Source organism: Phoca vitulina, unplaced genomic scaffold (genome assembly GCF_004348235.1).
Source record: "Phoca vitulina isolate PV1807 unplaced genomic scaffold, GSC_HSeal_1.0 scaffold3, whole genome shotgun sequence".
NCBI lineage: Eukaryota > Metazoa > Chordata > Mammalia > Carnivora > Phocidae > Phoca > Phoca vitulina.
The window spans coordinates 28,488,039-28,632,217 of NW_022589706.1; the positions used below are offsets into that span (position 1 = coordinate 28,488,039).

Genomic DNA, 144,179 nt, shown 5'->3' on the forward strand with positions numbered 1-144,179 from the left:
TTAGTAGGGCCCCAGCTGACCCTCCAGGAACAAGCACCCACCTAAGGCCTGCATAAAGCCAAGGTGCCTTCTTCCCCCACAACAGTGCCATGGGCCAAAGGCTCAGACACCCCCTTGAGAATGATCCTGAGCAAGACCCAAAAGGGACCAATTAAATGATGGATTTAAACTAAGTTTTAAGGAGCTCCTGGGTGGTGTAGTTGGTTGAGCATCTGACTCTTGGTTTCGGCTCAGGTCCTGGTCTCAGTGTCGCGAGACGGATCCCTGCTTCAGGCTCCATGTTCAGTGTAGAGTCAGCTTGGGATTCTCTCTCCCTCTACCCCTTCCCTGCCCCCCCCCTTTCCCGTGCTCTTTCTCTTAAAAAACAACAACTAAATTTTAAGCTGGATTAGACATTCAATTATATTTTTCCTCTTTACCTAGCAAGTAACAACAAATGAGATGACAACACAAAGAAAATATTTTCCCTGCACATCCAAGTTGTATGGCAAGCATATTTAAGCCTGCATTTTCAATTAGCATACTTCAATAAAAGAACATCAGCCTTTTCTATTTCAGGCCCAGTGATTTGAATTCTTTTAACTTTTCTTCCTATTTTACATTCTTGGTTCTAGTTGCTAACCTCTGGATATTTCCTGAAGTTTTATGTTACTCTGAAATTCTAGAGTTTGTTCTCCTCTCCCTCCTTTTCGTCAACATCAGCAAGAACAAAAAGAAAAAGGAACACACACTCTTCTGGGTTGAAATGTGGTACATATGTTGAAGCCCAGCCCCTGTACCTCAGAAGACTGACTATATTTGGAGATAAGGCTTTTAGAGAGGTAAGTTAAAAATTCTCTTCTGAGGACTTGGAGGATATCTTGCCGTCATTTAGCATAAAAGCATGGCCATGGAATGATCATGGATGATGGGTTGGTGAGCAGGCCGGGATGAATAAGAACACACAATCTCTAAGACGACTTGCAGCTCTTACCCCTCTGGGTCCAGGCAGGAGACAGAGCACCAGACACACACATGGATGCCAGCTGGGTGCCCCTTGCCCACTCAAGTCACTTTTCTGAGACAGATGCTTCTTTTATACTGACGGGGAGCCATGGAATTACTGGCACAAATATTCGAGACGGTGTGAAAAACCAAAATGTGATCTTGAAAGGTTATCACAGTCCAAGATGTGTAGGGAAAAGCTTCAGGAAGTTTGCCATTTAGCAGAGAACTTCCAGCTGGGAGGGTGACAGAAACCCTGTGACTTGTCATCCAAAATCCTGGGAGCTTGTGAATATTGTTAATGAGCAATGCTTTCTACCAGCTGGAAACCAGCTCCTTAACTGACATCAGGAAATCACTAATGGAAATTGGGGGTTGCGGGGGGCAAAAGAAATAAGGCTCTGGGAAAATACAGATTGTAGAAAATGTGCCCTGCACATAACTGTACTTTTTTCTTTCTTTCTTGTGTTTTCTTTTTTATGGAGATAGGATTGACCTAAGATATTCCAGGAATAAGTCAGCCTGAAATCCTTAGCATCCTGCCCTAAGGACCCAGGTCTGAGAAAAAGAAGCCTGTCTCTCTGCTCTGCGACCAAGGTCATCAATCTTTATCCCATTATGTGCCTAAGTTAAGGACTTCAGGACAACTCAAAATACTAGGTGGAGCAAAAAGCATTGATAGGGTTCCACAGTCCTTCAACCTACCCCTTCATCCCCTCCAACCCAGAGACACAGCTTTGACTTCATCCACCCATCTCTCTCTCTCTCTCTCTCTCTCACTTAATTATAATTATTCACTGGGCCCCATTCAGAAAAGGAAGGCTTTGCCTCATTCATCCGGAGTTCAGAGGGGGAATTTTATTCTGAAAATGTAGAGTTGTCTCATCCCCACTCTGTCACCACCTGTTTTGGGGGTAGAATCCAAAGAGATGTTGCTGGAACCCCAGGCAAATGTTGACATGTCTGCCATGAGCTCGGCCAGAGATCACATCTAATCCCGCCTCTTGGCAGCATTTTAAGGGTGATCTTTTAAATACATCCTGCTGCCTAGCACCCTGTCCCTGTTCCTAATCCTGTGGTTAGAGAAACACCCCAAGTAGCTCTTGTCCCAGAGCCCTAAAACTCTGTTCAAGGGGAAGGGTAAACGAGTCTTCTCTGCTCTGCAAGTTCTTTGCTATCTGAGCATTGCAACAGCAACAGCCAATGGCCTAACCCCTTGCCGCAGATCGGCCTGCCTACCAGAGCCCAGGCAAAGATCCTGGTTGTCGTGGAATAATGGAATGCTAGACCCTGAGATGCCTCCGAGATCATCAGACCCACAATACACAAATGAGGAAACTAAGACCCAAATAGACGAAATAATTTGCCCAAGATCACACAGGCAGTAGTAATAATACCCATTGCTCCAATTTATTGAATGTGCATGACATTACCTACCATTGGGCATTTTACTGGAGGTATGTAACCTTGCCAGGGAGCAACTATTACCTCTAATTGGCAGAAAGAATAAGGAAGACTCGAGAAGCCAGGTGACTTGCTCAGGGTCCCCTAGCTGAGCACAACAAAGCCAGGTTTCCAGACACTCTCTTGGCCACCATTCTCTGAATTAGAATCCTGCTGGTGGGGCTGGCGGAATGCTGGATTTTCCATATCCAAATGGTGACAGGTTGCATCTGCTGTTTCGTAAGTGGCCAGTAACGAGGGGGAAAAGCACCTGGCCTCCCCGGGGCGAAAGGATTATACTTCTCAGCTCATCTTTCCACAGTCCTCTCCAAAGAGGCTGTGAAATGTTGACAAACGAGTTGAAGGTGGATCAGGTGCCATCCACTGTGCACTGACTTCCTGCTTAACTGTGTCCCTGGCACTTGCTGTTGAGGGCACAGAAAAGCAAAGAGGATGTGAGCTTTCTCACGGGGTGGTGTGAAATCAGAGGCTCCATGCAGCTCTGGGAGGTGGGGACAGGTTTTGCGTCTCTTCTTGCCCCATCCCCCTCACCACGGCTCGGTATCTTTTCCTTCCTTCGTGTCCCAACAGCCTCCTGCAAAGCCTTCCTCTATGCCAGAAACTTTGCCCCAGTCCTCCCTCCCTCTGATCCAGAAAGTGACATTTCCCTGGGGCCCCACTCTCTGCCCTCCAGGCTGGTTGATAAGCTGATCCCTCTGATGTGCACGGGGCCAACTCTTGCTCCCCTTGCACCTCTTCAGGTGACGCACTGGAAAGGTAAAGGGTAGAATTGTCAAGCTTCTGAGCAGTCTGTCAGAAATATATTTGAGGAGCCACGAAGGCCTTAGAGGGACACAACATAATCATAATCTGCTTCTCTAATTTCTAGGGTGGCCATGAGCCTGATACTGTGCTTCCCCTCCTCCCAAACTGCCGGGGGCGAGATTTCCAAGGCTCTGCCCCTGCAAAGTGTATAAGGAGTGAAATTTATTTGCATCTGTGTCCTCACACAAAAGCTATACCTCATGTGGGACTTGGGAACTCCCCATTGTACCCTGGGGGACTCTCAAGTGTCTCTCTGAGTACAAAGGAAAGTTGAAGCTATGCTTAAAGCTATGGCAAAATAATATTAAACTACCATTTTTGAGCAATTCTTATGGATCAGACTCTACGTATTCATCTCTAAGCTTTATCACAAATGTGAAAGATTCATATTACCATCTCATTTTATTGATGAAGAAACTGAGATTCAGTGGCTTGCCCAAATTCTCACAAGAAGTAAGTCTGAGAGAGGTCCATCTGAACTCATCACCCATGCTCTTTTGTTTATGCCAAGAGATGTGTCCCCTTAGCTCAAAGCATGTCTCCAGCCCAGGCTGGAGCTGGCTGGTGCTCCCTCATGACAGCTGATTGTTAAATTTTCAGGAAGTTTGTGAACAAATTGCTAAAGACAGCCATCATTAAAAATCAAATTATATAAACTTATAATGAAATAAATTATATTTAAAAAGGTAATAAATAGGGACTCCTGGGTGGCTCAGTCAGTTAAGTGTCTGCCTTTGGTTCAGGTCATGATCCCAGGGTTCTGGGATCGAGTCCTGCATTGGGTTCCTTGCTTAGTGGGGAGCCTGCTTCTCCCTCTCTCTCTGCTGCTCCCCCTGCATGTGTGCACTCTCTCTGACAAATAAATAAAATCCTAATAAATAAATAAAAAGGTAATAAATACTCAACACCTGAATAAGGTTATTTACACCTATTTTATCTGTGTGGTGGAAATACCAAAAAAATGCTAGATTATTACACTTTCCTCCCAACTCTGCATTTGGTGATAGCACCGAAGAAATCAGAGAGAAAAATCTTCATGATCCTGGAAATTTGGCAATGGATTCTTAGGTATGACACCAAAAGCACAAGCAACAAAAGAAAAAAATAGATAAATTGGACTTTATCACAACTAAAAACTTTCATCACAGCACATCATCAAGAAAGTGAAAAGATAACCCACAAAATATGAGAAAATATTTGCAAATCATATATTTGAAATGGGCTTGGTATCCAGAATCTATAAAGAACTTCTACAACTCAACAACAAAAAGACAACCCTATTAAAAATGAGTAAAGAGGGGCGCCTGGGTGGCTCAGTTGTTAAGGTAAAGAACTTGAATACATATTTCTCCAAAGAAGATACAGAAATGGTCGATGAACATGAAAACATTCTCAACATCGTTAGTCATCAGGGAAATGCAACTCAAAACCTCAATGAGATACCACTTCACATCTACTAGGATGGCTATAATAAAAAGAAAGAAAGATAAAGTATTGGCAAGGATATGGAGAAATTATAACCCTCATACATTGCTGGTGGGAACGTGAAATGGTGTGATTGTTATGCAAAACAGTTTGGCGGTTCCTCAAAAATTAAACAGAATTTCTATATGAGGTAGCAATTGTACTCTTAGGTAGGTACATACCCAGGAGAACTGAAACAAGTGTTCAAACAAAAACTTGTACATGAATATTCATAGCAACATTATTCATAACAGCCAAAAAGGAGAAACAATATAAATGTCCATCAACTATTGAATGGATAAACAAAATGTGGTATATCCATACAACGGAATGGATTTTAGATTATCTCATCTTGCACCAAAATATTTTAAAAATCCATGCTCATCCTCTTGCCAAGTTTTTTTTTACTCTGGACTGGAACTTTTGCCACTGATTTCCTAATCTCCCTCCTACATTTTGCCTCCTCCTCCTCCGTGTTGGGTAGGCATGACACAGAATCGAGAGATCACAGTGGATGCTGATCAATCAGAGTGGCTATTGGCTGATACCCATGGGCTCTCAGCTGAACCGTCATGACAGTGCTCAATAGTCTGACTTGACAGAACGGGCCCTTGAAAAGGGAGCTGTCACAATTCAGAAATTCTGCTTCTCTTTTGATAATACCTGACTTTCAAAACTCTTGTCTTAGAAAGGACTGCAAAGAAACTGACCTCCTGGCTGGTCTGTCACTCTTTGAATCACTGAATCCCATTATCCCAGGTATGGGGAGTCCCAGAACACCATGATTAAGGCAAATGAAAAATGCATCCACTGAAATTTTCCAGAAGTAGGGGTGCCTGGGTGGCTCAGTCGGTTAAGTGTCTGCCTTCGGCTCAGGTCATGATCTCAGGGTCCTGGGATGGAGCCCCACATCAGGCTCCCTGCTCGATGGGCAGCCCTCTCCACCTCTCGTACCCTCTTGAGCGCTCTCTCGCGCAAGTAAATAAATAAAATATTTTTTAAAAAAGAAATTTTCCAGAGGTAATATTTCATTAAAGGGTCATCCTTTTAAAACCCATAGTTTTAACCCACTTTTATATAGCCAATTACCTTCTGGACTTGGCCTGGATTCTCTACAGGTGTTTCAAGTTCAGTACACCTCCAAAGTGAGCTTGTCAAGTGCTTAACCAAATGTGCTACTCCCTCTATACTCTTCAGTTGAGTAAATTGCAATCCAGGGATCTGGTTAAGAATGTGGATTCTGGGGGTGCCTGGGTGGCTCAGTTGTTAAGCGTCTGCCTTCGGCTCAGGTCATGATCCCGGGGTCCTGGGATCGAGCCCCACATGGGGCTCCCTGCTCAGCGGGAAGCCTGCTTCTCCCTCTCCCACTCCCCCGGCTTGTGTTCCCTCTCTCGCTGTGTCTCTCCCTGTCAAATAAATAAATAAAATCTTAAAAAAAAAAAAAAAAGAATGTCGATTCTGGCGGTGACTGGGTGGTGCAGTTGGTTAAGCATTCGACTCTTGGTTTCAACTCAGGTTGTGATCTCAGGATTGTGAGATCGAGCCCCACGTTAAGCTCTGCACTCAGCAGTGGAGTCTGCTGAGATTCTTTCTCCCTCTCCCTCTGCCCCTTCCCCCGCCACATGCTCTCTCTCTATCAAATAAATAAATAAAATCTTTAAAAAAAATTAAAAAATTAAAAAAAAAAAAGAATGTGTTGGGGCACCTGGGTGGCTCAGTCGGTTCAGCATCTGCCTTCGGCTCAGGTCATGATCCTGGGGTCCTGGGATCGAGCCCTGCATTGGGCTCTCTGCTCAGCAGGGAGCTTCTTTCTCCCTCTCCCTCTGCCTGCCGCTCCCCCTGCTTGTGCTCTCTCTCTCCCTCTCTGTCAAATAAATAAATAAAATCTTTAAAAAAAAAAAAGATTGTGGATTCTGTAGTCAGATTGTCTGAGTCTAAATCCTGATTCTGTCACTTACTGTCTGTGTGACCTTGGATAACTTATTTAATCTCTCTATGACTAAGGTTCCTTGTTTACAAAATGGGGTAAGAATAATATCTCATGTAAAAAACAGAAGGATGAATTGAATATCTATTTAAAGAGTATTTAGAGCCCCCAACCCCTTCCTTGCTTCAGCTGGGTAAATGGCTGCCATGTCTATTCTCACTCCAGCAGAAGCCCAGGGTTTTATTCTCTGGAGAGGTCTCTGAACTGCAGGATATCAAGCATATACCCTAACCCTGACCCTAACCTAAAAACAACAAGAATAATAATATCTCATGGAGTTGTTAAGAGGATTAAATGGGCCAATTTCTGTTAAGTACTTAACACAGTGCTATGTGATGCTAGCTGCATACAACCGCACCACTACCCACCCAATTATCCAGGCCAGATACTTGGAGTTATTTTCTATTTCCCGTTGTCCCATCACTAACTAGTCACCAACGTTTATTGATTTTAACTTAACACCTCGAGTTCATTCTGTCACCAGCCCATTTCCTAGTGCCTTAGTCCAGCCCACTATCATCTCTCATCGGTGTCCTGCAACAGCCTCCGAACCGATCTCCCTCCCTTTTATCCTTCCCTTCCTGTCTATTCTCCATACTCTGGCCAGAACATTCTAAGATGCAATTCTGATCAAGTCATTTCCTTGATGAAAATGAATTATTGATTCCCCACGGTGCTCAGGATGGAATCTTACTCCTGAATGGCCAATTCTGCTCTGCATGCATCTCCCCCATAACACACACACACACACACACACAAAACCAGCAGCCTCTCTCTTCAAACTCACATCACCAGCCTCACCCCTATTTAGGTTTTACTTCTTTTATGCTGTTTACAGGCCCATGGCTCCCTTTATCACAAGTCCTTCCTGCCCCCTCTCAGCCTCCAGAACGCAGCAGAGTTTCCCCCTCTCCAGGAATAGTTCCCTGAACCCTGAGTCTGGCTTAAGTGTCCCTCCTTGGTACCCCATGAGCATAACAGTTCTCCCACTGCACCAGAACTTTCTTGAGAGCAGGACTTTCAGCTCTCTATCCTGAATGCCTCGCACAATGTTTACTATATACCTGATGCTCAATAAATGTTCAATGAATGAATGGAAGTTTGTTGGGTGGACATGCAGAGGTAAGAAGAGAACTTCTAAAAAGTATGAAGATTGTTTTAATGGGAGAGAATGGTAATCAGATGAAAGGAACATCGTCCACATCTTCAGCCACCAACATGGCCTCCGGTCAGTCAGAGGGGCCACCGGAGATAAATGGCTGGAAAGGCCCTACTGGAGCAGATTGTCTGAGTATCAGTTCTGCCTGTGTGTGACTGGCAGGAGATAATTCTAGAGGGATGCCCAGGGACCAGATTATAGAGGGCCGTGTGTGCTGGAAGCTAGTGTCTGAACTTCATACAGTCAACAAGGCAATGCCACTGAAGGTTTTTGATGTGTCATTCACGTTTGATTTTAGGAAGATCACTCTGGCTGTGGTGTGGAGGGTGAATGGAAGGTGGAAAAGGAGTAAGAACGGAGGCGGGGAGACCCATGAGGAGGCTGTCTGTGCCACCGTTGTCCTTACAACATGGTACTGGGTACTGCTGGTGCTCCGTAGAGAAAATGGGATGCTGTCTCTTATTGGGGAAATCCCAAAACACAAGGAGCCAGACACTCCCTCATGCGATTACCCCATGGTGAGATTAACCTTGGGGGGAAAGAAGTACACAAACTCTCAGATACCAGGGGGAACATTCCAGAAAAGTGGAAGTGAAGTCTTCAATCTCCCTTCCGTCAGTGGGATATCCTAGCTCTATTCAGGGCAGAGTGTTTAAATGAAAGCGTCAAGCTATTGTGGTATGTTCTTTAAAACTTCAAATTCCAAGTTCTTTTTGAATGGACGTATTTAACATTTGGGTGAAAAAGCTGTTCTGAGAGACGCACTGAAGTATCTGTTGCATCCAAAATGTAGGGCTGATGCTGAGCCAACCAAGTCACTTTCCAGACTCCCGCAGAACCATAGAGCTCTTATCCTTCGAAATGCTCTCACTTCCCGAGTCGACCCAGCAAGGGTGTGAATGGCGGCTCTTCCACCCACAGCTGTGAAGGCTTGGCAGTCATTTAACTTCCCTCTGCCCCTCAGTTTGTTCATTCATGAAATGGGACTTAAAATAATGGTAACTGCCTCATAGAGTTGTCATGAGGTCTTAGTGAGACACTGTGTTTAAAGTCTTTGGCACCGCACAGTCACGCCATATTATTTAATTTGGAGTGTCACTGTCATCTTGGGCAAGCCGTGTATCCTCTCTGGGCCTCAATTTCTTCCTTGATAACATGGAGATAAGGTTCACCATTGTTTCTTTAGGTCCCACCACAATGCCTGGCACATAACAGATGCTCAAAAAAAACACAAAAAACCAAAAAAAAAACCCCAAAATACATTTGTTGAATAAACAAATGAATGAATGAAGAGGAGAACAGGAAGGAGAAGAATGTCTTTTGTAACTGTCTTAGGGATTGTCCTGAGGCTCAAGTGAGGTAGAGCTGAAGACAGCCTTCTGTGGACGTGAAATGCTATTCAAAGGGAAGCTGATAATATCACCATTTTAGAATAAAGAAGTTCCCTTGAGTGGCATGTCTTTCTAGGATTTTATTCAGTATGTCTCATATGCGGGCCATTGGTCCTTAACATTGTTCAATTAACTCTCCAAGGGTCTAATTGTTTGGCCCCTGGCAACTCAGACTTCCTAGGCTGAGCTCCCTTCTGGGCTGCCTTTGTGTACGTGCTCATGGGCAGTTGGAGGACCTCCTGATCCTTAGTTATTCTCTTTATCCTCCTGGGTATAGCCTTAAATGCCAAAATTAGAACTTTACTCCTCAGTTTATTGAACAAGGGATTTGCCCTTAGTGAAAAATGAAAACGAAAAATGAAAAATTCCTTCCCTTCCTGAGAGTGGAGTTCGATACAAGGGACGCTGGAGTGCAAGAGATTTGGAGCCACGGGGAATAAAAGAAGGACAATCCCCCAGGGCCCAGAAACTTCTAAAGGTTTCTTGCCCCATCCTCCACCATGTGTGCTGGGTTTTTATTCTCTCCTTTCCAACAACCTTTATGGTAAAGTGACTCTGTTAGGAGATCAGCATAAACTTCTAGAAGAAACAAATTACTTTAAGTCCTTACAAAATGGGTATATGATAATTACCCACCCCTGACTACACACACAGACACAAACCCTTGTCCCCAACTCCGGAGTTAGATAATCTGTGTTCAAATTCAGGCTCTTCACTTACCAGCTATGTGACCTTGGGGGAAGTTATTAAACCTCTCTCTGCCTCCTTGCTTTTTATCTCTAAAAGGGATAATAGTAGCAGTGATCTCAAGTATGAGAAAAATGACCCATGCGAAACTAATCTATGCTGTTAGAGGTCAGAGCGGTGGTTACCCTTGGGGAGGAGGTAGTGACTAGATGGGGCCATAGGGAAGCTCCTGGCATGGTGGTCATGTCTCTTATCTGGATGCTGGTGACATGGATATACTGTTTCTGAACATTCTTCAAGATATATGTGATATGTGCACAATTCTAGATCTACATTATTTTTAATAAAGTTTTTTTTAATCCATGTAAACTACACGACATATAGTAAGCATTCAATCAGCATAGGAGTTACTGTTAGTTCATTACACTGTTAAATTATTCTTACCTCTTGCTGAATGATCACCCTCTAAGTCTTCAACATTATTGCCAAGAATAAGGAAAATGAGGAATAAGAAGAAATACAGAGAGCAAGGGATATTTGCACTTGGGTGTCAGGAAATGATGCAAAATAGATTATTTTCTCTATCGTCTCTTATGCTCTGAATGCTTCCTTCAAGAAATGCTAGAGCACATTTAGACTCAGCCACATTTCCAGAATTTCTCCTCTTAGGGGCACATCTTATTTGGAAAGGGGAGATTAAGGGCCTGTCAGGAGCTGGGGTTGCTTAGCACTTTGTGTAAGATTGAGAAAGTATCAAGTGGCCATATTTGAATCAGGGTTGGGGTGAAGCGGGTGAGGCTGACAGAAATACCATTTCCTGGTGCCACCGCTCTTTAGAATAAAGGTCCTGAAAACAGAGAGAAAAATTCCCTGCAACAAGCAAACTGGCATGGCCCAGTGTTATCGTAATACCACAAGCTCAAAATGTCTTGACCCAGCGCTCTCAGCAAGGTCATCTCAGAAACAACTGGACTTCAGCAACTTGTCTTACCTGCCTCAGAATGACTAAGGCCTATTTAAGCCTCGTGGTTGGTTAATCATTAATGAAAATTTTTGACAAACAAAAGTAGAGCAAGCCAAGAAAGAAGGATGGCTAAAAATTAGCTCAGGAAAGGTCATATTTCTTGCAAATGCAGGGTTTGGTGTTGCATTTGGTTATGGGTATAATTGTGTGGAACAGAGTCACAGGAAAATATAAGCCCACCAAGGAAGCCAGTGAGTCCTGGAAGATTTTCCTTGGAACCCTGCTCTGCCTTCACAGTCCTGTGGAGGACTATAGGCCTCCCTCACCTTTGCTGAGAAGTCTGTGTGTCTGTGGGGCTGCCAGGGGGAGAGTGGGGAAACCCTGGCCAGCACATGTAGCTATAGTCTGATTTCCGAGAGGAAAGGGAGGAAGGTTCCAGAGGCTGGAAAGTGGACCTAAGGAAGGAAGGGGCGGGGAACCCTAAGAGCCCTGGCTGACCCTATAAACTCTCTGCCAGAGATTAAGGTTGGTGGCATCACCTGGGACCAGGAAGACAAAACGGGGGGAGTTGCCCACTAGGGGGAGTGCTCAGATGCACCATGCTGTTGACTGAGAGAAAGCTAGGATTCTCGGCAGTTTAGTAAATGCAGGGCTCCGCCATTTTCTGGAACTCAAAGTCCTAAGGAAGAATGATTTAGGGTTCTTCCCACTACCTTGTTTTAGGGGCCAAATCTCTTCCTTCTACAGCTAACCCAGGCCCATGAACCCTGTTTAATGTTGAACGGGACAAAGGTCGAGTTTCTTCACTGCACACCCTCTCTCTTTCTCTGAGATAACCATACTCAGCTTGTTCCGGGTACTTGCCAATTCCATGTTTTTTTTTCTTCTACACCTGGCTACTTCCTGTTCCCTCTTCTCTCTGCTCAGCTGCCCTAACTCCTATTCATTCTGTAGATCTTTGCTCAGATGCAACTTCTTTCCCCCAGTCCTTCTTAACCCCCTGCCCAAGCCCGCGGGGGCTGCCCCCTCCCACTTCATAGCACTTGCAACACTATCTTATCACACCTGGGAGTTTCTGGAGGGCAGAGGGTCAATTTTGTTGATTGTTGTCTCTCCAATGCCTCATGCTGTCCTGGCACACAGTTGGCATTCAATAAATGTTTATTGAACCAATGAAAACAAAAAGGAATCAAAAGGGGATAAAACAGAAAGGCTTAATAGAGTTAATATAGCAGAATGCATTCACACTACAGGGGAAGGGAAAGGAAATGTGTTTCTTGAGTGCCTACAACATACCAGGTTCATTAATTCATGTGATTTACACAATAACCTTGTGCGGTCTGGATTATTATTATATATTATACCAGTTAAGAAACTGGTACTCAGAGAGGCAAGGCGTCTTTTCTGAAGTCACATGTCTGGTAAGTAGCAAAGCTGGGGTTTTAACACCCAGGGAGATGGACTACAAACCCAGCCTTGTTCCACGAGGCCACGGTGTTTGTCCACAGAGGCAAGTCTTTGGGCAACCAGATTTTTTCCAGGTATATTGGTGTGAGAAGTTAGAAGACAGAGGAATAATGAATATCTAGAAAGGGATCACTGAAAAGGGAAAAGAGGAGAAAGAAAAGGCTGTATCCAGTCCAACAGCTTAGAACTTGAAATTGAAGCAAAACACTTCGTGGAGGTCTCCTGAACCTCATTTTGTACTGAAGCCTAATCCTGCCCTTGACCTTGGGTGGTCAGAGATGGGGAATGTGTCAAGAAAGTGGTAGGGCGAGGATAAAGTGAGTACGTCTGTATCAGCCTACCCAATCATGTTTATAAAAGCTGAAGATGTGTGGTTTTTTTTTTTTTTAAGGGTCATGGTGTCAAAATGTCATTTCATCAAAACAGCCATGCCAAAATGTCACATTTCATGTTAAAAAAGAAAAAACAAAAACCCAACTCTGGTAGAAGCTGAGTGCCCAGAAGACTTGTAAGGTAATAATTGAGATAATATTCTATATATATTTCTGTTCAATAGCCAAGCACCCTAATATCCTTAAAACAGAGTTTAATAAGCCAGGAAGGTCAATTGTAGCTGACCAAACACACCACACACAGTGCGTGCCACGTAACAGCATCCAGTGAATGTCAGACTGTCACGGGATTATCCTTCACTAGAAAATAAAACCAGAGCTTTGTTTTCTAACTGTTCTGACTTTCAACTAAATAACTGCTTATGTATATTGTCATGACAGATATTTTCGGAATAAAAAATGGGGCACCTATTCTAGTGAAGAATCAGAAGGGTATAGTTGACTTCCTATGACAGTTCTTTAGCCTTCTCTACCATCTCTGGCACAGCCTTGTAGATAGGATTCCTTAAATCTCCCAGCGTGGACATTTTTAGCAGCTCTACGTAGAGCTGCGAGGTCTTGTAGGCTGAGAAGAGGCATTTTCAGCCATTTGGCCTTCAGGTCTCATCCAAGGAAAGAGGCCGCATGCGGAACCATACTAGAACCCAATGGAAAACTGTACTCGTAGAGCAGCTCTACTTTTCTCTCTCTGGTCTCTGAGATGGGCTGTTGGCATGACTGGTTTTATCCACTTCCAGGGTCAGTATACTGTTAGCAAGAATCCGGGACTGGAATCTGAGCACAGATTTCAGTCCAGGTCCTTACCAGCTGTGTGACCTTGGCCAGTTACACTGCTTACTTCACTGAGTTATTGTCAGGTCCACATGAGATTATGGAAGCCAAGGAGCCCAATGAGTCACGTCATCATAGCATATGTCCCTACCCACCAGGCTGTTTATCTGCTCAATCTGTCTGTGTTCTCCCACCGGAATGTAAGCTCTACTTGTGCACGATTTTGTGGGCTTATTCATGCTGTGGTTGCTATAAGCACACAGAACCAACCCCAGCACCTAGTAGAGGTGTGATACACATTTTGTACGATTATTCCTTTTCTAATGAGATCAAACTCTGTGATTCTGCAATTTGAAGAGCATCTGTACTCTTCTCTTAGAACAAAAAGAAACCGGCAGATCTTGTTGCCCTTGAAAATATTGCCTAATGATCTGTCATCTTGGGATGTTTGCTGGTCCCTCCTGCCTCTAAAAAAGGGCTTTATCTTTTTAAGAGGAAGCCAGAAGTTACCATTCCCAGAAATGTGAGAAGGCCGTAACCCAGACCACTCAAGACTAAAAGGTAAAATTCTTAATCAATGGTAAAGCCATGTGGGGCAAGTTTTTTAGAAGTAATTCTATTGACAACCTATCACCTGCCCTTGAACCATCTGATTGGCTTTGCCAATGGACAACGTCTGAAGTTAGTGATGCTGTCTAGAGAGAAGAGAGGAAGTGTCCTGCTAACCTTGCTGTGCACTGTGAAAATGAGAAACACAAGGCTTTGGTTTCTGAATGCAGTGATGGACCTTCAGGTCACCCAGCATGTTCACAAGATCACCAAATAAAATGTCACATCAACTGCCTCCATTTAGAGGTCTGAGTGTGGAGCTCTTGGGATCATAAACATCAGGACTGACAGCAATGACAGGCTTAGCCACATCCTATTCCAGTCCAGATGTTGAGCAGAATTTGGGTGCTTAACCTTCAACCACCTAAGCTCAAGTTGGATGATACTGATAATGCACAATTTTTACTATATAACCCATCTTCAATGTAATTCCAAGCCAAAAACATGATAGTAACTTGCTGGTTTCTCTGGCTGAAAATACTGAAATAGTTGCTTCTTCCATACTGTAAGGGTTTCTCTAATTTTGTTAGAAAAAAAAAATCAGTATAAAGAAAACACAATTTAAAATAAGGTCTTGAAACTGCTTTAAAGAAAGCTTTATTTACTACATACATCCTAAGAATGTATTGTAAATGGAGAAAGATCTAAATAAACTTAAAAGCTTTTCAAATACAAAGCAACTAAAGATAACTAAACTACTAGCAATGTTTGAAAACAGAGAACACTAAAGCTTTTTTTTTTTTTAACATTTAGTTTGTTCTTAACCCTTAAAAAAAAAAGTTCACATTTCAAGTTATAAACTTACCTCAGTAGTGTACGTGAAATGGTTTTGAAACAGAAACAGACCATAGAGAGGAGGCTCACCGATATCTGTTTTTAAGGTAGTTTGGTAGTTGCCATGTTAAGATATCAATTTTTTTTCTTTTCGTTATTATTATTATTATTTTGCAAATAATTTACAGGCATATGTAAAATACAGTAAGACTGCTAGGTCAGAGTCTCATCCAGTGAACTCTGTGACAATCCTTCATTGGAAGGAGTTCTTTCACACCAAGTCAAGGGATGAGGATCTGATCCAAATTGCATTTTGTTGGATTACTCATTCCAACAGATTCGAGTTTGGATGCAGCTTGCTGGGTACATCATCAGGAACATTGCACGATTATTTTATGTCATTTAAGAACGATGGAAAGAAATGTTAGAAATGTTTAAAGGCCTTTGCAGGCACTCAATAATTTTATAGAATAGTTAAATAAATATTGCTTATATATAAAAAATTCATCCCACCCTAAGATGAGGGGGAGGGAAAAGGCATTTGGGAATCTCTTAATTTAAAATTTAAAACAAAACTAAAATACTTGCTAAAGGCATGATCCTATTATTAATTCATAAATAAGAATTCAGCCATTAGCAAAAATTCAGTGAGTGGACAGATTTTATAGATCTCTAATGTGACATAAACACACAACTGTGTCCTTGCTATCTATTGCACACCTCAATTCCTTGATGGAGCCTTTAAAAAAAAGTTCCAAGTTGATGTATTTCATAAAGCAGATGACAATCTTAACATTTTACTGTATTTTACATTCACTCTGCTAAACAAAAGCCTTGAAATAGGCACAACACTGCAACAATACATTTACTTCCTAATAATAAACTTTTTAATAACATTGAAATAAAATGGTTTCACTCTGCATTAAACTATATACCAAGAACTTCTGCAACATTAAACAACTAAAAACCAGCATTAGGAGATTATTTACAAGCTACCTTTTAACTTCTACAGGTCTCTCCTCCTCCTCCTGGATGTGCACGCCCCAAGTCGGCTCACCTACCACGTGCACAGCAACAGAGGAAAGCCCTGCTCAATAAACATAGTATTTCTGATACCCTTGACAACCACAGACAATTTGCATTGAAACATGATAAGGCAGCTAGAAGCATAACTTTCTGCGACAAGAGTCTCTGGGGGCCTTGCCGACAACAACATTCACTGTCTCTACAAACTCATACTTCAAAAACGAATAAAATAAAAGCATTAGAAAAGGAAGTAAGGTTTTATATGAGACATTAAATAGCTATGCAAAAATGTCTTATGGAAACTATTAAAATCTTGTGCTTATGCATAGTCTGCTATTGAAAATACCTCTCCAACCAAGACAAAAAGAAAAACCCACAACAAAACAAAAAACCCCCACAAAAACCCAGGAAGAAGTATAAAAGCCGTCAAAGTTCTATCAGAGGAATTCATTTGCCCTAGACTTGCCAAACTTGGAGGTGGGGCTGGGGATAGGAAGGAAGGAAGGAAGGAATGAGTAGGGGCGTGGGGAGGGCAAGACACATGGAGAAGGAGCAGGGAAACAGGGTAATGGTGGCAGGTGAGAGCCTTACAGTGTGTGGACTTAGAAGTGTGACAAGTCTTTTCAATGTGGGCTTAAAGAGAGATCGAGTGTTTACTTTCTTTCAAAAAAAAAAAAAATAGTGGAACTGTCATCTTAACACGTGGTAACACCGTCAACCCTTAATGCAGCTGAAATAGAGATTTCACTCACTTTAAAATTGCACTTTCTAGTATAACTTTTAAAATAACATTTTATGTAGTATTTTAAAGCACTATTGTTTGTATCTTTAAATATTGAATCTATTTTTCAAAACAGTTCCCTAGCTGCTCAAATGTGCTTTTCAATATATAGTTGATATATTATCGAAGGTACTACAAAATAGAAATCTCTGGAGTGTAGAAGTTAAGAAAATAACCTTCATACTGAAAATAAATCCTTAAAAATACAAAAACAAAAAACCTCTATACAAACGTACTACAGCATACAAATTTTTGAGAGATGGTATTAAGGCACGAACCATTGCGAGTCTCTTAGAAATGTATGAACAAGGGCTAAGTCGAAAACAGTCTTTTTCAAAAAAAGAAAAACAAAACAACCAGTGGAAACTTCATGAATATAAAATCTTTCAGGGTGATATTGGATAACATTCTTCACTTTCAGGTTTCGTGAGTGTGCTAATCCCACACGTTCTTTCTTCATAAATAGTAAAGTGTTCCTTCAGGGTAGTTTGCGGTCTGCCTCCACTCTCCACACCAGTGTCAGTACGTCTGGTAGATGTCGTGGATGGGCACCTGGATAGCAGCGGCGGGGAAGGCCTGAGGTATGTAGCCCGCGTAGCCTCCGTACATGGCGGCGGCCGCATTCTTCTGTAGTGTGGCGATCGTGGTGGTGGCCGGAGCAGCGAACGGCACGTAACTGGCCCCGTAGATCCCAGCAGCGGGAATTCTCTGCACGTTCGGAGCCACCGTGTACACTGGGGTAATCGGGCGGCCCTGGGGGCGAGAGACAGAAAGGCTCCTTACTGACCGCGCGGCGGTGCCCGTCCCGCGGAGTCAACCCACGCGGGCCCCGGCTCCGTTCACTCTTCCCGTGCCCCGGGGCGCGACGCAGGAACAGGTGAAGGCCAAGGTTTTCATTCTCAGGGCGGGGAGGTGGACGGGCAAAATAAGTAACTGTTGTAAGGGAAGGTGGCATAAGGGCCATTAAGGTAAGCTGGAGTTGCGTCTCAAGGCTCCTTCGAGTTCAACTGGTCAAAGTGACGGAACTGCCAAGCTAAGGGAAAGTTTAAATACGCTGGAATCGTCTATCTTGCCATTCCTTTCCAGCCGCCTATGCCCCAGAGCCAGCTAGAAAAGGGAGTGGAGCATCTACCCTTTGCTCAGTTGATCTCACTGTAATTAAAAATATGGTCCCTTGGGGCGCCTGGGTGGCTCAGTTGGTTAAGCGACTGCCTTCAGCTCAGGTCATGGTCCCAGGGTTCTGGGATCGAGCCCCGCATCGGGCTCCCTGCTCGGCGCGAAGCCTGCTTCTCTCTTTCCCACTCCCCCTGCTTGTGTTCCCTCTCGCTGTCTCTCTCTGTCAAATAAATAAATAAAATCTTTAAAAAAAAAATATGGTCCCTAAAATACACGCCAGCCGCCTCAACTCTTATTTAACTGAAGGAACAGGGTGCTTCAAAAACGGGAGAGGACAACAGACAGTGACAATGTTACGGAAGCCAGTGTAGAGATCTCCGTAGGCACAGCTTTTTAAGCTGTGACCTAAAAACCCTGTGACCACAGACAATTTTCAGCAAGTGTGACTGATGATTTCAACCATCTCCCACCTAAAGTATGACACCCATGATACATACAGTTGACCCTTGAACAACATGGGTTTGAACTGAGTGGCTCCACTTCTATGCGGATTTTTTCCGCTAAGTTCAGCACAGTACTATGTATGTACTTCCTCTCGCTTATGATTTTCTTACCCATTTTCTTTTCTTTAGCTTACTCTCCTGTAAGAATACAGTATATAATCCATGTAACATACAGAATCTATGTTTCATCGACTGTTTATGTTCTCAGTAAACCTTCTGGACAACAGTAGGCTGTCAGTAGTTAAGTTGGTGGCGGAGTCAAAAGTTTTATATGGATTTATTTACAACTGCATGGGGGGGACACACCTAACCCTTGTGTTGTTCAAGGGTCAACTGTACGGATGGGTGTAGAGGCTCAGAAAAGGAACCAACTCACTTGGGAAGCTGGAGGAAGCATCGTGCAAGCAGAGACATTTGAACTGGGTCTTGAAGGATGAGGAAGGAGTTTCCATAGGAGAAGGAAGTAGGGAAAGGCAAGCTCCCCACAGCTGCCTCATGGCAGACGCCAGAGCGGGCTCCATCAGAGTCCCTGCCACTTGCTCTTCTCTACTTGAAAGCCTAACACGCTATGTTTTTCAAGCAAACAGGTGTAAAGAGTGAAGCCTGTGGTTCAGTATTTCCCAAAGGGTTTGCTCTGGAGCCAGTTCTGTGAGATGCTTTATGGAAAGGGGGATTTGTGGTAAAATAAAACACACACTTAACAAAATACCTAGCGCGCTTTGTGTTCCTCAGAATACCCTGCAGTAAACGTCGCTATGGCCTCCATGTCTTCACGCATCGTCAAAGTAAGCAATTCAGGATATATGAAATGGAGAATTCGATTTTTAAAAATGAGTTCTTCCTGGATTTTTGCAAGGGAATTAGCTATCATTCGTTTACGAAATTTGCAAAGGAGAGTCACAAAATTACATTCAAAGGAAAAGTCACCATCTAAGAGCCATTTTTTCCATTGTAACCAAAATAGTAATTCTACTAAATGATAGTAACAACCGAGGGACTGTGGTCTGCCAGGCACTATTCTAAGTGCCTTATTTGTATGACGTTATGGAATCATCACAACCACCAATGAAGCTGGTACTATGATTATACGGAGCGGTTTGGATGTGTTAAATGACCTGCACAAGGTGACACAGCTCTTAAGCAATGAAATGTGTGGCTCTGGAGCCTGCACTTTTAGCCCTGCCTTATCTCGTCTCCTACAACACTGAAACAACGAATATCTCATTGGCAAGAGAGAAACTTCAGAAGGGGGAAGATGGTGGCTTACAGCAAGATACAAGCAATCTTTTCCAAATGGGTGGACATATATTTAGTGACAAGTGCACAGAGGGATGAAATTGCAGGGAAGAGGACATCCGAGAGAAACCTTTCCATGTGCTATGGTCCAGCTCAACACCTAGGCTTGGAAGGGTTGAGCATGGGGAGTTGGGGGAGGAGAGAGGTGAGGAAAAGACCTCACCAAGGGGAATGGCGATCCCTGCTCTACTTATACCACAGATTTGTAAAGATTGAGAACACTCTGAGAAATAAATTAAAAAAAAAGTCTATGCCAGTAAACATTTTCTTAAATTACTTACAAAGCCTTTAAGAAATTGAGGATATAAAATGGCTAAGCAGGAACATCCCTGAGCACGTGCAAGACAGAGGAGTATGACTGAAGGTGTTCCACAGGAAGGTTCTGGAAGTAACGCTGGCAACGGATTTCTAGTGTGGCTCCATTTGGAAAGTGTTCTACTCACCAATCAGTAGTGCTTAATGCTCCTTCTGCTGCAATTTGGCAGAGAACACAGGAGTCGGGGCAGAGAGCCAGACATTCAGAGAGCCCAGGGTCAAAGAACTCAGAGGGAGGATGCAGAGAACTGAGACTGGTGGATGAGCACCAAGGCCACACATACTCAAAGAAGTCATGCCCGAGTTCAAAAGTAAGTAGCTCCAGGCATTCCGCAGGGTATGTGGAAGGACAGGGGGAAGAAAATCTCCACCGGAATCAACTGATAATGACTGTCTACTGAACAAATTCATAAGCAAAGACTCTGAACAGAGACCCTGATGGCAACACTGAGTGGAGACTGGTAAAAGACCGCAACAGCGTGAGTACAAGAACTGGAATTTGGGACACTATGCACCAAGGACAAAAGTGCATGAGTTTCTTAGTAAAGAGAAATTCGAAATTGTTACCAGAATTCCACTAACTATTGTTTGGAGGTTACTGCAGATATTTATTAGTCAGTCCACAAGTAGCAGCTACCCTCAGTTGCCATTTTAGAGTGTGTGAGTCATTTACAACCGATTCCTTTTTCTGGCTTTAGAAGTCCAGACTTAAGGAATACTTGATCCCACTGATAGATGAATATACTTCAACTGGCGTGACCATTTCTGACTGGCACAGTCAAGACTGTGCACGGAGAAGGCAAAAGCGACCGCACTCCTGTGTGGCAGCTCACCAGCCGGCCTCACTGAGGAGCCGATACCAAACGTGGATTCTAGAAGCCCAGCTGAGATCTGCCCAGTGGGAATCTTCTGGGGTTTGAGTCTAAGAATCTGTTTTGTAAACATATTCTCTGGATAATTCTAATCCAGTTAGGGAAGAGACCCCAGGCCTGAGTATCTTTGTTGACTGAAAAGGTATTTGAGATTCACTGCCTCACAAAAAGTAGCTTTAACAAGATTCTATTGTTTTGTTTGGTTTTGTTTGGACGAATGTTCCCTACGTGTTATGCACTGATGATAAAAAGAAAACATAAGATGTAACTCTCAGTCTAGAGGAGCTTCATGAAACGTGGGTGACGAGACATCCAGGAGACAGGATTTCCAAGGCTCGGGTGGATGGGAAAGATTCTACAGAAGTCACGAGACTGGACACCACACAGAAGAGAAGCTGTGAGCAAAGGTGGGGAAGGAGGCTGGCACGGTAAGACTGGACTGGGAGGAGGAGGAGGAGTGGGAATGGCTGGGTCTGCTTAGAGGAGAGGATTAAGGGCAGATTTTGTGAAGTTTCGTATAGCTGTATCTCTACAGATAGTTCTCTCTCCATGCACACTCTTATATACCTGTATACGGATATACATACTGAAATAGTCATACACAGGTGGGGGGGAGAGAACTTTATTTTTTTTTAAAAAAAAGATTCATTTATTTATTTGAGAGAGAGAGAGTGAGAGAGATCTCGGGGTGGGGAGGGGCAGAGGGAGAGAGAATCTCAAGCAGACTCTGCTCTGAGCACAGAGCCCGATATGGGGCGCGATCTCACGACCCTGAGCCAAAATCAAGAGTCAGAAGCTTAACCGACTGAGCCACCCAGGCGCCCTGAGAGAACTTAAAAAAAAAAAAATCTTCCTCGAACTGCAATTTGGAATGTGAAAATGTGAGCGATCTCCCTGGACTTTGGGAGTCAGCTGCTTGACAGTAAGAACATTGAGTCAAAAATTATCCAGCGGTCATAAAAAAAAAAAAATCATATGTACAATATCATGACACCATGAAGAATTACATGTGTCATTTTTGCGAATGGCTTCCCATCTTTCATAGAGTGATGACATTAGGGTAGTACAATTATTATTTGAAACTTTTCTGTCCTGGCATGATTTACAGGACCCATTTTTCCTGTCACCCCATCCCATGCTTCATCAGAGAGCTAGGCACACAGCGAATTCTCCCGCCGGCGGGGAAATGAATCCACGATAAAGGGAGGCCTCCCACACGGATGTTGGATGTCGAGGACCCCAGCAAGCACTCTACCTGGAACGGGGGCGGCGTTGACACGGCGGGAATGACGGCGGCGGCGGCGGCTGGGTCTGGCTGCACGGCGATGGGGCTGATCATGTGCTCCATTGTGTGGATTTTGCCGTCTTCGATCATCTTAGGGGCTGGCGCTGCCTGAAACATGGAATACTGGGCCCCAATGGCAGGGATGGCCACTGCAAGAGAAGGGACAGGGAAATGCACATCACTTGAAAGTCCCCCAGGAAGACCCATCGCTTTCTTGCTATTTTTCAAAGCCAAGTGTGGCAGTCACGGGCCTCCCTGGCTAACTGATGCTCCCTCAGTCCAGGTACCAAGGCGCTACCCAGTAGGAAGAAAGGGGAGCTGGGAGGTACGTCCCCCGAGCCCTGCTCGACCCGCAAAAGGAACCACATGGGTACGGATGGAGTCTCCCAGCAGATGCTCACGGAAAGATGTCCAGAGTTAGGTGTCTGCACCAACATTTTTCCTTCTGGTGCTACAGAGAAATCTCATCTTGAATCCCACTCTTGCTGTTCCCACAGCACAGGAAAGGGCCTTCTGACTGAGAGGGGAGGCTCAGAGTGAGAAGTGAGATCAGAGGCTCGAGGCCCACCAGGTGCGAGCGGGAGTGAGCCTGCCGGCCCTCATCACTCACCTGGCTCATTACCAGACCCGCCACCCTTTCGCTTTCACATTTTAAGAAGCAGGTTCTGGGGAGGGTTTCCTTCTGGGGAAGTCAGAATTCTGTGCACGCCTTCCCCACTCTGTGTTTCAGATTTCAGCATTACTGATTCAAGGAAAAATACTTAATAAAAAATGGCAAATTCCCTCATTTTCTAATGTCCACTCAGTAGCGAGGCAGCAGAGTGACTGGTTTTAGGATGGGCCCTGCCAACTCAAAGATGTGTTTCTGTGAGTAAAGTCCAAGGGATTCTACTTTAACCAGGGGCTCAAACATTACTCAAGGGATTCTATTTTAACCAGGGGCTCAAACAGACAGCAGTTAATGAATGCCCACATGACAGAAAGAGATAACAAGGAAAAAATTCTAGCCCTGGTTTTGGGGGAGTCTGTGAGTATGTGGTATGTGGGCGTGTGTTGAAGGGTAAGCAAGACTATAAAATGCATACACAGAGTGGGCTTTCATTTATGTTTTTTCCTACAACTGTAGGTATATTTACTCTACTACAAGCTGACTTGATATGAGGTGAAGAAACAAATGATTGCAGGCTCAACAATGGTATGGCCTTTCAATAAAATGGACCTAAAACCTTAACGAAATCCCTCACCGGCCTTTTCAATCATATGGTCTTGTGGCCAGATACTTCACTAGAAGTTCTAATTTTCCGGATGCATTAGAAACAGAGGCCAAGGGGATGGGGACCTGAGGCAATTAGGAGTTTAAGCTACACTGGGGTTGTACTGAGTACCTCTGGATTGTTTTGGCTATCAGCCCATAGGAATTTCTACGTCAGGCCCCAGGACACGACTATACGCTTAAAGATGGTTTAAGAGTTCTTTTCTCTAGTTAAATCTTCAACTATTGCAACTTGCCAACAGGAGTCCCTTTTCCAACAAGTAGAAGTGACAACTCCCACATCCAGGCTCTGTTTTATGGCATTACAGAGAGACACATGATCAGTTTAACACTGCTTATGGTGTCAACGGCATTTATAAGGAAATCCAGTGTAAGGAGTCACCTGACTGAGAATTTATTTTTTCACCGGAAAAAAAAAAATTATCACTGGATTATCAAAAGGAAGCTCTACCCGGAAAAGGCTTTTTAAGCCCTATGTGGCAATGCAAACCTATGCCCCAAATGCAGATTCCTTGAATCTCTTAGCTAGGGGACGGAGTGTGCAATCCTCAACTAGAAGAAAATGAGAGTAGCTGAGCTTCAAAGGGAGGATTCTCTCCAAGAGCTCTTCAATCTACCCTCCCTGAAATCAGGAAGAGGGCTGGAGGAGGACCGCTCTGACTGTCCACGAAAGAATTTTCCCCATGTTTGGATGCCTGTGTGATGTGTGCTAATAGGGAGCTGGTGCCATGATGCTCTCTTCATGGAGTTCCTCGCAAGTTAGGATGAGAAAGAAGACCCGACTCGTGTTAGGTGACCAATGGGCACTATTAACGCTGGCAAACTGGTTTGTGGGGCCTGGAGGTGAAAGCAATGTTCAAGGTTTCTGGCTTGAATTACTTGAGTGTCCCTACCCCCAATCTAGTGATCCAGCGAGAGGGGCAGAGAGGAGTGCTGGAAATCAGAATCTAGGAAATGAGCAGCTGCAAAAACTTTCACCGCTGCCTTGTTCCCAGGTGTTCTGGTTTGTTCCAAGACCACGACAAGGGACATTTGTGTTTTGTGCTCCCGAAGGGGAATTTTCTACCCTTTCCACCAACTGTCAGAACCGGCGATCAGCTGTACCCTCCGGCCACTGACTGCTGCTGTAGCAATAGGCTCGAGGAGGGAGAAGACAGCTTGAGCTCAAAGAAGGTACAGAAGAGCCTCCTAGTCTTCCATTGTCTTCCTCCGCCCCTCCCCACCACTCCAACTCTGCCTACTGGGTCACAGCTTGAGAAACAGCCTAACAACTGGTGACCTCAAACCCACTACTGGAAAGTTTGACTTGAACATGATCAGAGCTAGACCAGCCCCTCAAGTTCTAGAAAAGAGGGCCCAGGAGGCCACAGTCTTTGCCTAACCTTTGGCTGCCTGTTGGAAGAGGAACGCAGGTGCAAATGAAAGAGCCCGAGGACTTCTTGGGGTCACTTCAAAGAGAGCACTGGGGTTTTGGCTGAATGGATGCATTCTATCTCTGGTTTATACTGACCTGTACCAGGTTTAATGGCAACTGGATTGACGGCAGAGATTTCCAAATTCGGTACGAGTTCATATCCTTTTTCTTGCTGCTTTCCTTTCCCTTCATGATATCGGCTATATATACCACGGCCAGCTGAATATCCCCCGAGGTAGGAACCCCTGGGCCCTGGGGCTCTGTTGCCGGCCGCACCTCGACCCCGGCCTCTTACGCTGCCTGCTTATAATAACAATACACACAATGATGAGCATCCAACAGTGACTGTGCAAGAGGCAGATCTTAACTCAAGGTTCTTGGCATTTAGGTGTTTGCCCTTTGTCTAAGTTGCAGGTGATGTGTAGGTCGCTCTTCAATGAGCTGGGAAGATGCTTCCAACATTCTATTCCCGCCTAGATTCGTACCCTAAGTAGGTCTGCTTAATGCAAGAGATGAACTTGCATGGTGAGTTCCTAGGACTGCAACTGCAACTTCAATAAAGAACAACATTCAGGAGCTGAAAACAAAGTGAGATCTGGAAGGGGATCTGTTGGTTCGCCTTCCTTATCTTATGCGAGAGAAAACTGGCTCAGGGAGGTTAAAGGACTGATGAAAGTCACAGAGCCAGTTAATCTGATGACGGCAGGACCCAGAACCTAAGTACTAGTTTCCACGTGTAATGCCTGGTTTCATGATACCCTAGCCAGTAAGTTCACCACTACCACCACGCCAACAACATCCTGCTTCTTACCCCCCAACATCCTCAAGATTTAATTTCACAAGGAGGTTTTAACCTAAGTACCCAGAGACTGGCGGACTGGCCCCAAACTGGGTAGGTCCTGCAAAGGTAGTATGCAAGAAACACTTGCATGCCCGCGTGATTTCACCGCTCACCCCATACAGAGGAATGACCTGCATTTCCCTCAGTGCTATGGAAGCGAATGCCCTAAGTGCCAGCCAAGAACAGACCCCACAACTGAGACTCAAACGAGGGTGGGTGAGTGGGGGGAGGAGCCCATCTACCAGCTCGGCCAATTACAGCCACAACGCCCCTGACGCGGCCCGGGCCCCGCGGCTCTCGGGGCGCCCCCTGCAGAACAGCCCCCACTAACCTTTCACAAAGTAGTCTCTGTTGGGCCCGATGAGCGCGTTGTAGGGGTAGCCGTAGTAGGCCAGCGTATAGGGGTCGCAAGAGTACACGTAGCTGGGCTGCTGCACCGCCGCCTCGGCCGCGCCGCCGCCCTTGGCCGCCTTCTGGTAGCGGGAGTACTGCTCCTTGTCCACGGGCTTGGCCAGCGTCACCTCGAGGCACGAGCCCTCCAGCTCGGTGCCGTTGAGGTTGTTCATGGCGTGCACGGCGTCCTCGCGGCTGACGAAGTGCACGAAGGCGTAGTCGCGGATCTTCTTGACGCGCTCCACGCAGCCCGGGTTGAACTGGCCGAAGCTCTTTTTGATGGTGTCCTCGGTGGTCTCGATCATGAGGTTGCGCACGTAGAGGATCTTCACGGTCTCCATCACGTCCTCGTCCACGTCGATCTCGGGCTCGGCCCAGTCCACGGCGATCTGGTGGCCCCAGAGCTGGATGCGGCCGGGCATGAGCTTGCGGCGCGCCATGGCGGCGGCGCGGTGGCTCTCGTACTCGACGAAGGCGAAGCCGCGGTTCTTCATCTTGTCGGCCGCGCTGGCGTAGACGATCACGTCCAGCACGCCCTCGGTGACCTTGGCGATCTCCTCCAGGATCTCCTCGCGCTTCTTCATCTTGGGGATGCCGCCGATGAAGAGGCGGCAGTTGTCCACGCTGCAGCACACGCCGAGCAGGCGGCCCGGGCGGATCTCGTAGTTGTTGAGCTCGCGCACGGCGCGCTTGGCCTCGTTCTTGTGGCAGTACATGACGAAGGCGTAGCCGCGGTTCTTGCCGTCGAAGTCCATCATGAGGCGCAGCTCGTAGATGCGGCCCACCGCCTCGAACACGGGCACCAGCTCGTCCTCGTACACGTCGCGCGGGATCTTGCCCACGAAGACCTCGCAGCCGCGCTGCGGGTGCGGGCCCTCCCAGCCGGGCGGCGGGCCGCCGTACTTGCGCTGCCCGTTCTCCTGCACCATGCTGTAGCCCGTGCGCTCCATGAGCGCCAGCAGCGCCGCCTCGTTGGGCGCGCCGGCCACGCCCTCCGGCACCTTGGCTGAGGACGCGGCGGCGGCCGAGTCGCTGCTCATGGCTGCGGCGGAATCCTCTGCGGTCATAATGTCAAAGGCATCCACGGCTGGAGGAGACCTGGGGGTGGGGGGGAGCAGAAGGGAAGGTGAGCGTGGAGTCTGCACCACAGCGAGCCTCAACCGGGCTACTTCATTCTTTTAAGACAATGCGAGACTCACGCTTAACTAGCAGGTGGTTAGATGAGAAATAAATACAGCAGCGTGAACAGAGTCTAAATTAGTCAAGTTGTTTTGGAGGAAAAACCAGAAGTGACTCGGAAAAAAAAAAGTCAAGAATGAGCAAGTACTTCCACTTAATCAGTACCCCAACAGCTTGGAGGCACAGCGACCCTGTAGTAATTGTTAGTGAAAACCTCACATTCTTGCAGCAAATGGCAACATCTTCAGCTCAACTCCTGCGCTGTCAACCGAGATTGATTTCCTTTTAGTTATAGTATTTTACCCCATTTATTTCTTGGGCAGACAAAGCCTCTTTCTTTGCTTTCTTTTTAAAGACAGTCTTGTCCATTTAGGAATGGAAATAGCAGTGTATTTAAGTTGTCAAGGAAAACTTGGAGGAGGTGTTACTCTACAAGATAGATGGAGCTATGTGCTGAAGCTTTTTACAAGAGAGAAATGGAACATCCACATTGCCAAGGACTTGGCCTAGGAACTGTGGTAAGAGCTGGTAAGTCTGATTTTTACGGTGTCATTTAGGCAAAAGTCTCGGTAGGAACCAGGTATGGATTCGGAGTCAGTCCACGAAGAGCTAGATTAAGTTCAACTGGGGGGTTTGTGAAGCTGGTGAGCCACAGTACAGTTTTTGGAGAACTGTCCCATGCATTATCTTATTCGATATTCTTAATCTCCTTACATGGAAAGCGGTATTATTATGACCCCTAATTTGTCTATAGGCTCAGAGAGGTTGAGTAAATTGCCCATTTCACACAGCAAGTGTCAACTCCTACCAGGATTTGATGCCAAGTCACCTCGCTCCAGATTCCATGTTCTTCCCTTGAAAGCAGTGCTGTGCAACAGAACTTCCTGTGTGGATGGAAAAGCTGTCACTAGCCACTTGTGGCTACTGAACACTTCAAATGGGGCTAGTGTACTGCTGAACTGAGTTTTTAATTTTATTTCATTTTCATTAACTTAAATAGCCATGGGACGCCTGGGTGGCTGAGTCGGTTAAACGTCCCACTCTTGATTTCGGCTCACGTCATGATCTCAGGGTTGTGGGATGGAGCCCGAACTGGGTTCTGCGCTCAGCGGGGAGTCAGCTTGAGATTCTCTCCCTCTGCCCCTCCCCCACTCGCTCGCTCTCTCTAAAATAAATAAATAAATCTTAAGAAAAAGTCCATATACAACAGTGCAAGTCTAAACCATGTCACCTTCACTCATACAGTACAGGGCTCTGTGGAGATGATTTTAAATATACAATTAAGGTTATCATTAGGAGCTTTGTACTGTGCTTTTGTAAAAAGGTCCTTTAAAAAAACGAAGTTTATTTCATTTTTTTGGGCTATAAAGGTATTCAGGTAAATTTTACGGAAATTAAGAAAAGCAGGAACAGAAATCATTCCTATTATTCCTACCCAATGATAACCACAATTAACCGTTCCCATCTTTTTTTTTTTTTTAAAGTAGAAATTTTTGGGGGGTGAGGGGTGGAACTTGGCTTCCAACAAATTTACATCTTGCTGCTTTGCTTCATTTTATAAGCATTCCTCCACATTCTTAAAAACTCTGTAAAAACATAATTTTTAATGGCATAAAGTTTCATCATTCAACTGGAATCTGGAGCATGATTTGTAAAAATTTACCAAAAGGAATTGTATAGAATATTAAGGGAGATTTCAAGAATAATTAGGGTAAGTTTGATCTTCTAAAGAAACACACACACACACACACACACACACACACACACACACACACAATTGTAGGGACACACCAGAAATCTGAGCTGTTTATTTGCCAGCTAGCTAAACCAGTACTTCCTTGGTTCATTTGCCATAACATCAAGGGGCAGTATGATTTCGTGGGGAAGTGAGTGGCCGCTGGAGCCAGACTGCATGGCTATGTGTGAATCCCAGTTGCATGAACTACAGCAAGGATACTTAGCTGCTCCGTGCCTCTCTATAAAATGGGAATGATTATGATAACAGTATTAAGTGTAGAGGAACAAGTGAGTTAATACATACAAAGCGCTTTGAATTGTGCCTAGAACATTGTAAATGTTCAAGAAACCTCCGCTGTGTATTACTGCCTTTAATCCAAACTTCTGGGTAAAACTTCAGACCAAATCTTTCAATGTTAGGGTAATTTTGACACTTTCTCAGTTCTTTAAAAACATCTGTTTCATATGGCTTCTGTTCTTATTTTTTATTTCTTTTGCTCTTTAAGTGCTTGAGACTGGTTTGACAGCATATCTGCTTATCATGAAGTCTTTTTTTCCTATTACAAATTTGAAAATGATACATTTGTTCTTGTAGTTTCACACTGAAACAGAAATTTCAATATCAAATTTGAACATGAAGCTCTTCCCTTCTTTCCAAAAGGGAGATAAGGATATACTCTTAAGAACACTATTTGTACAAACATGTATATGTTTGTAATCTGTGACCTGGAAAGGAAATGCCAGGACATATGTAAACGTATGAGGCATTTCAAGATCTTGCATGTTGTGCTACAGAAAACGTTAACTGAAGTCCAAAGGAGCAGAGTTGACTCTGTGTTTTCCTAATTTTACTCTGAAATGACCATTTTACACTGAGAGAAGTCTTATAATGGTCAGGCTATGGGGAGCCATTTCCAGGTGCCATCAAAATTTTTGTTTGCTTTCAGTCTGAAATCTGCTGGGGGCACTAATATAATCATTTCTCCTTTTTTTTAAAATCACTTCTTTTAAAATTGTTACAGATTATTTCTTACATCTCTAAGCCAAGAAAAATCTTTTTTCCTGAGCTTTCATCATCTGGAATAAATGAATCTGGACCTCTTTCCCCTTTGTCTTTGGCCTAATTCTTTCAGGATTAAATTTGCCACTTCAGTTTTAGTAATTGTCGGGACGCCTGGGTGGCTCAGTCAGTTAAGCGTCTGCCTTCCGCTCAGGTCATGATCGCAGGGTCCTGAGATCGAGCCCCACATCGGGCTCCCTGTTCCGTGGGAAGCTGCTGTCAAATAAATAAGTAAAATCTTTAAAAAAAAAAAAAAAAAAAAAGGCTTTAAAAATTTAAGTAATTGTCGAAGACGTTGTGACACAGTCTCAAGTCTGTCTAATTTTGGCTATAGTAAAATCTTTAAAAAAAAAAAGCTTTAAAAATTTAAGTAATTGTTGAAGACATTACAACACAGTCTCAAGTTTACCTAATTTTGGCCATCGTTTCATTTTTTTAGTCTTCTGTGTACCCAATGCCATGAATTTAGCTACTTATATGATTCATCTTATTGTTCAGATGTTCCTGGAAATCATCTCACATAATTTTGGAACTAGAAGAGGAATAAAAGCATCTACACACACACACACACCCTAATTTGCACCAGACATTGATGAATGTAGTGTCTAAATGAACTGTCTTTTACACTAACTAAAAACATTGACATAAAAATAAATGGGAACCACAGTGAGATACCACTTCATGCTTATTAGCATGGCTATTATAAAAACAAAACAAAACACAAAATAAGCATAGCAAGAACGTGAAGAAAATTGGAACCCTTTCACATTGCTAGTAGGAATGTAAAATGGTTCAGCTACTGTGGAAAACAATATGGTGGTTCCTCAAAAGCTTAAATGTAGAATTATCATATGATCCAACAATTCCACTATTGGTTATATACCCAAAGAACTGAAAACAAGGACTCAAACAGATATTTGTACACCAATGATCCTATTACTCACAACAGTCAAAAAGTGGAAACAACCCAAATATCCATTGATGGCTGGAAGGACAAACAAAATGTGGTATGTATACTCTGTGGAATATTATTCAGTCTTAAAAAGGAAGGGAATTATAACACGTGTTACAGCTTGGATGCACCATGAAGACATTATGCTAAGTGAAATAACCCAGACACAAAAGGACAAATATTATATGATTCCACTTATATGAAGTACCTAGAATAGACAAATTCATAGAGATAGAAAGTAGAATCATGGTTGCCTGGAGGTGGGGGAGGGGAGAAGGGAGCATTAGTGTTTACGGAGTTTCAATCAGGGATGATGAGAAAGTTCTAGACTAGGATGGTGGTGATGGTTACACAACAATGTGAATATACTTATGTCACTGAACTATATACTTAAAAATAGTTTAAAAAGAGTTAAAATGGTTAATTTTGTTATATATTTTACCACAATTAAAAAAAAAACTTAAAAAGAAAATGAGAAAGCTGAGATGCAAAAAAGAACAAAAATCAAATCCCATAAAATTAGGATTTTGTTAGAGGCCATTAAAAAAATGGCACAATGAGGAGGTTTAACACATTCAAGAAAATCTTATGTCTACAAACTCCATTCTCCTGATCTTTATGTCTAATCACCATAGTTAAACAAATTATATGGTGTGCTGCTCAATGAATTTTTAAGGCCAAATGCTTAGATATATAAAAGAGATATATGATTTGTTTAATGCCTTAAAAAAGGGCACAATACAGCTAATCTGACCCTTCTCTCTGAGATGTAACAGAATACCTAACTTATCACAATTAGACAAGCTTTCGACCAAGGGCCTGGCAACTATGGCCATGGGCCAAATACAGCCTGCCATTTGTTTTTATAAAGAAAGTTTTATCAGAACACAGCCATACCCTTAAAAAAAATATTATCTATGGTTGCTTCTGTACTACAATAGCAGAGTCAAATAGTTCAGAGATGATATGGCCCACAAAGTTCAGAGATGATATGACCCACAAAATATTTGCTGTCTGGCTAGGTATAGACCAAGTTTGCTGACCTCTGCTCTAGGAGATGCACAGAGAACATCACCGGGACTAAGTAGCATAGATTGCTACTGCTAAGTATTATGGTCACTTTTTCCTCAGTTTCCTGTGCTGAGCAATGACTTTATTTCAGGACCAACTTTTAAGTTCTAACATATTTTAAAGACAGTCTTCTCGATCTGCCTTTTCCCCCCTAAGTCTAAGTTGTTTGCCATTTAAGTGTGTAGTCAAATTTATGAGAGCTGGAAGAAGAGGTATCTGGTGAAGGTGGTTGGCTTAGCTTCCAACACTTACGCGTGCACAATAATTTTTTTTTTTTTAAGATTTCATTTATTTATTTCAGAGAGTGAGTGAGAGAGCACAAGCAGGGGGAGGGGCAGAGGGAGAAGGAGACTCCTCGCTGAGCAGGGAGCCCAACGTGGGGCTCGATCCCAGGACCCCGGGATCATGACCTGAGCAGAAGGCAGACACTTAACTGACTGAACTACCCAGGCGCCTCAAATAATTTCTTAAGAGACACAAACACAGAAGGGTTTGTGTTCATTTATATTCATTCATTCTGCAAATATTTATTGAGCACATACTATGTGCCAGGTATCAGTAGACCTCGTCCTCATGGAGCCTACCTTGGAGTTAATGGAACTAGAAGAATTATGCTTCAAATCGTAAAAAAGCTAAGAATTAAGGCATCTTGTATTTGTACTCAATGACCAGAGACTGCTTCAATAGTTGTACCTCAATATTACTAACAATTTGTTTCTAATAAGGCTATAGTTTCCCAAGTTAAAAGCATAGCCACCATCATTATTGTGCTTTAAAAAATTAAGTTTAGAATACCTTCTTTGGGAGGGTGGAAGTGTATATATGAATGTGTGTGTTTGGGGTGGGGGGTGTCTGAGTAGTGAGAAATACTATCTTTTGAACAATAAGATTCTTCTTGTAGTAGAGGTGTGGACACAATGAGTAATAAGTACACTTCATAAGCTGAACCTTGTCTGTGAGTGAAAAACAACAACAAAAATTTGGATAAAGGGCACAGAATTATCAATATAAGATAGTTTTTTTTAAGATTTCATTTATATATTTATTAGAGAGAGAGGGTGGAGTGGGGGGCAGGGAGGGAAAGACTCTCAAGCAGCTCTGCGCTGAGCCCGATGTGTGGCTCAATCTCATGACCCTGAGATCGTGACCGGAGGTGAAATCAAGAGTCGGATGTTTAACCGACTGAGCTATCCAGGTGCCCCAATATAAGATAGTTTTAAAACAGACTGGATAGTCTGATTTAGGCTGCCTAGCATGCTGAATAAATGCACAGTCTCTGGAGTCAGAGACCTAGGGCCTAAACTCGGCTCCTCTGCTTACCAGTTGTGAACCCTGGGAAAAGCCACTTAACCTCTTAAAGCCTCAATATTCTCATCTTTAAAATGGTGACAATAATAGCTAATGTTTATTGAACGCCCATTACGTGCCACGCAGTGTGCTTAACTCTTTATAAAATGCATTAACTAGCTCCAATCCTCACCAAGTCTGTGTGGGATATTATTACGCTCTCCACCTTACAGATAAGGAAACTGAGGCACAGAGAGATTAAGCAGATTCTCAGTTCATGCGCCTCAGAGCTGATATTTGAGTGCTGCCCCATCTGGCTTAGAGTCTGCACCACGGCCGCCCCTACGTGATTCTGATGGCAGGGCTGTGGCGAGGGATAAATGAAATGATCCACATAAAGCTCCTAGCGCAGAACCTCGCACTAAGTGCTCAAACACTGTTAGCAGAAGAAATTTAAACTTAAAAAAAAAAAAAGATATTTGAACTTGTGGTGAGAATCTTGCTCCTACGTAGGATTCTTGTGTGTACAAGAAACCAGTGGTTATCCCAGCCAGCCTCAAGCCAGTCAGCATGGGAAGCCTAGCCTGCGCGTTCTGGCGTGGACTGGTGTACCAGGCTCCCAGATTCCATTCCTAGCAGGTAAGCTGTCTGGCAGTGTAATTCTCCCCTGGCAATGTGGTGCAGGCATCCAAGTGTAAGCCTGTTTTTCACCTAAACTGTGGCTACAGCAGTTTGCAGAGGCTTTTCCAGAAGGAACCTGAAGAGACTTGCGCTGGATACAAAAGGTCCAGTCATCCGCATGAATGCCAGGTCCCCTGAGGCAGGACCCTCCCAACACAACACCATCCTTGCACACGCTAAAAATGCATCTGTCTTCATTGAAGGCTGCTGGCTTACAAACGTGGCAATATATGTGAAACATTTATTCACAGCTTGGCATATAAAACACTGAAAAATATGTTTTCAAATCCAGCCATTATTCTGAACTATTAGCTAGAGTTTGTGTTGTCTTTGTTTTAGGCCAAGTTTGAACTTGTCAGAGTAAAATAAAATTTCAGGGCTAACTCAGACTTAAAGCAGACGTAAATCAAGGATTTAAATTCTCTTCTTAGTAGCGGTTCAGAGTCTCTTTTGGTAAGATTTAACTTTGAACTGGGTCATTTTAGTGGGCAAGCAATACCACTGTACTGGGAAAATATTTCCAATTTTTGCCAGCCAGTGTTTACCTAGGATTAAAAACAGCATGAGTATACTCTAGAATTATCTAAACTACTAGTTACCTCTGGTTCACAGCTGTAGAGATGTGTGTATGTGCGTGTGTGTGCGCACGCACGCACGTACATCATGTACTTGAGATTAATGTGCAATTTGGAAATCACCGGAGAGTTTTATTTGCTGACGAATGGACACATTGCAATTTGAAGATCATATCCAGTGGTAAGCAGTGTCTTCCAGCACCAGATGGAACTTAGTTCAGTGGAAGGTTTTAGAATGTATTTATCCAAGAGGTAATTCTATCTCTGTGGTTAGATTTCTATTTTGATGTCCCTTATTTATACCATAAAATTTTGTCTTTACTAATAGTCACTTCTTAGGCATAGCTTAGCAGACAGGCAAAATAAACTGTACAATGTAATAAAATACATAACATACTGGAAGATTCTGGAAGAGTGAAGACTTTGGAGTCAAAGAAATAGGAGTTCAAATCATGGCTGTACCACTGTCATATGAGGCAAATCACCTCAGCTCCATGCCCATAGGTCCAGGATGGTTCTAGTAAAAGCACTCATTTCAGAGGATTCGTTCCGGGATTAAGTAATATTTAATACCACAAATCAAGAGGGGAAAATATCGAAAGCCAGGCTTCTGCACAAAGCTTCCAAGGTTTGGCCTCACCCTGAGTGGTTATCGTGCTGCCCTGGGCCCATGTTACCACCACCCATTAGAGTAAACAGCAGAGAACACTCCCACCACCAGGCAGGCCTCTGGCACTGGGACATTTCTGTTACCTCAGAGTTTGGAAAGCGCTAAAGGAGTTCCACTCAAAATGGAGGCAGGCTACTTGGAATTTACCTGGAGGCCCAAATAATAAGCTGAAGATTCTAGCACAAGCTCCCCCCCACCCCATCTCCACCAGCAACCTCATGCTATTTGAAGACATGGCCCTTGCGACACATAAAAATCCTTCCATGACGGGCGCCTGGGTGGCTCAGTCAAGAGTCTGCCTTCGGCTCAGGTCATGATCCCAGGGTCCTGGGATCGAGCCCCACATCGGGCTCCCTGCTCGGCGGGAAGCCTGCTTCTCCCTCTCCCACTCCCCCTGCTTGTGTTCCCTCTCTCGCTGTGTCTCTCTCTCTCTGTCAAATAAATAAATAAAATCTTAAAAAAAAAAAAAATCCTTCCATGACTCCCTTTTATTTAGGTAAAATCCCGAAAGGATAAAGAGGCAGTAGAATGGTAGAATGTTCTGGGCCATACTTCTGTCAGCTCCCGGCTGAGAAGACTTAATTCTCAAAGGGTCTTAAACTATGTCGATGCTTGTACAGATTTTGTGATGGCAAAGCACACCATTCAATGAATGACTGTATTTGATAAACAGATACAAAAGCTAAGAGACTCACTTTTCCCAGGCATTTCCATCAACACATCGCCAAAAATGAGGCATTTTGCTGTGGGTTCCCAGGGGAGCTGGCTGTACACCACGGGAGGGGGAAGAGCCACCCACTGTTGTGGTGGGAGTGAGTTTTCTACGTGGGTTTGGCAGCCCACAAATACCTGTTAAGAATCTGTTATCAGGTTCCCTTTAAATAGGCATTACACACTTGCATGTTTTTTCTCAACAGGTTGATGGGGTAAGGCCGAAAAAAAGGAATCCCACAAAGTTGGCACACATCCTTCTCCTGGATTAATGTTTTCCCAAACTGTAAACAAGCAGTAGAAGGGACTTCTAGTCTCACCCCTTATCTTGGCTCCTTTGACCCAAATCTTTGAGGGACTGGCAAGGAACAGAAAGGCCGACTGGCAGAGACAGAGAGGAAAAGGACGAAGGAGAAGCAGCAATGCTTTTTATCATGTAATAGAATGTTGTGTTCTGCAATTTGTAATATTCAGTTCACAGATCATCTAATTTCATAAAATCCCAGAATCTGAGCTGCAAAAGGACCTCTGGTATCCTTTAATCCAAAGTTTCTCAACCTTGTTCCCTGTTGACATTTGGGATGTGATAATTTTTTGTTGCGGGGTGCTGTCCAGCGCACTGTACCATGTCCTAGCATCCCCGACCCCCACCGACTTGATGCCCACCCCCTCCCACGTGTGACCACCCAAAATGTTCCCTGGGGGGCAGGTAAAATTGCTCCCTGTTGAGAACTCCAGATCAAGTCTATCTTTTTTCACCCAAAAGATCTTATTTATTCATTTGAGAGAGAAAGAGTGGTGGTGGGAGGGGGGGAGGGAGAAGCAGGCTCTCAGCTGAGCAAGGAGCCCAGTGTAGGACTCGATCTCAGGACCCTGGGATCATGACCTGAGCCTAAGGCAGATGCTTTACCGACTGAGCCACCCAGGCGCCCCGAGTCTGACTATCTTGGAGTGATAACCAGATTATATACTTGCACATGGTGGGTATTAATTAAATAGTAAGAGGAGAAGTTGTTGTATTATACTTGCCACTCCCAGCATGGACTTGGCATCTTCATCTGGCTCTTTCTGTCAAAGCTGTCGAGACTGAGAAATGCGCAACATCCTTCAAAGTCCAGTGTATCTCTGACACCAAACTACTCATTTATTTGAAATTCTCTCAATTTAATTCTTCAAACCAAGCAACTACCACCATACGGCCCTATCAGATGGATTCTCTTGTCAAACTGATTTGTTCTCACAGGCAGGCCGACAGGCGTGGGCCCCACAAACACTACTTCTGAAATCAGCCTAAGGATCTGCCAAGCTATAGAAGCGCCTCATTTAAACTCAGACCTCTCTGCTACACGGGCATGGGGAAAACTGCTGCTAGCATCTGGTTTTTAAGACCCGGACCCTTCTCAAATGTCACTGCTGGTTTCTTTAATAATGTAGAAAGCCTTACTTAAGATTCAGAGTTTTGTTTTTTTAAAAGACATACTATGAACAATCACTAAAAATACTCTTCTAGAACAGCAAATTCACTGGTCCTACTAGCAACGTCTGTACACCCCTAGGCAAGAGGCAACGATCTGATGGAATAGACGATTCAGCAATATTCATGTACGCATTCATTCATTCACTCATTCACTCAAACGATGACTGACACGTGGCTGTGTGCCAGCTGTGCCACGTCTTGGGGATATGGTGGTGACTGATGCACAGCCCTTGGGGTTCCTAGTCTACCAAGGGTAGATGAAGAAGGAAAGAGGGCTGAGTGAAACCAAGAGCAAAGATGGGTGGCCACATAAGATGACTGAACCCTAGGAGGTCACATATGTCCTTTCAACATTTTATTGAGTGCCAAAGCTACGACAATGGCTTAATCAAGTGTATCAGCAACAAAGACCATGGGTCAAAACAGCACCCAGGCAGTCGCCCAGCCATAACAAGGACTGAAAATCTGCACGTATCTGCTTTACAATATTAGAGACTGTTGGAAATTCTGCAAGAGTGAAGCTCTCCTTATCCTCCTATACTTAGAACTAATATATTATATAGCATATATCACCTTAGTACAAATCTAATATATAGATAATGATGTTGTAATCCAATGAATTCACTAGAATCATAAAACCCAAAATCCATGTTATTGAGCATGTTTGTGACACACACCCTCTGTTGACTGTGGTCCCTTAGTACAGTGGGGATTTCGGAGTTGGACACCGCTCCCCAGCATGTCGAGTATTTCCAGAAAAGTGGTGGTAGAGTGTGCTTCACTTACACGCCAAGAAGAGAGCAGCACTGAGAGAGAAACAGAACTTAGATGCAAGTCCTCTCTAGAGGGAAAGAGATGGACTAGAAATAGTATCTCAACGAGTTTCCGTAACGTTTAAAGACTTCCGTAACAATAGCTGCCATTTTTGAGCACCTATTATGTATATAATATGCCTTTAGGAAGATATTTGATTTTTTGTGCCATTCCTATGAGTTGAAGTTTACAATGCGGGCTCTACAGCGGGGAGGATCGGCAAAGCACAGCCCATGGGCCAAATTCAACCCTGTGGCTGTTCTTAGCTTCATGCTACGATGGCAGAGTTGAGTTGCTGCAGCAGAGACAGCATGGCCTGCAAAACCAAAAATATTTACCATCTGGCCCTTCACAGCAAAAGCCCCCTGCTCTAGGGTCAGATTTCCTGGGTTTGAGCCCCAGCTCTTTACCTGTGGAGCTCTATGACAGTAAGTCATCTAACTGTTAGCTGTTACTGCCCCCTTTTACGGACCAGGTGCTTGAGGCTCACATCAAATAGCTCACCTAAGATCACTCAGAATTGAAACTTAGCTGATGACAAACCCAAGCTCCTTCTACCGTGGTACTTTGTTACTCAGTATGTTTTTGAGATCTCCTTAGTGATAGCAGGGTTAGCGATAATCAGTTGTTACCAGAGTAAACCCACGATCAGTGCAAAATGGCCATTGGTTCAAGGAGGCCCAAGCCCAGACCCCTTCCACCATATGCCTCAGCGCACCTCCCCACCCTCCCCACCCCTTCCCTGAGCTTTCAGAGTTCCACAGTCGGTTCCATAGCCTCTTTCTGGCCCTTTGCTAAGTAGCGAACACGTTCAAATTGTTATTTCTAGACTTAAAAATCTATCGAATTCAGTTCTTAGGTGGAAACGTATAAGGACTAGAATTCACATAATCCAGATGCATCAGTAAGAAGATGGGACTGCGATGAGGCAGTGGGGATGGTGGTGACACCGCCAGGCTCTGGAGCCAGACTGCCCGGCTTCGTATCCTGGCTCCACCAACTTGAGAAACAAGTGCCATCACACAAGTCACTTCGTCTCCCCGAGCCTCAGTCTCACCACCTATGAAAGGGTGATAATAGACCTCCTGATGCTGTGAGAATTCAATGAGATAATACATATGAAGCACCTAGAAAGGTACCTAGCTGAGATAAATGCTCAAATCCCATCATCATTATTGTTGTTTCAGTTGGGCAAAGCAGATGTGTTTCAAGAATGTTCTCTTTGTAGAGAACTATAAAGCCACAGTTTAGAGTCACACATTTTCTGCTTGATAATGTAATTTTAAAAGCGAAAGAGTTTGAGGGACACTGCTCCCAAATTTGCGTGGACAAACTGGAAGGGAACTTAACGTAGATACTGCCTTCTCCATATGGGAAAGTGCTTTAAGACATTACACGCGAGGGGCGCCTGTGTGGCTCAGTTGGTTGAGCGTCTGCCTCCGACTCAGGTCATGATCTCAGGGTCCTGGGATCAAGCCCCGTGTCGGGCTCCCTGCTCAGTGGGGAGTCTGCTTCTCCCTCTCCCTCTGCTCTTCCCCTTCGCTCATGTGTGCGTTCTCTCTCTCTCAAATAAATAAAATCTTAAAAACAAAAGACACTACATGTGAAATATGTGGTTGTAATGATGCATTTTAAAGCTAATGATAATGCAAAAAGTGAACATGTTCTTTTTGATATTTGTCTAATTACGTGTATTATATGTTTTTATTACTACTAAGTATACCTACACTAATGCTTTGTGCCTACTCATTGAATGTAATAGGCTCTAATATTGTTTGCTAACTATCAGATATTAAAATTACTAACACAAGCTTAAGAAAGTATCCTGAGCACAATATTCTCAGAAAAACTCTTATGTGCCACCATTTGAATTTAAGAACTGGTAATTTAAGGGATGATCATTTTTATTATAAAAATATTCTTTAATTCACAAAGGGATTAATACTAGAGTTCCTTTAGAAAGGAAGTCCTCTATGTCATTTAGAATATGATTGAAGTTACTGAAAGATTGATTTCTCCCTACATATTACCTTCCCTATGTATCCATATATACCTACAATACCGTGTAAAAGGATCAGTCCCATTTTCCTGATGGAGAGACTGAGAAAAAGGGTGATCATGTGCTTAAGCTCAAAATCACAATTAGTGGTAAATTCAGGATTATAATTTAATAGAGAAGCCTTTATCTTTAGGGTGATAGTCTCTAGTTTAACTTCTATTTGACACTAGTCTGTTTATATTCAAAACCAAACCAAACCCAGGCAGTCAAATACAGCAGAGTTCCAGATGGGCTTTTAAAAAATTCTAGAATTTTTCATTCCTTCAGTTTCTTGAATTTATCTCAAAACAGATTTAGAAAGTAAACTTTCTCAAACATAAGCTTACACAGTCTTTCTAATGGTGTGTAAATGCTTTTCTTTCCCCACCAACTGAAAATGGTATTAGTGGTTTGCAAGTAGTAGTTATAGGGTAACAGTATGGTCTATTATTGCTATGTCATGTTATACCAGAGTATATGCTCTACACGACGTGTTCTTTTATTACCTCCTGGTGGTATACCAGATATACTATACATGAATATCCTAGGTCTCTTTGTAAGGAAAGTCACAAGCATACTGCCTGTCTTAGAACAAAGACTCTGAAATAGAGTGACACAGTCAAACATTAGCTTCAGTGTTAGGTGTGACCTTCTAATTTATTTGGTTAACATTAGTCATTTCGGTGGTGACTATGAAACATTATCTGCTCCCACAGAAAAAAAAAAACAACAAAAAACCAGATCCTGTTTAACGTGGATGTCCTTGTAGTTCACGGACCAGTACTCAAGACAATAGGTGCAGTGAACTCGCATTTGGCCAGGAATACTCTCAACATTGAGTAAGATGTGGATTACTATCTCCTCAATGTTTAAGTTGAACGTGGGGTATTTCTGTTTCTTGACAATATGACTGTAATAGGCTCTTTGTGAGAAAAAAATATAAAAGGAAGTGAACTTCCTAGTGGGAGACAAAGACAGCATGCATTAAAATGCATCTTTAATCAAAAAAAAATTTTTTTTTAATCCATTAAATGTTTAATGTTTTCCCTTTACTCAGCTTTCTAGCTTCATTTTCCCTCTGGTGATGGTTGGGTTTATCATTACTATTATTATATATTATTATTTTGCATTCAGTGGGAAACAAAAATGATAGTTTATTGAACAGGTCCTTCTAGCAAATGGATGGCTAAAGTCAGACCCTAAGGCCCAATAGATTAATTCTTTACTATAAAAACTTGGAAAAGAAAGGAAGAACCTTGAGTTCATTGGTGTGAAGGAACCTGAGTCATTCTGGGTGGGTATTTGTGAATACTGTGGTATGTTTTATCAACTTCATTTGGTTTTCAGTTTTCAAAAAGACTCAATAAGAAAAAGAACCGTCTGAGAGAGAGGTCCTTTAATAACAGAAAAAGTAAAATTCACTTTCTATTATGGAGGGATTTTACATATTTTAGGCTATTTCTACTTTAATCTATACCGTTTGAAATGTATTAGAAAAAGCAAAACAATATGGTTTATTTCATTAGCTGTAATTGAAGCTTTCCAAAGGGAGGCTTATTTCGGTATCCTCGGCACCTAGCACTAAATGGAGGGATGTTCCAATAAAGGCATGAATGAATGAAAAAACCAATGAATGAGCACATGAGCAATGTCTTTTGTAAGAAACATGGTAAGATAAAGCTACAAAGAGAATTTTACTATCATATATAAGTACCAGCAAATTGCTTTGGACATTTTTTCCATTTAGCTATTTATATTTAACTTCTGTGGTTTACCTACATCCAGAACCGTGTACAAATAGCCATACCAAGTATTGTGCAGCGGTCCATGTGACCAAAAGGAGCCAATTAAAGAACGGATAAGCCAGCTTTGGGACAGGGGCCAGCATTACTGATACACAGCTTAGATAACAGTAGCGTCAAGCAGCCAAGCTACATGGAACCCATCAATGGACGACACTAGATGCAAATGTTAACCTCCTTAGAAACTTCATGGTAGGAATGCCTGGGTGGCTCAGTCAGTTAAGCGCCTGCCTTGGGCTCAGGTCATGATCTCAGGGTCCTGGAATCGAGTCCCGCATCGGGCTCCTTGCTCAGCAGGGAGCCTGCTTCTCCTTCCACCTGCAGCTCCCCCTGCTTGTGTTCTCTCTGACAAATAAATAAATTTTTTTTAAATAAATAAAATCTTTAAAAAAGAAAAAAAAGAAACTTCTTGGTAAAGTAGGCACTGGTCAGATAGTGTAGAACTTAAATGACCCCCCCTTTTTTTTTCTGCATTAGCCGATATGCTTAGCTTCTACTATATTGTTTCAGGGATCTGGTAGAGAGGTCTATGCCTAGGCGTAGACCATGCCTGACTGTGAGGGCAGTTTCCAAACGCTCCTTGACGCGCAGGTATTTCGAGAGGCTGGGTGTTACAGCGCTTGCGCTCATGCACACTGGCTGGGGGACAGTCCTTTTCTCCCTGGCACTGCTCTGCTCCGGGGCAGTTCTCTGCCATATTAGTAGGGAGTCTTTCACAAATTCATCTGATACTGAATATAACACAGAAGTTCACAAATGTTTATATGTGAAATCCAAGGCTCGCAATCCAATAATGTCACCCCCCATCTGTCTTTCTCCTTTCCAAGAGAGTGTGCCACGCAGGGACACGTCGTATTGCAGAGGGACAAAGGTGGGGAAGCAGCACAGGGATCTCTAGTTTCAGTGGGGGGAGAAAAAATTCACTACTGCCTGCCACTGTTCCTCCTCTTTCATAGTTCCCTCACCATTTTTAAAATTATCTTCCTCTCATCTCAAATTCTCACTTAATAGCCCTGGTTTTCAAATGTAATCACCTCAGTTAATAAATACCCTGGAGTAACATACAGGGATACAGCAGTGCTACTGTGTGATTAGCTATTTGCTTTAATCCTTGTTTAAGTAACACACACACACACCCCCACCCTACTTTTTAATGAGTATTCACCATCTGAACGAAATATGGGAAGATATGGCTTAAAACTAGGGAAGGGAAGAGAGGTTGTCGATTATAAATTATTTAAATGCTATATTTATAATTCTTTGAGGTAGTATTTGTAGATATTTGGAAAGATACAATGTTGCTCTACTCTGAGGAAAGATATTTATTAAAAGAAGGAAGACCGAGAGAGAGCGAGGGGAAGGAGAACCAGTTTTCCTAATGTCTATAATTTCACTAGGCGGTTAAAGTTAGTTGGAAATTTACATAAAAGTTCCATAGGCTATAAAAAGTTCCACAGAAGCACAACCATATTAGTTAAAGAAATTCATAAAATATAGACTTAGATTTTAAGAATAGAAATGAACAGAAAATATATATCTGGAGTTTTACTGGGCCTAGAGCATTTAGAATGAAATTTTCAAGTCTGAGGAAGCTTATGATTTTCCAGGTGTATTAAACTCCCTGGGATCATTTTTGTAGACGTAATTGCCGTTCATGTCTCACATACTCTGTAATTTTCACTGCGTGCCCTTGGAGTTAATATTTCAATTGAAAAATGAACATACTGGTAAAAATGCCCAATTTGAGCTAGCCATGTATTCCCAGTCTCACAGAGAAATAGTGGATATTCTTTGAGTTAATAAAGTGTGAAATGATTTTAATGCTCCAAGGGAAATATGGTATACCAGTCTTGCAAACTGTTTTTAGAAAGCATGGCTTATCTTATCCCACTCTAGATCAGAAAATTTAATTAGCTTATTTCCTTTTTCTCCAAATCCCCTTTTATGGCAAAGAGAAAATGAGGCCCTACGACAGCAAACAGTTTATCCCTCATAAATCAGTCCCCGTGAAAACCAAGAGAGAGGGCAGACTGGGTCACAGTTTGTTTCTCATAGTTTCTTTTTAAGATTTTATTTATTTATTTGACAGAGAAAGACACAGCGAGAAAGGGAACACAAGCAGGGGGAGTGGGAGAGGGAGAAGCAGGCTTCCCACTGAGCAGGGAGCCCGATGTGCGGCTCGATCCCAGGACACTGGGATCATGCCCTGAGCCGAAGGCAGACGCTTAACGACTGAGCCACCCAGGTGCCCGTTTCTCATAGTTTCTGAAGCCAGGGCCTTAGTGGATGTTAACAAGAATGTATTGGCAATTTGGACACCCAACTGCCAAATACTGTGTTCTAAGGCTAAGAATCGAATGCATGTGGAGAATCCTGCCACCGTGAGTTACGTTAGCGCGGCTTAGTGTGGCGTTCTTATCTCCAAGCCCCTGTGAGAGCCGCCAGTCCCCCACAGACCTTTGGTCTTGGTGATCCTAGGTGAGGCAGCTTACCCAGCCTGGGATTTTCTTCTTACTTCTCAAGCTTCTGCCAGTGAAGGCCAAGCAGAGCTTCACACTTCCTACTGTCAGCACACCTAGGTCCTGTCCACAATAAAACAGAACCAGGATGACTGGAAACACGGTTTGCCCATTAACTGTGGCTAATCTAGTTTGGTTTCTCTAAAGCAACACGGAGAGAAATCTATTTGTGTACAAAAATAAATAAATGTTTACTGTAGCTCATGATTCACAGCCAGGTTCAGTGTGGAGTGTCCCCTCTCTTTCCCTGTGCTGCCAAATACATACACGTGCAAAACGCACAGGTGCGTGTGCGCATGCGCACACACATCCTTTTTTTCTTCTTAGCCTAAAATGCTACCGAGCTCTGCTGTTCTTTTGCCGGGGATTTCATCAAGCATGTTTACATCCACACGCTTGCTGATCCCAGCCGCCGCCTCACAGCTGTCTCCTAGTTACCAGAGCTGAGCCCGCTGAGCTGTTAGGTTCCTAATTGCTTCAGCTTTCTCTCACCTGTCTGTCGGGAAACCACCTAAGCCTACACTAGGAAGACAAGTAAGTGAGGATGAGCATTAGGTGGGAATATGTGTGCCATTTGCTTAACGGGCTGACACACATCTACTGAGACTTGATGGGACTGAAAAGTACCTCTTTAAAAAGAACCCTGGTCCTTACCATAACCAGATAGAAAAATTGACTCCAAATGGATCACAGACCTAAATGTAAGAGCTAGAACTATTAAACTCTTAGAAGAAAAATATATATAGTTTTATATTTCTGTAAAATATAGAAAATCATGACATCAATTTAGCATTAATTTCTTGGATAAGACACCAAAAGCACAGGTGGCAAAAGAGAAATAGATAAATTGGACTCCATAAAAATGGAAAACTTTTATGAATTCAAGGACACTATTAGCTGAGTGAAAAGGCAACCCATGGAATGGGGGAAAACAATCCCTTAAAATATTAAGGAATTAATACCCAGAGGGTATAAAGAACTCCTACAATGCAACATCAACAAAACCAACCAATTTTAAAATGGGCCAAGGGCTAAATTGGCATTTCTCCAAAGATGATACGAAAAATTGTCAACAAGCTTATGAAAAGATGCTCATCAGTAATCATTAGGGAAATGAAAATCAAAACCACCATGACATACTACTCATAGCGTGGCTATTATAAAAAAAACACACACATAGAGAAAATACATGTTGGCATGGACATGGATTGGGAATGTTGGGAATATAAAATTGTGTAGCTGCTGTGGAAAATAGTACGGGGGTTCCTCAAAAGCTTACATATAGAATTCGCATATGATTGACCAATTCACTACGAGGTATATACCCAAAAGAATTGAAAGCAGGAATTCAAACAACTAAAGGTACACCCATGATCATGGCAGTATTATTCACATAGCCAAAAGATGGAAATAACCCAAATGTTCTTTGATGCGTGAATGGATAAGCAAAATGTGGCATATATAGACAATGGAATATCATGAGCCTTTAAAAGGAAGGAAATTCCAACACATGCTATCACATGGATGAACCATAAAGGCATTATGCTAACTGAAATAAGCCAGGCCCAAAGGACAAATAATATATAATAACTTACACGAGGTACCTGGAATAGTCAAATTCTTACAGACAGAAAGTAAAATGGTGGTTGACAAGAGCTGGTGGAGAGGGAGAAATGGGAGTTATTGTTTAAGGGGTACAAAGTTTTGGTTTGGGAAGACGAAAAAGTTCTGGAGATGGACGGTGTGTACAATTTGTACAATAATGTGAATGTATTTAGTGCTTCTGAACTGCACACCTAAAAATGGTTATCATGCGTATCTTACCACAGTAAAAAAAAAGTCATGAAAACCAGCAGAGTTAATATACGGAATAAAAAGGAGGAAGGAATGCAGCTTTTAAGAGAAAATGGGAAAATGATTAGAAAAATGATGTTCTAAGGTTACACAGCTTCTTTCTTCTCATGTCCACAACTCAAATTGCAAAGAGAGACAAACGACCAATCTATTAGCTTTTTACCTAATGAGACTTTTTAACTCTGTGCAATCTAGTCAAAGAGTGTCCTTATTCCAAGGTTAAGATTAGAGCTAGTCTGAGGAAATATTATAATCTCTTCATGCTTTTAGATTTCGGACGTTTGTTCCAATATTATGTAAAAATAATTTTTTTAAGTACAAAACAAACCAGTATTACAAAGTGGCACAAAATCTGAGAGGAATCCAACAAATATTTATGAAATATCCAGCAAATACTACTCTGTGTTAATATGCAAAGGACAATCTACGTCAGAGAGCAAGATCAATTGGCCAGTGGCAGACTTCCTTGCCAAACTTTGGCTCGGTCTCCTGAAATTGCTCAGTATAGCTCAGTAGCTGAGTCATACAATATTAAAACATTTCTGGTAATGCTGAAGGATAGCCAAATATTCATAAACTCAGTTATTCCTGAAACCTTTTGGTGTGTTCCAGAGTTTGAAAATCTGATTAAAATCCATTAATGGTGCAAGTGTAGACTTTCCCTGTGGTTGTGTGTTTGGGGGGCAACTGGTGCCAGGGTGAGGATGAAGATTAGACAGAACTGATCTGTAGATTCTATTACTTTAAAATTCTAGTCATGGAGCGTCTGGGTGGCTCAGTTGGTTAAGCGTCTGCCTTCAGCTCAGGTCATGGTCCCAGGGTCCTGGGATCGAGCCCCGCATCAGGCTCCCTGCTCGGCAGGGAGCCTGCTTCTCCCTCTCCCACTCTCCCTGCTTGTACTCTCTCTCTCTCTCAAATAAATACATAAATCTTTTAAAAAATCACTTAAAAAAATAAAATTCTAGTCATGATTCTACAAAGCTCTCTGTGAGGTCCATTGACCGTTCTTTTGCTTTAGGAGTCCTCAGCTTTTGGTTATTTTATTCATTACTCGTGGATTATAGATGTTAGAGCTAAAAGAAATTGTAGAGGCCATCTTGAAGGAGTTTCCCTTTACTTTTTTACATAAAAAAGAAATGATTAACTTGAAAAGTTTTCCTAGTATTTAAAATGCAGAGAAATTTTTCTCTCTTAAAGAACAGATGTGCTTTCATTGCTGGATAATGGAAGTTATACAACACATCACGTTGTTCAGTTAGTTAAGTTCAGGTTATCTACAGCATCTTCTTCACTGTTGTTTCCACCACCTTGTGTACTCACATATGTTTACTAAAAACCACCTCAGACACTCGTTAGATACCGACATATTGAGCCTCTCACTTTAAAGAAGAAGAAACAGGCCTTGAGAAGTTAAGTGACCTGTCCAAGGTTAAGTGTTTTTTAGTTTGTTGTCTGTTTGGACTCATCAACTGAATTAGGCTTCTCGTAGACAATGAAAAGCTCTTCTCTTGTTCTCCTGAAGCACACTGTACAGAAATGAACGCGAGTGCTGACAACAAAGACCAAGTGAACGAATGCAAGCCTCATATATGCTTTTCCCCATAAGCAGATCCAAGAGATGGAGGTTGGTGCACAGTGGCAATTGGATGGCATTATCTTCTACTTTAGAAACCTGATATTGGTTAGGACTGGGGTAGGGCTGGGGGGAGGAAAGAGGCTTTTATTTCCTGAGCTTCTGTAGAAATATTTATGATTTTAAACCTTAAAGCGATAGAACTCAATCTTTACACGTATGCATGAAATGAACATTGTCATATACAATGGGTGAAGAGAAATGGGAGGGCAAGTATAATTTGAGATGTTTCTGGAAGACAGTTTGACGATATTAAGAGCTTTACAATGTTCATTAAAAATAGTTCATTTTCATTAGCCCAATGATTCCACGGATAGAAATTTACCTCAAGAAAATAATCAGACACAAATAAAACTTATAGTCAAGTTATGTTCACTACGGTGATATTTATAATGTAATGAACATATTTATGTACATATTTATATGTGAATGCAACAAACATAATGTACAACAGTATAGAAATGACTAAATAAATTATGGCAGAGTTGTAGGCTAAAATATCTATCTCATGTTCTCAACTATGTTAAACTTGTTAAATAATATTTTAGAATATATGTGAAATATTTTAAAAAACAGAAATATTTTAAAAAACAGAAAAGTGGGGGGCGCCTGGGTGGCTCAGTCGGTTAAGCGTCTGCCTTCAGCTCAGGTCATGATCCCAGGGTCCTGGGATGGAGCCCTGCATCGGGCTCCCTGCTCAGCGGGGAGTCTGCTTCTCCCTCACCCTCTGCTCCTGCACGCTCTCTCTCTCTCTCTCTCAAATAAATAAATAAAATCTTAAAAAAAAAACAAAAACCAGAAAAGGAATAAATATACCATAATGTTAATTATGGTTATCTTTGGATTGTGAGATTATAATCAATTTCTTTTTCTTTTGTTAAAAGATTTTATTTATTTATCTGAAAGAGAGAGCACAAGCAGGGGGAGCAGGAGAGGGAGAAGCAGACTCCCTGCTGAGCAGGGAGCCCGATGCCGGGCTTAATCCCCAGGACCCTGAGATCATAACCTGAGCCGAAGGCAGACACTTAACTTACTGAGCCACCCAGACGCCCCTATAAGCAATTTCATACTTTCAATTTCCAGGTTTTCTTTAATGAATATGCTTTTATTAAAAAAAAAAAAAGTTAGCCCTCTGAGTCCCTGAATTCAGTAGATTAAGTCCAGAACCCAACCTAGAGGATAAGAAAATAAGGAACTTGGGGGTGGGGAGGCACAGGAAGGTAAGTTGTTGGGTAGATCAGTGTCACCCTAGCACCACCTCCCTGACATACGAGGATTTACTGTCTCTATCTTTTGGAGCTTATGAGGGCTGTAGCTGGGGCTGGGGCTGGGGAGGGCCGTCCATCCAAGGTTCAGCCTCCTTCTTTCATGCTCCCCGCATGGGTAGGATTGTCACCCACAATACTAATACCTTCTATCTGTAGAGAGTTATGTCCTTGGCAGAGTGCATTTACATGGGTTGTAATTCACTGGATTGCCAAGGTCTGGAGAGTCTGACATGACAGTTATTTTTACCTTATACGAAGGTGAGGAAACAGAAATTAGAGAATGCCATGAGAACTGTTCAAGAACATACAAGTGTCTCTTCTAGCTTGTGCAAAGGACCCTTCCTTGTGTCCAACACTTTCGAAAGACCACTCGAAGGAAATACCCTTGACTTCTTTTTGGGTGGTGTAAGAGGCAATTTATAAGCAATTCATAATATTCCTTGTCTTTTAACTCCAAAGATGCTCACACATACAGAAAGTGGTAGTAATTTTTCCTCTCCGGCCACAAAGATATAAATTGAACAAATAAATAAGGATTTCAATATTGTGGGTTTAAGATGACCCATCATGTCATATAAACCACCAAGACTGTCATATAAACATACACCAGATGCATATTGTCTAAGCAGCAGATATCTTGGTTGATAGGAATGGATATTTAAGGTTTTCTTTAAGCGAAGAAGAACAGAACACTGGGAGTGTACTCACCAAAGACCCACTAATTTGATTTGCCCGGTCCTTTATAGGATGTAGAACAAGAATATACAGGAAAATTCAGGCAGCTTGCTTGGGATTTTTCAGTTAAATTTTTGGCATGCCCTTTGAGCAAAATCCTGAGGGATTAAAAAAAAATGCTAGGAATGTTTTCGATTTCATTATCATTTTCGTAAGTGTGTTAAAAATTGGGGGCCATTATCTTCAAAAAACGGACTACTGTTACTCTATCATGTTCTCTACAAACGAAGAAATGCAACCATTTGTTCTTTCCCCTGTTCCTGAAGAAGCAGGGAACAGTAAGAAGAAACTTTCCAGCTTCTTCCATCTTTTGTATTTTTCCTTCTGCCTTCCTTAGAGCATCCATGATTTCAAGATGAACAACACAATGTCTAGGAAGAAACAGCCTATATTTTATGCTTATAGGCTCTTAAACAGAAGAGGTTGGTGCCCTTTACAGAGATGCCTCTTCCCATTTAGGGGCTTATGCTGCACACCACTAATGGATCATGACACTGTCTCCTGCTGAATCCAGACAGGGTCTCAAAACCCATTGAAACAAGAACTGTAGCCATCCATCACCAACTGATGAGAGCTGCTATGAAGGCAACTTCCTATTCTGCCCGAATATGTGTAGTTAAGACTCCTCTGAGAATATCCTTTACGCGGAGTCCTACAAAAAACAGGATCTGGGATCCTAGGATCATCTTTAAAGGCACGATACAGAAAACATTCAAATTAAAGAGAGTTAAGTTCAAGATGAGGGTATTTCAGATGAGACATTAAAATATATACTAAGCACAAAACTTTTACCTTTATTTCACATCTGGAAATATAAAGTTTGCTCCCCTGAAGAAAATTAAAGGAGTTGGAGTACCAGTTTTCAAACTGGTTTTTAATTTTTTGTTTTATATTGCTTGTTTTTTGGGGGGGGGCATTTTGTTTTTGTTTTTTGTTTTGTTTTGTTTTGTTTTAAGATGTAGCACCCTTTCTTCCACCAAAAATTTACCCGGGTGCAAAAACAGAACTGATAAAGCAGGAAGCTGGTGGAAGTGCGGGCAAGGGAGGCATCCCCATCCATTCTGCTCCACTGTCCACTGGGGGCAAGTGGGGAGCCTATAGGACCTGTAGGACTACAGAGGGCACAGTTTGGAACCTGCCAATTAAATGGCCTCTAAAGTCAGTTCAGTTCCAAATTATTTTGCCTTGACTATATTGCATATTGCCAAGAGCGGCAAAAGCTTTCGATGAGATCCATAACCTTATGGGAATACAAGCAGTAAAACTAAGCCATGAGCTGGTTTTCATCCTTATTATCAATGATCTACGAAAGAAAGAAAAAGACAGAGAGAGAGAGAAGAGGAAGAAGAAAGAAGAGGAGGAAGAGGAGGAAGGAAGGGAGGGGAGGAGGAAGGAAGGGATGGAAGGAGGAAGGAAGGAAGGAAAAACAGCTACACCCTCAAATAAATCAGAGAGTAATAGCTATTAAACTAGTTCTTGAAGCATATAATCCTTACCCAAGTCTGTGAGGACAACTTCCTAAATGCTGTTATCCTGGATAATACCTAATGATCAACATCACAGTATTTGATAAATAAAAATAAATGTGCAAATTACAAGGTGTGTCCTGAAATTAATTCTGCCCAACAGAAAACAATTTAGATTCCTGCCCTGTTCATTTACTAGCGAAGTGAATCCAGACAAATTTTTCAACTTTTCTGAGCCTTGGTTTCCTTATCCATAAAGTGGAGATTTTATGGAGAACAGCGACTGTATGAGAGCAGAGGAAGGACTGCCTGGAGAATAAAGAATATAAAGTACTATTCCTGGCACACATGAGTTGTGCAGAATTTTGAGTTTTCTTTCTATAACGGCAAAATTTCCCCCTTTAAAAAATAATATCGTGGTAAAGGACATGTAAACTCTATGAACTGAAAGCAAATTATTAACGTAGAAATGGAATTACGGGCTTTATATAGTCTTGTGCTGTATCTTAATGAACAAAAGCAGGATTACTGATGTGCCTCTCATGGGTATTCAAATAACAGAAAATTTGCCCCAAATAAAATACTTAGGCTCAGCTGTTCATTTCCAGAAAAAAAAATCTGATTTTCCAGACTGACTCCAAACACAACCCATTTCACTGAAATTTTAATACTGCTTTGCAAAAATCTTCAAGCAAAACCCATATGCCACTTTTGTCCTATGGCTTCACATTCCTCCGGACACAATCCTGGGTACCCCAGGGCACCCAGTTTGAAAAACCCGTCTCTAGTACAATTCCTGGGTTTTAGTGTGGAGGGGACTGTCTTACTGAGGGTCACATGATTCTGTATATTAGTAAGATTTGCAGGGCAGTTCCTAGAGAAAAGAAACGGTTCCAGGCATTAATGGGGTTGATTAATTCACTTCCATCTCCTCACCCACTCCTCATTCTATGGAAGAGCTATGGATACTGCTCACTGTATCATGGAGTCTTTATGAAGACCTAATCAGAGGGCGCCTGGGTGGCTCAGTTGGTTAAGCGACTGCCTTCGGCTCAGGTCATGATCCTGGAGTCCCGGGATCGAGTCCCGCATCGGGCTCCCTGCTCGGCAGGGAGTCTGCTTCTCCCTCTGACCCTCCCCCCTCTCATGCTCTCTCTCTCTCATTCTCTCTCTCAAATAAATAAATAAAATCTTTAAAAAAAAAAAAAAGACCTAATCAGGAAATCTTCCTAGATTACGGAAGAAGGAAAAGCTCTTCTGAGCAGAACGCTTGGTTTGTTTTAATTTTGGGGGGCATGTGAATCTTAGAGTTGCTTCTCCCTCTTCAATAAATGGCAGGTCTGGGGGCGAACGTTCACCGGATTTATGATGTGTGGTACCATCTGTTCGCCCACCACGATTTTTACCCTTTCTTCTTAATCTCGTCATACCATATGTAGTTCTGAAAGCTGTTCCAAATCCATTTTTGGAATGATAAATACATGAATTTCATGTATTTTCTTCCAAAAGGACACCCCAGTCTAATATCAAGTTCCATGTCATGTTCCGCTTCTCGACTCCATCATAAACCTAGGCTAAAAAGAACTTTCTCATCCTTTCTGAAGGCCAACTGCCCACACTCAGGGATGCTAATACATGGGCCTACAGCTACCAGGAGACCGCGGGGGCAAGAGTCAGGTAAGAGTTCAGGTAACAGAATCCTTACTGGGCCACCAGCAACATTGGACCATGGGCATGCCACTTAATTTTCTGGGTCTCAGCATCCTCCCTGGTGTACAGAAGCTGATATTAACACCTCACGTGAGAGCTATTATAAGGATAAGACAAGATACTACATTTGAAAGCATCGTGTAAACTGCCATCCATCAGCTTCTACCTGGACAATTGCATTAGCCTCCCAACTGACTCTTGTTTTATCCACTCTTGCCCGCTGCAAACAATCTAGCTCTCATGGCAGGCCAAGTGATCTTTAAAAACCAAACCAAACCAAACCACAACCACAACCACAATTTGAGCAGGTCTTGACAACCTCCTGCTTAACCTCCACGCTTTCTTACAATATGCCCTTAGAATAAAGTCAATATCCTTAGGACAACCTCACCCGGTGTCACTTTCCTCCTTACACATGCTGTTCCCAATGCTTCAAACCCTCGCCAGCCCCCTTGCCCAGCCAGCTTGTTCTCATCCTTAAATGTCACTCCTCAGAAGCCAAATCTGGATCCCCTGAAATATGTTCCAACACCACCATATAATCTCTCCTTGTACTCCTCATAACACTAAACTGAGCTATATGAGATTGCCATTTTGAAGGACAAAAACAGTACAATATTGGCAAATTTATATGGTTCAGCCTTACAGTTGTTACTGGTATAATAATGGTCTTCCCTAGTCAGCTGTAAACTGTAGCAGGGCAGAATCCACTACTATAATCCCAGTGCCCTACAACTAATCCTAGCGCCCAGTAGGTGCTTAACTGTTTAATTAGCGTGAGATGTTGGCACTACCTTTTTAATGCCAAGCACATCGTTTATATATTGTCACTGGTAGTAAAAACCATGCTTTTTTTCAAATGCTACTTCTACCTTCTATAGGAATAAAATGAAGAAATGGAATGAAAAAAATTATTTTTTTTTAAGATTGTCATGCCTGGCATTTTAGGAAAACACAGATTCTAGTAAATATAATATAACTCATCAGGGATAGAATTTAGCCCACTGGTGTGGTCTCATTTATGGATTTGTGTTTTTTCACTCAACTGTTTCTCACCAAAGGGCAGAATGAAAACAATTCTCAAAGGAAACCAGATGATTTGCATTTATTTCTTTTTACAGCTTTTGCCACGCAATAGCAAATCAGCTAGGGGGAAAAGGATAGCATCTACAAGAGTGCTAGACTTGAAACTGAGGAATTTTAAAATACACTTCCCTATGATATTCAAAAGGAATGCATCCTACCATGTTCCCAGATCACCTCATCCAACTATAGCATGACTTATGTCCCTTATGAAACGAACAGAGCAAAGACCAAGTCTAGACCAAGGTTGGCTGACGTACAGGGTAGGCTAGGCTTATTCACAGGTGATGTAACTTAATAAAATTAATAATGTTAGTAACAGCTAACATTCATTGAGTGCTTATAATGCATCAGGTACTGTGCTAAGCATTTTGTGTACATTGTCTTATTTAATCATTACTGCAACGCCATGAAGTGAATTCTCTGGTAACACTCATCCTGAGATTGCCCATTGGCTAAGGTCCCTCAGCTGTAAGTGATGAAGCTGGAATTCAAACCCAAGAGGCCCGAGACCAGAATCTGCACTCTTAATTAATTCTGCTCCATGGCAAAATCCGATTGCTTCCAACTGCATCCTAGACTGGAAGAGTAGAAAATTAAAATTTGTGCTATAAGGAAAATGACAAATCACTCTGTATTTATATTGCCGCTTCGGAGTCATTTATGAGTCAAACCTGTGAATGGCAAACCCATGATTTGTCAAAGATAACTGTCTAAGAATTTTTTCGAGTTCCAATATTCAGCTTTAAACAGTAAAAGATATTTTCAACCTGGGTTAGAAGTAAGGATAGAAGTGTAACTTTTTGGATGAAGAGCAGACAATGTCAGATACTCATAAATATCACAGGCTTAGAAAACCTGGTTATCCAACGTGCTCCCTAGATTCTTGAAAGGCTGTTATGCTTTTTGAAAACATAACACTTGGGGTTCCTGGCTGGCTCAGTCGGTTAAGCGTCTGCCTTTGGCTCAGGTCATGATCCCAGGGTCCTGGGATCGAGTCCCGCATCGGGCTCCCTGCTCAGCGTGGAGCCTGCTTCTCCCTCTGCCGCTCCCCCTGCTTGTGTTCCCTCTCTCGCTGTGTCTCTCTGTCAAATAAATAAATAAAATCTTAAAAAAAGAAAGAAAGCGTAACACTTTGGAAGGTTTTTGAGAAATCAGACTCCACGAAAGGAGTCAACAGCCTGCAATTTCACTTTCTACTGCTCAGTCAACAATCTCTAATCTGACTGTTCTCTCTTGCTAACATTTAAAAAAATTACTCTACCTCTTTTAGTAGCAAAGAAAATGAACACACTAACATTCACACCATAGAAGTCTGATTTTTTAAATAAACACAAATCACTAATTCTTGACATAAGATTCAGAGGTGGTGGTTACTGCAATGTCACTCCCCACTCCCCTCCGGCTTTGTGCACGGACATTTGACCTTTTTTATAATGTGCACCTTGTACCAGTGAAATCTGAGGCACCAGCTAGTTACTCATTAAACTTGGGTGCCAAGGGCTGACTTGTACAAATGATGCTGTTAACTGCCCAGTCCAGCCTGTGTGCAGAAGTAGAAAAAAGCAATCATCATCGCTGTGAAATTCTGTCCTATCGGCAGAATTGAACTACAAATTGCAGCAATTCGTGCCTGACCTCTGATCTGTGAAGTTAGGCTAAACCTTTGAACCTCTGCTTGGAAGCGAGAAGCAGCGCTGACTTGTACTGCAGAAGGTGGTTAGCAAGTCTTCTCCGCTGTGCACAGTTAACTCTGCGACTGCTGGCGGACCCACATCCACCTCCCCTCATTAGTCTGCTTCTCATAAAATGGCATTTTAATAAATCTAATAAACGTGCTAAGTTTCAGGATGCAAATTTATAAATAAATACGTAAAAACAAAAAGAAAGGGGGAATCTGAGATAACTTGAATTACTGGGCATTTATACCTAGTGGTATGTACACTAAAAAAAAACTTTTACCAAACGGTGCCATCTCTCATATGTTAAAATTTTAAACAGATATATTATCTAATTTCTAGGTTCTATGATAAAATACAAACCCCTATTAAGCCATCTCTGGGGAAACGCAACGGTGGGAAATCAGTTAGACCTTTCCCTGAACCCAAACTTAGCTTCTGACACTAAGCATTAAATGAAGAGGAATGAATAAGTATTATCATATACATTTCTTATGTATACATTCTGTCGTAACACTGAGTCATCATATTTTATTCATAATGAGGAAGGTTTTCTTTTGAGAATTAGCTTCAAATACTATGCAAGTGGTTCTGTTTCTAGGTAGAAAGGAGCAAATATTGTATTTCTCTGGTTTCTTCGAGTTACTATTAGAACAAATAGCGCATAAAACATAACTAAACTGTTCTTTATAATGAAAGTGAAACTTACTTGTAGTCTTTAAAGCATACAACCTACACTTAACTAATTCTACTTCATAAACTTTACTACTGGTTTGAAAAAATGGTGCTACAAGTCTTCTTATACAAGACCTTTTTTCAGAGAGGAAATGTCATTATTGCTAAATATATGTAGCAATTATCACAATGCTAGTTCTGCTTATTTTTCTTATCTTTCATTATCACATTTCTTAAAAATCACAAAATTCTTCTCTAAAGACTGACTGAAATGACTTTGGAAAACAAAGGTGGACATTACTGATAAGTTCCTGCTTCTTATCCCATGGTTAAAATAGCAGCGATCTGTGAAAAAATGACCTTACTCTGTGAAGGCCTAGCTTTCTCAAGTATGCAAAGTGAAGAGCTTCTGGAAGAACTGATTTTAAAACAAAAACAAAAAAAAACGTTCGTAACTTCAGAATTTTGGTTTTGTTGCTGGTAAGGCAAACTGCAGTATTTTAAACTATTACCAAGCTCTAATTTTCCTTTTTTTGCCTTCAATTAAAAAAGGGATCATTTGCTTAGCCAACCTGATCTAAATCACTCTAACCACACAACCATCTCGTCCTCTCTTGCAATTAAAACAAATAAGGGTGTCCCCTACCTTTCCAGTCTTGAAATCTGGATGCGGCAGGCTAATAGTAACAAAAGCTTTGCTTAAGCAACCTTCCTTCCTGATCTAGGGAACTGCGTAACTCTGTTTTACATGGCACACGTCTCCTCATTGGTCAATGGGCTTTGGCCATTTAAATGCCTTGGGAGTCATTTGCTAAGGGCACATGGAATGAGCTTTGAGTGGGTGTTGCAGAACCAAGGGAGGTGTTAAAATTGCCAGATACAGAATGCTCAACAGCAGCCTGAAAACTGAATGAAAACCTACTGTAACAAATAGATTCGGGGAAGGCCCGAGAAGACAAAAGCTCCAGCATTTCATAGAGAAAGACATTTAACTGAAATCTTCTATTCAAACGCCACTACTGACTAAAAGTAAACAAACGATCTTTTAAATCCACCTTCCTAGAATAAGACAGGTACCCATTATCTTGTACTGCTCGACGCAGACAAGACAAACAGTAATTGCTACCCCATCCAGGTTGTTGCGGGAATTAAATGAGTGAATACACGGTAAGTGCTTAGATACAAGCAAAAATTACACAGGAATTAAACCCTCATTTGACTTGACTTGACTTCCAATGTGGAGCTGGAAAGGGATTTTCTGGTAAGAAGCGGAGAGAGAGAGAAGGGCCATAGACAAAGACGGGAGTGGTAAAACATGATTCATGGTAATGAAGACAGTTCGTACATAACAACGGGATCAGGAGGACCTGAAGCACCCAAGCAGAGTAAATATACTCCTTTTCAAGCAGTTAAGAGATGGAACCTCATCGAAAGTCCCTCTGGAGGTTGGGCTTATCAGTTCCGGCCGTTGGGAGATTAGGGGGAACAGGGAACAGAAAGAGGACTGGGGGAGGGGGGAGGCGTCCTGAAAGTGAGGTGACATCTGGGACCCAAAGTCTCCTGAACAAGGATTAAAATAAGCTCCACAGCATATAAAGAGAGAAACAAATCTGTGATTTCAAAATTGTGGTCTCCAGTTTTCCCTTAGTGGTTATTCTGTAATTGTTAATCTTACTAAATTCCAGAACACCTTAGTGATTTGAAGTAAAAATTCCAGAGTGACAAGAAAGTTCCAGGTAACTGGCCATTTATCTACCTTTAAAATAGAAACAGTGTTATTACTCCTAAATAAAATAACCTAAAACTATCAATAGAGACTAGAAAACACCCACAGGTTAGTAAAGGGCCCAAATCCAGAACAAGTCTAAGATTATCATCATGTTAAGTATTATATAAAACTAAATTGATAGGTTCCGAATGGAGAAAAATTGAAGCAATCTCTGTACAACAAGAAGACAGTGTTTCCAGAAAACTGATTTTAGACCAAATTCTTCTTGACTACAAATGGGACCCAGGAAACCTGCCTTTTATATGAGCAACTGAGTATTTTATACAAGAATTTTTACAAATTCTGGGTTTGTGGCATGCTTTAAGCATTAGAAAGAGAGTATTTCTGGTGTATGAGTGGGTGCGTGCGTGCCCGTGTGTTGGCACGCACTGTTATACCGAACATTATCAAGAAGGCAAAGACTCAGGAAACAAACCATCTCAAGAAGATACATTTTAAAAGTTAAGGCAGTAAGGACAGGGCAGCTTTTCACTGAATACCCGAAAGTAAGAATCACAATTACAGCCTGCCCTAAACAACAACAACAAAAAAATTAAGCAGTATTTTCCTGCTTTTGCTTTGAACAAAGTTAATTTTTAAAAATACAGGCAAACACGCACACGGATATTTACGGTCTTTGTAAAAACAATGCACACTAGTTATAACACAGTCAAACAATATAGAAAAGTACACAGAGGGGCGCCTGGGTGGCTCAGTCGTTAAGCGTCTGCCTTCGGCTCAGGTCATGATTGAGCCCCGCATCGGGCTCCCTGCTCTGCGGGAAGCCTGCTTCTCCCTCTCCCACTCCCCCTGCTTGTGTTCCCTCTCTTGCTGTGTCTCTCTCTGTCAAATAAATAAATAAAATCTTTAAAAAAAAAAAAAAAAAGAGAAGTACACAGAAAAAGGGAAAGCCTGCCTTCTCCCACTGCCACTGGCATGGACTGCTACTCCGGAGCCCACGATGGAGGCAAACGTCTAAAACCGTAAGTCAAGCCATGATGGTAGACATGTTGTGCAACCTTCGCTGTGATAACTGCTGATACGTCAGGCTTGCAACAAGCTCAAGTCATCCCGGGAGGAGGGACCTCTGTCTCAACAAAACGCCTCGGTTTTCAGAGTGGAGTGAGATCAAGCAGATCTGAGGCCCGAGACTGCAGGGAAGAGGGAAAAAAAGGACACAAGCAAACTAGAAGCTTGAGACAAAGACCAGCTCTAAGGTAATTCGGAAAAAGGAACAAGAAACAAGGTCTCAGGTCTGGGAGAGCAAGAAGTGGAGTTCAGGTGAAGACATGGTATGAAGCCAGGAAACTATTCTGTGGGGCTATTTTAAATATAGGTAATACCTATTAAGGTCATTTTTACATGCTACTAGAGAGCATTATCTTTTATTTTAATTTATCTAACGACTAAGATGGGGCACCTGGGTGGCTAAGTCGGTTAAGCGTCTGCCTTCGGCTCAGGTCATGATCTCAGGGTCCTGGGATCGAGTCCCGCGTTGGGCTCCCTGCTCGGTGGGAAGTCTGCTTCTCCCTCTGCCTGCCGCCCCCCCTTGCTCGTGCTCGCTCTCTCTGACAAGTAAGTCAATAAAATCTTTAATAAAAAAAAAATTTTTTTTTAAATAAAGGCTAAGATATAGCCAATATAGAGATCAAGTGAATGTGTATGTGCTTTGTATAACATGGTAGTAGATAGTTTTCCAGAAGATTTTACACTACTTAGAATTACCCTAATTAGAATTTCAAAATCTTTGCTGTATTAACGCATAATTAAGGCAGTCAAAGAAGACATTGTTCACATACACACGCACAGAGTGAAGTACTAGCTTCCACGTGAAAAGGTATGAACCAGCGCACGGAAGCCACGTCACCACCTCAGTGGTGTTGGCCGTGAAGCTGACGAACCGGCAGTGGACGAGCGAGCTCAGAGAGGTAAGGGCACGCATGGATATACACGAGAGTCCTTCTAAAGAATGCACGTGACACACAGAACTTCTCTAAGAATGGCAATATGATAGCAAGGATTCATTCCTTCAAGTCAGCTTTTAGTTTCACACGCGCACAACACATACCAGGGCTTGGCCTCGGTGACGCATTGCTGAGATCCCTACCGCCACCGTGGACCAAAGAGTCTTCCTCTGCTTTTCTAGACCAGTATCCACAAGCCTGTATGATCAAAAGCACCATAGGATTCCCTTCTGGTTAACTGGGCAAATAGCCTGTTGTGGTATCAACAGGAAGAATTAAATAATGGACATCGCCGTACTGGAGTCCATTATCTTCGGTAGACATTAGGAAAGGGCTGTAAATGTACGGTATCCTCTCAGTACAACTGCGCTAAAGAGTAAAATGATAATAGTAACTAACACATCTATTTCATTCACTCAATCTTTATCGAGTACCTTCTACGTGTCAGGTACTGTTGTAGGTTACTAAGGCTTTAGCGGTGAACAAAACAAGACAAAAATCCTTGCCCTCATGAGCCCTCGAGTCCTATGAGGGAAAAGACATTTAATGAGTAAATCAGTAAAATATACCATATGCTAGATTATGAAAGAGCTAAGGAGGAAAACCAGGAGGGAAGGAGCACAGGAGTGTGGGGCAGGGGGGCAGTGTCCCTCCTGGTCTCAGACTTACAAATATATTTACTATTTATTACTTATTATAAAATTTAAGCAGGTGAATCCATTCTATTTCTAGTGGGATACACTTTTAATCTAAGCATATAGCTAAACTCATTTACATCCTATGTCAAGTACTTCCCGTTTCCATAGTAGGAGCTCTTTAATGTGGGCACAGGCAAGACAGCATACATCTTAAATGCAGTGGTTAGGTGCCAGGTACACGGTGCTGTGGGAAGAACTCCAAGAGGGAACGTAATGTTTCTGCATGATTGTTTTGAAGTAAAACTAATTTTGCACTACTTTCTCAGCTTAGCACGAACTCCCAAGGATTTAAATAGACCAGGCTGGGCTGCTCAGAGATCTCCACACACCCTCACTCTGGCTCATTCCCACCCCCCGCTTGTGGATGTGCTTGACTGAGCCCCTGTCCCTTAGAAATGTTCCCCATGACGGGGACACCACTCAGAGAGAGGAAGAAGACAGAAGATCGGGACTACTCACTTTTCTTGACTCTCGGGTTCCAGCATCCACTAGTGATTGAGTTCCCCCGGGAGCCTTGTCACATCACACGTTACTGTGCCGACCATACAGCCTCTCTGTGACTTCTCAGGCAGCTCGAATGAGAGAATGAGCCAATAAAGTAAGTCAAATAACCCCACCCCATATCCAACCAACTCCTTCCCTCTGAAGCTTTACTCAAGCAAGTTTCTTTTGTTACTTTCAAATTTAAATGTGTCACAAAAGCACAGCCCCTCTCGTGCTCCCTACTTTCCTGAGTGGGCAGGCAGTGAAGAGCCCAGAGGCTTCAAGCACCTGTATTTATTACAGGCAAGAGGACATCTGGGGAGGCAGCCAACGAAGAGCTACAACAAGATGGAATCATCACCCTTCTCCTGTCTAATTTTCGCTGAAATTCATCACCTCCTTCTGTAATAATGGTAGCTACCTCCTCTCTATAGCCCTTGTCATACACCGGGAACTGTTCTAAGTGTTTCACATACATTAACACATATAGGCCTCATAAATATATTCTGAGCTTAGAGACTAGTATTATCCCCATTGTACAGGTGAGCAAACTAAGGCACAAGAAATAAAGTAACTTGCCCAAGACAAACAAGTTGGCAACAGTGGAGTGAGGATGTGAACCCGGGCATTCTGGCTTGTAGAGATCGCACTTTTTTCCACCTCTGGATAAGTAGATAGTAGTCCTCCCTCCCTCCCTCTCTTTTTTCCTTCTTCCTAATCACCTGCCTCTCTATCGACCCACACACCCTTCCCCGTGCTGCTCTGACCCTGCCAGTGACAGGCATTTCTGTACTGACAGGAAACGCTTTGGAACTTTGGAGACAGTATCTGAAGCCAGGGGGAGAAACCTTTAATACTTGGTGAGCGAAACTGTAACTTACAAAAGCCACAGAATCTCATTTAAATCTAAAGACAATTGTCTTTGCATTTGCTCCCTAAACTCTTCCTCTGGCCTAGGCAGCATCCTTCACTAATCCATAGAAACCTGTTAGATTTTACAGTGGTCCCTTCTTGGCCCCCTGACATACCAAGCTGTGGCATCTCATAAGCTAAGAAATTTCCTATATACCCTGTGGTCATGTTCACAGACTTTTTCTTTTTAAAAGAGGAAGTTCAGAATAAATATTGAATGCGGGTGAAAAGGAGATACCTATTACAAAGTCATAAATAATGTGTAAAATCCAAGCCCTGTGTTTACCTTTTGCTAGAGAAAAGCCAGCTCTATTAAGTCATGATGTAAAAAGTAGATTTCCTCCCGTTTAGAATGTGCAGTCAGGTTAACAAGCACTCAGGAAGCGTGTGGTTTTGCCAAGTATTATGTGAGTTTTGCTCTTTAATAATTACTGGAGTTTTAATAATTTCCTCCAAATTACCGCAGAAATCCCCTACCATTCTGGATTTAGCGACTACTACGCTCTTCCATTTCAACAGGTATTTCCTGAGCACTTTCAATAAAACTCCAAGATGTACTCAAGAACAGGGGCGGGGGGGGAGGACTGCAGTCAAGGACCTGGACCCTGATGTGGTCTCTATTAACTAGAGACCAAACAGAGACCAAACCATCTTTTGTATATCACATGTATATGTATGTTAGGGGGAGGGGGCATGGATAAATGCGATGAGGGAGAAGAAAGCAGGGTTAGGAAGAACGACGAGGGGCTGTTGTTGCTTAGGGTGGTCAGGGAAGTCCTTCCTCTCTTGGGCAGAGACCAGATGGAGTAAGGAACAAACAGTGTGAAGAGAGAAAGCATTCCAGAAGAAGGAAGGAAGGGCTACAGAAAGGTAACAGGCTTGGGGTATCTGAAGAAGAGGAAGAAAGGGGCAACGTGGCTGACAAAATAGGGTGAGCGAAGCAGGCCAGGGTCACGTGAGGGCCTTATAAAGGCAAGGACTCTGGGTACTATGGACCGAATGGAGGATTCTAAGCAGACAAGCAACATGATCTCATTTTTCTTTCCTTAAGATCACTCTGGTGTGGAGGAGAGATCACAGGTGAGCCAAGGAGGAAGCAGAGGGAGAAGCTGGTGACTATTCTGCTCCTCCAGGGATGGGATGACGGTGGTTTACACCAGAGTGGTAACCCTGCAGTGGTACGAAGAGAAGCGGACCTTGAGTCACAGCCTAAAGGCAGAGCACACAGAACTGGCTAATGGATGACCTGGCCCATGGCAGGGTCCAGGACGACGAACCTTTTTCAGCCTGAGCAATCAAGAAAAGGGTGGTGCCATACTACCATCTCTGTAACATGGGGCAAAACCTTTTTTATGGCATGGCCTTCAGTCATAAGCAATAAAAACACAAATATATAGTGAGTGCTGTTAATCATCAGGCAGCATATTGGAACATTATTTTTAAAAATCCAGGTTTTAGCCAACCAACGCCCTCAGTCCTTAACTTCACTGCTAACTATATTGGGCATGAACTCTGCAGTCCTCTCTGTTTCTAGTTTGCTCTGGCACTTTTATGGTCCTTTAATTCAAAAGAATGTAGGCACTATGGAAAACGGACCTCAGGGCCAAGAAACAAAAAAATACACAAAACGGTCTCAGGGACCTCCGTTATTAAAGCAATAAACCACACATTTAAGAAACACACTGGGTAGGTGGGTGGAGAAAGGGGGTATACAAAAGGTCCATACTCTGGAAACCCTGCCAAACTTCAGGGAAACAAAGACGCACGTAAACAAGCACCAGCCTAGAAAACTCCCGGGAAGCTCCCAAGGCCTCATGGAAGGTGGAGTTGGGGGGACTAATGAGTGGGTGCCCCCTCATTCTCCACTTCCAAGGCCTCTTTCCCCTGTGCCCACCATCTGCCCACCACCTGGCTCCCCCGACTTAGTGTTCTGCTCTCTGACTATTCCATACTCTTGGGCTTCATGACCCTGTTCTTCCGTAGCTCCACTCATGACTATCATCTGCTTTTGTAGATTTTCCATGACTGACTTCCCTTCCCTCTGTCTGCCAACGCTGACTATGTCCTACCATCTTCTTCCCTCGTCCTTCTACATCCCCTCCTCACAAACACATCACTTGGCCCTCACTTTCCATCTTCCATTTGAAAAGAAAATGCTACAATCTATTCAGATGTCCTGTTTGGCTAACAATATCAAGCATGCCAATTAACTTATATATCATATATGGAAGATACGTTATTTTTTTAATCTCTCACTTCTATAAACTAAAATGACTTCAAACCCAACAAAATGTTCAACCTCATTGGTAAGCAAATAAATGTAAATTAAAGAAAAATACATAAACAGCATCACTTTTAACCAATAAAATCAGCAGATATTTTTAGTAAATAGTGCTAACATGTCACTCTTTAGTAAAACAAGTATCAACTGATCAAAACTTTTCTTTAAAAATAATAGTTTATAATCTACATGAAAAGCCTTGAAAATGTTCATTCTCTTCACTTGGCAATGTTATTAAGAATTTATCCTAAAGAAATAATAAAAAATGAAGTTTACACACAAAGATGTTTATCTCAGAATTCTTTGTAATAAATTTAGAAACTACCCAATGTTTGACCTTGAGGAAGTGATTAAAAAAAATTATTATATTAATTGTGCAGTCACTAAAAAACATATTTATGAAGAATTTTACCATCACGAGTAAAGGTTTATGACGTGAAATTAAGGAAATAGTATGGATAACTATGTACAGCATGCTCTCGGCTGAAACTAGGGAAAGGAAAGCCAGACACATATAACAAAATATTGACAGTGGTTTGTCTCTGGCTTGTAAGAGTATTGAATACGATGATTTTAAATTTTCTTTTTATGTACTTCTGTATTTTAACATTATACACACATACATTTATGTTATATATCTTTGACATATATAATTTTGATCATCAGAAAAATTTAAATGATTTGATCAAACAAATCTCTTTGTTCTAGCCCATTCTCTCCTTTTCAGCCCACCATTAAGTTCTGCCAATTTTTTTTTCCTTTCCTTTCTCACTGATTTTGCTCAGCACTAACCAAGCACGACCTCCCACCGCCACCCCTTTGTTTCCCTCTCTGATAATCACTTTCCCTGCTAACCGTCCTGAGAGCAGAAATAAGAACTGTCTACCTTAAGTATGACTGGGATCAAGTTACCCCTATGAAGGGAATTTGATGTGATCCTTGGTCATCCATAACACTCCAAGCTTTTGATCATGAACTGCAAATCTTTGGTTAACTTCTGACTACAACCCACTGCATAATTTCCCTTTGTTCCTCTCAACCTCCACAGACACACACCCACACGCAAAATCCCTGAGACTACTTTTCTACCTTCTCTAGTATATCCTTGTTTTCTTTCCTAACTCTTCTCTAGAATCGTCTAGAAAGGCTTCTTATCCAGGTACCTACTGTTTTCCAAAGAATTTACTGCCACATTGTTTCAGCGTCCCTTTTTTATACATACACAGTTAGCAATTGTATGTTTGTCATTTGCAATCAGACTTGCAAAATGGAAAGAAATTCCTGTTTTATCACAACATTGCCTAGATAGCAAATGCTCCTAGTGTACATAAACTATAATTCCACTTTTGAAAATTAAAAACTTATACACAAAATTAAGATCATCTCTTATAAAAAATGAGATACACCAGGAGTCAAATTTTTTGTTTGCTTACATAGTTGTCTTCTGCTCGCATGATCAGATGGTAGTTCCTTATAAAGTATATCTAAGGCATTTGCTTTCAATCTCTATCCCCTGCCCAGTGCAGACACGCAGAAATTCGCAAACTTGAGTGCTCAATAATCATTCTTCACAAGAATTCCAAACTATTGGTAAAATACTTTTGACTGACAACATGGAAAACTTTGTTTATTAAAGGATCGTTGTGAAATACAGCCCTCACAGCTCAATCTCTTTAGCTGTCTGGTGAAGAACTATGGAAACAGGAAGAAGGAAAGTCGCCTGAACAGTTGTCTCCGAATCTAAAAACGTGCACATGGCTGCCTCCTCAGTCCTACCGTATTTGCTTCAGGCTTCCGATGCGAAATCCATCTGAGTCCCTGATGCCTTAGTGCTTTGACAAACACCTCATTTCTCCAAGCTGTTTTACAAACAAGGAAACCAAAGAAATGGCCACGGAGCAGCTTAACACAGCATGTTTTCAGACATGCCAAGGCTGAAATGACCCGTTCCTGAGTTCCAAGTGAAGCCACAGTAAGAACTGTGTGAGAATCACTTTCATCTGAAGTGTTAATAAAAATGACAGTGTCAGTCATGACTCCTGGTAGGCACTCAAATGGACGAATTTTCTAATTGAGAAAACACATTACTGTGGAAACCTACTGTTGCGAAGAGGAAGTAGACACATCCCTCAAACATACAAACACATGATTTATAGTCACAGCTTATTACATTTATTATGAATGGCTGTCAACTAATGCATTTATTGGAAGTAAAACTATAAAAGGATAATAATGATTAAGTGAAAAAATGGAATACCATTAAGGGTGCTCAGTTCTCTTTCAGAAATGAACAAGGAAAAATTATGATATAAGAAATCTCCATATTAGACTCCTTGTGTGCACATACATATATGCCAGAAGTCAAATCAGTTAATAATTGACCTTGGGTTGGAGGATTAAACAGCTAAACATAATAGCTCAGGTTTAAACTAATAATTTATCTAAATTTCAAATGGAGGGCGCCTAGGTGGCTCAGTTGGTTAAGCGACTGCCTTCAGCTCAGGGATCATGATCTTGGAGTCCTGGGATCGAGTCCTGCATTGGGCTCCCTGCTCAGCGGGGAGTATGCTTCTCCCTCTGACCCTCTCCTTTCTCATGCTCTCTCTCACTCTCTCTCTCTCAAATAAATTAAATAAAATCTTTAAAAAAAAAAAAAATTTCAAATGGAACTAAAAACTGGCCTCATTACTTTTCTTTCTACCAAGAACTGAATATTAAATGGAATTTAGGAATATTTAGTAAGATGAAATCAGAGACAGACTACAAATGGAGTGGGTAACAACATATATAATGAAGAATCAATTTCCTTCATATGCAGGAAGTCATATAAGAAAATATAACCCAATAAATATGAGCAAAGATATGAACAGGCACCTTACAGGAAAAAAAAATTCTATGGCCAATAAACATAAAAATATGTTTAACTTTATTCAAACCGAACTTTGTTCCATTAAATAAATGGAAATCTAAACAATGAACAGGGACTTGGGTCCATTTTGCATCCCAGAAATTAATGCCAGTTCTTCTTTAAGAACTCACTGGAGTGGAAGGGTCCTAAGATTTTAAGAGCCATCTGCTCCCTGCCACCAAGAGGGAAATATACCATGAGCAACCTTAGGATGGTCAAGACTCATTTGTTAGTTCTTTTATACCATAGTGGAACTTTTATTAAGGATTGGCATATGGAATTGAATGATATAAAAAAAGAAAACAATAAATCAGTGTCTTAAGAACTGAGATGTTCCTTATGGTCTCTACCATCTGATGATGTTAGAGATTTCACCTCTATATCATCTATTTCCTTCCTATCCAAATTCAAGTGTCTGAATTTTATATATAATAAATATACTCACACACACAAACACCTTTACACCTGCCTCAGTGTGTGCATCTTACCTTGATGTCTTGGCACTCTGAAAATTATTTAATGTGCTAGTGGTCTCTGTTGGCCTAAAAGTTTTGGAAAATAGTAGACAGCCAATAAAATTTACCGATTGATAATTTAGAGCTACAAAATGCATTTAACCCGACAACTCTCAACACTATATTCTCAGCAGATCATAGAAGCTTCTCTTGTATATTTAAGTGTTTAAGAAGCCCAAACCTGGAGGGGCGCCTGGGTGGCTCAGTCTGTTAAGTATCCGACTCTTGATTTCAGCTCAGGTCATGATCTCAGGGTCGTGCGACTGAGCCCCTCGTGGGGCTCTGTGCTGAGCATGGAGCCTGCCTGGGATTCTCTCTCTCCTTCTTCCTCTGCCCCTCCTCCCCGCAACCCCCCCCCCCCCCCCCCCCCCATGCTCACTTGCTCTCTCTCTAAATAAAGTGTTGTAGTTATTTAAAAAAAAAAAAAAAAAGCCAAACCCTAGAGAGGTATTTGTGCTACTGATTCCAGGCCACTCTAATTGTCTAATTGAGAACCCATAGTCAGCCAGTCTCCTGAGCACCCCATGTACCCCATCTTTCAGGTCCTTGTATAATTCTTTGTAAGCATAGCTACACAAAGAACAAGCTACACAAGCTCCATGTATTTATACTACATTCAGTCTTCCAAAAGAATTATCTACTTTAATCTGTACTTGGATAAAATTTATCTTCTTGAGATCTGTGTGTGTGTGTGTGTGCGTGTGTGTGTGTATATATATATATATATATATATACAGTTTAGAAAGCTGATTATCAATTTGTAGGCTCATGAGTTATTTTTTCCACTTTTTCTCAATGTATAGCCTAGTATTTTCTAATTTTTCTGCACCTACAGGGACAGAGAAAAGGGGAATCCACATCCTTTCTACTACTTAGTGATGCTCTCGATAAAAAGGTTTAATGGAAAAAGAGAGAAAGAGAGAGAAAGAAAGGGAGAGAGAGGAAGGGAGGGAGAATATTGAGTAACTGAATACTGATTGTACTGATTCTACTTATTAGATCTTGGGAAAAATCCCTTTAGAACATTTTATTTCTTCTTCCTATGGGTAAAATGGAAATAATTATTTCTCCATAACAATCTCAGAGATGTTGAGGGGAAAAATAAATAGTATGAATGAAAATGTTCTGCATTTTCAGGAAAAGAATATATATTATTAAAATAATACTTGCCTATTGTTTTAATATTAAATATTAACACATATTCAAATGATTAACAACCTAAAACTATTATCTAGCTATAGTTAATAAAATATTTGTGTTAAAATATTACTTTTCTTGGGGCGCCTGGGTGGCTCAGTCGTTAAGCGTCTGCCTTCGGCCCAGGGTCCTAGGGTCGAGCCCCACATCAGGCTCCCTGCTCAGCGGGAAGCCTGCTTCTCCCTCTCCCACTCCCCCTGCTTGTGTTCCTTCTCTCGCTGTGTCTCTCTGTCAAATAAATAAAATCTTTTAAAAAAATTTTTAAAAATAAAATAAAATATTACTTTTCTTGAAGGTTTTAGGATAATCTTAGCTAATACTATTCATAAATAACTAGAGGTTGGTTATATTTTCATTTTCCAGGATGCTGACTGTAAGTTTCGTAGTGAGGACTAATCCATACCTTTTTCTTCTAGTAAAATTAACGGCCATTCTTTGGCTGAAGAATTAGACTAACAATGTACGTATTTTTTTTTTTAATCCCTGAAAAATGCTTGTGAGACACATAAACAGGGGGTGCCTGGGTGGCTCAGTCGGTTAAGCATCTGACTCTTGATTTCTGCTCAGGTCATGATCCCGGGGTGCTGGGATCGGGAGCCCCGCATGGGGCTCCATGTTCTGTGGGCAGCCTGCTTCTCCCTCTCCCACTCCCCCTGCTTGTGTTCCCTCTCTCTCTGTGTCTCTCTCTGTCAAAGAAATAAATAAAATCTTTAAAAAAAAAAAAAAAAAAGGTGGGGGGCGCCTGGATGGCTCAGTCGGTTAAGCGTCTGCCTTCGGCTCAGGTCACAGTCCCAGGGTCCTGGGATCAAGCCCTGCATCAGCTCCTTGCTCAGCGGGGAGCCTGCTTCTCCCTCTGCCTGCCACTCCCCCTGCTTGTGCGCGCTCTCTCTCTCTCTCTCTCTCTCTCTGACAAATATATAAATAAAATTGTCAGTCACAGTACATGCCTTGATGCTGCAATGAGAACATACTACCCCCATGGAACCTCAGATGACAGGACTTAATATTAAGCTCCTCTGGGGAGCTTAGAGAAGGGCACGTCTATCCCCACCTCAAGAGGAGAACTTAAGGTACCAGCAAACTTGAATTAGAATTCTTTTAGTGATACCATTTTCGTAACTTATGGTACTCCCATCCTGAGCTTGTTTCCAGTTTGTTCAGGAAAATACATTTCCTGCCTTTGTTCTTATATCATCATTATGATATGCGTGGATGCTCAAATAAGTCAAGTCTGCAATGTTTCTGAGAAGCAAAAATCTCTTGTTTGGAAGTAACATCCCGAGCTGCCATGCCCCAGGAGGAAATGTATCTCAGCACCTGGTAGCAAACGCAGGTGAGGTTCATCCTCGTAGCCTCTGTGGGTGAGGTCACGGATGATTGGCAAAGAAGTACAAAGGAATGGGAACACAACTGCAGGCTCTGTAGCTACTTTACATGGTGCTGGCCCAGCCTAGGCCCATCCGACCTAACAGCAACATCACGTGAGAACAGCTAACCCTTATCGCGCATCGGCCACGTACCGACTCTAAGTGCTTCACATCCTGGCATCCTGGCAACAACTGTATGAAGTAGTAGCCATCTTTATGCTTATTTTACACATGTGGAAACTGAAGTTTACGGAACATAAATAAATAAAGTTGTCCCAAATCTCACAGCCACGAAGTGGCAGAGACAGAATTCACAACCAGGCAGCCAGACTCCAGAGCCCGTGCTTTGAGCCCCGAACCACAGTGCCACACAGACTCGGCCAGTGAGAAGTCACTGCTTCATCAACTGTTCTGTGTCCTCGCCTCATGGATTCAGCTGCCTTGTCACTCTGTCCCCAAAGGGAAAGCACTGACTCAGCTTCAGCACTGGTCATTCACACATACAAACTGTCTTGTGAGATGAAGAATGAGTAAAAGGCGGCAAGCAACCTAACCTTCCCACTTTTTTTTTTTTTTTTAAAGATTTTATTTATTTATTCATGAGAGACAGAGAGAGAGAGAGAGAGAGACAGAGGCAGAGGGAGAAGCAGGCTCCCCGCGGAGCAGGGAGCCCGATGTGGGACTCGATCCCAGGACTCTGGGATCACGACCTGAGCCGAAGGCAGACGCTTAACCGACTGAGCCACCCAGGCGTCCCTAACCTTCCCACTTTAAAAAAGAAGAGCCAACTAAATCTGAAACAGTGTAAGGGAAGAATGGAAATCAGTAAGGATTCAAATGGAAGTGAAGGAAATGGAGAATAGAAAAAGAATAAAGAAAATCAATAAAACCAAAAGTTAGTTCTTTTGGAAAGATCAACAACATTGCCAAACTTTTAGTTAGAATGACCAAGAAAATAAAAAACTCAACAAACTCAGAAATAAAAGAGGAGACATCGGGGGCCTGGGTGGCTCCGTCGTTAAGCATCTTCCTTCGGCTCAGGTCATGGTCCCAGGGTCCTGGGATCGAGCCCCACATCGGGCTCTCTGCTCAGCAGGAAGCCTGCTTCTCCCTCTCCCACTCCCCCTGCTTGCGTTCCCTCTCTCGCTGTGTTTCTCTCTCTGTCAAATAAATAAATAAAATCTTAAAAAAAAAAAAAAAAAAGGAGGAGACATCACTACAGGCATTCCTCGAGATACTGCAGGTTCAGTTCATGATTACTACAGTAAATCGAGTATCGCAATAAAGTGAGTCAAATGAATTTTTTGGTTTCCCAGTGCATATAAAAATTATGTTTACACTATACTGTAGTCTATTAAGTGTGTAATAGCAATATGTCTAAGAAAACAATGTATGTACCTTAATTTAAAAATATCGCTAAAACATGCTAACCATTATCTGAGTTTTCATTGAGTCATAATCTTTTTGCTGGTGGAGATCTTGCCTCCATGTCGATGGCTGCTGATGATCAGGGTGGTGGTTGCTGAAGGCTGGGGAGGCTGCGGCAATTTCTTAAAATAAGACAATGAAGTTTGCCACATCGGTGGACTCTTCCTTTCATTTGAACACTCAGAGGCCACTGCAGTGTTACTTACTGGCCTAACTTCAATATTGTGTCTCAGGAAATAGGGAGGCCAAGGAGAGGGAAACAGATGGGGAACAGCCAGTCAGTGAAGCAGACAGAACACACACAACATTTATCGACTAAGTTTGCCATCTTATATGGGTGTGGCTCATGGTGCCCCAAAACAATTACAATAGTAACATCAAAGATCACTGATCACAGATCACCATAACAAATATAAGGAGAAAGTTTGAAATATTGCAAGAATTATCAAAATGTGACACAAAGAGACATTAAGTGAGCAAATGCTGTTGGAAAAATGGTGTTGACAGAACTCCTACAACTCAATAAAAAGACAAATTACCCAATTAAATGATAGGCAAAGGATCTGAATTAAACACTGTTTCAAAGAAGGTATACAAATGGTCAAAAATCACATGAAAAATGTTCAACATAATTAGCCATCAGGGAAATGCAAATTAAAACCCCAGTGAGATACCACTTCACAACCACTAGGACGGCTTAAAAAAAGGAGGGGGGGGATAACAAGGGTTGGCATGGATGGGGAAAAAAATTGGAAACCTCATATACTGCTGGTGGGAATGTAAAATGGTGCAGCCACTTTAGAAAACTGTCTGGGAGTTCCTCAGGTTAAACACAGAGTTACCATATGACCCAGGAATTCTTCCCCGAAATATATACCCAAGAGAAATGAATACTTGTGACCACACAAAAATTTGTACATGAATAATCATAGAAGCATAATAGCCCCAAAGTAGAGACAACACAAATGTCCATCAACTGATGAATAAATAAATAGATAAATAAAATGTGATATAGTCACAACAGAATACTATTCAGCACTGAAAAGGAATGAAGTATTGCTACTTTCTACAACATGGATGAACCTTGAAAACATTAAATTAAGTGAAGGAAGTCAGTCACAGAGACCACATATTGTATTGAATCCATTTATAGGAAAGGTTCATAATGGGCAAATCTATAAAGACAGAAAGTAGGTTAGTGGTTGTATAAGGCTGGTGTGGAGGGCAGGAGGTAGAGGGGGTGGGGAAAAAAGGGGAAATGACTGGTAATGGGTACAGGGGATTTGTTAGGGAGGGGATGAAATGTTCTAAAATTGATTATAATGATGCTTACACAACTCTGAATACACTAAAACCAGGTGAATTGTATACTTTAAATAGGTGAATTATATGGTATGTGAATTTTATCCCAAATAAAGCTGTTACAAAAAGGAAGGAAGGAAGGACGGAGGGAGGGAGGGAAGAAAGACCAAGCGTGTCACAGCGAAAGTATGGCAAATGCTGCCACTCACCATGCCCACTTCAGAAGGATGTATTTCAAAAGCTCACCCCAGATTTCTCCCATTCCAACCACATGGGTATGTGCTTTGTTGGAGATGGGAGTCTGGGGGTCAGAGCACTGCTAAACTGAGCAATGTATAATTAACCTCCCCAGCCCCAGGAAACAATGATTTTCCGTCCCCTTATATCTTCCTCCTGGATCATCCTCATCATTCCAGCCAACCTTGCTTTCCAATATCCCAGAATGGTTTAGAAGAAAGAAAACAAGCTTTGGAGTCTGGTAGACAAGACAGCAAAAACTAACCTTATCACTTTCCACTTAGTAACCTTAGGCAAGCCTCAGATGTCAAATTTGTAAAATGAAGATCACATAGTATCCAAATTGTTAAAAAATATTTGTAGGGGTGCCTTTGTGTCTCAGTCTGTTAAGCATCCAACTCTTGGATCTCAGCTCAGGTCTTGATCTCAGGGTGGTGAGTTCAAGCCCCACACGGGTGTGGAGCCTATGTAAAAAATATATATATATATTTCTTTTTTTCTAGTTTTCCACTATGAGCTGGGTACTGAGAATACACAGCTGAGTAAGACACAAACTCTGTAGCTGGAAAATTCATGGTCTAGTAGGAGACACAGAAATATAGATAAAGAATTATTACACGGCAGTGTGATAAACGCCATGATAGTATCATGAAGGAGGGAGTGACTAATTCTCTTAAGGGTAGAAAAGGAGGAAGAAGCCTTTATGGTGTGGCTGAGAGACTTCAGTAAGACAATGTGTCCACAGAACCCTTGCCACATAGCAGGTGCTCAGAGAGTGTGAAGTTCTTTCCCCACTAAGGGCCCTAGGAATTTAGAAGAAAAAAAATAAGTTTTGTCGAGAGAGTTAAGAAACTGGACAGGACTGTTCCCTGCTCTGGCCAGGGTATTATCAAGGGCTAATTCAACTAAAGAAAGCTGGGCCTCACTTTTTTACTTCTTCCTGCCCATAAATATAATACCTAAAAAGATACCAATTACAATACATTTATATTATAACAAATAAATGCAGATGTCCTGGGGTGAATACTGTGTATTTTAACCTGTAATTCTAACTTTGCCAAATTAGAACATCCAGTAACATGTTCAAAAAAAATTCTTTTTTAAGATTTTTATTTATTTATTTGACAGAGAGATAGTGAGAGCAGGAACACAAGCGGGGGAGTGGGAGAGGGAGAAGCAGGCTTTCCGCGGAGCAGGGAGCCCGATGTGGGGCTCGATCCCAGGACCCTGGGATCATGACCTGAGCTGAAGGCGGAGGCTTAACGACTGAGCCACCCAGGCGCCCCTCAAAAAAAATTCTTGACTCTTCCTTCAATCATCAGATACATATTCACTGACCCCCTATTTTGTGGCACGAGGCAACAGAGACATAAAATTGAATTCACACAAGCTTACAAATGACTGGGAAAGATAAAACAAGTCTGTAACAATTGTAATATAGGGCAGAACAACATGTGGCTTTTATTCCCCCACAATACTTGCTCAAGAGGTTTCCTGGCTCTTGAAACAAAGTAAGGAAATAATGTTGATAATAATGGGTTTTTCCTGATCAGACCTGTACTTCTATTCTAATTTGGAGAACTAGATATTTACAAATGGGCTTCCCCTGGGTGAAAAAAGACGGGCTAGTTTCTCAAAAGAGACAAGTACTCAATGTTCTCGGAGCAAAATCTTGCTGAAATGATAAAAACTCCACTGGTTATCAAGAGGCTTAGCTGTGCAGATAAACAACCTTGAGCATCAGTAAATCTACGGTAGTACAAGGAACAGGGTGTAACTCAGCTTTGGAGTCTGTGGCAGAAGATGTGGGGATGCCTACATCGGAGATCAGTGAAACATAGCCGATGCCGCCTCTGTCCTGCCCAAATGGGAGAACACCGGAAGCCTGAAATTGACAAAAAAAATGAAACCAACACAGAAGACAACAGAACGCGAGGTGGAGAGAGAAAAACAATCCTGATGGCCGATTTTGAATCCTTTGATCCTGTCATGAGCCCACCCTTTGGAATTTTTAGTCAAGTAAATCTGTATGTCTACATGGAACTTCCCGTATCGAATTTAGTTTGAGATATTTGTTTGTTGATTGATTCCTGAAGCTGTTAGGGATTGGAATTCTGTCACTTGCAGCCAAAAGAGTCCCAATTAACAAAGGGTCGTCCTCAGTGTATCTTATTATGTAACCAAAAAGGTGACACGATAATCCCACCTGACCGATCCACTCTTTCCACGCCTTTCTCCAGTTCAGCAAACGTACTCCCCAGGTGCCAGAGAAAGCTGCCATTTTCCCTCCCCAATTCCTTCAGTAAAATTTTAGTCTATGCCTCTTCACCCTTATTGAAGAAGGCATTTCATCATTTTGGGTCTAATGGAAGAATGGTGTTAACCTCACGTATCTTTGAAGAGGAGTGCTAGAATTCAAACAGAAAAACGACAAAGGACATTCTGATAAAAGAGGGCTCCTCCTAGAAGTTCCTTATTTTTAACTTCTAAAAAGTGGTCAGATCTCTTTCTCTCTCTCTCCTCTGTAGTAGAATCTTACAGAAAATTCTCATGTTCACGGAGAGAGCCTTTCTGCAATGATTACAGCCGATTGCCACTGACGTGCTGCCCCTAAAAGGCCCATCTACCCCAGGTCTGTCTGCTGTCGTGAGCAGTGTTAACTGGGATTTGCTCAAAGAACTCAGAAACAATTGATCATCCTCACCTCTCTCTTTCCTTTTATTTTATCTGCCTTCTCCTGCTTCCCTCTTAGAAAAAGACAGAGTGCAGATGAGAATAAAGAATAAAACCTATGGGGAGGCAACTTTGACAGGAAACCATGGAAAACCCATTAAGAGAATTTTTGACGAGGGTTGAATCGGATCAGCAGCTGCGTGGGCTAAGCAGTGGCTCGCCCATAAATCTGTTGTGCACAGTACAAAGCAAGACTACCAGCAGGAAGGATGGCTTCCAAACCATCATCACTCAGTCTTAACTATTATATACCAACCTTGGGTGGAGAACTACAACACATTAAAAACAAAAACAAAACCACCACCACCACAAACTAGAATTTTTGGAGGGTCCTGGGCCTTGGTAGTTTTTTAAGTTCCTCCAGCTGATTCTAGTATGTAGCCAAGGTCAAAAACCACTCGTTTATACAGATCTCCCAACAAACTCTTTCCAACCATTGCAGTTGTTCTGGGTGGTTTGGGCTATAACCAAAATGGCTACTAACAAAGCCTAGGGTGTTCTCCTCCTTTACTGAGGAGTAGCCTGTACTAAGCACCTTCCATACATCATCTCTAATCTTTACAACTACCCTGGAAAATGGTACCATTCCCATTTTTAGCACAAGAAATAGAGCTGTGGAGAGGGAAAGGAATTTACCCAAGACTGCACAGCAAGTAAGTGGTACAGAGAGATCTGAATCCAAGCTTGCCCTCTCTCCACTATAAAGACGGCCCCTGCTCCTGGCTTTACTTTTTCTTCTCTTTTCTTTCTTTTTTTTTTTTTTTTTGCTTTTGACATAATCCAAAGTTGATATCCTACTAACATCCAACCACATATGCAAATATGCCATTTAAAAACTAGTGAGACTCAGAGAAATACTTATAAATTCAAAATAAGCTTCCTTCATTTTATATTATGAACCGTAAATGCTTGTTATTAAAAAAAAAAAATCTCCAATTCTAAAAAGCAGAGACAAACGTGAAGAGCTGTTACCAGCCTACCTTCAAAACCCTAATGTGCATCTGCAATTTGAACTTACTTCATTGAGCAAGCTAGTTTTGACCAGTTTGGTAAATATACAATTGGTTTGAGCCATATAATCAGTGGTGAATCTTTTAGTAACAAGGCACCAGGACACCCATTATCAAACATCGATGCTCCTTTAAATTCCCTTTCCTAAAATACTTAAATTACTGGTAAATCTGGAAATTCTCCCTTAGGGATTATTGGAAAGCAAACTATGGTGCAACATTCTATTAAAATTGTTAAGTTTGACAGGCGATATGATATGATAGCTTCTAACTGCTAGAAAACATAAGGCACACAGGTTTTCATTTCTAACACAGTGTATGAATGTGACTGTGATTTGGTACTTTTTTACAAACTGGGGAGGGATGTTACAATTAGCTTCAGATAAGTCTGATTCAGTAGGTTTGTATTTCTCTATGACATTACCATCTTATACCTTATGCTAACAGTAGGTACTCAATAAATACTTGTTGAATGAATTTATAAATAAGCAGGGAGGATGGCAGTGCAAAACTCGGGGAAAGGCTACCCGACCTGGGCTCATCTCCGTTCCAGACAGCTGCCCTTTCTCCAGCACCCCCTTCAAAGGTCCCACAATCTCACTGATGGATAGGACCCTCTGCACACACAACTTGACCCCATGGCAATCTGGTTTTCCTACAGCTCCAAGAGTTAAGAAAATAATAACTTCTAAACTGAGTCTAATCCAGGACATGTTTTTGTTCAGTTCTAAAGAAAACGCCTGGGGCGCCTGGGTGGCTCTTGGTTTTGGCTCAGATCATGATCTCAGGGTCATGAGATCGAGCGCTCTGTGGAGCCCTGTGTTGGGGCTCTGCGATCTGCATGGAGTCTGCTTGAGAGTCTCTCATCTTCTCCCTCTGCCCCTCTCCCTGTTGTCTCTCTCGCTGTCAAATAAATGAATATATTTTTTAATAAAAGTTTGAAAAAAAAAGGAAGAAAATGCCCACTTGTCAGGAGGGTGTGTTGAGGTGAGTTAAGACTCGTCAACAATTTGTTTTAGGGCTCCTGCACCTCAATTATAACAGAAGATAATTCAAAGACTTTTGTTCTGATGGGAGGAGGGATGGCATGCAGAACTGAATGTGCTTTGGGGTCAAACTGATCTGAGTGTGAAGGCCGACTCCAGCATTTACTAAATGACATGTCTTTGTTCAAGGCCCTTGAGCCGTCCATGCCTCAGTTTCCCCATCTGTAAAAGGGGTTAATGATTCCGAGCGAGCAGAGCTGTTGTAAGATTGGGGCTTATATACATAAAGTACTTGGTACAATGCTTGACACATAGTAAGTGCACAGCCAGATGGTGTGATCTGAGTAGCTATCACAGACCAGAGTGTTGTGGAAGGAGTGCCATTTTTTAATGGCCGACACAGCTCACCAAACGCTGTGTGACTGGCAGTGCGGGCTGGTGGCAAGAGCTGGGCACAGTGGACACAGAAAATCTGGATGTCAGCTCTTTCACTAACCAGGTGTGTGACCTTAGCTTGCCTCCTGCAGCTTTCTCGCATACCAAATGGGTACACCTCAGAATTTCTTTTAAAAAGATAAACCAAAAAAATGGAGAAAGTATTTTAGAAAGTATACAAATAGAAGATATTCTTCCTGTGGCTGTCCATAAAGCTAAAAAGAATCAAGTCAAATCTTTGATGACTGCTCTCAAGCATCCCATATATTAACTGTGAGAATAATAAAGCAAAGAATCTGGGCATCTACTGCTCTTTCTAGAAATGACTTAGAATTTTGACTGAGACACTACCAGGGTGTTTCTTTGTCTTCCCCTGGGCAAGGGGCCTTGCCGAAATGATGACCCGACTTCACTGAAGCACCTATCATATTAATGCAAAGTTAAAAACATAACTGCTCTCAACCACAACTAAAAAAAAATGTAAAGGGCATATTGCCTCCTTTTGCTATTCTAAGTGAAGGACATTCTGAGCAAGTCCCCAGTAACTTTTGAAGTAAGAATGGAGTACCTGTGAATGCATATATTTGTAGGATAGGAAATGGAGGAAGGAAATTTAGAAACTTTATTCAAATAATCTCCAAGATATTCAGTTGAGTCAGAGACTTTTTGACACCCATGGGATCAGCACGCGGAGCCCTGTGTGAGTTAGAATGTAAAGCACTTCTAACCGCATTTTGAAAGACATGAACTTTGTCTTCCAGGAAATTTCTCAGCAAGTCTGACTTGAAACTCACCTACCTTTCTTACGGTGATTGAACATTTCTTTATGCATAAATATTAAAACCCGATCCTAAAAAAAAAAAAAAAACCTCTCAAAAGTTGCTATATACAGGTTTTAGAATGCACCATGTGCATCTGAAAATAAAAACTATTCATAAGCAAAAAAATGTATTCGCAAGTAAAGGTGAGAATGAAAAATACCCAAGGGAGTCCTTTTTCAAAACGAAGCAAACTCTGAGGGGGAAAGAGAGAAAATGACCTAAGAGAAGTCAGGTCAATGGCCAGTTTTCCAACAGGAGATATTGCATAAAAGCTGAGTCATCAGTAACGAGGTGGCACATCTGGTGTGGTCTCTGCCAGGACAGGGTCGCCCCCTGATGTAATCAACAATGTGCGTATTTCGTTCAGACCAGTTGTGAAGTATGAAACTTTTCTCAAGCTCAGTTTCCTCATCCGTACAAAAGTGGCAGTCGCCTAACAGGGTGATGGAGTCAGTTAGGTCAACAGCCCATGCCGAGCACTTAGTAAATAGACTCCCAGAAACAGACTTTTCTCTCTCCACCCTTTTCGGGTGATAACGTTTCCACCCCACCCTTTCTGAGATCCCTTCACTGGAAAGCCCTGGCACACACAGGAAATGATTTTCAGCCCAGATAGCCATGTTCTTAATTCCCCCCAAATGCATTAAATGGTGGTCCGTTCTTACGACGGAAGACTATGGGGCAATGAGGAAATAAAGCCCAGCTGTGCGAAACAATGTGGACGAATGCCCCAGGCATAATATTGAATGGAAGATGCCAGATACAAAAGAGCACATATGATCCCATTTTTATGACGTTCAAGAACAGCCAAAGCTAATCTACAGTAAAAGAAGTTAAAATAACGGTGATCTTGAGCCATGGGGGTTGACAGAGGAGAAGCACAAAGGAGCCTTCTGGGACGCTGAAAATGTTCCATACCTTGGTCGGAATGGTGGCTACCCTGGTGCATATATATGTAAAAACTCATCAAGCTGTAAGCGTTGTGCATTTTACTGCCTCTGTTATACCTCAATAATTAATGTTTAAAATAATATTTTTTAAAGACTTTTTAAAAAGATTTTATTTATTTATTTGAGAGAGAGAGAGAGAGAGAGCACAAGAGGGGGTAGGGTCAGAGGGAGAAACAGACTCCCTGCTGAGCAGGGAGCCCAATGAGGGATTCGATCCCGCGACTCCGGGATCAAGACCTGAGCCGAACGCAGTCACTTAACCAACTGAGCCACCCAGACGCCCCAAAGTGTGTTTGTTTTTTTTTAGGTAATCTCTACACCCAACATGGGGCTCAAACCCATAACTTTGAGATCAAGAGTTGCATGCTCCCCTGACCGAGCCAGCCAGGTGCCCCTAAGATAGTATTTTTTCAAAGCATTTATTGGATTTAAGCTTATCACAGAGAAGTTTCTCTGTTGTGCATTCTTCCAGGCTCTTTCTACATTTACATGGGTGATAAATGTATTCATTGGTACCTTGTATGGTAGAAATAAGGAATTACTCATACAGGAAATTTTACAAATAATTGAATTTATGCACTTAAGCAAGAAAATCAGTACTTTCTTGGATGAAAATCTTTATAAAATGATTTGTAGTCCTCGCTATCGTTTTAAAACAGACACGAACTGAGCGCATTCCTCTTGGTGAACCAAGGTTATCCTTAGAAACTTACATGGTCAAGGTGGGCTGAGATTGAGTAATAACTTCAGGAGCCATCGCTTCTATACTGATGACAGTAGTCTTTGCCCCTTCCCTGTTATCTGGGGCTATTTCTTACTGTCACCTGCCTGTCTCTGAGGATCCCGATCCTTCTCATTTGCTTCCTTTCATGCATTTATTCGTAGAGTTGGTACCTATTTTTTTGAATGCCTAGTATGTACTAAGCACTGCAGGTAACTGTAGTGATAAGACATTCATGATCCATGACCTAAGGGGACTTGTATTTTAGCAGAGGAATCAAGTATAAAATAAATGTGATGACCCTCTTAAAGGGGGAAGTATAGGACCTAATTTAGGAGGTCTGGAGTGACATTTAGGAACTGAGAGATGAAAAACAAGCCCAGAGTGAGACCTTAGTGCTAGCTGAATGAATGAATGTAGGCATGAATGATCATTAGCCAACAGAGAAGCCAGAGTTCTGAATTACTGTGCACTGAGAAACTAGGAATTTTATCAAAAGATGCCTAAATCAAGAGTCAACAGGCACTGAGTGAGGCCCTGATGAATTTAACGTCGTGAGGACTGTTTTTTGCTTGAAGACACTGAATTACTGGACAAGTGAAGAATTTTTACTCATTGCTCAACTAACCTATACGTATTTAGTTTTCATTTCATGTTACCAAAACAAAACCAGCCCAAAATAGCCCAAATCTTTATGATGATTCCTCAAGCTTTCCTGCATGGTTCTGACCCCCAGCTCCTACAAATGTGACTTTTCTGGTATAGTCACCCAAAATCACCTGGAAAGGTAGTTGCCACCCATGCACCCTTCCTGTGACAGCTCTGTCCAAGCAAGCCAAAACAGCCCCGGCTCCTCGGGCTTTATTAAAGGTTGCGAACTGCCACCTCATTTGGGGCCTGTTACTGTCCCTGAAGAGTTCACCCTCATGACATACTACAAATCAAGAACTTGCATGCCAAGGGATAGAAGGACGGGATGACAACACCCTTTGTGGAGAGACTACATAATGATATACCTTTTAAAGCCAACCTGATCCAGAAACACTATTATCATGTCACATGTAATAGCAGCCAAGTTTATAATGACAGAGATAGGAGCCAATTTATTCAGGGCTTAATCTGATGTATGCGTTGACCCATCAACAAACTATCATCTAACTGTAAGAACTAGCAAGAGGCACAAATGTAGCCTTTGGTGATCACAGTTTCTTAAGAGTTCCACGTAGGTCTTTGGGACTCGAAACCTGAAAAAGCTAATAAACAAAGGAACTACACCAAATAAGGATTTTTCCCAATGAAATAAAGGAAAACGAGGAATGACAAGCATCTGGAAATGGTACATTTTTAGACTTTTTCCCAGAGTCTTTTGGTTTATCTGATAAGATTTCAAACATAAAACTTCACCAATCTAGTTTAGACACGGTGGAATTAATGGATGAGCTCCTTTACTGGGAAGGGTCTATTTGGATTTTTCTGGCATCACAGATGGTCGAAAGTTTCACAGACTCTTAAGCATCTAAGTACAACTATGGGGCAGACAAGTAGAGAACGAATATTCTTCCCTCTGTTTCGGAATCTTAAAAAAGGGGTAAGAAAAAGTTAAACCACTTGCCGAAAGTTACATAAACATTCAGCCATCAGGGCAGTGAAACAACCCGCCGCTAAACCCGATTTTCTGATACACGTACACAAATAATCAAATCTACTATCCCTCGGGTGACCTCCACCGCTGTTAGATTTAGTCCTATTTGCCTAAATACACAAAGCCACAGTGAAGTTTTCCCCATGAAGGAAGTTCCCTCTAATTTTGAAACAATCATTACTTCCAGCCATTTTGCAATGACTGGGAACTTGTCTGAAGAAAGACTGTTGGCTTCTTACCGCCAGTGTAAAATGTCCAAAAATAACATTTTTTTTTTCATAATCAATGGGCTCTTCACTTTAGCACTGTCTTCATACTTATGTCTCCCACTACATGGGTAAATGGGCCAAAGATCCCATGTTTGTTATACTGTATATATTATGCTGTGATTCCCTTCCTCAAGAACTGGGCATTACAGAGATCTTTCAGAGCTAACCTTTTTCTAGATCTTTCCTATTTATTATTTGGGTTTTAGTCACTAATAACATGGATGCAGGTATCTGTATCCAGGAAACCATTATTACAACTGATCAAATGTTAAATATCCGGTTAAGGCTCTAGTTTTATCATATGTACTCACTTTTTTTTTTTTACCAAAAAAAAAAAAAAAAAAAAAAGCTAGAATATGAATACTTAGTATTTCCAAGAAGTATTTAGTCATTAGTTTTCCAAAAATGATCTACGAACAGTAATATAGTCATACCTAGGGACCGTGTTCTAAAAACAGATTTGAGGAAAAGAAGCAGTCTTTCAAACTGACCTTTACTTTGGTATCTTGTCAAAATTCAACAGAAAAGGTGGGGAGGAAAGAAAGCTTAAAAGTATTTTCATGAAACCAGAACCACCATTTAGCAAAAGCTGTTAATGGCATGAGTCATGGGGCACACCAAAGTGCAAGTCACAAGGTTACAGGTCGCCTCCTAGAAACACCACACCTGGTTCCGAATTCTTTGCTAAAGCAAATGCTATTCTAACATCTGATTCAGAGCACTGGAAAACCTCAAGCCCGGAAGATTTCATCTGGCTCTCCATGACACCCAAGTCCCTGGAGCAAAACCGAAAACAATGTTTGACCGAAAGTGAAGATCACAATAATCCGGAGACTCCGAGCCACTGAAAAATAGTTTGCAAAGACATGATTTTTGCCCCCCTCTCCTCCCCTCCCCACTCCTGCCCCTTCGGCCAAAGGCGACCCAAAATGTGTGTAATCTGAAATTTTAAATATTTTTAAATATGAAAGTACGAAACAAGTACCTGCCAAACACCTGGAGCTCTCTTTCCCCTGCTTCTCTCCTCCCACACTCTGGCAACGGAATGCCCTTCAAAACCATGGCTCAGTGCTTTTGGTAAATGTTTTACGAGACACTAAACAGCCTTGTGTCCCACCCTCAGAGCAAACACCATTGAGAGAACACAATATAATGGTTGCAAAGATATCGTGTGATGTACAATAATGCAAATGAACAGGCAGGCTCTATTTCTACACTTCCCCTCAAGGGGGAAAAAAAATTCCTAACTTTAGGGGGGCGGGGGGTAAAGCTAGCAGGAAGGGCTTGCAGAAATAAACCTTGACACCAGAAGCATTACAAGGTGTGTGTGTGTGTGTGTGTATGTGTGTGTGTGTGTGTGTGTGTTAAAGCAGCATTATGATAAGTCATTGTTCTAATCCCCAAGCAAGCCTTGGCTTGCTAAACCGAAAAAGTGTCAAAGGCAAGAGCTAATAAAGGGTAGAGTTCACCATGGAGCCTGTAGACAGACACAGATGCAACTACACATTTACCACCTATTTCTACTTATTAGAGAAAATGCAACTTGAAAAAGCTTTCCTAAACCGTCTTGCACAATAAGCAAAATGTATGCCCCGTTTTCTATATTCCTCAAGTAATTCACAGTTAAAAACCAACTCTGCTCCAAACCAGAAGTTTTGCATTCCATTCAAGTTAACAATTACAACTGGAGGATAACAGAAACTTGCTGGCACTGAATTACTAGCATACCCAGAATGTCAGGTGCCTCTTGGTACCACCAGGGTTAACACAATAAAGAGAGGGTGCTCGGGGATCGTCTGCCTGGTTTTACCGAAACTCCATACGGAGATTGCTGGAGTCTGGAGCCCATGTGGGCGGCACGCACCTACCTGCTCTTGGAGCTCTGAGTAGGACAGTCTGAGAAATGAGAAAGTAGAATTATTTAGCAACTGTCAAGCCTACTCGCTTAAAGGAGACCAAGGCTGTCTAGAGAAGAAAGAATTGACTTTGGCTCTGAAATCACACACAGCTAAGTTAGGCAAATAAGAAAAGCCATTCTCTTATCCCCACCCTCTACCCCAGTCTCTAGGAATACTCCCAAGTTTTGCATTTCATACCTTTAGGATGTCTAGTGGGGTAGAAAGAAAACCAAACACAAACCTGAGATCGTGGCTTTTCTACACACCAGCTGTGTGACCTTGAGCAAATCACTTAACCTCTCTGACCCTGTTTCTTCATCCAGCTAATAAAAAAAATCTAGAACCAGGAAATGTATCCCCAAGAACTGATAGCTCTCCCAATCTGAGAGCCTAGACGATGGCAAAGAGCAGTTCTTTACATTTTCAAAATTTAAGGTTTTCCAATCATAAGGGTTGTTGCAATTTATTTTTGTCCCCCTACCTTATGTATATAGGTCCCATTTTATTTTTAGTTTCCTCATATTACAGATGCCCCAGGTTAGCACTATGACTAAGGGCAACTGACTTCTCTTCGGTCTAACTGACTGATCTACCTTGGGTGGGTGTCCTAAATGGTGGTTTATCTGCCTCCCAGGGGCAACCTTGAGGGGCCTCCCAGCCCTCAGCCTGAGCTGTCCTGTCCTTCTGTTTTCACATTTCCCCTCTTCATGCATCCACCTGCCCTTGAATGCAACCAGCTACGTGTCTTGTAAAGTCTCATCCTGGCCTCACCTTCCCTTTCCTTCTCTCTTGCTTTTTTCTCATTTTCTTTCTTTTTCTCCCTCCTTCCCTCCCTGCCTTGCCCCTCTGAGAGAGAGGATGGGGATGTGGTGGAGAGCAATTACTCTCCTCATCCGATTTCTTCCTTTATTTTATGTGTCATATCAAGCAAGGAGGGAATTCAAATGTTTTTATCATCCAGATTCTACTGACAAGAGCCCTGAGATCCAGAGATTCAACTGGTCTCAGGCCAATTGCTGACGGCGCTCCGCAGCTCCGCTTTCCTCACCGGGCAGGGTTTCCCTACCACTGCTCAGGTGCGGGGCCGACCCCCAGCCGCAGAGGCCCCTCAGTGCCCCAGAGTCCCCACCTGGTCTGGCCGGTTCTCCCTGCCCATCTTGCCCATTTCCCCCTTGGATCACTCATCTCCTCGTCTCCTTCCTTCTTCCCTCTTGGCTGGTCAACCTCTTATTCTGTTTTTAGGGTCTATCTCATCGAACCCCTATAACCCACTTCTGACCACTGCTATCCCCGCATGCCTTTCTTTAGGCAAACCTAACAGGAGCAAATCTCCAAAGTGATAAACCTGTAAGTCTGAGGAGTAATTATTCACTTCCTAGGAGACCTTCCTTACGAGGGTTCCTTTGGGGTCACGTATCCCATGCCACCCTGCACCCCACTATGTGTGTGTACGTCAACTGCTTTCTGGACCACCAGAGCACCAACCTCTGTGCCCAGGCATGGAGTCCAGGGCTTAGTGTTAAGGAACATATTAGAATTTTGATGGAAAAAAAACGTGAAGACACAGTATCTGAATCTAAAGCAGGGCCTCAATGGGGTACACTTTAGGTAGAAGCAGAGACCTGAGTTTAGGGTTTTAATGTCCTTGCTTTGCACTTTTTTCTTCTGTATTCAAATAAGGATAAGGAAAGTGGGTTATAAAGACAAGATAACATATAAGCTAACCATCAAATTGTGCTGTGAGACCAGCATCATTTACTAAATGTCTGCAATGACCAGGAGCTTGACATGTATGTCACCTCATTTACTGCCATCAGACAGGAAGAGACGGGTTCAGAGAGACTGCCCCTGGGCAGGCAGCTGATAATGACAGAACTGAACATCAGAGCAGGTCTCCACCCTCACTCCTAGCCTGAGTGGTCCTAGTGCCACAAACACACTGCCCCCTCCAAGGACGTGACTATTGCCCCAGGCAAGGGCCATCTTGCTGGTGTTTTCTGCCACTCTGTGTTCAGAACCTGCTTGACCCTGTTCTTCTACTCTACTCCTTCTCCCTGGCCTCCCCACCCTCCTCCCTCCACCTTTTCTTCTTATCCCAAAGACAAGCTGTCCTGTCCACTTCGCAATCTATTGGCAAACTCTAATATAGGGGCCCTCATTTGACCACAAAACGTAACCATATAGACAGTATGGGTTGTCCCACTTCAGGAGGCCTTTTATATTCATTTCTTCTGTGGCTGCAAATTCGGTATTTGACTTTAGACACTGCAGGCTGGGTTAAAATTCCCTGTGCAATAGATACAGTATTTGGTGCACTACTATATTCAAATATTATATTTCATGCTGCTCAGAAACCAAATTCTGCGTTCCTGAGAAAGAACCATGCCTTCTCCACAATATAAATGCTTCATAATAGCATTTCCCCATTTCCAGCCATATAGTTCTAAGTCAAGTTTTTGCTCTATTGTTTATGCCGGTGTGCAAGTATACCCCTGAAATTTTTAACTGCAAAGTTCCAATAGGGCAGAATAATCAAATGCTAGCAAGTGTTACTCTATTACCCTGGGACTGTTCCAAAGCATCTGTCAGTTCAAAAGGCCCCTTTCCAGCTTAGATATCCTTGAGTCTAGCATGTATTTCTCCTGCAGGATGGTTCCAGATTCTAGAAAGGATTTTGAGTTCCCTTGGACACTAGCGGATAGCAGAGGAGGAAGCAGCAGAAGGTGAAGATTGTATTTGGAGCTGCCAAGACTCCCAGAAGTTGCCAAAGGCCTTGGCCCTCCCCCTGAATCAGCCATGCCTCTTCAGTTCTCTAGAAGGGGGCTTCAAAGAACCTTACAAGTGTGGCCTCAGAAACTGCTCATCACCCACCCCAGCCTAAACTCAGAGCCCAAGCAAGGTGTCCCAACAGCCCCTTGATGTTTTTCCAAGTTGCCCAAAGAAGGAGAGCTGGAACAGGTGAGAAGAACAGATGATGAAACTTCTCTGTCCAACATGGTCTTTCACTGGGACTAGACCAGCAGTTCTCAAACTGAGGTCCGCGGACACTCTAAAGGACCCTAAGACTCTTGCAGAGATCTATAAGGTCAGGGGCGCCTGGGTGGTGCAGTAAGTTGAGCGCCCAACTCTTGGTTTCGGCTCAGGTCATGGTCTCAGGGTTGTGGGATCGAGCCCTGCATAGGGCTCTGTGCTCAGTGTGGAGTCTGCTTGGGATTCTCTCTCCCTCTGCCCCTCCGATCATTCCCCCCCGCCACAAAATAAACAAACAAATCTTAAAATAAATAAATAAAGAAGTCTATAAGGTCATAACTATTTTCATAATAATTCTAATATTTTTGCCTTTTTCACGGAGTTGACATGTGCACTGATGATGTAAAAGCCGTGGTAGGTATAGCAGCATAGAATGAGGCAGAGGTACCTTTTTCACTACCAGGCACTCAAAAGTTTGTTTTGTTTTGCTTTGTTTTGTTTTCTTTAGAGCCCATTTTCCTCAAGAACATACTTGATGATGCAAGAAAATACTAATTTTATTATACCTTAACTGCTAAGTATGTATCTCTGTCATCTTCTGTGTGATGAAATGGGAAGTAGGCACAAAGCTCTCTTGCTGCACACCAAATTATGATGATAGTGTCAAGGAAAATCACTTTTGTGGGGTACAGAGTGAATTGTAGCTGTTTTTGTCATGGAGCACCATTTTTACCTGAATGAATGACTGATAGACAAAACCATGGTTATTCACACTCGGATATTTGGCAGACATTTTCTGGAAAAGGAATGAAGTGTACTGACAGCACTTGTTTCCAGTGATAAACCTCAAGCTCTCAAGTCAAAAGTTAAAATTACGGAGAACCTGTAATTGTCACCACGCACTGGACGGTGTGCCAATAATTAAAGGCTTCTCGGCTGAGATTAGTTGTGATGTTAACAACTGTGATGATTTTTTAAAAATATCATATAATGAAATGTGTCAATATTTAGAAGATCTTCACAACTCAGTAAACCAATATTTTCCAAATGACCAATTCATAATGTTACAGAATCATGCATGGGTAAAAGAGCCATTCAAAGTACAAGATAAATGGGTGGATTTTAATGTTATAGAGAGTGAAAAGTTGATACTGTTTCAGATTCCAAACTGCAACTTTTTTTTTTTTTTAAAGACTTTTATTTATTTGTCAGAGAGAGAGCGGGCACAAGCAGGGGGAGCAGCAGAGGGAGAGGGAGAAGCAGACTTCCTGCTGAGCAGGGAGCCCGATGTGGGACTCGATCCCAGGACCCTGGGATCATGACCTGAGCCGAAGGCAGACGCTTAACGACTGAGCCACCCAGGCGTCCCAAACTGCAACTAACTTTTAAGAACAATCTCTTCTTTGGATTTTGTATCAAAGAAGAATGTTTATGATTATCTGAAAAGGCTACTGAAATACTCTTCCTTTGTCCAACTACGTATCTTTGTGAGGCTGAAATTTTCTTTATAAAATTTTGTGAAAATAACATATCAACAGACTGAAGACAGAATCAAATATAAAAAAATAGCTCATTTCTATCAAGCCAGTCATGAAAGATATTTGCAAAAACATAAACAATACACTCTTCTTACCATTTACTTGTTTTTGGAAGTACAATTTTTTCATAAAAATATTATTTATGTTCTTAATACAAGAGTTCACTATTGTTATTTTTGAAGGAATTAAGTAAATATTTTTTTAATTTCTCAGTTTGAATTCCTAACGTGGTCAACAGCAACAGGTACAACCCACATAAACAAGAGCACTTTGGGTCCCCATAATTTTTAAAAATGCAAAGATAGGGTTGTCCCCGATTTAGCAAATAAAAATGAAGGACACCCAGTTTGAGTTTCAGATAAATAAGAAATGATAATTTCTTATTTCACCGGTAAAAGTACCCGTGAAATATTTGGGACATACTTATACTTAAAAAATTACTTATTGCTTACCTGAAGCTTATCTGAAGTTAACTGAACATTTTTAAATTTTCTTTGCCTATTAAGATGGACTGAGCTCCAGAAGTTTGATTAACACTGCACGAGACCACACCCTTCACATCTGTGCTGAAACACTAAAACCAACATTTATTAAGCATCCACTGTATACAGACCCAGTGCTAACTCCTTGACGTATACTACTTCCTCAGTCTCCCCCCAGTCCTATGTGGCAGGGATCTTACGACCCCTACTTTACAACGAGGAAACAAAAACCCAAAGAAGTCAAGTGAAGCTAATTACTGGTGGAAGGCAGGACTGGAACCCACCCCCTCAGTTGCCAAAATCTCAGCTTGTAACTATGAGGCTTAAACTGAACTCTGAATTAGGGGAGATTCCCAAAGATGATGGTTTTTCTGCATATTCGCAATTCAATCTCTGATGCTTCTCTCCTCTCTCTCTCTCTCTCTCAGCTCTCACACAGCTGTGTGTTCGGCTATCTGAGCAATGGTGAAACCCAAGGCTGTGTGGCAGGGAGTTCTATCCAGAACTGGCCATCAGCATTTTGGCCCAGAGCCAACTTCTCTAACGGACGCTCCCCTGGGCATGACAGCGGCATTGATCCAGGCTGGGAATTCTAGAATGGAGCAATGGTGCACAGGCACTGCTCATCACTATTAATTGGAAGCCACTGGGATTTGGTGCTGAGCTAGACTCATCCTTGAGAATAAACTGGGAATTTCTCCAAATGAATCTGCACCAACCGAAGCAAACGCAACCATTGTTGTAAGCAAGCCAAGGTCCTGTTTTTTGTACGACCATGACCCAGGCCACTGCATATATTTAATGAGGTCAGGCTCAACAGTAACAAACGAGGGAAAGTAAATTTTTTTATGATCCAGCACGGGGGCAAGGGTCTGCACTCACGGTGCCACAGGATCTGCAAATACGAAAAGTGAATTTGCCTGCAGCCAACTAGAGGCCCTGCCCCAATCACCAACGTAGAAAGTGGTAAACAGAAAGGGAGGGAGACAGATGCCAGTCTTTCATATGGGGGGAATTTCTTTAACAAAGGGAAGATTTACATTTCAAATCTTTTTTTGTTTTGTAAATTTGGATTGTTATTAGATGCGAGGTAAACTGGACTATACTGGGGGCAGTTGTCTACACAGAAGCCGAGGGTGAGAGAACTCTGAAAATGAGCCTAGAGGAGGGAATGGGACAGGGGACGAGAAGGAAATGGGTACATCAGAAAAGGAAAAATGCCCAAATCTGGGTGTTGGATAAGTAAGAAGAGGTACATTTTAGAAACCAAGACTTGGTGAAGGCCTCGAGGAGGACAGGCCTAGGTGGAAAGAAGGTTTTGGGAAACCCAAGGGACATCCAAAGGAAAAGGGTCTTTGTTTTACTTTTAATACTCTCTGCTTTGTAGTTCGCCTCAGGCCCACCTGGCAGGGCTGTTCCCTGAGTTCAGACCCTGGCCCAGCCTTGCTCGCCCCTTTATCTGCTCGCTCAATCTGGATCCCCCAAGTGCTGAAAGGGCAAGGGGCAAGAGAAAAAGAACAAACTGAGAGGCAAGCCTGGGCTCTCTCCTTAGATAAGCTTAGGAGGTGGAGGATTCTCGAAGCTCTCCCCTTCAAGGGGCCTTCAGAATTCATTCTCGTGACTGCTGAATGTCAAGGAGGACACAGCCAGAAACTGGGACTCATCAACTTTCCAAACTCGGGGGGGGGGGTTCCTGCATGAAGATTGTCTCCCTGTGCGCGTCCCCCGACTTGCACGCATGCACACACGTGTGCACACACACGCATGTGCTCTCTCTCCTGCTCTCTCAAAGAAATAAATAAATCTTTTTAAAAAATTTTAAAAAATAAAAGTGAACACTCCATATGTATCACAAAACTGCAAACCTGAAAAAATCCGTTGGTATAGCCTACACTTGAACTGTTTACGCTTGAAGACACAGACCTACTTCAGTTAAATGAGATATTCCAAGTCACATACTAATGGGCAGAGGAACTGGGGCCACAAACTCCTGGTTTCCCAATTAGTTCTCTTTTTACTGTTCTACTTTACAGCACGTTGCCAAATCAGTACTAAAAATTCACGTCGACAGATGCTTCCAACGTACTTCCAACGTGCCCAGCACCGGCTACGCGCTCCAGGGACACAAAAAAGAGAGGAATCCTGCCCATAAAAGGCTTCTGGCCTCACTGAGAAAACAAAGCACACACAAACACATATATTCTATGTCACGTTGTTCCATAACTCTGCTCACTATGACAGCCAGCAGCCACATGGGGCTACTGAGCCCTTGAAATGTGGGTCATGTGACTAAGAAAGTGAACTTGTAATTGTATTTCATTTTAATTAATCGACATTTAAATAGCCACGTGTGGCTAGTGGCTACTCTGCTGGACATCACAGATCTAAAAGAAATGTTCGGGCGCCTGGGTGGCTCAGTCGTTAACCGTCTGCCTTCGGCTCAGGTCATGGTCCCAGGGTCCTGGGATCGAGTCCCACATCAGGCTCCCTGCTTTGCGGGAAGCCTGCTTCTCCCTCTCCCACTCCCCCTGCTTGTGTTCCTGCTCTTGCTATGTCTCTCTCTGTCAAATAAATAAATAAAATCTTTAAAAAATAAAAAATAAAAAAAAAATAAAAGAAATGTTCTAGGTCTGGGTGGAAACTATGTAACATACCTTCTGTCACCTGCCCCTCTTGTGTCACTGACCGGAACCACAACTGGTCATAGCACTCTTTCCCTCTGAGCACACGTGGGCTCTCGGGCTATTTTCAACAGCCTGCACCTGGTCGTATATAATGACATCTGTGTGCCCTCCTGATACAGATAGGGTGACAAAGGTGAGCTCCAGGGGGAAGGCCTTGAGCTGAGCCTAGAAAGATAGATTTGGACAGGTAAAGAGGAAAGGACAGAGTGTGAGCTCCGGGAGCAGAAGAGCGGAGTAGAGGAACCGGACAGAGTTCTCCTGGCTCTCGGACAGGGAGGATGCTACCCAGCAGGAAGGGAGGACTGGGCTGGGTGTGGTGGGAGATAAGCGGACAGGTACAGGGTGGGGCTGGACAAGGGGACCTTTGGATTCCAGGAGTTTGGACTTTTCTCAATAGGTGCCCCTGAAGCTTTAAGCAGGATAATGACTGGAAAAAAACCAAACATGTTTTAGGAAGGCAAATCTGATAGCACGCCAGAGAGTGGGTTGCCTGATGAATATATACATTCAGAGACCAGAAAGAAGGCTATTCCTCTTAATGGTTTTGAGTGTCCTTTAGGAAAGTCATACTTATCAGAGAAGATGCATAAAGCACAGAAAAGCAGGTATAAAATGAAAATCAGACCTCTACTGTCCAAACTCAACCAAGGTTGGCATTTTGCTGTAGTTTCTTCCAGGTTGGTTTTTATCCTTCCCTGGCTATTGCAGTAATTCAGGAATACAGTTATGACTAGAACTAGAAAGGGGGTAGGGTGAACAACGAGGAAAGGCCACAGAAGAAAGTTTTAAGTGAGGCAGCAGGATGCAGGGGAAAGAGCATTCGCATCAAGGGACCTGAGTTCTAGGCCTGGCTATTTCCATGGGCCTCCTCTCAAACTCCAGACTTGATTTCCTCACTTTATAATCAAGGTACTGGTCTCGGGGCGCCTGGGTGGCTCAGTGGGTTAAGCGTCTGACTCTTGATTTCGACTCAGGTCATGCTCTCAGGGTCGTGGGATTGAGCCTTGCACTGGGCTCCACACTGGGCGTGGAGTCTGCTTAAGATTCTTTCTCTCCCTCGCCCCCTACCCTCCCACCCCCACTTGCATGCCCGCGTGCACACTCTCCCTCTCTTAAAAAAAGAATCAAGGTACTAGTCTAGACCAACTTCTTAATCTATTCTTATTGGTGTCTCGTTAAGGGTAAGATGAGATTTTTGAGAATCTCCCCCAGACATAAAATGGAACTAAAATATGTATATATGCATGTTTGTGTGTATTTTAAGTGACTATCACCTAGAGACGGCCAGAGTTGTCATAAGACAAAAATGTTCCCCTGCTCTTGAAACCATATGAACAGCATCGAGCCTGCTGCGGTCTGTAAGATTTTAGGTGTAAAGTTATTAAGCTGTATGTTCTGAGCAGTGTTGTAGGGAGGAAGTACAGGCATGGTCCACAGGGCTCATAACGGGGTGGTGTGGACAGGGGATCCATTCTCAGCGAGGACCGCACCACGTAGTGACAGCGGTCTTCCTAGGAACCAAAGGATTCCTAAGGCTCCATCCATCTTCACAGACCACAGCGAAAGCAAAAACAAAAACAGCTGCTGGAGGACACAGATTATTTTCTCCTGACAAGGAAATATACCATCATTCGCCAGGTTAAGAAGCAACGTCTAAACCAGTGTCTGTCCACAATGGACAGACACGAGAGCCAATGGCAAATTTTTCAAAAAGTACTAATGGCTGGGCTCCTCCTCAGACCAACCGAATCAAGAGTCTCAGGGAATGGCACCTGTCATTGGTGTGGGGTTGGTTTTTTTTTTTTAAGTTCTCAAAATGGCTGAAACCGGAAGTACAAGCAGATGTCCCAGAGCAAAAATAGTTCAAGGGGCACAGGAAGAGTCTGGGATCCAGATCTGACCGACTGGTTAAGAGTTGGAGCCAATTCCTTAGTGAGGGGTAAGCGGAGGCCAGCATAGTACCCACCCGGACACTTTATCATTTGCATAGCAAACTCTATATAGTTTCTACTTCAAACTGCAGGATCTGTCATTTTCAATGCATCCCCTTGTCATTTCCACTTAAGCATGTGTTAGCGAACTCCTACAGGCTCCGGCCAGTCAATGAACTCTGGGCAACGAGCCTGCTTTTTTCTGAGGATCCCTTGGCCCTGAGGAGCCACGAGCCCCACCTCGGTGTGGGGGCCAGCTTTGCCCTATGCCTGTGTGATCTTGTGCAAGTTACATATTCTCTTTCGTACCTCCCTTTCCTCACTTGCCAAATTGGTATCCTAACACTTTCTTTATGGGATTTTCGTGGAAATGAAATGAGGCCATCCGAGTAAGACACAAGTTAAGTAAAAGACTTCTTTCATGCCTAGAGCACGTGTAAGCGCGCTCAAGAAATGTTCACTGTCATTATGATTCCCATCATCACCTCTAGGGTTCCTTCTAACTACAATGTCTTACGACCTTAAGAATCCCTTGGTGACTGCACATGTGGAAATGAACAAAAATCAGTAGGTACCACCGACACCCCTAGATGTGAAGACCCGGTCTGTGTCCGGCCCCCTTTCGTGCCAGCCTGACTTCTCAACCACCACTCCATCCTTTGCTTGAGATGCCCCTTGTATTTTGCTGATCTTGGTCTTAGTTTCAAAAGGACCTCGCTTATTTTGCAGACACTGGATTTTTGCCATTCTTGATGAAAGCGATGTAGTTGTTCGTTACTGTTATCTTCTGGTGGCCCAGGCACCCCCCCCCCCAATATGGCTGAAGTGACCGTCAGATACTCCATTCCTGCCTGCCCTTGCCATGGCAGCTATTCACACGGCTGGGGGAAACCTGTCTGAACCAACGCACGGCCCCAGATGAGGCTCCAGCTCAACACAACTGTGATGCATGTCTAATGACTGGTCTGAAGACCTTGTTCTTGGAAACTTCAGGGCTGACATTTCCTTGTTGCCCTTGAAATTTGCCTAAAGGTTCGATGCTGTCGTTGGCCACAGATGTCAGCCTCATGACGTTGGAGTATTCCTTCTCTCTGCCTTCTGGAGCACCAAACACCCTCCCACAAAACGTAAGGCCACCATCGACCTGTTATTCTGCCAAAAGACACACACATCTTGTTGATGCCCACAGTTTTCTTTTCCTTGTCCATGGTGGGAACAAACGTCTTCCTCTCAGGAAGACGGTCCTCCTTTTGTCGGCAAACATCCGCTCGTCTGCCATCTGTTATGGCTGAGTCACAGCCCACAACCCCTTTCTACCTTTTCAGTTTTGAAAACAGGTCACCTTGTTTTGCAAATAGCAAGTCATCAAGGAATAGGTTGCCAAAGGAACACTGGCTCTATGAAACTTTTGCCCATAGGAATGAAATAATTTTTAAAAGGGGAAATCATCCAGTTTGGGATTAATCACAAACTCCCTGTGGAAACCAGTTTTTCCAAACATATGTTTGTTTGGGTCCAGAAAACCAATCTCAGTATCATCTTGGTTATAGGAAATGTCTCGTTATGAAGTCCCAGATTGACCGTATCTACAAGAGGCTAAGTCTGAGTTGGGCCCAAATACTCTGACACCAAGTCCTGGAAAGTTCTTTAGTTTATATCAACATGGTAATTAGACATTGATAATTATAAACTGGAAAGGACTTCAGGGTTACTTCTGCATAGGTTCTCAACACCAGCGGGCCTCATACCTGAATTAGCACTGACGTTGAGCCGGGTCAGAGATCAAACAAAAGAAAAGGAGAGTAAGAGATCCTGATGAAAGGGCGATGAGTTTACTCTCTGGTACATCTGGATATAGGTGAGAAAACAGATCCACTAATTTCTACTGCATTTTCAAAAATGCCATTAAATATTTGAGTTTTGATGTTGCTTGTTCTAATGCACTCTTGTTTTATTGTTAATATTTCTTCTTAACTAAACGATTAAACTTTCATTCCCTCCCCTCCCCCCGGGAAGCTCTACGCCCAATATGGGGCTTGAACTCACGACCCTGAGAACTAGAGTCGCAAGTTCTACCATCTGAGCCAGCCAGGTGCCTCTAAACTTTCATTCTTAAACTCTTCTGGATCAAGGATCACGTCTGAGCAACTTTGTATCCCTCATGCACCTGCCCCAGTATCTTTCTTGTGGGGGGGTGGGGGGCGGTCCTTTGTAGGCTTATCAATTTGAATCAAATTAAATTCCAGGCCTTTTCCCCCCCTCTGTGTAGTAGTAAATTATATGGCACAAAGCAAACAGTAAGAAGTATTATGTAAGAGGAAAACATCCCTTCAATTTTCAGGTGAGGAAGTAGAAAAGTTGTGTTTAGAACCTGCCTTTGGAGACTGCCTTGAGCAGTGTGGGGTCATTTTGTGACAGGTCCCTATTAGTAGCTGATTAAACAAAAGAGAATCTCTTTCAACTCATTTTGCTTGACCTTTGTGTGTATGTTTTCCAGCAAGTTTCCTTCATATGGACCACATGAACTGTGCAACAGTTAGGGGATGACCTAGGTTCTATTGGCATTACAGTCTGCCTTCTTGGGAAATAATAATAATAATAACAATAATAATAATAATAATGGAAAGATCATTTCCAGGGATTTTGGAAGAACTGTTGCTAAGAAATCTGTTACTGACTAAATAAGAGCTACAATTCAGAAACATGAACAGCATGTTGCCACAGAAAACAATGTTTTTCGCAACCCACCTTCTCCTTTTCAAAAGCAACTTGCATTTCCAAGTTGCAGGTTAAACAATATCCACTTCTTAATTTATTAACTTACTTGGAAGGGGAAGCTAGGCTACGATGTGTAGGAAAGGGTCAGTACTCAAAACATCTTACTATTTCATGTCAAGTTTCCATCAGGAACTCCATAATATTTTTCTCCTTTGCCTTTCCTGGGGATCTCCACCATCTAATCTCTGATGCTCGTATCTTGATGGGGGAGCACAAACTTCCTGTGGCTTGAGAAAAATCAGGTAATAATCTAGATGCTACCTTTTTAAGAGGACTGGACAAAGAGGTCACCAAAAGTTCATACTAAAAGTTCAAATTTCTTTTTTTTTTTTTTAAGATTTTATTTATTTGACAGAGAAAGACACAGTGAGAGAGGGAACACAAGCAAGGGGAGTGGGAGAGGGAGAAGCAGGCTTCCTGCTGAGCAGGGAGCCAGATGCGGGGCTGTATCCCAGGACCCTGGGATCATGACCTGAGCCGAAGGCAGACGCCTAACGACTGAACCACCCAGGCGCCCCTCCCATTTCTTTATTATCAATCAAGGTCAGTTCTGTATGGAGAAAAGAGACCAATCTTATCTCAGACTGAGGTAAAAAAAAAAAAAAAAAGAAAAAAAGAAAAATCTCCAAAAAAGATTATAAGCCTGTTAAAGAAGATCTGTCTAGCTCTGGTCACCCCCTGCACTAAACAGAACTCTCGAAAAATGACATCAAATTCGCCCATGATTAAGAAATGAGCAAGCCTGACACGGCTAATTCAATGGAATTGAATGTGTGTGAATATATGTGTGTTTGTACATGTACATGTATGAATTTCTGAACCTGCCAGTTTAGTTTACTGACTAAAGTTCCTCAGCCCGGCCGTACTCTTGATAGAAATGTCAACATAGAACGCTAAGACTTGAAACCTGAGAATCTCATAATGGTCCAAAAATGGAAGCAGGGTCAAATAGCTGGACTCTGTTCTATTTAAACTATCTTTTTTTTGTTTTAATCTGGCATTTGGGTGGGTGGAATCATATACAATGCCTATGATCCCCCTTCCCTGATCACCTTCCTGTGGGAGGGTGGTAAGGGAAATTAAGAACATAGATTTGGAGAGAATTCAAAGGCTTCGCAAGAAAATGGGACCTGGGATCTAGCTCTAGGAAATAATGCTGATAGAGAAGGAAGAATCTGTCTGAACCACAAAAACAAAAAATCTGATCAGTCTGAAATCAATCTCTAAGGAGCTTTAAAGATCCTTCCACAAACTTGACTGAGTCCTTATTTTGCAACAGACATCTATTCCTCTGAAACCTTCTCTCCCTCTCCCTCTTGCCCAGTTAGGTCCATGCTTACTCCTTGAAGCTGACACTCTCCTAAGTTGAGACCCTCACAAAGGTTGTTTCTCATTTGGTATAGTCACTACCACCTGCCCCCAAGCTCCCTCTGCCTAGCAAGCCATTCTTTCTTCTTTGGGACTCAGAACACCACTTAGATTCCAAGAAGCCTTCCCTGGTGGTCACACCTTCTACTTAAGTTAGGTCCTCTGGTTTTAAACTCCCTGAACTCCTTACAATTCTTCAGCCCACTCATGACAAAAAAAAAAAAGAAAAAAGATTGATTTATTTATTGCACCGAGTGTGGAGACCGACGAGGAGCTCGATCCCACAACCCTGAGATTACGAACTGAGCTGAAATCAAGAGTTGGACGTTCAACCAACTGAGCCACCCAGGCGCCCCTACTCTTTTTTTACTTAATGTTTGCCTTGGGACTACTAGACCAGCTTCCTGGGAGGAGAAATCTAATCTGTCTTAATCTCTTAATTACCCAATACCTAGCACAGACCCTGGCACATAGTAGGTGCTCAGAAAATGTTTATTAACCTATTTTCCTGGATCCATACTGATTTCAGGATTAGTATACTATCAATCATGGGGCCCTTACAATATGGAGGTTATGCAAATCTTAAAAAGCTTATATAAACCAGATCCATGTGGCTGAAGGAATCCTGCACTTTCTAGGATACCGACTCTAGAAAGACGTATTTTCCCATGCATTTAACACAAATGTGGATTTGGATTCATTCACAGATAAATGGATGGTGACAAATCATTCTGGGGGCACAGCAAGAAGTTATCAGTTGTAAATCTTACAATGTTGATTGCTGGAGGGGAACCTGGCTTTGGATAAGAGTGTCTGATTTGGGGACTGGCTGCCTGGGAGGCTGCTCCATGATCTCACATGGGCTGTCCTGAGGTCCAGCACCACTGTTTATGAGGTCCCAGGGCTACGAATCTCAAAACCACGGTATGAAGTCACCAAAACAGTTAGTTCTTCTTTCAGGGTTAGAGTCACCAAAACAATTAGTTCTTCTTTCAGGGTTAGAATCATAAATTCTTTCTTTGAGACATACAAAGTTGTTACTGATTTGCTCTTTAACATGAAAACAGTCATTCCCAGGGCGCCTGGGTGGCTTAGTCGGTTAAGGTTAAGCGTCTGCCTTCGGCTCAGGTCATGATCCTGGAATCCCTGGATAGAGTCCCACGTCGGGCTCCCCGCTCAGTGGGGAGCCTGCTTCTCCCTCTGCCCCTCACCCCACTTGTGCTCTTTCTCAAATAAATACATAAGATCCTAGGAAGGAAGGAAGGAAGGGAGGGAGGGAGGGAGGGAAGAAGGAAGGAAGAAAATATTCATTCCCTAGCTCAAAAAGAAAAAAAAGCAAACCAGAAAACAAAAAACTTGTATTCTGTGAAAAATAGGAGGTAGAGAACACATAATGTTGGTCATTCAGGGATTATTCAGAGGAGTGCTGTATGTCACTGAATCTAAGTCTCCGTAAGATGCATCCCAATTTCAGACATGTTAAATGGTGGAGGACAAATGCATTCTAGAGTTGATGAAATGCAGTAAAAACTATAGGAAGAAATCAGTATTAAAAGAGTTTAAGCAAAGTCATTCAAATGTACCTCCTGTCATTCTTTGTGATTGTGGGAGTCCTCAGAGAGTACTCTGGCCTAGTTACACTAAGCAAACACCCAGAAGCAGAAACAGTATGTGCTGGTTTAAAAAAATAATAGTAATAATAAAGGATTAGCATCTGAATGTCACTATGTAATATTCACCTACTTGTTTCCACCCCTGGATTATGTTCAGTTGAACCATGGTAAAAATGAAGCCAGCCTGATTTACCAAACCTCCTCAGTGAGCCCAGGAAGGGCTGATCTCTTTTGGGTGACCTGATGCAAGGTGTTCCCCAAATGCCTGTGACCTGAGCTGGGAAATGGAAATAACATTATTGACCCAGAGACAGCTAATGAAGAGTATGCAACCAGCGGCTGCTGAGGGTAATGGAGGAGGGGGGGTAAGAAGAAATATGGGGTTTAATTACCATCATGCACCCTTTGTGTGCGCATGGTACAAGGAAAGCCTCATAACCGGGCCATACAGGAAATTTCCACTGGCCCAAATACACAGAGGAAAAAGGACTCGTACTTTTGCCAGTTCTGCAGTGCTATTCAGGTTCATATTAACTAAAAGGACATTCAAGGAAGAAAATCTGACTCTGATGAGTAAGGGGAAATGTCGGTAGAGGTGGTGTAACAAGAAAGGGAAGCTCCAAGGTTTGCCCACGTGCTCAAAACTTAGATCTACTGCCTGCCAGCTGGGTGAGCCCAGGCATTTTACTCAACTTCTCTGAGCCTTCTTTTTCTCATCTAATATGGGCCTAATATTACCCACCTATTAAGGACATTGTGACAACAGATAAGATGACAGATATGAAGTCTTTAGGGCCCCGTAGGAGAGAAAACCCGGCGAAGGACAGCTACAATTACGACGGTCACCGAAATTTCCTTTGGCAGAGACACAGTCACTTGTGTTCTTTTAGGGTAAATCAAACACTCAAAAAATTTGGAAGTATGTGCTGTTGGTGTTTTAAATGCTCCTTTACCGGTGGCGCCCGGGTGGCTCAGTGGTTAAGTGTCTGCCTTTTGTTCAGGTCATGATCCCAGGGTCCTGGGATCGAGCCCCGCATCGGGCTCCCTGCTCGGCGGGAAGCCTGTTTCTCCCTCTCCCACTCCCCCTGCTTGTGTTCCCTCTCTCGCTGTGTCTCTCTCTGTCAAATAAATAAACAAAATCTTTAAAAAAATAAATAAATGTTCCTTTACCTTTGAAAGCCCTAGAATATTCTATAACTATTCAGCTTCATCTTCAAGTAAATACATTTGATTGGCTAGGCTCTGTAGAGCAGATTTCTTAGGCCGCCACTCCACCAAGAAGGAAGAATACCCAACAGGAGTGTCACTCCCGCACCCTCCAAGAAAGACCACGAGGCCACAACCGCGTGCTGAGAAACGAAAGACTGAGCTCTGCTAACTCCTGCCGTCCAACTCAGTAATCGTTTGTTCCAAAGTTCTTCCCAACAAAATGGCCTAATTAACTAAGGTTGAGCTTTTGATTAACATACAGTGTTTGAAGGAACTTTGACCCACAGAAACTTGGCGTTTGACTTGCTTCTCTGAGTCCAATCTGTGTCACGAGTGCTGGTTTCAAGGGTAATAAAGGGCCCGGCTGTTTGCTCACAGCAAACGGAGGCGGTGCCAGGTCATTATGTGGCTTTTACCTCTACTGTCCACTGACCTCAGAGCGAAGAAAAGGGTTGCAGCCCAGATGTCGGTTTTGGGAGTGCACAGAATGAAAGGATATATATTTCCAAAGAGAAAAGCACCTAAATTCTACTTGGTGTTTTAACTGAAGGTCAGTTGTTTTAAGAAACATGAATATGGTCCCAAGATCAAAGTGATCGTCGCGGAGATCAGGTGTCTGAGCAGGTGCACGATGTGTCCATCCCGATTCTGCCTTGGTGAGCAAACTGCTCTCTGATGGTTCCTGCCTTCGCCTTTATTACCTTGTTACAAAACGCGCATAAGACACCCAGGAGAGACCACAGTAGTTGAGAGTTTGTGTTTCTGCCTGTTATGAGATGAAGTGTCCTCCCCACCCACCCAAATTCATATGAAGTCTTGACCCCCAGTATGTCAGAAGGTGACTGTATTTGGAGACAGGGTCTTTACAGAGATAATTAAGGTTAAATGAGTTCATATGGGTGGGCCCTCATGCAATATGACTGATGCCCTCATAAGAGCAGATTAGGACACATCCACACAGACCAAGGGACGACCGCGTGAAGACATAGCAAGAAGGCGGCCGTCTGCAGGCCAAGAAGAGAAACCTCAGAAGAAACCAAACACAATGACACCTTGATCTTGGACTTCCAGCCTTCAGAACTCCAGAACTGTGAGAAAATACATTTCTGTTGTTTGAGCCCCCCAGTCTGTGGTACTTTGTTAGAGCAGCCCTAGCTAACTAATACCTCCCTGCACCCCTCCACCTTCTGTCCCAGGACCAGGCAGGTACATATAAGGGAAGTACACTAAGAGCAAGAAACAGGAGTAGGGTAGACGGTGGTGAACAGGAGACAGCAGGCTCTATCTACAGGTATTAAAAATACTGGGAGGCCATACAAAGTATGTCCACGGCTTGATTATGCTGGTGACCCTTCGGTTTGCAATACCTGGGCTAACCCAATGCAATGTGACATTTAAAAACACCCACTGTTCATGCTTTCGATAAATATTCATTGAACACCTACTACAGGGCAGGCTCTAAGCCGGACACCGGGCAGAGCAGTGGTGAGTAAGATAGGCGTCTTCTCTGCCTCTATGGTACAGAAAGGTCTGGATGGGGAATCCAGGTGCTGAGCTAGGCTTGAAATGCACAGAGGTGGGGGGAGACCATTATAAACTAATGTGACACAGGGGCAAGGGGAGAGTGGGAAGAGGACGATTCCAACTCTGTAAAGGTTAATCGAGGAAGGTAAGAGCCAAGTTCTGAGGGTCTGGCAGACAGGGATAATGGAGCAGGAGAGGGCATTTTCCAGACAGAAGGAACAGCCAGTCCCTGGGTTGTGGGGACAGGAGAGCACAGCATTGTTGGAGAATGACAAGTAGCTGGACTGAAGGTGGGCCACAGAGAGTAGCAGGGCATAGAGCTAACAAGGCCAGGAACCAGGAGCTCACGTTTTATTGCACAGTGAACACTGGAGAATTTTCTTCAGGAAGGTGACATTACTGGGACTGCATGCTGGAAAGATTGCTCTGACCACAATGCAGAAGACGCTCAGGCAAGGTGACCCATCAGGGCAGGAACCAGCGAAACAGACACAGGGATACTTGGTGGTCAAGGTCAGGGAGGCAGAATTGGAATCATCATGGTGTTCAACCGTGGCCATGGGTGACACTGCCCGGGGACATTATGTTTGTAAAGAGAAGCGCTGTTTTTTGTTTTTTGCTGGATTTTTTTTTTTTTTTTTTAAGCCAGGAACTACTTTGATCAATGAGATCATGTGTTTCTTAAGAAACTTTGAGTTTCATTTATCTTACATTTCACATGAGGAAACTAACTCCACTCATTCTTTTTAGCCATCAAAGCCATGTGTGACTATACCTCAGTTTCCCTATCTGTAAATATGGGTGATAATGGTACTTCCCTTAGAGGGAGGATTTCTTGAGCAATAAATGTTAGCTATTATGAAAGCCTAAATAAGCTTTAAAGAACAAATGGATAATTAATGCCTGGGCAATTAAGGACAGTGCTCCCTCTCAGTGAATATGAGCCAGGTTAAAACAACAACCACACCGCAGAGTAAAAACTTATATAATTGCCTTGGAAAGGAGCTGCCTCTGATTCCCTGGGTGTCCCCAGAACTCTCACACAACCTCTTAGACAAGCCTGAATATTTGTGCATCTCCATTACTTTAAATTTATAAAAACACTTTGTCTCAGGTAAACATTTTTCAAAGATTAAAGAGTCAAGGGGATGTGGGACCTGCAAAAGGAGACTGACTGCAAAGGGGTGCTAGAGAACTTTCTAGAGAGATGGACATTTCTTTATCTTAATTAGGGCAGTGGATCCACGGCTGTATGTGTTCCACATATCACTAAAAATGCATGCATTTTATTATATGTAAATTATATTTCAGTAAAGACAGAGGGCTGGAAGCCCGGGAAAAGGGGGCATTTAAGGGGAAGCAGATCCCTAGTCCAAAGAGGAGAAAATAGATTTGTGTGAAAGAACTTGCCTTCAATCTTTTAATTTCCAAAAACATCGTCTCTTTGAACGGACAAAGGTGGCTAGTAATGTAAAAAGAGCTTCCTTATGCAAGAAACATTTTGAACAATTCAGAAGTCTTCCCCCTCGCTATGCCCTGTCTGAAGAGCAGCACTTTTTACCCCCAGATTCACTGCACAAGCTGCCCTCTTGTGGCTTTGACATAGATCTCAGCACAAACTGGACAGTTACTAACTTAGGTAGCAAATCCCAGCCTGCCACAGATATTTCTCAAGGGAACTGAGGGTGGGCGTGAGGCCGCTTCCACCATAAGAGTGTCCACGGGGCATCACAGGCCTGCGTCACAGCTGAGTGTTAAATACCTAAGAAAACAAGGTTACCACAAAATACATACGGTTTGAGGCTGCCAAGTTCAAAAGACCGTTTGTCGCAGTTAAAATTGTTGCTTAACTTTAACATACTCTAGTATGCACTTTCACTTTTGCAACACAGAATCCGTGTACCAGAAGCCAAAACAAGATGGGTGTCAAGAAAACAGAACTGAAAATTTCAGTTCCACCACCTTTGTACAATATTCCCGAGGTATCTTTGTACAACGAAAGAAAACCATGGCCGCCGCCAAGCCACCCTACCCAAACACGGGCTTCTATTAACATGGGCATGCAGGGAATCTAGATGTGTTAGAAAACATTAAAGCATCTGTTTCAAAGAAAGAAGGGAGGGAAGCATGAAGCAGACGAGAAGGAAAGAAAGAAGGAAGGGAAGGAGGACTGAAGAGCCTAACTTTTCAAAAGTTGCACTGAAAAAGATAAAAGATGGGGCACCTGGGTGGCTCCGTCAGCTAAGTGTCTGACTCTTGATTTCAGCTCAGGTCATGATCTCAGGGTTGGGAGATGGAGCCCTGCATCGGGCTCCGCGCTGAGAGTGGATCCTGCTTAAGATTCTCTCTCCCTCTCCCTCTGTCCCTCCTCCCCCACTTTCTCTCTCTCAAAAAAAATAAAAATAATAAAAGATAGCACAAGAATTAACTCAAAAATGGCAACATTTTCCCTTTAGAAAGCAATCCATCTTCATACAAGACCTTTTGTAAAAGGAATATAGAGAGAAAAGATAGATGCTGTTATCTCAACTGTTAAAATTTGAGTCCACATACAGTAGTAGTATCAGGTTGGACTAAATGAACTTACACCAGGGTTACACTAACCCCTGATAAATGACTTCTGAATCCGTATTCTAGTACAGCAATCTTTTTTTTTTTTTAATCCCATCATGTCACTTCCGTTCCCTAATAAAATCCAAAGTCCTTCCCAGGGCTCCCCTCCAGGAGCCTGCATGGCTCTATTTCCCTTCTGCCCCTTTCCCACTCCCTTTCTCCTTCTAGGCACACCACCAGCGTCCTGGCTGTTCCTTCAACTTGCCAATTCTTTCTCACCTCTCTGCCTTAGCACTCATAGTCACCCCACCTGGAATTTCCTTTCCCAGCCTTTCCTGTCTGGCTTTCTCTCTGACTAGATTCAGGTATCTGCTCTAATATCACCTCCTCCAAGAAGTCCTCCTTGACCACTCTTTGAAAACATCCCTCTAATCACCAACCCTGCACTCTCTCTTCTTTTTCTATCTTTTTTTCTTTGCACTTATAATTATCTGAAATTACATTATGTATTCATTTTTATCATTTTTATTATCTCTGTGCCCTAATGAAATATAAGCTCCACAAAAGGGACTTTCTCTCCTAAAACAGAGTCTAAAACTAGTCAATACTCATTATTTGAGAAATGAAATATCCCTGCTTGCAAAGATAATCAACCCAAATGAAACATGCTCCAACACAACAAATCCTTCTTAAGGTCTACCTGAATATGAAGCCTCTCTTATTGCAACAAAAGTCCCTAGCCTTTACTTGAATCCCAGAGTGGTGGACAGTGGTTGACCAGCAAGCCAGTTCAGTAATTCTTTAGGACCACAGACTTTTGAAGGTAAAATGGGGCTTTAAAAAAACTTATAACCTACTCCAGCCTTTTTTCTTTTTTTTTTTTTAAGATCTTATTTTTAGGTAATCTCTAAACCCAATGTGGGGTTCGAACTTACAACCCCAAGATCAAGAGTCACACACGCTACCAACTGAGCCAACCAGGTGCCCCTCCGGCCTTTGTTCTGAAGGTAAGGACATAGGCTCAGAGAGGTTGGCTGGTTTCTCCAGGCTCACACAGAAACAGTGAACCTCACTTAAAGCACGCACAGAGCCTGCCACATTCATTTCTATAATCTCAGGCCCCAGCACAGTGCCTGGCACACGGAATACGCTCAGCAGGAGTGTGCTTGAGTAACCAGCTGCCCTCAGTCCTGCCATCAGTGCTCATTCAACAGAACTATACTTCCTCTCGTGACTGTCTCAACTCTAATTTCCTGCCCGAGAACCATTTCCAGTTATGTGGGTCACGTGTCATGATTTCCTGTCCCCTCTCCTTTTACAATGCAGTTTGACAACGTACCAAGCACAATAGTATATCTGGGGGATGGTTTGATTCTAACAGAATTCAAATAGCCCAGCATGGAAAATACCTAGGAAAAAGTAGGGATAGGCAAAGCAATCATTAAAAAAAAAAAAAAAAAAAAAAAAAAGGACAAAGAGCGGGCAGTGTATGTGGCCGCAGGTGCCATGACTGAGGTGCAAGGCAGGGGTCCTGTCTGCCTGCCATCTGTCTTCCTGCGGCACCTAGCACTGTGACTCGCACACAGTCAAGGCCCATTGGTTGGGAGGGAGAAGAGAAGAAAATGACACGTAGGTCGAATTTCAACTCAGTCTACAATGGCTTTACAATCACAATAAGTGGGCTTTATAGTAACAGGTCACACCTGCTGGGTGCCTGTGGCCTCAGCACTTCACGTACGTCTTTCCACTGAATCCTCCCGACATACACGTCACCTGTTAAGGGACACACTACAGCTCTGAAAACCAAGTATGTTTTAGAAGTCATCTAGCAGCCATATCTAGACTCTCCGGACTCGAACCAAGACTCTAAAGACTTCCTTTCTTCCAATATGTCTGAGTATCCACAGGCTTTGCTGCAGAAACAGTGATGTGTTTGATGATAGGATGTTGCCCCAGACCCGGCTAGTAGCATTAAGCAGAATACCTGCAACATATTATCTTTCTAAAATCTGAAATATTCCAGATTCCAAAAACACCTCTGACCCGGCAGGCTGTCGGGCGACAACGTCTCAGACCTACACTCCCGCAGAGAAGTGAGCTGTCCGCGGCCACAGAGGTAGGCAGCAGCAAAGCCGGACTCCAACCCAGGCAGTCTAATTCTGCAGGTCCTGCTTGAGGCCACATATTATCCTGTCTCTAATCGGTGAGGTCAGTGTGAGCTGAAAAGTAATTATTACCTCAACTATTTCCTGATATAGCTCCAGGAAACAGGGTTCAGCAAGGCAAAGGGCCGGGGTGAACCTGTGATGTCACGCATGACGTCCGACCTGGACTAGCGAAGACTCCAGCTAATGAGAGCTCAGGGACGGTCACGTGAGCACAGTGGACTTCTCAGGAAGTCATGGTCACATTGAGGAAGAGAGCATTCAAAGGTTTTGGCGATCAAAAGTTTCACCTCTCTGAAAGCCTCCCCAGGAGCTTCTGGGAAACATTGAGGCAGACCTGCTAAGGATCTGGGGTGATTTTCCTACATTCTTTTGTAAAATTACTCTATGAAGTGGGATGGGAGAGCTGTGGGTGAGGTGTGAGCAGGAGAATGTGTAAGTGGGAAGGGTGTGTGTGTTTGTGCATGCATGGACGCATATGCTCACTACAAACGGACTTTTTCCTAATGTCCAGAATGCAAAACAAGTATAAACTGTGTTTTAGCTTTTATCTCTATCCTCCAAACTAATTATTTATGGATATAAAAGGATGCTACTTAATGTGGGTCAGCAGTAGTCTTACTTCAACAAGTACTTGGGGTAAACTCCATTCTTGGGCTAAACTCCATTCTTGCCACTGCCCACTTGGGGTAAACTCAGTTCAAATACTTCTTCCTCAGGGGAGCCTTTTCTAACACGCCAAACTGATTGTTCCCCTCCCCCCCATTCTCTCTTACTTCTTGATGTAAGCTTTCTCTCCTAGGGCTCATCATGATCTGCAATTAAATACTAATTTATTTACATAAATTCGTAAATAAACCCATAAATTAGTAAATTAGTAAACCCATAAATGGGTTTATTTATTCACTGTCTGGCTGTCTCCAACCAGAATGTAAGCTCCCTGAGGGCAGGACCCTTGCCTGTTCACTTACTTCCTTTTTTTTTTTTTTTAAAGATTTATTTATTTGAGAGACAGAGAAAGAGAGTGCGCGCAAGCTCACGCACAGTGGAGGAGGGGCAGAGAGAGAAACCCCTCAAGCAGACTCCCACTGAGGACAGAGCCTGGCTTGGGGCTCGATCCCGAAACCTGAGCAGAGACCAAGAGTCAGACGCTCAACAGACTGAGCCACCCAGGCGCCCCCATTTGCTCACTTCTGTACCCCTAGCATGTAGCACAGCACCTGAGACACCCTAGTAGGTCAAGGGGTATTTGTTGAATGAATGAATGAGTCTAGAAGAGTCTAGAATTTCACAACAGAAAACCAGGAGTTGGCCAGCACTTCACCCGCAGACACGAACAAGACCTTCCGTCACCTGCGAATTGCGAATGCCTTACTGCCTGGAAAATTCTATCTGGCAGTTCATCATATACCGCCCTGTGACAGTGTTTTTCCTATGGTTTTGAGTTGTTGCCTCACTTTATTATTCTTATTTAACTTTTAACCTGTTTAAAAGGTTAAACTGAAGCCCCAAAGTGCAGGAGAGTGTCAAGTGAGAAAATCTGAAGTGAACATTGAAAATTTTATCTGAAAAAAAAAATTTTTTTTTAATGTGTCAAGAGTGCCCAGGAAGACTGAGTCGTTTAAATATATAAAATATAGGTTCTAACTCTGCTCATGCAAGCGACCAATACAAGAGCAGAGAAAATCTTAATTCAGCAAAGTTCTTTCTGGTTTCATGAAATATCCTCTCTGCCATCCTTCAGGTCCCACCCAAATCAGGAAAACTCTTGGTGGCACAAAAGCAGGATTTCTCTTGTTTTGCTAAGTCAGGCCCTTTATTACTGGGTAGAAAGAACACTTGGTCCTGATTTCTCAATTCCTCATTCCTGCTAGCAACACGAAATATGCCCTAGCTCCAATTCTCAAGCACACCAAACCACAAATGAAATAGATCTCAGTGCTTCTTCAGTCTACATACAGATGACACTCGAACAACGTGGGAGTTAGAGAGTTAGAGATGTTGACCCCCTACAAGGCCAACAATCCACGTATAACTTTTGACTCCCCCCAAACTTAACTACTAACAGCCTACTGTTGAACTGAAACTCACCGATAACACACAGTCAATTAACACATATTTTGTAGGTTATGTATATTACATTCCTATAATCAAGTAAGCTAGAGAAAAGAAATTTACAGTACTGTACTGTTATGGGAAAAAATTAACGTATAAGTGGACCCATGCAGTTCAAACCCGTTTGTTCAAGGGCCAACTGTATTTCAAGCAGTTTTTTTTTTTTTTTAAGATTTTATTTATTTAGTTGACAGAGACACAGCGAGAGAGGGAACACAAGGAACACAAGCAGGGGGAGTGGGAGAGGGAGAAAGCAGGCTTCCCGCGGAGCAGGGAGCCCGATGATGGGGCTCGATCCCAGCACCCTGGGATCATGACCTGAGCCAAAGGCAGACGCTTAACCGACTGAGCCACCCAGGTGCCCCTACTTCAAGCAATTTTTTATGTTCACTTTCTTTCTGGTCACATTTATGATAGATGTTAGATGGATTAGCAGGTAAGTCTGTGAATCATTCACCCATAGCCAGGCACTCAACTTTGGCAGCACCCTGTTCTCATTTTCTACCCCGGCTCTCACAGAGGCACAACAGTTAAAAACCAGACCAGTCAGCTGAAACGATGTTGTCAAAACACAAACCAACCACTGAGAATTTTCAGAGTTGCCAGGAATTTCCTAACATGGCCAGAGTCACTGACAGTGAAAGGTTTCACCCACATCACCTGCAGAATCTGAATCCCCTCCACGAAAAGTGCAGAAAACCCCTAAAATGCACGAAGCGCTCACTCAGGTCAGACTTCAAAATGAAAGGGCATGGAAATTCTGTGCTGTGGCTGTCTCCGTTTTCCCAGGGCACAGGTGTCCCAAAGGCGTGAGATTTCACGTGGTCCCGAGCACTCTTCCCACCCTCATTTGACCAACAGAGCTCAAAGCGTACTTGCTGGGTTGAATTTTTAGAACTAATTGGAGCTCATGATATGACCAATTCCTCAGATGGAATGACACATGCCCTGGGTCTCCTGGGTCTCCTGGCTCCCAGTGTAGCCTCGGGGTGGCCCCGGCAACCCCTCCCCCACCTCGCCCATCTCAAGTTTGAATATATTTTGTGCCTTGTAATGATCTATGTCCTCTTTGCTGACCACCGTAACAAATCAAAAGTTGATGCCGTTCCCTTTCCTTTCATCACTTACCATATTTTTTTTTTTTTTTAAAGATTTTATTTATTTGACAGAGAGAGACACAGCGAGAGAGGGAACACAAGCAGGGGGAGTGGGAAAGGGAGAAGCTGGCTTCCCGCGGAGCAGGGAGCCCGATGCGGGGCTCGATCCCAGGACTCTGGGATCATGACCCGAGCCGAAGGCAGACGCTTAACGACTGAGCCACCCAGGCGCCCCTCACTTGCCATATTTTTAACACTGGCTATGTGCTGGACACTGCATTAAGTTTGGGGCGCCTGGCTGGCTCAGTCAATGGAGCGAGTCTCTTGATCTCGGAGTTGTAGGTTTGAACCCCATGTTGGGTGTAGCGATTAGTTAAAAAAATAAAAATCTTTAAAAAAAGCAGACCGCATGTCTGGTTTTAAACTCCCGACAACCAGGTGAGGTGAGAACTGTGAAGCCCACTTTCAGTGAAGGAAACAGAGGGGTTTTTGTTTGTTTGTTTTTTGTTTTTTTGTTTTTACCAGTCTGAGGATTTAATTAACCAGGAAAGGCTCAGAGAGATTCTCTTGTTTAAAAAAGTCTCCTCAGAGGTAGGCTGAGACTTAAAGCTTGGTCTTTTCTGGCATTATTCCATTGTCTTACAATGAGAGATCCTCCCACTAGGAGACCAGAAATCTCTGCCATTCATCCATCGGGTCAGTAACGTTTATTAGTGGTCTACAATGCATGGTGCACTCAATAGCTTGAAACCCCTTTCTCCCATTCTACAATACACCAAATTTTACATTTTAGCATCTCTCAACTAGCCAGTGTATCTATTTTCTCACTTTAAAAGCTATTATTAAGTCAATTTTATGTCTTACAATCTACCGTCAGATTACAATGAAGGGAACAAGCCCCCTGAGAGACAATCTTCAGAACCCACTAGATTTAAAGATATGCAAAGTCAACTAGAAGGAGACCACTTGGTCTGCCTGGCTCCATGATTGTAAGATTCATATAATTAAAGAAAAACTGTGACTATCAGAGGGAGGGGTGGTTCCCCGTTGGAAGCCCAGAAAAAGCTGGACAGATAAAAGTTGCTCCAATGGAGCACAGATCAAGAGAGGAACTTTTTTGTTTGTTTTTTAAAGATTTTATTTATTTATTTATTAGACAGTGAGAGAGAGCACAAGCAGGGCGAGGGGAGAGGGAGAAGCATGCTCCCCGCTGAGCAGGGAGCCCGATGCAGGGCTCGATCCCAGGACCCTGGGATCATGACCTGAGACGAAGGCAGATGCTTAATGACTGAGCCACCCCGGTGCCCCAAGAGAGGAACTTCTAAAGTCACTGGACTTCAGAAGCTTCCCAGTTCCAAAGGTAACATGAGCCTACTGTGAAACAGACTGAGGCTGCCCCAGGTCAGGGAGGTGGGTGCCATAAAATTTGAGATCCCTCTCCTCCAGCTCTAATTCCACGTCACCCAGCAGTCTCCTGAGCATGGTTTGCCTCTCCCTGTATGCCTCAGGTTGAGAGAGAACAGACTCATTTCCCAAAAGTAACCTTATTTTCAATTGATAACATATTGATGGAGGGCCTGTTACAAGCCATCACTGTGTTAGATGTTCAGCCACATCTTCTGCCCCAGGGTCTTATACGGGGAGAACTTCTTATCCCCATGGTACCCCTCATAGAGCCCTCTTCTGAAAGGTTGGGGACCACTGCACTAGTTTCTCAAGCTTGCCCATCACCTGGAGAGCTTGTCCAAACCAGATTCCTGGGCCTTGCTTTGGACCTTCTGCATCAGCACCACCAAAGGAAGGGTCTGGACATCTCTCATTTTAAACAGTGTTCCAGCAATTCTACTCATTGGACAAGTTTGTTGACCCAGTTCTCCGGCAATTCATTTAGCCTATTGTGTAAGAGGCAATGTATTCAATGTGATACACTGGGGATTCAGAGTTTTTTTTAAAAATCTTGATAAATAATAGTACAAGAGCTTTTATTATAACCAAGGCCCCTTTTTCTTCATTCCTTTGCCCCAAATCCTACCAAGTGTAGTCCCAGAAGCTTACATCCTGTCCCAATGAAATCCCACATGGCATAACATTCAGAAGATCAGCTAATGGTAATATTCTGAATGCTAACAAATGCTTAGACCATTGCTTTGAGCAAATGGGCTCTTAATATTTTTTTCAACAGCCAGGCATGGCCCTTTCCAGGCCAAAGCCTATAAGGTTTTTACGTGCACAATACAGTGCTCCTTACAATATATTGGATAACATATACACAGACATATAACTTGTCCACAAAATAACTGCTTTCTACTTATGACTACTCCCTAGAAACTAAAACTGGTTTCAGATATATTTTCTCCATTTGGAATAGTTTTGGCTCGATATATAGGACTGCTCAGAAGCAATATTATTCTTAGACAAGGCAACACTGATGAAGAATTCATTGCAAGGAGTAAGAATCGTATTTGGTGCATGTGAAGATCCAAATGCCATATTCCAAAGAAGGTGAAGTTCAACGATAAGGCAGCATAAGCAGGCAGTTTTAAATTATCCAGAGTGAATGGGTCCATGTGTTATATTAGACTGGTATTCTTTAGCCCTTCCTTGTTTCTAAAAAAAAAAGATTTATTTATTTATTATTTTAGCGCGCACATGCGTGCGAGAGAGACAGAAAGAGATAGGGCACGCAAGCAGCAGGGAGGGGCAGAGGGAGAGGGAGAGAGAATTCTCAAGCAGACTCCCCGCTGAGCACGGAGCCCCACGTGGGGCTCGATCCTAGGACTGTGAGATCATGACCTGAGGTGAAATCAAGAGTGCGACTCTCGAACAAATGAGCCACCCAGGAGCCCCCTCTTTAGCCCTTCCTAAAAATCAAAAGTTCATTTTTATGTGGTTGCTGACCTCTGAGCTGTTCACCACCCAATGAGGCTGACTCTAAATCCTTTGCTTCATAACTAGCATTTAAACAATGAACACTCTGACGATCTGCAGAATTTTCCTTTTTTTCTTTTCTCCAAAGATTACATGACTATAACAGCTGTAAAGTGCTCTCTAAACTTTGTGCTTGCTGTAATTATCCTGTAGGATCTCCAGAGGCCAAATTCTTAGAATCATGCCATTTTAAACCAGTGAAATACCCCAGCTATCTACTAGTTGATCCAGATAAGAAAACTGAGATTCAGGCAGGTGACCTGCCCAAGGTCACATGGCCAGGCAGTGTGCAGCTGGGCCCAGAGAGAGGCCTCTCCTCCCACTGCACGCATGATGGTACCCAGAGAAGGTGGTATCGAGCAGGCAGAACCTCGGTGGACTCAGCACCATGCTAACCTTCCCCCCTGGTCCACTCTTTGAACTTGCCTAATCCAGAGAGGTAACAAACACTCCTCCCATTATGGCTCTGTTACCAAGTCTCCTTCTTTTTTCTTTTTTTCTTTTTTTCAAACTTGTATTAAGTTTTTATTTTAATTCCAGTATAGTTAGCATACAGTGTTATATTATACACTGATACAATGATTCAACAATTCCATACATTACCCTGTGCTCATCATGACAAGTGCACTCCTTAATCCCCATCACCTGTTTCACCCATCCCCCCACCCAGCTCCCCTCGGGTGACCATCAGTTTGTTCTCTATAGTTTAAAGTCTGTTTCTTCGTTTGTCTCTTTCTCTCTTTTTTCCTTTGTCCATCTGTTCTGTTTCTTAAACTCCACATATGAGGGACATCATATGGTATTTGTCTTTCTCTCACTGACTTACTTCACTCAGCATTATACCTTTAGTTCCATCCCAAGGCTGCTTCTTGAAATTTGACAAAAGAGAGATGGCATCGCAGGGATATGTCCCCTAAGCACATCCTTCCAGAGGGCACATTTACGACTGGAACTACCTGATGTCTTTGGAAGTAAAAAATACAAGGCATAGAGGTCCTTGCCTTCTATGGGCCACAGCAGACCACGGTTGCCACACTGCAGTTGGGTGTGACCATTTGACTTGGCTCGAGCCAATGGATAGAGAGGAAATGATTTGTGTGTACCATGATGCCTGGCCCTAAAATCTACCACACACTCTCTTCTAGGCTCCTTCCTCCTCTAGCAGACGGGGATAACAAGGCCCAAGCAACTCTGGACATCATGTGTTGGAAAAGGCAAAGCCACTCTCGGTCTGCATCTCCAAATGAGTTCATGGAAGTAAGCCACCCTGCCAACCCACATACCACCAGGGCTACAAGAAATGTATTTCTATTGAGTAAGCCACTGATATTTTGGGATCTATATGTTACTGCTACTTAGACTCTCCTAACAAGTATACAGGGAATCTCTGAAGAATGGGAAAACTGTGGCTTCAAAGCAGGAGAAATAAACAGCACAGGTAACACATCTGTGGATTTATCATCAACCACAACACAAGAAGAAGGAATCAACAGCATTTGGTGAAGAGTAAAATCTACCATACTTAGTTTCCTTCTAGAATACTAGAAAAATCCCTATCTTATTTTTCAGAAAAGTTCATTTATAAGTTGCTTTTTGAGACACAGAATGCCTTTTCCAAAGAATGTTAGGAATGATGTTCAAAAGTTCAACCAAAAAATCTTTTTTGCCCAAGTGCAATGGAAATGATTCTAAAAGTAACACCAGGCTTGTGGGCCTCTGAAGCCTGAGGATCCTCTCAGCAGGCAAAAGAGGCTGGGGAAGAAGGGAGAGAAGAGCTTCTAAGCAAGGGGCCCAGGGGCTGAATGCCTAGAAGGAAGGCTGGCCCTGGCATGAGTGGCTTGTGTAGGCTGGGTACTGGGAGTGGAGATAGGGCTGGAAACACTTCCTCTAGCAACCCCAGTCTTGGTGAGAACACAAAATCTGTCTGTCCACAGACGTAACATTCCTCATTCTGTACTTTGTCAAAGGAGGCAATGAATTCAGCCAAGCCTCCACAGCGTTTCTGATTGGATACCAAATGGCAGTTTCAATAATAAGCTGTGAAGTTGTTTTCTCATTCATCCTGAGCTGCCCCAGTGATGCTAAGTAGTTAGTACTCAGCATGAGACTTGACACTACACGGCAGCGTGGTTCAGATCAAGAGCACCTCAAGGGCACAGACACACACATCTACCAACCAGCTTGGTGGTGGAGCACGGCTCTGATGCCCCTGCTCGAGTGGGCATTAACCTCTTACTTGCTGGCTTATGGGCAGGTCCAGGGAGGCCAGGCTGGGGGGAGAGGGGGTAGGAGTTCACGTGGGAGGCGTGGAAGAACATCTGTCCACCAGGAGGTACAGAGAGATTTCAGTGTTTTAACAACCAGCATGGCTGTACCAGTGCACACAACTATTTATCAGCCCTGGTGAAGAGAGCAAGTTCTAGAAACAGACCTGGGCTCCAACAGTAATTCTGGTACAATCCAATGATGTGAATGTGGGTAACTTACCACTTACACTCTCTGAGCCTTAGTTTTCTCAACTGCAAAATGAGGGTGAGAACATGGATATGAGGGCACCCGAGGTAACGGCTGAGATTTAGTAGGTGCTAGGTCCCCTAAACCCCCTCCCCAGCTCACACCATCTGCAGAGCAAGTCCACAGCACAGGGTTAAGAGGAAGGAAAAGTAGATGATAAATGACACAGACGTAGAATGAAAAGGACAGCGCTGAAGGAGAGACAAGGGAAGAGGAAGAAAGGGCAAACAGAAATCTGGAGAGGCTGCTACATATTCAATTAGACCTTCGGGTCAGCTGGGGGCTCACCCTTGGAATGGGACCTACTAGATGCTCATGCATGGCCGAAACCGCACTATGAAGCCTGCTCTGAGGCCAGCGTCGTTAAGAGTCTGGCTGCCCTGGTTCAAATCCTAGCCGTCATGACTAGTGTATGTAAATCATTTAACCTCTCTGTAACTCAGTTTCTTCATGTGCACAATGGAGATAATCATAGTATCCACCTTCTGACTAGTAAGGATTAACTGAGTTAACAGAGAGGTAAAGTGCAAACAACAACCACCACCAAAACCAAAACGAACAAACAAACAAATGAAAAAAAACCCCAGAGGTAAAGCGCGAAGAATGGTGCCTACCTGGTAAGGGCCATACAGCTTAGTTATTCTATTATTCACTGGTGGCACCATGAAAAGAGACAAAAAGCTCTGCCACTTCTGGGAGAATCAATCTGTACAATTTGCAATAGAGCTAACCTTTAGCGAGCACCGAATATCTTACTGTCCGGCTCTAAGTTCTCTCATTTAAGGATCACAATACTTTGATGAAGATTCAATTTCTCTGATGAATTTGTGTCCATTTCCCAGAGGAGGAAACTATGTCTTTGAAAGCTTAAGTATGTAGCCCAAGTTCATAAAGAGGCCCAGCCACGACTTAAGGCCAGTTCCGTGAGACACCAGATCCTGCTGTCCTAAGCACTGTGTTCCATGCTCTCTGCCTCCAAGCCTATAAAAGCACCGCAAGCAGGCCTGTTGGGTAACACATCCAATTGTGAACAGCACAGCAAAAACATCTGAAGAAAGGACTGCAATCCAGTGTCCAACAAAACCAAAGAAATGCAGGCTAGCCTAACAGAATTAAGACAAAGGTCAAAGTTTCTGGTTGTCCCACACAACTCAGTATGGGACAAGAGAGGTACAAAAAATAAAAGCTAATGCTAGAGAATCAAGAGGCCACCAAGTCTAATATCACAGTATCATTTATGAAGTTATCATGCTTTATAAATGAGGCAATCTAAAATGATTATTTATATATTAAAACATACCTTTATACTGACTTCTGTTATGATCTCAAATAATAGTTCTAAAGTCCATGAATAAAATACCCAAGAATGTCAACAACATTTTTTTAAGTGTTGTCTCTACCATATTCTTGGATGAGAATATGCAACACTGGAAAATGCCATTTTGAATCGATGTATACATTTAGCATGTTCCCCTTTAGGAAAATAATAATGGACTGTTGCGGCTTTTTTTTTTTTTTTTTTTTTTGAGAGAGAGAGAGAGAGAGAGAGAGAGAGTGGGCATGCACATGCAAGCAGGGGGAGGGGCAGAGAGAGACTCTCAAGCAGGATCAACACCCAGCGAGGAGCCCAACACGGGTCTCAATTTCACAACCCTGAGATCATGACCTGAACCGAAAGCAAGAGTAGGACGCTTAACCAACTGAGCCACTTGGGTGCACCTAACGGAGTGTTTTTTTAAGGAGGGGAGGTTTGGAACTGAGTTGATAAAAGTTGATCCTAAGGCTCATAACCAGGAATATTCTGACAGAAGGGTAAATAGCACTATCAGAAATTGAAACATAGTATAAAGCCTTAATAAAGAGTGTGATCTAAAAGGAACATAACTAAATGCTGGACCTCAAAATTATTTCTACAACAACAGTTTCTAATATAAGATCCAGCATCCAATCAAAGAGAAACAGGTGCATCAAGACAACATGAGTGAGAACCCGCAGAAATACAGGAAACAAAACTAAACTCAGAAGAAAGTTATTAGACAGAATGTAAACTATGCTTATTATACAAAATGCAGTTACCTTCAAAGAGTTAATAGTTGAGACTGACAACTGCCTTCTTAGCACCAACAATGGAAGCCAGAAAACAGCAGAATGTTAATCTTTAGTGTGTTGGAAAACAAACCAAAACTACAAATTAAGAATGCTATTTTCATTGAAAATATCTTTCAAAAATGAATAATGACATATTCAGCCAAATGAATAGAGTCTGTCGCAAGTAGACTGCCACTAAAGGATGCCCTTTAACAGCAGGAAAGTGGTCCAAGATGGAAAGTCGGAGAATACAGGCTAGAATGAAGAGCAAGAAAAATGGTAAATTTTAACAAACATCGTTTATATAAAACAATCATGTCTTAAGGGTTTTAATATAAACAAATATTTAATAAATTTTAAACACTATAAAGAGAATTAAAATACATGACGAGAGTAACAAAAGCCAGAGTGGGTAATGGACTTAATTAAAGGCAGGCTAGTCACAAATAAGAGTAAATGGTAAAACTATTTTTTTAAAAAACAGAATTCCCAATTAATAGAGGGATAAACAGAATGATAAAACAGGGACCTGTATAAAAATTCAAATACTGGCACATACGTAGTCAGAGCAACAGAATGGAACAGAAAATCCAGAAATATATCCAAGAACATACGAGAATTTAGGAGACAGTGAAAGAGGAATCTCCTGCCTATAGTGACTGGGACTATTCAATAAATATTGCTGGGACATCTAGATTTTCATTTAGAGAAAACAAAGTTGGATCTCTACCTCCTATCTCTTAGCAGGATAAATTTCAAATGGCTCAAATATATAAATGTGAAAAACTAAACCACAAAAATTCTACAAGGAAATATGGGAAAAATCTTTCATAACCTTTAAATGAGAAAGATCTATTATGACTCATAAACCAAAGTCATCATGAAAGACTGATACATTCAACTATACACAAAAATTTTTTAAACCACAAACAAAATCAAAAGATAAAGGAAAATATCCACAACTCACATCACAAAGAGCTCATTTTGGTAATATATAAAATGCTCGTACAAATCAATGAATAAAATGATCAATAAAGCAATAGAAAAATGGGCAGAGGAGATGATCAGATAGTTGGCAGAGTACAAATAATCTTTACTTTATGAAAAAATGCAAACTGAGGGTACACTGAAGTATTTCTCATCTATCAGACTGGCAAAAATCCAAAAGTTTGATAGTAACATTTTAACATAATATATTGGAAGGCTGTGGGGAAACTGGTACTCTCACACGTTTCCAATAGGAGTATATCTTGGTACAACCCCCAAGGAGGACACTTATCTATATTATATATCTATTATAATTACTATATCTATTATACATCCATTATATCTATTACAATTACTATTGCATATACTCATTAATCTAGCAATTCTACTTCAGAGAATTTAACCTACAGATGTATTTTTTGCTTATGAAATGACACGTGTACCTGGTAATTTATTTCAGCATTTTTAATAGCAAAAGACTGGAAAACAAACAAATATTCATCAACAGGAGACTAGTTAAATAAATTAGGTTAAGTCCATACAATGGAATACAATGTGGCTATTTTTTTATGTGTTTTTTTAAAGATTTTTTAATTTATTTGAGAGAGAGAATGATCGAGAGAGAGAGAGCACAAGCAGGGGGAGCGGCAGGCAGAGGGAGAAGCAGACCCCCCACTGAGCAGGCAGCCCGATGCGGGGCTCAATCCCAGGACCCTGGGATCATGACCTGAGCCGAAGGCAGAGGCCCAACCAACTGAGCCACCCAGGTACCCCCAATGTGACTTTTTTTTTTTTTAAATCAATGTGGAAGCCCTCAATGCACTGAGATTGAGAGGTCTCCAAAATGTATTGCCAAGTGAAGAAAAACAGTTCAAAACAATTCACCCAAGAATCTACTTTTTGTGGAAAAAGGAAGAGGGGAGAAGAAGCTATAAATGTACATACTTGCATAGAATAAATTCCTGAAGGACAGATAAGAAACTACGAGCAGTTGATATTCACGCCTAATTTACTTGAATAAAACAACTTACTAATGAAAAAGTTCTGTCTTCATCATAATGCATTCTTTGTCAATTTAATTCTCCCATGAAACTCCTTGTTTATGCATTTAAAAGTAGAATATATTAAAATTCACCACAAAATTGTGGAAGTGTTTTCTATCCCTAGTGAGAACTGAACAGGAGAAAAGCTAATCCGATAAGCACACATTATATGCATTTTTTAAAGATGCTTAATTCCAGAAACATGATGTGCATCATCTCTGGGCTGTGGGTTTACCGATGATTTTTATTTTCACCTCTGTGTTCTTCTCCTCTAGTGGCCTGTGTTATTTTTGAAATTAGATTAAGTTTTGTTCTCATAAAATAAATATCATAAAGAGGAATTATTTTCAATGGGTAAGGAAGAAACTTTGCCTTTGAGGGTAAGTAAAAACTGGAACAGTTTACTAATAAAGGTAATTGAAATTTCCATTTCTGCAAAACTTTATAAATAGTATTAGACATCTTTGATTTAAATATTCACTTGGCAAAGGCCAAAAGGTGGATCAGATGACCTTTGCCACAAAGGTAATATAGCCACTGTAGAGCAATGTTCAGAATATTTTTTCATCTAAGTAGTTAGAAGGACAGGGGCTGACTGAGCAGGTGGAAGAATCTAGGTGGTACAATCGGTCTTCGGTTCCACAGCCTCTCCGCAGGTGTTCTGGGTCCTTAGACTTTTAAAATTCAAAATCTTCTCCAAGAAGGTAAGGAGCTCCTCTAAAGTTTTTATGCAGATTATAATTTCATTATTTCAGAAGCAGCCTGAGCAAAGCTAGTACCATGAGAGGAAACAAGCTCTCCAGTAAGAGAATCGAATTTAATTATGGTTTTTCTAAGAAACCTTGAAGACTTTCATTTGCTTGATTCCAGTGCACCTCGGAGGACCCCCTACAGAGACAAAAGTTAAGGCAAGAAAGAATTTCCACAGATTCTAAAAGTCTCAGCGAAATTACTTCTTCCAGACTGCTAGACAAACTTGTGTTCTGTAAATGTGTTTTAGAATTTCATAAACTTATGAATGACCCATGATCGTGGACGACAGGAGGAGAGTAGAGTGAGGCAGCTATCAAAATATTAGGAGGGGCGAAACTGGAGGGAAAGAACAAAAAATGAAGAGACAGACAAGTTACAAAGACAATCAGGTGGTCGTTTTCCTAATACACGGGAGCTGTTATGGACCTTGGAGCAATGGTTCTCAGCTGGAGCCGTTCTGTCCCCACCCCCAACCCGGAAGTTACTTGGCAAAGCCTGAAGACACTTTTGATGGCAGGTGCTAGGGTGGAGGCCAGGGATGCTGCTAAACATCCTACAACACACAGGGACAACATCCCACAACAATCCCAAATATCAACTGTGCCAAGAGTTGGGAAACCCTGACCTGGCGGGGGGAGGCTATTGACCCCACAGAAACACTCCACACACACTATCGTTCCCAAAGGGACAATATTACCATAGCTACCTACAAGGAAGTATCCCCTGAGGAGCTATCCACAAAGAAGGTTCACCAAGGTATCCGGCTTTGAAATTTGCGTAATGGCTTTGTCCTTAATCCCCCTGGGGCCCCTCTGATCCAGGCCTACTGTGTCCCGAGGGTGACCAACCCCTGCGGGTTTGCCCGGGATGGTCCTGGTTTTAGCGCTGAGGGGACGAGTGACCAAGAGCACGGTGCCATTTGGTCATGTGTCATTTCTCTCTCTTGAAGAGAAAAATCTGGTTTCTTCATGGTTTTCTCTGTGCCTTTTCTCACACATAACAAGCTTCCATGGCCTGGCTCCAGGAAGGAAAGGGTTTGACCTCTCAGATGCTCTCTGTGCCTAGTGACTGCCTCTTGGCAAACAGGCCCTGTGGGAAGGGTAGAGCTTCTTGGGGCCTCTGTTTGTCAGTAGTTCATCTCATTTGACCCCCACCCAGGTCAGCGGTCCAGGTTCTCCTCTGGATAGGGTCCCTGGGGAACCACTCCTACCCTGGAGGCCCATAGAGCTTGCAATTAGCATTGGTGGGGCCATCTTTCCTAAACTCCTCCTGGGGTGGAACCGGGCGGTGGAAAGCATTCCTTTCTCCTTATCTTTCCTAGATTATACTCTCATCAGCCTATTACTTATAAATGTGAAACATTTTAACTACTATCCTCTGATCTATCCTCTCTGATCAATGGACATAATATATATGAAAGCATTTCACAAACTGTACAATACAAAATAAATGTAACACATTAATGTCACCATGAGAAACCATTTGTGTTTGAGGTTAGCAATGGACGGTTGTTTCTCTTTCTTGCTAAACCCTTATAATTGCCATGTGGCAGGCACCGTGCTAAGCACCATGCACGTGCTGCCTTACCTAATATTCACAATCCTGTCAAGTCTTATTAGGATGATGTCCATTTCACAGATGAAAAAACTGAGGAAGGATGCTATGAAATAACTTTCTCAGGGTCACAGAGCTGGTGGCACTGAGAGAGCAGACTCCGGCAGGCTGGCTCCAAAGTTCATCCTGGATGCTACCTGTCACTCAAGCCATTCCAGGAGATGGAAGGGAGTTGCTCAGATAAAAGGCTTCCCCCCCTCCCACAACGAATCACTAACTTTCAGCCCACTCCACGCATTCGGTGGCCTGAAGGTCACATGCTGCAGTAGAAACCCTAAGTGAGTCACTCATGCACACATGACTGTGCTCTTAGTTCCTTCTGGCTTTGCTTCCTGAAATAGCCTTCCTCGAGTGCTGAGCCAACAAATGGATTGGGACCAGTTTCAGTTCTGGGAAAAAGGCTAAATTCCAGCTAGCCAATCTCTGCGTCCCCACTCCAACCCTCTGCGTGCTAGTGACCTCAGTCTCACACTGGCCACAGGGACTTCCTCAAGCTCGGAAACGCCTGCTCACAAGGGTCCTTGGCCAACAGCAGTTTTGCAGACTAACCACCATGCCGACAGCCTCAGAGAGATCACTGAGTTAATAGTGACACAAAGATAGTTCTAGAAACAGCTCATGCGTCAGTCCAAACAAATGCAGACGGTATAATAGGCACCTGGGTCAGATTCCTTGAAAAAAATAAAGATGTTCCCTTCTGCCATTTATTCTCTCCTCCGGTGTCCCAATTAAAAAAAAAAAAAAATCCTGTGTTCCCTTCCCTGGTCCTCTCTATGGTGTCTCACGCTTTCAAACAAGATGTCTGGGATAACCTGATAGTTACAAAGAGACAGGAATGCAGCCAGGCAAGAAACCCAAAGCCCCAAATCTCTGCCTTATCACAAACACTTTCAAACTCCGGGGTTTCCTCCTGCTTCTGCAGAAATCTCATGATTAGACAGATGTAGAGCCTTTGTGTTATTCCCTGGTAAAGAAACCAACACACACACACTTCGTTTCTCCCTGGCACTGAACAGATAGTTGAATAAATGATCTCTCTCTGATTCCATTTCCTACTTTTATCCATTTTCAGTTTTCTGAGCTTTATCTTTCTATAGCCTTACCTAGTGTCCGCGCTTACTTAAATTTCATTGTTCTTATACTTGAAAGCTTAGCTTTGTTAGCCTTTTCTAGAATTTTCTCTTCCACCTTCACGTCTAGAGTTACCGTATTACTTAGGCTATCAAGAGGACGAGAGACTTAACTTCTCCGAGCTTCAGTTCCTCCATCTGGACACAGTGCTAGGACAGTACTCGCTGTGAGAACTGACGGAGGGAAGGTTCACAAAGTACTTGGCACAATGCCTGATACACAGTAGGCACTCAAAACAGATCTGCCATCAATGAACAAAAACCCTCCATTTTTTTTTTTCCTGCTAGTTGAGATTGTCTATGTAGGTAAAATCCTGCTTATAACTTAAAAGTAATTAGGAAAATTAAGATCTGACTTCAGGAAGAACTCAATAATTCACTGGGCCCGTTCTGTGGAGGCTCTTCAAATCAGAGCACTTCGCCGCACATGCGGGTAGATCCACATTAACAAGAAGCTCTGGGGAAACCCTCCGAAGCAGTTTTTCCCTGGGGAATCCTTCTTTGAGCCATATTCTCCAGTGATCTTGGAGTTCCTATGTCGGGAAAGTGGACTTTAGGGTAATTACTGACCAGCAGAAATACAAAGCATTTTCTCCCACACTGACCATCACTATACAGAAAATCTTATGCAAAATCAAATAATTTTTTTGAAGCCAGAAATACTTTTAGAGTATTAGCAAATTCTAATTCTGTCTAAACTCCAACATACCAAATATCACAGGCCTCTATCTACTAGGAAATCTTTCTCCAACTACTTAGTTAGTAAAATCAAGTAATTCCATTTCGTGGATATTTTCTAAATTTGTTTACTTCCACTTAAAAAGAAAAAATCTTAGAATCCAGGTGACTTATCTGGGTGCCTGAATCCTTTTCCCTTCCTCATTTTCCTTCTCCAAGTTCCTAATACATTCTGTTAGTTGTGAAAGGTAATCAAACTGCACAACATTAAATGAGTTGAGGTTCCTCATTTGGAACCTAAACTCTACATCCTGTTCCTGGTTTCAGGGTTCCAAGAATTCCTCAGAACAGTAGAGGATAACCTTTTGGATACCAAATGAGGAACCTCAGTCACATGGTAGAAGCCTTAGGACCAGAAGCACAGTGACAGGTGGTCTCCAAGTTGGATGGAGAAGGGACTTGAAATCGTGGTTGCCAGCATCCCCCATGAGTCCCCAACTGGGGGCTGCATTACTGGCGTTCCCCGCTGGTGTCAGCTGCCTTGTGCTTGCCTCTGCCATGTCTCTCTCTCATCCTTCTCTGTAGTGGCTTACTTCCCATGGCCTGGCCAAGCAGAATGATTCATGACCACCCTCGGTCCTGTCCTCCTTTGACCAGCTCCACGGTCCCACCCTTACTCCACCACAGGCTTTAAATGGCAATCCCAGCAGTCTTAGTCTGAGGGCGTCTATGCATGTGGCAAGAACCCGGACTTCGGCTTCCTGAATCTCCCTTTCTTGCTGATGACTTTAAGTCCATCTCAAATATAAAACTGCATTAATTATACCAACTACATGAGATTGTTGGATGTCATGTCAAGTAGTCCAGGGCCTGATGTGCAGCAGGTGCCCAAAAGAGGTAGCTGCTACTAGTTTTTGTTGTATTTTGGGACTCGTGGTCTACATCATGAGCTCTCAACAAATGGTAAAGAATAGATTATGTTAGAACTTCACTTTACCTTTTTAACACAAATTAACTTTTTTTTTTGCTTCTAAAATATATTACTTGGGGGCGCCTGGGTGGCTCAGTTGGTTAAGCGACTGCCTTCGGCTCAGGTCATGATCCTGGAGTCCCGGGATCGAGTCCCACGTCGGGCTCCCTGCTCAGCAGGGAGTCTGCTTCTCTCTCTGACCCTCCCCCCTCTCATGCTCTCTCTCAAATAAATAAATAAAATCTTTAAAAAATAAATAAATAAAATAAAATAAAATATATTACTTGGCAGGACAACATGGCATCACTATCCATTTAGTAATATTATCAGTCCACAGTAGAATAAGCTGAGATAAAGAAGTGCTTTGGAAGATTCATCAATTGTCCCCTTCCCTACAGAGAATTCTGACCTGGGAAACAAACGGAGTCATATGATTATAGCCATAAAGGATGCACTAAAACAGGCAAACCAACACACAAAAATGACCACACAGCATTCTTGCGCACTAAGCACTGGGGTACTATGGAAATGCTGTTATGGAGCATTAAATTGTTGTTTGTCATTCCTAAGATTTACCCAAAATATTCGGGTTTCAGACCATACTCACTTAGCACGTTTTCACCTACCGTTTAATTACACTCAAAGTTCACACATACTGAGGAATAATCCCCATCACATCACTCTAGGTTCTTAGAAGGAGTTGTAAGCGTGTTCCCTGTTCTCCTATAGATACCCATCTCTCAGTGGCATCATGGAAGTATATAAAATAATTAAGTAAAGGCATAAAATAGTGTTTGATTAAAGGACAAAGTAAATGGCATGGACATTATATGATTTTCTGTTCTTGCCCCTCCACGTGTACTTGGCACCCTTTTCCAACCGCCATTTTGTGCTCCTGGAGGCTGATCCATGTGGACTAGTCCCCCTTCCCCTCGGCAACCCCACTGAATTAAAGCCAATGGAGGCCCAGGCAAAAGATGGGAGGGAGCAGAGCAAGGTCAGAGTATTTATCCCCTAAGTTCTCTCCCTTGTGGGTGACAAAAGGGTGGCCACAGCCCTTACCAAGGCTCCTGACGGGCAGGGCCTCCTCCATTGAACCATTTTCTCTGGGCTCTTGGCAGTACTTCTCTTGCCGGTTTCCCTAAGCCCTGATAATCCCTTTATTAATTTCTCAATTATCCTGTTGAGTGTCCATCCATCTGTTTCCTATTGGGAATCTGATGGGGGTTAGCTGCCTCCCCTTCCTCCCACAAAAGATAAAGTCACTCTAGAACCTGGAGTTTGTTTCAAAACAACTTAGCTGAAAAGGGGCGGGGGGGAGGAACACCTTAACTCAGGGATGTTTGGCCAAGATTTCAAGCTCTTAGAACGAGTATCTAATGAATGCCTGCTATGTGGAAGCATGGTGCTAGGTGTCGGGGATGCTCGGGAACCGAGAACTTCCACACTCACGGGGAGAGGTGACTTCACATAAAGTAATCAAATAAGATCACTTCGGGCAGCGGAAGTGCTGTGAAGTCCATAGAGCAGGACGCTGGACGGAGAGGAGTCCGAGAAGGCCACTCCGAGTTAGTGGCCCTGAGAATTGAATGAAGAAAAGGAGACAGAAAAGGAGGGAGCCTAGTGGAAGTCTGAGGGAAGAACATTCTAGGCACAAACAAGTGCACAGGTCCTATAGCAGCAACAAGGACATTTGTTTGTTTGTTTTGTTTGTAATTCCAGAAACAGGAGCCTGTGGCTGGAACCTGGTGATGGAGGCAGAGCTGAGGCAGCCGAGGTTGGGGAGGTGGCCAGGGGTCCCACGGCGGAGGGGTTAGGGGCTATGGTAAGGAGTTTGGGTTTTATTCTAAATACAAGATGCCGCCACCGGAGAGTGTTAAGCTTTGCAGAGGGGCATTTGGGAAGACGAAGACTTAGAAAGCATCACATAGAGCTGGTTTGTTTGTGTCTTGGAGGAAGGCTTCCCCCTGGTTGGTAAAATCTGCTTGTGAGAGGATGGGGGGGTGTACAGTGAGATTAAGTTGTCCCTTGTCAGAAGAGAGCCTGTAACCCCGACAGAAAGTGCCTTAGTTATTTTTATTTGTAGGCTCCATGCCCAATGTGGGGCTTGAACTCACGACCCTAAGATCAAGAGTAGCATGCTCTACTGACTGAGCCAGCCAGGCGCCCCCCACCGCACCCCCGACAGAAAGTCCCTTAAAGGAGAACCCTGAAAGCATCCTGAGCACGTCCAGGTCACATCACACACTGATGTCGGCGGTGGCGTCAATGGCAACAGTCCTGCAAGAGGGAGAAGCACAAAAGGAAGCAAACCGCAGCCCTGCCTGAGCTGCCGGCCCGGCCCCACTCCCCAACCCCGGGTCGCAGAGCAACTGTCGTCACTCACCACAGCCCACGCAGACCTCGCTCTCTATCCCCCAGGCCTGCTTCCCCTCCCCCACGCCCACCTTAGCAAGAGGATCACCGTCCACCCCCACTCACGAGTCACCGTGCAGGAATCCCGGCTGGCGTCTGCCGTCTGTTCCCTCCCTGCCTTCCCCCAGTCAACCACCAAGGCTTCTGAGCCCACGCGCCTCCTCGCTCCCGGACACGGTGTCGTCGTCATCTTTTTTTTTTTTTTTTTAAGAAACTCACTACTTAATATTTTTAAATTGAGATTTAGTTGACATTTAATATTGCATTAGTTTAAGGTGTACAGCATAATGATTTGATATTTGTATATATTGCAAAATGATCACTACGAGAAGTCTGGTTAACTTCTGCTGCAGAGTGACCTTGACTTCCCAGACCTGGCCCTTCCTCTCTGTCCCGAAGCCAACCTCTTGCTTCAGGTTCTTCAGTCAGACTCTCGCTGTCGCTTCCTTACAGGATTCCGTCCCTAACTCTAGTCCTCGTTGCCACAGTGATCTTGCCAAAACTGGGACCCGGTTGTACTACTTAATACCAACTAGTCAGCAAAGCACACCGAGTCGTCCAGGACCAGTTCCCCACCCCTTCTCCGGGCTGATGTCCCATCTCCACTTTATCTCTCCGTAGGGTGACCCAGCTATTCCGCATAAGCTGCTGACATCTCCAGAGCACACTGTTCTGGCTGCAGGCTGTTTGGTGTGTCTATCCCAGGGCCTCTAGCTGTTTCTTCTCCAACAGGATGCCCGACTCTCAATACCTGCTCATTTATCAACAAATCACTTGTCACTTCAGTCTTTTCTAGTCATCACCCTGGTAGCAGGTACCATCTCGTTCCCGCCCCTGGCCACACAAGACTCTCTGCCAATTTCCATTGGGACACCTGTGACGTTTATTATCCTAATTTGTAAACTCTCTCCCTTGACCATTTGGTAAGCACCCTGAACGTTATCATGTAGAGACCATTACTGTCCCATTTTATCAATGAGGAAACCAAGGCTTAGAACGTTTAAAATACTAGTTCAAGGTCACACAACTAGACAATGCAGATCTAGAATTCAAGCTTAGATCTGCCTGACTCCAAAACCTGAGCTTTTAACCACAATTGCTATGGTGCTTATAGCATAAAATATTATTTAAATGTTTTGCAAAGTTATCTATAACTAGACTGATTAAACCATACTGTTGAATGGCTCTCTTAACTCCTTGCGTTGTTTAAAATTTCAAAGTTTAAATGATGAGATTTCTCCCCCAGGGGTAAGTGGAATTAAGTATGTGATGTAGTTTTGCAATCAAAAAGTATCTAAGACCACCTGGGTTTGGCAAGCTTAAAAAAAAAACAAAAAACTGAACTATTAAATATGTTTTGTGATTTGCTATGGCATAGAATTTGTTGTTCATGTTTTTAACGGAGCTCACTGTGATGTCCTCACAAGGTAAACGGGTGAAAACTCTGTGGACCATGGCAAGGAACCTTTTGTTCCAATCCAACAGACCGGTGCTGTTCTGTATTAACACCATGCAAGACACTTATATGTTTAAATTTTGTGGTAGCCACATTTAAAAAGTATAAAAACCAGGCAACATTAATTGTAATATATTTTCTTTAACCCAACATATCCAAGACATTATTATTTCAACATGTAATCAATATAAAAAATCATTAAGGGGAGCCTGGCTGGCTCAGTCCGTACAACATGCAACTCTTGATCTCGGAGTTGTGAGTTCAAGCCCCACTTTGGGTGTAGAGATTACTTAATAGTAAAAAATCCTTAAAATATAGCTATTAATTACTAAATGAGATATTTCACATTCATTCTTAACAAAGTCTTCAAAATCTGGGTGTGTATTTTACATGGATAGCACATCCCCATTTGAATGCAAAATTATCATGAGAAATAATCTCTATTACATAAAATTTACAGTTGAAAAAAGTAGATTCACACACCCAAGTTGCTCCAAACATACACAAGCTTCCCAATAAAGTTGCATTTAATAAAAAAATACTTTACACTGGAGTGCCTGGGTGACTGAGTCGATTAAGCATCTCTCTCTCAAATAAGTAAGTGTGTGCGCGCGCTCTCTCTAATAATAATAATAAAAAAAAAAATACACTGCTTCTGTTTTTAGATTTAAATTAAAAAATTCAGCTTGGTCACACTAGCCACGTTTCAGGAGCCACCAGGAGCCAGTGGCTATTGTACTGGACAGCACAGCTGTAGATCATGGGGTTGGTAGGGTTTTGTTTTGTTTTGTTTTGTTTTCCGCCTGCTCAAAATGGAAAGGTCAGAAAGCTGAAAGGAGTGCTGGCTACCTGTGAAGTGACTACTCCCCACTTATGGGGTGAATACCTTTGCACTCACTACTCCCCTTCAAGTTGTACAACCTGTGGTTGAAAAACAAGGCAGAGAAAATAACTGTGAGGAACATTATTAATTCATTACTTTGCTTTTCTAACAGGTTGTACTTGGGGTCATTAAATGAATACCTAGTCCATGTGACCGGACTACTTAAAGATTTGATCCCAACAAATCCTTGTTTGCAAAATCAAGAAAACTAAGAGGATTAGGTGTTTCCATGTTAGCTAAACTAGGAAAACAGAGTTGCTGCCGTTTATTTTAAAACTTTACTGTGCACAGGAAAAAAAAATTGTATGGAATGAAATTCATGTGCCAAATAAAAATGAAAAGGGGAAAATAAGATCAAGTTCCTTGGAGCCTAATTCTTATGTGTCCTTTTCATTTCGGAGCCCCAGAGCAAGTCTGCAATCATCAAGAACTGCAACTTTTATTGCAGAAGTAAAGATGGAACTAAATTACCCCATATATATACCTAATTATTTCACTAGGCTCTAATAAACTGAACTTTAAAGGTCTTGTGTAAAGAAAAAGTGCATACATTACACAACTGCCTATTATTTCCTTGCCGCATGCTGACAGTCTTGGTTAACAGGAGGAAACAAACACATTGGTGGGGTTTCTGGGGCAAAACCCATCTTCGCATCCATACTTCCCAACAAAATCAAAGCAAATCCAAGCATCTCCAGAAGACAGAGGTGTCTCAGCACATGATCAAGCATGGTTTATTAAGCATGCTCCTACTGTTACTAATGAGATCGTGACAGGTCATCCATCAACCACTACGCAAAAAATATGGCTCTTTAGGGCAGACACCAAGGCTATTTTTATTCATTGCTGATGCCCAGCACCAAATATAACAAACAGCGGGCACTCTAGAAATATTTACTGAATGAGTGAATGGGTGAATACATGCTGGGGAACAAAAGTGGAGTAGGCATTCTTTGGTAGTCTGGAAGGTGGTAAGCAAGATGGCACCCTTTATCTCTTCCCACAAGACTCACATCCCTGGTCCCCCAAACCCAAGCTCCTTCCCTAAAGTATACTTGATGTGTCAAATCCACCCAGTTCAACAAGGGTTCACTAAAATGCCCAGCACTGTGCTAAACGCCACAGGACAGAAAACCAAAAGAAAGAGAGAAGGTACACATCTCAGAGAATTAACATGTTAGGGAGATGCCATAAATGCCCATCCCCCACCTCCCACTCCTCTGCAAAACATGCTGAACGTGGAGATAACCATGTTGTAATCTGACAGGTTTGTCCTGTTGAGGCCTGGGGTAAAGAATCTTGTTGAGTGGTGGCGGTGGTGGGCATCTTCCCTAAAGACTGTGATTATTCCTAATGTTACACACCCGAAAACATAAGAAGCTTCTCAAACCAGAAAAGAATCCGGAAGATGAGACTTTGACCACCAGGAACAGAAACTGCTATTGAGAGTGTTCTGTTGGGTGTAGAAGCAGACTCTGGGAGGGTGCTCCTGGGTAACCGGACTAATGGCAACCCCTATTTCGTGGAAATGAGAGGGAAGGAGACGGGAAGCAGAGGCCCAAGTCCCAGCAACAGTGGAAAAGCCTTATCTTATTAACCAGAATATCTAGTTGCAGATAACTTTCTGCGTTCATTCTACCCCCTCAAGCATCCTATATCCAGCCTAGACTCAAGTTTTAAAGTCAGAAGGGTGCTCCTGAGAATAGCCAGGTGGGGGTAATGTAATTGATGAGCCAAGAAGAAGGCGGTCCTTGGAAATGAAAGTCACAGCTAGGAGGACCAGGCACACCTCTTCACTGGTGACGCTCTCCGTTGCCAACTTGGAAGATCTGAGTTCCCTTCTAAGGGTGCTTTGTGGGTTTCCTTATAGAAGACAGTGCATACACCCCTGCTGCTGGTACGTACAAGATGACGGGGGCGGGTGCTTTCAGAATGGCTGTGCACAGGCAACGAACAAATATTTTAGATAAAGGTGTAATCTTGGACATATCACCACTTCCTTGGGCATCAGTGCCCTCATCCATAAAATGAGGGGTCTGGACTGAATAGGACCAAAGGGAAATTCTACTCTGATATGAGCTACCATCCTAAGTGTGATACACACCAAGTGCTTGAAGAACTGCAAATGGAGGATTCTCCCTGCACTGCGGGGGTTGGAAAGGGCTTTGTGGAGGAGGCAGGGCTTCAACGGGGACTGAGGAGGAAGAGGATTCAGTCATTAAAAGAGACAAGCAGAGGGAAAGGGGCAAAGGGAGGATCAGAACAAAGACTAGGAGCCTTGGACATGGGAATACTCATGGCAAGTGGGGAAATCTTCACAGCTGAGTTAGGAGCAGGGTACTAAGGGGCTGGGGCTAAGATGAGGGGGCCGCAGGCAGCACTCAAGGAGGGGGCGGGGTGTAGCCTGACACCCAGAAGAGACCAGAGGCTCTGACTCCCCCTGCCCTCCCCTGTGGTTCCAAACATTCACTCACCAATAGATATGTATTAAGACCATACACCAGGCACTAGATGCGGGGGGTGGGGGCCGATACCACACCAATGAAGAGAAAATAAGTGGATCTGCCCTTTCCTTCCACTTCTAGGAATTCTTCAACTTGATTTCACTAAATAAAATATTGGAGGGGCTGGGGTGGCACATGTTCCTTAAACCTTCAGAGCCTTGGTCTCTGGGTCTATATTATGGGCATAATGACACCCTTCAAAGGTCATTGTGAGGATGACATGAGATGCCCGGGGCAAGGAGTGAGGAGGGTTGCCTCCCTGATTGCTCATTAAATTAGAGAAGTCAATGGTAGTGCCGGAAACGAATGCTGGCTACGGGTACTTTCACCGTTTTCATTTCAGGGAAGTAAAAAGGTGGCAATTACAGTTCCAAAGAATTACGGTGGCTTGCCCAGGATCAAGGTGACGAAGCCAGGACCTAGAACTGGGCCTCCAGCTGCGCTCTACCAAACAGCACCCTGCCTGGCACCACCATCTATGTGTTTCCTATTTGTCAGGAACTCGCCAGAATCTATTGCCTGGCCAGTTAGTGGGGCCTGGCTGTATCCGCTCGGAAGGGGTCCCCAGCCCTGTGCCTGCTCCTCTGAGTTCCCACTTCTTTGAGGTGTGTGAAGCTCTTCCAGACCTGGACCTAAGGACAGGTAGGGACAGGTAAGAACAGGTGATGCATAGCAAGGACAAAGCCACAGGATGCATTGGAGTGGAAGCAAAGAAGGCTACAAGATAAAACACAGTTCAGTTTGAACTTCAGATAAACTTCAGTCATTTTCCTTTGCTAAATATGGCCAAGAGGAAGCTCAAGTCTGCCTGGAAGGTGAGTCCTATATAGGCTTTGGGGGGGGGGGGTACATTCCAGCTTCCCAAAGGCGTCGTCATTTAAAATTCAATGCTTCTCCACCAAGGTAATTATTTCTGGGGCGGTTTCCCTTTACAAGGGAAGATTCAATGAGAATAACACCACCACCTGGAAGGTCCTTATGTATGTCTAATTCAAACTGAAACTCTCCTCAAAGAAGGGCCAACTAACTGTACCAAGAAATGTTAGGGTAGGAGAGGAAGCTGGGACACTCCCTTAAAACACTAAAGCATAGCATAGAAAACCTAAATGATTTTGTTCCTGAAATTCACTGACTGGGATGAGAGCCTAGAAGCTTCTTAGGTGTGACAGTAGTTAGACTGTGATCCAAAAGACAAAATTAGTTTTGTTCCAACCATGTCTGTTCTCTCGGCTGTCGGTCAGAGGCAGCTACCTGCATTGGTCTGAAAATACAGTGATGAGCTGCTTACAGGTATAAATTATTGTGCTACGATTAAGTCTCCAAAGAAAGATCCTGTATGCACTGGCGCAAGGGAGGACATTGCATCATTAATTTATAAAAAAAGAGTGGGCAGGGCAGAAACCAGGGCTTCCGGGGGATAAGGAGAAGCAATAATGAAGCACTATAATCTCAATCTCTCCCTCCCTCTCCCTCCCTGTCCCTCCCTCCCTCTTTCTCTTTTTATTTTTATCTCTCTCTCTCTCTTTCTCTCTCTCTCTCTCTCTCTGGCAGTGGGAGAGAGACATCGCCACACTCCCAACAACTGTCATACTCCAACAGCAGCTGGGTTGCAATTTTGGCTGACGTGTTTGGTGTTGTGTTCCCTTCCAATCCCTTCTTGGTATGCCATCAAAAATTCTGGTATTTGATTTGTGGTTGCTTAGGTCTGAGGGGAAGGGGGATAGAGGAGTAATAGCCAAAGAGTTTCTTTTGGGGATGATGAAAAGGTTCTAAATTGATTGTGATAAAATGACTAATGTTAAATGACTATTTTGTTTAAATGTTATAAAGTAAGTGCAGTGATGGTTTTAAGTATCGGTGGATATGCTAAAAATCACTGAAACGCACACTTCAAATGGGTGAATTGTATGGAACGTGAATTATATCTCAATAAAATAGGTTTTAAAATCCTGGTACTAGGGGGACACCTGGGTGGCTCACTCAGTTAAGCATCTGCCTTTGGCTCACGTCATGATCCCGGGGTCCTGGGATCAAGCCCCGCATCGGGCTCCTTGCTCAGTGGGGAGCCTGCTTCTCCCTCTGCCTGCTGCTCCCTCTGTTCGTTCTCTCTCTGTCAAATAAATAAATAAAATCTTTAAAAAAAAAAATCCTGGTCCTAGGAAGATGATGAACACATGATCCTAGGTACCTGCAGGGCCAAGGCGGTGGGTGGCGGGGGGGGGGGGGGGGGGCGGGGGGGGGGGGGGGGGGAGGAAGCAACCGCCTGCATCTTTTCAATTGAATTTCATTTTTTTCATAGAGACTGAGCCCATCTTTCACATTCCTCTAACTTCATTATTAGAAAAACACAGTAACTCAAACGTCCTGACCGTTGGCCTCACGAAGGGCCAGGGCTGTGACAAATTAGAGAGGACGTTCCCAGTACCAGCCCGCATCCGACTCTAGCTGGCGGTTGCCAGGTGGATACAGCTCAGGTACTGACAAAGCTTTGTTTTGTTTTCGTGTTTTGTAACAAGACACACATTCGGGGGCGCTCGCTGGCTCAGAGTGCAACTCTTGATTTGGGGTGTGAGTCTGCGCCCCGCATTGGGTGTAGAGATTACTTATACAAATATATATATATATATATATGTGTATATAAAAGACAAATATTCAGGTGTGTGTGAGAGAGAGAGAGAGAGAGAAAGAGGAAGGGAAAGGGAGGCAGGGGAAATCTTTTACATTTAAATATGGACTACCTGATTCAATGTTTAAAGATTGATAATTAAAAAACAAAACAAACAGGGGTCGCCTGGCTGACTCAGTCAATAGCTCATGTGACTCTTGATCTCAGGGTTGTGAATTCAAGCCCCATGTTGGGGGTGGCGCCTACTCAATTAAAAAAAAAAAAATCAAGTTTTAAAGATTGAGCAGGACAACAGTACATGTAAAATCAAACACATCTTGGAGCCCTCACTTTGCCTGAGAACTGCCCATTTGCAACCTCTCATCTAGGGTCACTAAAGAGTCCTAGTAGAGGTCCCTCTTTCCTGAACAAGGGCCCTGGTTTTCCAGACTGAAGAACTGCCTCACTTGTTGATTACCATTGAGCTTAGTTGTGATTACCTTAAAAAGCAACAGCCCAAAGGGTAGAAACAACCCAAATGTCCAACAGTGGAAAAATGGATAAACAAAATGTGGTATAGCCATACCATGGAATATTATTCAGCCTTAAAAGGCATGAAGTACTGATCAATGTTATAACATGGATGGCCCTCAAATACATCATGCTACCTGAAATAAAGATACAAAAGACCACTGATTGTATATTTCATTTATATGAAATATCCAGAATAGGTTAAATCCAGAGAGGCAGAAGGCAGATTAGTGGTTGCCAGGGGCAAGAGGAAGCTAGAATGGGGGTGAATTCTTAAACGGATATGGGGGTCTCCTTTGGGGTGATGAAAATGTTTTGGAACTAGATAGAAGTTATGGTTGCCTAACACTGTGAAAAATGCCACTGAATTGTACACATTAAAATAGTTAATTTTATACTACGTGACTATCACCTCTATTTTTAAAAAAAGGCAATAGCATCTGGGCAAGAAAATCAAGGAGTGGCAGATGTGTGGGGGCAATATCACAATTATCTCAGCAGGTGATAGGTTCTACCTGTGACACCAGGAGAGACATCGGAGGGGGCTCTCTAGGTAGGAGACATATCGCATTGGAAGACATATGGCAGAAAGAGCACACAATGTTCGTGGACTGTCAAAAATTTGGTGTGAGGTAAATGTGTATGGAAACTGAATCTCTCAAAGTTTACATATATATTGGATGCCTAGGAGAGATTCGCTATGGTAATCCCAGAGAGAATCACTTCCAAAAATACGTTTTACAACTCAAAAAAAGTGCCTGTTCATAAACCAAGTGGTACTACGCTTGTTCTTAATAATGTCTCCTCACTTCACCATTTCCTGCTCAGATTTCAAATGCAGAATCTTTGCCCTTTGCTTTAAAAGTCCAGTTTTGGGGCACCTGGGTGGCTCAGTCGGTTAAGCGGCTGCCTTCGGCTGAGGTCATGATCCCAGGGTGCTGGGATCGAGCCCCGTATCGGGCTTCCTGCTCAGTGAAGAGTCTGCTTCTCCCTCTCCCTCTGCCTGCCTCTCTGCCTACTTGTGCTCTCTCTCTGTCAAATAAATAAATAAAATCTTTAAAAAAAATAAAAATAAAAAATAAAACTCCAGTTTTTCCCTCAAGTACTTCATCTCTTTTTTCCCCTATACATAGGATAAATGTATATCCCTACTGGTCCAAGGGAATAGTTCAGAAAATCTCTTTTTTCTTGGCTCTTCCCTGGACTGAGATTTCCATTGTAGGGAGTCTGCAAAAGCTAGCATCAATGTGGAATACAGGGGAGGGATCATTTCACAATCAGGAGCTTATTTTCCTCTTACTTACACCACCTGGATCACACTTACTTTTAAGTAACTACTTGATAATGCACAGCTGGACTGTGTCCTTCAAGGTTTTTCTGACTGTTCATTGGCATTCGTGAGGTAATTTTTACAACTTTGTGAATTAACATTTTCTTACCAAACTCGGTACATAAAAGAATCATCTCGGGGCGCCTGGGTGGCTCAGGCATTAAGCGTCTGCCTTCGGCTCAGGTCATGATCCCAGGGTCCTGGGATTGAGCCCCGTCATCGGGCTCCCTGCTTAGTGGGAAGCCGGCTTCTCCCTCTCACACTCGCCCTGCTTGTGTTCCCTCTCTCTCTGTGTCTCTCTGTCAAATAAATAAATAAAATCTTAAAAAAAAAAAAAAAGAGTCATCTCAATCAAATCACTTCACACCCATGAGGCTGGCTATTAAAAAAAATTAACAGGAAATAAGTGTTGGTGAGGATGTGGTGAAATTGGAATGTGCATTGTTTGTGGGAATGCAAATGGTACAGTTGCTATGGAAAAACAGTATGGTGGTTCCTCAAAAACTTAAACATAGAATTACTATATAAGGGATGCCTCGGTGGCTCAGTCGTTGGGCGTCTGCCTTCGGCTCAGGTCATGATCCCGGGGTCCTGGGATCGAGCCCCGCATCGGGCTCCCTGCTCAGCAGGAAGCCTGCTTCTCCCTCTCCCACTCCCCCTGCTTGTGTTCCCTCTCTTGCTGTGTCTCTCTCTGTCAAATAAAAAATAAAAATAAAATAAAATAAAATAAAGAATTATTATATAACCTAGCAATTCCAGTCCTAGGTATATACCCCCAAAGGAACTGAAAGCAGGGACTCAATAGGTATTTGCACACGAATATTCATAGCAGCGTTATTCACAATAGCCAGAAGGTTCCTCGAGCCAAGTGTACATCCCCTGATGAGATAAACAAAATGTCCTAAAAAGGAATGAAATTCTGACACATGCTACGACATGAATGAACCTTGAGGACATCATGCAAAGTGAAGTAAGCCAGTCACAAAAAGACAAATACCATACAATTCCATTTTTATGAGGTATCTACACTAGTCAAATTCACAAACATAGAAAGTAAAACGGTGGCCGTCAGGCGCTGGAGGAAGGAGAATGGGGAGTTATGGGTTAATGAGTTTCAGTCTGCGAAAATGAAAAAGTTATGGATGGAGAGATGGATAGTGAAAATGGTAAATTTTATATCATGTCTATTTTACAATAACAAATTTTTTAAAAATCATCTTTCAGTTCAGATGGTGGCCCAAATGCAGATCCCCAGGCTCACACCCAGAGTGACTCTGATATAGGACTCAGACTGCACACACTCAAGACAATCCCTGCCCCTTCATGTCAATACATTTTTTTAAGGTTTATTTATTTGAGAGAGAGAGAGAGCACAGGTGTGCGTGCGCACACATGTGCAAGCAAGGGGAAGGGCAGAGGGAGAGAGAGAACCTCAAACAGACTTCCCACTGAGCACAGAGCCCAACGCGGGGCTTAATCCCAGGACCCTGAGATCATGACCTGAGCTGAAATCAAGAGTCAGATGCTTAACCGACTGAGCCACCCAGGTGCCCCCCTTCGTGTCAATATGAAATGGCATTCTGAACGTCGGTTTGGTTTACTAACCTCCCTATTCAATTTAACCTCAATGAAAACAATTTGGGACACACTTTATTACAAAAGCATTAAATAATCTTTTTATTCAATGACCCATCTTCATAAATGGGAGCCTTAAATAATACCTGACTACAGGAAAGGGACCCATGGAAGGCTACTTCAAATGTGCCCGAAATCCTGATAAATGTATATATCCCTACTGATCCAAGGGAATACTTTAGAAAATCATTTTTTAAAATCTCTCCTCCCCCGTCCGCCCACTTCAAATATGAAACTTTCCACTCTGGCCTCTTTTCTCAGCCAGAACTGTGGCAGAGTAAGGAACACAAGAGACAGCCTATTCTGCTATAGTCAGAGATATTTCTCCTGATTTGAGAGTGATAATGGAGAGATGGGGGCTGTTGCGCAATGCTTCTCAGATTGGTTCTTTTCGGAGATGTTTTGTAAAACAGCATGTTCCAGAGTCTTTCACATTTTTTGTACCGAGATAGCAAATCTGCAGGGAGTGACATTGGACCGAGATAGGAAAAGTCAAGGACTTGTGGGACGGCAGTCTTCTAGAGCTGAGGACAGAGCTCAGACGCAAAAGCCATCATTACATGGGTACACATATTACTGGAAGGAGTGTACCAACTGTCATTGCTACTAAACTCCTCTCCTTGGCATTCAAGGCCTTGCCTAGCCAGACCTTAATACTCCTCTCCATTCTCATCTCTCCCTTATGTCTCTTCATACATGGGCAAACTCAACTATTTCCTCTTCTCTATTTTTCACCTGGTATCTCTGTCTCAGTGCCTTCGCTCATGCTGTCCCAGTGGCCTCAAATGTTCTTGCTCTAAATTCCATTGATCCAAATCCTTGCCTTTCCCTGCCACCTCCTTCGAGAAGATCTTCAGATTGTCCCCAGAGGGAAATCACCTCCCCGGCCTTTCCCTTCCAATACCTTTTCTGTACCTCTCCAATAGCCTTTATGACACTCTAGTTTGATTTTTTACCCTGTAGTATTTTTCATTTCCTATCACTCATTTTTTATTTCACTAACTCACTTAGAAGCACCCTGAGATTGAAGTATCATTACTCTTTGTATTCCATCTTTATTGACACTCACCACAGATGGCTATTCCCCAATCCTTTGCTAAGAGAACTCCAAGGCCTCTCAGCTAATAGACGGACTGCCTGACTTCAAAGCCCAGAAACTCACCACTACACTATTGAGCACCATTCAGCTATTACTGGAAGAGGAAATAATCAGTTGGGACAATTATCTGCATAATTCTGACTTGGGAAAGGGGAAGATCCATCATTAAAGATAAACAAGGAAGAGGTACCATTACTATCGTTTCTCTTTCTGCAAAAGAAACTGAAATATTCTCATCAACTCTTTATAGAGTTTAAAAGAGCATTTGTTCCCTCCCTCTTTGATGACTTTCGCCTATCTATCTGTAGCCAGTGTAGACATGATCTCTTGGTGTACATAAGCCAGAATTCTAAGAGACAGAAGACAAGTGCAACGGAACGCAATGTGCCTAATGAGAGACAGAGGCAAAGCATACTGCTAAGCTGAGAACTTGCAGGAGGGGGGAGGTGACTATCCTTGGAGCTGTTCTTTCTGTCACAGGACAAATGGAATCTGATGGCTTTGTATGCATGAGGGTGGGAAAAGTGAGAGCAAGGGGGAAACCTTAGAGCAGAGGAATAAGATATAATCATTCAAAAACTAATGATATGTTGGCTAACTGAACATAATTAAAAAAAAATATATATATATATAATATCATTCAGGGATGGGAGATGAGGCGAAAGGTCAATCATTGCTGGTCTCCTGAGATAAGAGAAAAGAAAAAAATTTCTAGGTTATTTAAAAAAAAAAAAGCCTCTTGTCCATTTGAGCCTGCCCCTGGCCAAGGCACATATACCTCCATACCAATCTTTCCCCAGCCAGATTATTTACTCTGTGTTTGTGTATGTGAATATGGTAGATGAGGGGTCAGCAAACATTTTTTTTTTTTTGTAAAGGGTCAAATAGTAAATATTTTAGCCATGCTAGGCCATACAGTTTCAGTTCCAGCTACTCAAATCTGCCACTTTGCACAAAAGTAACCATGGACGATACATCTTTATGCTGTATGCCAATAAAACTTTATTTATGGACACCAAAATTTGAATTTCATACAATTTTCAAGTGTCACAAAAGACTGTCTTCTTTTGATCTTTTTTTTCCCAACCATTAAGAATGTAAAAGCCTAAGGGGCGCCTGGGTGGCTCAGTCATTAAGCATCTGCCTTCGGCTTGGGTCATGAGGCTCGGGTCATGATCCAGGGTCCTGGGATCGAGCTCCACATCGGGCTCCCTGCTCAGCGGGAAGCCTGCTTCTCCCTCTCCCACTCCCCCTGCTTGTGTTCCCTCTCTCGCTGTCTCTCTCTCTGTCAAATAAATAAATAAAATCTTAAAAAAAAAAAAAAAAAGAATGTAAAAGCCTAAGTATTATTTACATGTATATATCATATATAGCAAAGACAAGAAGCCATGCCAGGAAATGGTAATCCTGCATTTAGGGTAGACAACACAGGTGTGAAGAGAGGAAGAGGGTTGAGGTGAAGTTCACACGGGGCTTCAGGCGTCTCTCTAATGTGTCTTCCTTATGCTGAACTGTGGACCCTGGGGTGTTTGACGTTCCACTCCCTGCAATTTTCAGTAGGTCTGAAATACTTCAACAGAACAAAGTAAAGACTCATCGAACACATGTGCTCAAGTTCATTTCTATTTTTGCAGTCATGACTATGTCAGTAAAAAATAAATTAAATAGCATTTGTCCAGGAAAAACCTATTATTTCAGCTTTTGAATCCCCATACGAGATTTTCCTCAGGATCTCAAGCAATAAAGAACAAGGGACCTAGCAACAATGAATTCACATCTCTCATCCAAAGTATCTTGGTTTTACTCCTGCATAAAGCATTTTTCTGTTTTCTGTAACAGCACCTTCTGATCAATTTAGCATACCAGCTGCTGGCATAACTCTAAAAAACGGCGTATTTTTAAGGCAGAGAGTTATGCTAGGTCCCCAACAGTTGCTTTCTGAAAATTCTTTAGTGTATTATTGCATAGCAGAGTAGTGTGACAAGGATCAAAAGATTAGAAATAATTTCAATTAATTCCTTCTGCTAATATAGGTAGAGGTATAAGCATTTAATTTTGCCTCAATTTCCAATGGAAAACAAAATATACATATCATTGACCAAAAATCACAAAACTTTAAAATGTTGTTTTAAAGAATCAAAACATCACAAATGCTCTGCAGGAATGAAAAACAGAAAATGATGTAATAGGATAAGAGTATAAATTAAGCTATTTATAAAAACTCTTTTGATTTAGGGTTTCTACATTCTTTTTCTACCCAATCTCCAGCATCCTTCTGTCCTCTACTCACATGTGTTTAAACTGCAAATGAATATCAGAAAGTCCTTTGTCTGATGGCCTGAAGGAGGATCTATCCTTATAGAATGTAATACTAATGGTCTCACCATCTTTTAAGTTCAGCAAACAATTAGTACTGATAAAGACTGTGCTCTATAACTAAAGTAACTGTTAGAAAAAGAAGTCCCTGAGGCACCCAGGTGGCTCAGTAGGTTGAGCTGCTGCCTTCGGCTCAGGTCATGATCACAGGGTCCTGGGATCAAGCCCCGCATCAGGCTCCCTGCTCAGCAGGGAGTCTGTTTCTCCCTCTCCCTCTGTTCCTCCCTTCCCCCCACCCCCCCACCTGCTTGTTCTCTCTCTCCCTCTTTCACTCAAATAAATAAATAATCTTAAAAAAAAAAAAAAGAAAGGAAAGAAAGAAAGAAAAAGAAGTCCCTAAAAGTTCAAATGCCCCAAAAGAGACAAAATAGTAACTTCAGGAGAGGGACTTTCAAACCTAAATAGGTAGTACCACCTCCAACCCAGGAAAATGAGGATTAAGTTCAGCTGATCCTCAGTATGGCCAATTAAAAATGGCTCTGAAACTTTGACACACTCCTCCCATTGAGAGGTGGGGTTTTTGTCCCACCACTTGAACTTGGGTGGGCTCTGTGCCTGCTCTGACCTGAAAGTGACAATTGTTCCAGCTTCCAAGCTCAGGCCTGAAGAGACTGGCTGGCAGCTTTGATATCCTCTCTTGAACACTCATCCTGGATGTGCTTAGCTGACGTGTAAAAAAGTCCAACTACCTTGTAGGAGAGACCTGATAGAGAGGCTTGAGACTGTGCCTGCCAAGATGCCAGGCATGAGTGAAGCCGTCTTGGATTCTAGGACCATACTAGACACAAGCTGGATACTACCAACAGATCCCTGTTGATGCATGTGTATCAGAAGAATCTTCCGGCTGAGCCCTGCCCAAATCATGCCCGATCATGAGAGATGATAGGTACTCGTTGGTGGTTATTTGACTTACTAAGATATGGGGTAGTATATCCCTTGCTTCATTCTGGAACTAATGTAACCCCTCACCTTTCATTTCTGGACATATGGCTTTCACTGGAAAGGGGGATCTTAGGTGGTATTACTCTTGAGAGTAAAACTAGGTCCCATAGATGAAAGTTAAGAGAAAGAAGATTCCACCTAAATACAAGAAAGAACTTCCCAGTAGGGTTTTCCATTCCCAGCCTGGAGTGTCTCATGGAAATGATGATGCAATGATCATTGTAGGAATTCAAGGCCAAGATGGAAGCAGTGAAGTAACACAGCAACAAAACCCTCCAAGTTTGGAGTCAAGAAGACTGTGTCTAGATCTGTTTTGCTATAATCACCTGTGTGTTTTACGGCAAGTTGCTTAACCTCTCTCAATTTGCTCACCTGCCAAACAGAGATATTAGTAACAGCAACCTCAGGGAACTGTAATGAGTGTCTGGACCATGGGAAG

The 144,179-nt window shown here is 42.7% G+C and overlaps 1 protein-coding gene across 2 annotated transcripts; it reads right to left on the reverse strand.

Annotated features, from left to right (window-relative positions):
* Nucleotides 1-15,062: 15,062 nt before the first annotated feature.
* Nucleotides 15,063-61,846, reverse strand: RBM47 (RNA binding motif protein 47). 2 transcript variants are annotated; one of them, XM_032400235.1, is made up of 5 exons: nucleotides 61,597-61,846; nucleotides 25,971-27,130; nucleotides 24,895-25,098; nucleotides 22,082-22,260; nucleotides 15,063-17,477 (listed from the first exon to the last, which is right to left on the reverse strand). In XM_032400235.1, exons 1-5 carry the CDS (start codon nucleotides 61,620-61,622, stop codon nucleotides 17,244-17,246), a joined length of 1,803 nt encoding a protein of 600 aa, XP_032256126.1. In that variant the 5' UTR covers nucleotides 61,623-61,846; the 3' UTR covers nucleotides 15,063-17,243. The 2 variants fall into 2 exon arrangements, with proteins under 2 accessions (XP_032256126.1, XP_032256125.1); XM_032400234.1 differs by having other exon boundaries at nucleotides 24,895-25,101.
* Nucleotides 61,847-144,179: the final 82,333 nt, after the last annotated feature.

Coding starts and splice junctions, on each gene's coding strand:
- RBM47 (XM_032400234.1), bottom strand. CDS start 61,622: ATGCTGGAACCCGAGAGTCAAGAAAA. Junction 25,102..25,970: donor CAGAGACTACTTTGTGAAAG/GTTAGTGGGGGC, acceptor TGTTATTATAAG/CAGGCAGCGTAAGAGGCCGG. Junction 22,261..24,894: donor TGCCATTAAACCTGGTACAG/GTCAGTATAAAC, acceptor CTTCTCTTGCAG/TGGCCATCCCTGCCATTGGG.